Source organism: Chlorocebus sabaeus, chromosome 24 (assembly GCF_047675955.1).
Source record: "Chlorocebus sabaeus isolate Y175 chromosome 24, mChlSab1.0.hap1, whole genome shotgun sequence".
In the NCBI taxonomy this organism is placed as follows: Eukaryota; Metazoa; Chordata; class Mammalia; order Primates; family Cercopithecidae; genus Chlorocebus; species Chlorocebus sabaeus.
In genome coordinates, this window is record NC_132927.1 from 51,345,820 (window position 1) to 51,470,316 (window position 124,497).

Consider the following 124,497-nt stretch of genomic DNA (forward strand, 5'->3'; position numbering starts at 1 on the left):
TAGTTCCCCAATGAAGAAGACTCATTTCATAAGTTTGTGGCTCCTGAAGAAGTCCTGCCATTCACAGAAGGTACAAAAGCTGTGTGTGCATGTGCGCATGCGTGCATGTGTTGTGTGTATTTGGGGTTTGTGCGTGCATGTGTTTTCGTCTTTTTGTTGTTTTGTTGGTCAGTAGAACTGAATGCGGTCAGGTTGTGTATTTTATCATACTTCTTGGGGGGACTGTTTTCTTTAGCAGCTCAAAGTGCTTGAGGACCTGATCAAGTCCATGTTAATTTGTTCTGAGATGAATGTATTTTAGATTTGTTGGGGCTACTGTGGGTTGGATCATCTAGCATTGTCTGGGTTTGGCTTTGCATGCTCTTTGAGATATCAACAACCAATTGGGAAAATGTACCTGTTTTCCTGCTATATAAGGAATCATTTTGGTAAATTGACTCCCACAGGAAGCAGGCTGTGAAATGTTCCTACTTAGAAAACTTGCCTGTAGCCTGGATAATCTCATGTGTTAGGGTTCTTTTCTCTGGCTTCTTCTGAAGGCAGCAGCTCAGCTCATTATGCCTGCAGCCTCATCAGCAAGGGTGGCCTTATACACCCTCTGAGAGCAACGCATAGTAGTTGGGGTCCTAGTTCCTCTTGGAAGTTGAATGACTTCATCCCTTTATTTAAATAAACATTCATTCTTCAGGAAATAGTTACTGAGCACCTACAATGTATCCAGCACTCTTCTAGGCACTGAAGATATAACAATGAATGAAAAAGATAAGGCCTTGTTCCCACACATTCTATTGTGGAAGACAGATGAGAAAGTATCAGGTCATGGGATGCCTGAGGACAAGCAAGGCTGATGTGATAGAAAGTGGCTAGGGGCCTAACTGAGATTGAGGAAGGGTCTTAATGAGATGACATTTCATCTGAGTCCTGAATGAATACAGTCCACCATATGAAGATCATAGAGTTTTCCATGAGCTGGTGCAGGGGGCTTAGCCAGTTAGAAAAGGATGGCATACATGGCTAGACAGTAATGAGCAAGGGGAAGAGTGGTCCAAATTGTCATTCATGTGGTGTGGCAGGGAGGGCCCAGATCTTAAATTTCAGTCCTGAGTTTGAACTTTATTCTAAGGGCTATGCAGAGGCACAGAAGAGTTGTAAGCAGGGGTTGTCATGATCTGAAGTCATCTCTTCTGGTTTGTGTTTTTTCATGGCTTCCCATCCTTGGGGAGCTAATATGCCTGCACTCTCGAGGCTGGAATCTATATGCTACTTAATTATGAGAGAGGGAAGCTCAGTTTTACCTTTAGCACGTGTGCTTGCCTTTCAGGGGACATTCTGGAGAAGGTCAGCGTGCACTGCCCTGTGTTTGACTACGTCCCACCAGAGCTCATTACCCTCTTTATCTCCAACATTGGTGGGAATGCACCTTCCTACATCTACCGCCTGATGAGTGAACTCTACCATCCTGATGATCATGTTTTATGACTGACCACACTTGTCCTAAGCAGAGATTGCTTAGGCAGATACAGAATGAAGAGGAGACCTGAGTGCTGCTGCTGAAACACATTCATGCAATGTGGGAGTGCACAGGAGTACACCTAAAAAAAATCCTTGATACTGTTGCCTGCCTTTTTAGTCACCCTGTATCAAGGGCACACATCCAGGACTGTGTCTTGCCTTTCAGATCTTAACAGAGCAGCGGGGCTTAACCTGTTGATTTAGGAGCCTTTTAGTGACCTGGTTGCGTCTGTGTCAGGAACTTAAACTTTCTGGTTCAGTAGTGTGTTAAACATAATACTGAATACCTTGCTGGGATACAGATTTTTGCTCAGAAATGGCTACGACACTTCTTCTAGGCTCTGCCAATAAAAGCCACTTGAAGGTTCCATAGTTGGTTTATTTGTTGTCCTACTCTGACAGAACTACTTGAAACAGCAGCAGCAGAGCCTTTTTTGTGTTTGCATAGAGGGCTGTAGTTAGCGGGAAAAGTGTACAACATGGAAGTGATGGCCAGATGCAGTGGCTCCCATTTGTAATCCTGGCACTTTGGGAAGCTGAGGTGGGAGGATTGTTTTGAGGCCTGGAGTTTGAGATTAGCCTGGCAACATAGCAAGATCCTGTCTCTACAAAAATTTTTTTTTTAAATTAGCCAGACATGGTGGCACATACCTGTGGCCTTGCTATTCTGGAGGCTGAGGTGGGAGGATCACTTGAGCCCATGAGTTCAAGGCTTCAGTGAGCTATGATTGTACCACTGCACTCCTGGGATGATAGAGCAAGACCCTGTCTCTAAATAAAATTAAACAGAAGTACAAATGAAAGTACAGTTCTATAATTCACTGCTCATGGCCCCAAACAGCTTGTTAATAGGCTTAAACGGTAGTTCCAAAACCTCTCTGATCATCAGAATCACCTGAGTCATTCCGGTCACTCACACAGTCTTGGGTTTCATCTTGGACCTACTGCATCTGATCTCTGGGTTACCACTTGGGAATCTGTTTAAAGCTTCCCAGAAAAGGATAGTCTCATGCAGTGTTTATAGGACTATAAATTGGTACAACCTTTTAGAGGGCAATTTGGAAGCTGTATTTCTATATTTGTATAAGCACAAAGATTTATACAGAGTGTAGTAGTTGTAATGTCATAGCCTAAGTGTCCAGCAATAGGAGAAATGTTGAGTAAGTATTGACAGTTACACTGTGGAACATTATACATGGCAATAGAAATTTCAGAAGGATGGCTGGAGGGGCAGTGTCTGGATTGAAGACATTTGGGCTGGTTCACTGCATTTAATGTGAATTTGTTACCAATATTTAAAAATCTGGAGATTGCACATTTCAAAAATTCAGATTTCTTGCTCTTCTTGAAAACTCAAATTTGGCAACTCTGGGCCAACATTTCCAAATGGCAGTAGTTTGCGGTTGGGTAATGTCTGACGCAGTTAGATGAAACATCTCCAGTTTTCTGCAGTTCCTACTGGATCCATTTAACTCATTTATGTTACCTGCCTAACCCCTGTAGGCATCTGAGTTGTGATCCTCATGTTAATAGGACAGATTTGCAAGGAAGTCCATTTGATACTCTGTTAAAAACAAGCTGGGAAAAACAAAAAGCTGCAGAGCAATGTGCATAATACGGACTCATTTCATGAAAACAAAATGACACTGGCCGGGCGCACTGGCTCACGCCTATAATCCAAGCACTTTGGGAGGCCAAGGAGGGCAGATCACTTGAGGTCAGGAGTTTGAGACCAGCCTGGTCAAAATCGCAAAACTAAAATACTATAATAAAAATAAAATTTTTAGTCTCCACTAAAAATACAAAAGTTAGCCAGGTGTGGTTGCGGGTACCTGTAGTCCCAGCTACTCGGGAGTCTGAACTGGGGAAGTGGAGGCTGCAGTGAGCAGTGCCATTGGGCCACTGCACTTCAGCCTGGGCAAGAGTGGGTGAGACTCTGTCTGACAAAAACAAAACAAAATTATATGTACACGTATAGGGAAACAGTATAGAAGTAAAATACCAAGCACGGCAAGCAGAGGGACATCCTCTCATTTTGTTGACATGTTTATGCTTACATACTGTTTCCGGTTTTTAACCTAAAAAGTCTCCCAGATGATCCAGATTTTCTGCCATGTTTAGGAACTAGGGGTCCAAAGCAGGGCCTCTTGTGCAGTGTCTGTGTGGGTGGAGGGAGCGCTAAGAATCTGCATGTTTAACAAGCACCCTGTGGGCTTTGAACAGGTGATTTGAAACCACATTTTGGTGAACACTGGGCAGAAGTAGGTTCTGAGGGAAAGGCCTCTATTCTTTAATACCTCTTTGAGAGAGATCTTTGCCTTAGGTCTTCCAGAGAGGGAAAAAAGTAAGACCTCAGAAAGTCAGTATTTTACACTGACCTAAAAACTGTATGACTCAGAAGAGCCTGACTCACTCAGGCTCAGTCTTTCTATTATTTCTTAAAGCATCTAAGACCCCATGCTTTCTCAGTGAAGTGGCTTGTAGCTACCAATTACGAGCAATTGTCTCCTCCAAAGGCACCAATTCTAACAGCAATTCACTTGGGTACAATTGTGTGGTTTGGAGTAAGAGCAGCAGTGAGGCAAGGAACTTAAATCTGTTCCTGGCTCCAAAAATGCTTTATGATACTTGTCCTTTGTCCATCTTAGTCTCTGTGTCTAAAATTAGCACCAACATCCTTCCCAGGCATGACTGAGATGGATGAAGGTTATAAGGGTAGAAGCTCTCTTTCTGATCAGCTCTTACAGTGCTAAGAACAGAACTGCAGGAATGCATACTTTTTAGAACCTTTATGCCCCCAATTAAGTAAACCCTATTAAGGCTCAACTTCCTATTTCCCCTCTCTTTGTTTCCCTATTTGAGGAGGGGTAAGTATCAGAAAGAGAGAACCTGAACTGAACAGGAGGAAACAGAAGTTCCACGTCAACTCACTACCTGTCAGCATTGGTATCAGGGTTGCCCACCTCCCACCCCTGCCTTGCTGGCAGAACCGAGAAACTCGAAAAACAAAACAAAACAAAAAAACAACTGTTGTAGCTTGGAGAGAATTAATAGAACTAGGATTCCATGGATGTGAAAGTCTTCCTGAATATGTTAAATAAACCAAGTTAGATAACTGCAGTTTGTAAAGACACTTTTTTTCCCACGGTTTCTATCTTCCAGTCTGGGCAGAGGGCAGGAGAGGCACAATTCTTGGAACTTGAAGAAGGAACAGAAATTCCTAATTTAGCCTCAGAAGAGACGTCTCAGAAAAATACTCTACTAGGAAAAACTGAAGTGTAAAACGGTACCTCAAAGAAATCAATGCTGGTACCCCTAGGATCATATGTTTCATGGGTGTGCTTCAAAACGATTTCTCAAAGCAATCTGTTGCATCAGTCTTTGGGCTAAGAAAGGCTGCCAGTCACAGTCCCATCATGGAATGACTGGCATACTCTGTAATGATCTGTGATAATACAACTACATCAGAACGGCTCTGCCATATAGATAGTACCAGATGGTAATGTGATTATTGTAAAGGCCTCATACTATCCACCTGTCCTTGCAAAAACTCCCTTAGCAGACATGCACCTAGTTGACATGAAAGGACAATTTTGAAATGTGATTTGGAAGTGTTTTATATCTGGCCTACTTTGCTTTGAATTATTCTTTCATTTGCCAAAGAGCTCTTGCAAGGTACCGCACAATGGCTAGACAATTATTATTATTAACGGTAAAAACGGCAATTACTTTTGCACCAACTTAATAAAGAGCTAAAGTCTAAGCTTCCAGTTTCCTGGCATCCCTCACACGATGGAGGGCAGCGCTTGAGTCTAATCATGCTTGAGATGGTGATTGCCTGATATGTATATTAAATTCTATGCTGAAGAGACGGATCCTTTCAATAGTGTTTTTTTCAAGCATGTTACATTTAGAATTAAGACCTGCCTAGAAAATAAGCTACTTAGTGCTGAAGAAACAAAAACTTGACAAGATTCCTAAGTCATCATTTATATGTAATATTCTTCCTACAACACTGGGGTTAGAAAAATAACAAATACATGAAAATAAAATTCTGCAGTTAACTAATGTGAAAAAGAGGTAATGCAATGTTGAATCATGAGCAACTGCTAACTGCGGTAGCTAACTCCAAGCCACTTTTTTTGGACTGCTTGGCCCATCGTGGGGCACTCCTTACTTTGGAAGTAGATAAGAGCAAGTTGTATGGCCAGAGTCAGGCAAGGCTGGCCAAATCCCACTTCTGCAGGCTGCTGCTCAAATCATGCTGGCCTGACAGATTCCCACATGCAGCACACTGCGATGCCCACACGCTTGGATCCGGTTGCCTGGACTAGATCCGATGCTTCTGGGTAAGACTGAGTGCTCTGTAACTAATGGGCCTGCGGTGAAAATGATCCAAGGGTTGGAAACATCCTAAACCATGTGATAACCTGTTTTTTTCCCTTTATATCCTGCACAAGTTCTGATACAATACATTCAGAAGGGAACTCACTGAAGATTTGCTGAATGATGAAGAGAGGGATGGAAGGAAGAAGGAAGGAAGGGTTTATTTGGTGCAGATTCTTCAGCATTTTGTTTTCCCAGACTTCCTTCTTTTCCCCTCTTCTGGACCTACCTTTTTGCCATCTCACCGTTGACGCGCAGCTTCAGCTTAGAGGGTAAAGACAGACAGGCATGATCGCGAGTGGCCAGCATACTGGCCGGTTCTCTCTGTTAGCAGACTTTTGCAAAGGGTTTGGATGGAATGGGTGGCTCTTCAGGTGGAAAACAAGTCGTGGGGGTCAGGTTCTGGGTGCTTGAAACTGCTCTTCCTTCACTCCACTGTGCCATGACTGGTTCCCACCCGAAGCTTCAGCTGAGCTGGCTTGTCAGGGCTCGCTAGGAACTGCTGAGCTGCATCTGTTCTCACTTGGCATGGCTTCCTCAGCCCCTCCACATCTCAAGAATGTGGCCTTGGGCCCCCTCCTGCTCTGACCGTTTTGCTTGCCGGGGTTTTTTCCACTGTCTGCCATGCCCAGATTCCAGCTGTTCATTTGTACCTGACCTCTGACTACTGCTAGAACCCCTCCATTCTTACATCTCATGTAGTTCCAGGTCCCCAGCCAGATTCTGGATGTTACCCAAGCCCCCTCCCCATTCTCCAGCTTCATTCTAGCCTACACTTTATGTTTTGCCTTAAGCTTTTCCGATACTAGCTCCTATTGCCATCTCTAGTATTAATTCTGATAGTGGCACTGTTAGCTCCTCTTCTTTCAATAATAAAAGGCTAGCTGTCACTAGCTGTAACTCTGTAATACCTAACGCCAGAGGAAGCTACTATATTCTATCGTTAGTTTCCTTGTCTTTCTCAGTGACTAAAGCTAAGCCTCTTGAAGGCAGAGACAGCCATAGGAACCTTCACTTCTCAATGAAGTGTTGATGAATGTTACAGAAAAAGGAACTCTCAAGAATGGCTGCATTTCACATCTCATCTCTCAAGTTTTACTCTGAAGTTACTAAAGCCTTCAGTGACCAGAATCGAATGAAGGCGAATCACCAAGTTTATAAATGAATGAATTCCTAATAAATTAAAAATATAAGGGACAGCATATGGGTAATAATGGGAAGGAGTGTGCAGTTTGAAGTCACTCAGACCTGGGTCTGAATTCTGGCTCTCACAGCTAAGCCTCCAGCAAACCAGTTAACAGCTCCGAGCTTCGAAGTTTTATTATACAAAGGGGGACAACCAGGTTCCTAAGAGGACGGTTCTCCACCTTCGTTTCCCACTTTGTAAAATGGTGATGAAGCTACCACCTTACCTCACGGACTGTCAAGAAATTAAAATAAGACAAAGTATGAGAAAAAATATTTTGTAACCCTTAAAGCACAATATAGGTATTAATGATTACTATTATAAATTATATGTATCTTTGTTCTTATGGCATCTGAGTTAAAAACAACATAAAACCTTAACAGGCGATAAAGGTAATCTATTAGATGTTTTTCTCTAACAGGTTGTTTGAATGCTGAGGCCTGCCCCCACACTTATAAATTATGAAAATAGAATAATTATCTCTGACATTGCTTGAGTCAGGCTAGCCAGGAAGGCCGATTACATAATTTATAGAGGACTTTTTCTAATCCTCTGCTACTCTCAAGAAAATTGTAGTTGGCATTACATATAGCAAAACCTTCTGAAATCATAAGAGGCATTGAGACACTTTTTTAAATCTCTCAAATTGGTCTGACCTGAAAAGATTTTTACAACTCCCAGGACAGTTGGCCTCTGTGCAGCCCTTAAGCAGGGAGGCAGAGGCCCTGAGGCCACGCTGCCACACTGGGCCTGGAGGCAGAGGCCCTGACAGCCTGCAAATCCTCTGAAAACTCCCTCCTTTCTAAGGTCATGTTTTTCCATCTATAAAACACCCATTTATATGTATTTAGAAGAATAAAAGCCATTTTTAGACAGTAGGGCCTGTTCTTCAGGGTTCCAATTACGTAAATCTACAAGGATCCCCTTGAAAACAAGTGAAGGTTTTCCCTGAACCTTCTCTGGGGCAGATGCTAATGAATGCAATACTTTCATTGCTCCTGTAAGATTCACTTCAAGGCTGCTGGCAAAGGAACTTTTCTTCCATGAGCACCAATTGGTTTCCTGTATTAAAAAATGAGGAAAATCATTCCATTGATATAAAAGCCACTTTGAGCAGGCTGGTCAGGAAATACAAAAGTAGAAATTCTCATTGCATCCTCTTACTAATTGTATAGCACTCCTGTTGCAATAAACATTACCAGCTGGCTTTTTGTATTTTTTTTTCTACTATGCAATTTTAGTCTATTGAGTCCTATTAACCACAAATCATGTGAAAAGGTATGGGAAAAATAGATTGAGAATGGCATAACAAGCATTTGCAGAATGATCAGTCCTGGTCCCAAGTGAAATTATAAGGGCAATAGATAGGCATAACGTAATAATACCAAGATACTGTTTGAAAGGGACCCAAAGAACCCTTGTCTCCTGAAAGGGAAAGTGTAAACATATTTGGTTAGGTTGAACATAGATATGCTGTGTTTTGATATGACAATTGCTGTCACATAAAGAGATACTTTATGAAGTACCAAAAAAAAAATCATATTTTAAAAAACAAAACAAGGTCATAGTATTTTCCCCATTTTACTGGTTTGGGATATTGAACATCAGTCTCTGAGTTTTTAAAGAAAACAAAACAAAAAACCTGGAACAGGACTTTAAATTTTCTCTGTTCTATCCTTGTCCTTTTTATCCATAGTTTTTACCCCTAAAATAACTAAAGGCCTGATGAAAGACCCTAGAGAGTGTTTTCACTGAAAGTAGAGAAACTCTTTAAGTCTGAGATGCAGCACGTGAAGCAGCAGCACAGGGAAGTGAAGAAGACTGAAGGGAAAAGGAGGGACCAGTGCAGAAACCCTGGGGGCAGCCTGGGAAGGCAGACTACCCCTTGGACTTGAGCATCAGCTGAATTAGATACACGCAAATGTGAAGCTTGAAAAAAAACTGTACGGAAACAAAAATCACACCCTTCAAATAACAAACCAAGCAACCAATCAAACGATCATTAAATTTTATCATTAAATAAGTAGCAAAAGGTAGATACTATATGGCAACCTTCTGTGTCCATGGATGCAAATGAATGAACTGTCTTTAGGCTTGAATTCCATCTGGCTACTCAACTAGAGGAATCATCTGCTCAAGAAAGACTGATACAAAGAGCCCTGTTGTCTAAGCTGCTCAGGGACACTGGGCTGATTCAGTCAGGGCCGTGCTGGTACCTGCTGCTGCTGCTCTCTGCTCAGAGGCATACAGTGAAAATCCCTTTGTCCCTTTAGACCAGTGATTCTGTTCTCATGGTGGCTCACAGGGAGGCATGGATTGCTGCAGGCTCTGCGTTGTATCACACTCTGCTTTTCCAAAGAGACGCCAGGCCTGGGCCATTTTGCGAAGTTTAGCAAGATTGGGTTTAATCTATGGGAAGAAAGAATAACTTCAATTAGCAATATGAAAATGTAGGTAGCATATAGGCCGGGCACAGTGGCTTACGCCTGTAATCCCAGCACTCTGGGAGGCCTAGGCAGGCGGATCACAAGGTCAGGAGTTTGAGACCAGCCTGGCCAACATGGTGAAACCCTGCCTCTACTAAAAATACAAAAAAATTAGCTGGGCGTGGTGGTGCACGTCTGTAATCCCAGCACTCTGGGAGGCTGAGGCAGGCGGATCACAAGGTCAGGAGTTTGAGACCAGCTTGGCCAATATGGTGAAATCCTGTCTCTACTAAAAATACAAAAAAAATTAGCCGGGCGTGATGGTGCACGCCTGTAATCCCAGCTACTTAGGAGGCTGAGGCAGGAGAATTGCTTGAACCTGGGAGGTGGAGGTTGTGAGCTGAGATTGCGCCACTACACTCCAGCCTAGGCGACATAGTGAGACTCTGTCTCAAAAAAATAAAAATAAATAAAAAAAAGAAAAGAAAAAGAAAATGTAGGTAGCATACAAATATTTCCAAAGTCTGGTTGTTAAAATCTGTTTAGATTTCTAACTTCTGGATTCAATAGAGATTATAGATGTTTTTAAGGATCAAAGGGGACTGATAACTTTAAGTCTAGATTCCAAGCTCTTCAGCAATGGAAAAAAACTTTCTTCATATTTTTCTTTGTGAAACAAAGAGGTTTTAATGAAGTAAAATCAGTTAGTTGAGTCAGAAAACATTAGTACCTGAAAACTCTATGCAAGAAAAGATTTTATATCCCTTAGCAGGGAAAGGTTAGCAAAAGAAAAGATCTGGGGCAGGGTGTGGTGGCTCATGCCTATAGTCCCAGCACTTTGGGAGGCCAAGGTGGACAGATCACCTGAGGTCGGGAGTTCGAGACCAGCCTGACCAACATGGAGAAACCCCGTCTCTACTAAAAATGCAAAATTAGCCGGGTGTGGTGGCGCATGCCTGTAATCCCAGCTACTCCAGAGGCTGAGGCAGGAGAATTGCTTGAACCCGGGAGGCGGAGGTTGCGGTGAGCCGAGATTGCACCACTGCACTCCAGCTGGGCAACAAGAGCAAAACTCCGTCTCAAAAAACAAAAAAAAAGAAAAAAAAGATTTTGGAAAGCAGCAACAGAGACATTCCTGTTATGTTCTCCACGTTCTCCTTCATTGAAGATTATAACAAGGACAGAGGTTCTTAATTTAAGCCATTCTGTGCCTTTATTGCATTATCCACATTGTAGTTTGCAGGTTGCTGGATAATTAGGGCCAAAGCATAATGTAGAGATCCCCAAGCTTGGGTCACTGTCTGATGATCCTCAAACTACAACTCAAGATCCTTGGGGATGGCCAGGTACAGTCACAGATCACCATTTCCAGCAGATACTATCAAGAAACTGGATGTGGAGGCTCTATATTGCCAATGGTGAATTTGCTGTGCTTCTACCAACTTTCAGTAGCTTCAGGAAGAACTGCAAATTATCAAACCTAGAGCCAGCAGGCAACAGATATTCAGGATACATAAGTCTGTACATGTGTTAAGTTTTAAAATACAAAGCCATTATGTAGGTGGCCTGACAGTTCAGTCTAAGCTCCATTTTGGATTTGAGCTGGAAAATGAAATCGGTGAGGCTTTATGTGAAACTTCCAATGCAGATTTTACAAAACTCTCCTATTTTGAAAAGGATTAAGACAGATTACAGTTGCGTAGTAAAAGCCAGAAAAGAAAGAGAAGATAAACTTTGCTCCCTCCTGCTCCTGTTAGTCATTAATGTACCTGTTTTTCCTGCTCCAAGTGGTCTATGTCAGCTAATGGCAGCATAGAAGGTCTCCCGTGAGCACACTGGAACGGCAGCTGGCACGAGGACAGAGTTTCAATAAGGCGGCAACTTTCCTGTAAGCTCAGGCCATCATTAAACTTAATGGCCCCTAAATGAAAGAGAGAAACAAGAAGGTTATAGTGTGTATAGTGGGAAACCAATGCTGACCTTGGGTCACTGCCAAATATCTGGAAAAAGTAACATGTTTCTTAGGCTTCTTTAATGAGGCTTTAATCCTGCTTGAAATTGGTGCTTATAGGCTGGGCACGGTGTCTCATGCCTGTAATCCCAGCACTTTGGGAGCCTGAGGCAGGCAGATCACGAGGTCAGGAGTTCAAGACCAGCCTGGCCAATATGGTGAAATCCCGCCTCTACTAAAAATACAAAAATTAGCCGGGCGTGGTGGCACGTGCCTGTAGTCCCAGCTACTTGGGAGGCTGAGGCAGAAGAATCGCTTGAACCCAGGAGGCGGGGGTTGCAGTGGGCCGAGATTATGCCACTGCACTCCAGCCTGGGCAACAGAACGAGACTCCGTTCTCAAAAAGAAAAAATAATAATAAAAAAGAAAGAAAGAAAGAAATTGGTGCTTATGACCATGGATGAAACTAAGGCTTCAGGACTGACCTGCCTCTCAGCTTTTTCTTACGGAGTATTTGTCTTTCTAATCTCTGTAGGAGGCATTCCTTAACTTGTTAGGGTCTTCCTTTCAGAGTTTTTCTCCAAGAGGCAAGAGCAGTATTTTTGCCTCTTTATGGGTTTGTGAAGTTGGGGTTATCTTTTTCCATGGATCGTCCAATAGCAATCTCTGATTGTTTCCTTACAATGTTCATTTTATTTGCCTCTTTTTTTCTAATTTCCATAATAATCTTCCTAAACTCTCATATTGTTATAACCTGCCTTTATGCATAATTTACCCAGTCAACAAATATTTATTAAGTATACACTTTGTATTAGGAGCTTTGTCAGGCAGTTAATGAGACAGATAATTTCCGTCCTCATGGCGCTTATGGTCTAATAGGGGAGACAAACATGAAGCAGATGCTTACACAATAATTTAGATGATAAATATAGGTGCTATAAAATACAGAATGTGAATATATAATAGGAAGACCAAACCCAGTTGAGGAGTTTAAGGAAGGCTTTCCTGGCAAAGTAGTATTCAGGCTGAGACTTTAGGTTAAGAAAGACATGGCTAATTGAAGGAGGAGGGAAAAGTGTTTCAGGTAGAGGAAAAGGCCAGTGCAGAGGCCCCGAAGCTGATAGATGTTTAGCACACAGGAAGTAGAAGACCAAAAAAGCAGGCCAGGATGTAAAGAACAAGGTAGAGAGTGATATGACATGACACTGGAGAGGCAGCCAGGGGCCAAATCATGAAGACCCTTGTGGGCCACAGTAAAAAGTCACATTTCTATCCCAAGAGCAATGGGTTGTCACTGACACATTTTAGTTGGAAGAACAACGTGCTCAGAGGGATGTTTCAAAAAGATTCCTCTGGGTGCCGAGAGAAGAGTGGCTTGAAAGGGAGCCAGAGTGAATGTGAGGAACTAAGAGAACTCAACAGTGGCAAAAATGAGGGAGGGGCCAGACAGACTGAATCAGACGGACTGAAGATACATTTTGAAGGTGGCAATGATGACATTTGGTGATGGAGGAGTATGAATCTGTTCTCACCCTGCTATGAAGAAATGCCCAAGACTGGGTCATTTACAAAGGAAAGACCATTTAAATGACTCACAGTTCTGCACGGCTGGGGAGGCCTCAGAAAACTTACAATTATGGCAGAAGGCGAAGGAGAAGCAGGCACCTTCCTCACGGGGTCTCACTCAGCTCCCTATTTTCTATATTGTATCATATTACCCTGCTCAAGAACCCTCAATGGTGTTCGCTTTGGCAGCACATATAATAAAATTCGAGTAATACAGGATTAGCATGGTCCCTGCACAAGGATGACATGCAAGTTCACGAAATATTCCATCTTTATTATTATTATTATTATTATTATTATTTTGAGATGGAGTCTCACTCTGTCACCCAGGCTGGAGTGCAGTGGCACGATCTTGGCTCACTGCAACCTCCGTCTCCTGTGATTCTCCTGCCTCAGCCTCCTGAGTAGCTGGGATTACAGGTGCCCGCCACCATGCCCGGCTAATTTTTGTGTTTTTAGTAGAGATGGGGTTTCACCATGTTGGCCAGGCTGGTCTCGAACTCCTGACCTCAGGTGATCCATCCGCCTCAATCTCCCAAAGTGCTGGGATTACAGGCGTGAGCCACTGCACGTGGGTGCACTCCATCTTTTTACAAAAACCCTAGAAGAAAACCTCAGAAATACCATTCTGGACATAGGCCTTGGCAAAGATTTCCTGATAAAGACTCTAGAAGCAACTGCAACAAAACGAAAATTGACAAGTGAGACTTAATTAAAGAGCTTCTCCACAGCAAAAGAAACTATCAACAGAATAAATGGACAACTTATAGAATGGGAGAAAATATTTGCAAACTGCATCCAACAGAGGTCTAATATCCAGAATCTATAAGGAACTTAAATAAATTAACAAGCAAAAATTTAAAAACCCTATTAAAAAATGGGCAAAGGACATGAACACACACTTCTAAAAAGAAGACATACACATGGCCAACAAGCATATGAAAAATGTTCAATGTCACTATCCTAAGTGAATTAGAAAACCAAATACTGCATGTTCTTACTTACAAGTGGGAGCTAAACACTGAATACACGTAGAAACAAAGAAGGGATAACAGACACCTGGGCCTACTTGAGGGTGGAGGGTAGGAGGTGGGTGAGGATCGAAAAACTACCTATTGGGTACTATGCTCATTACCTAGGTAACAAAATAATTTGTACACCAAACCCCTGTGACATGGAATTCACCCATGTTACAAAGTGCACATGTACCCCCGAAGCGAAAATAAAAGTTGGAAAGAAAAGAAAAGAACCCTTGCTAATTCGAATGCCTTCTGTATCAAATCCAAAGGTTTTGCTGTGACCTTCTAGGTTTCTGTTCTCTTACCTGCCTAGTTTCTTGATACTCTTTGCTGCTTCTCACATAGCTAATTTGTTTCTGTTCTGCCTCTCTGTACAGGCTGTTTACTCTCCCTGTAGTGAGCTCCCCTTTCCATGTCCCATGTCCCTCAGCTCATTCAAAATTCAACTCAAAATGCATCTCCTCTAGGAGTTATTCCTCCACTCATATAGGTCAGGCAGCACTACAGTCAAATTTGTGTGTTGGGATTTTGTTTTTGTAAAAGTGATTTTTTAAAATGTACATTCCAGTTTCTTGATCTAAATTGTATTCTCCAAGAGTTTAGTAAATGTGCCCTCTGCCTCTTTTGTAATCCCGGCAGCCCTGCCAGGGCTCTGCATGCAAAGGTGTTTGATCGCTGCTATGTTGAAGGGCTTACCATGGCAGGCTTGGGATGCCAACACCTTCTGGACAGTCAATGGCAATGTCCCTTGGATGCCTCCTGTGGTCTGGAGTAGCTAATGCATAAACACATTATTAACAGGAAAAGGAAATGGAACAACAAAGCCTTTTATGTGTGATGCTTCTGTGTGAAACCCCAAAATAAAGGAAAAGCTTACCTCCACTTGTTCTCGGATAAATTCCTACAAAGCAAAACGAAAATAGGCTTTAATCTATCGTTATGTTTTACTTGCCCTTTGATAGTTTACAAAATATCTCCATTTTCTTCTTTAAATCATGCCTCCTGAAGGAAAGAGTTCCAGCAATACTGCACTTGGGGATAAACGTATTTGTTGTAAGGCACTTTGAATGTGAAAAAACCAAGCAACTGAAAATAACTCTTATTGAACACAGAATATACTTAGCTACCGAGACTTCCTCCAGAGATAGCTTCTCAACCAATGAGGTTACGTAGCTGGTGAGAGTAGTCTTAATGATTCAACCAGTTCAAAACATCAGGAAGGCTTCTCACTAAAAGGCTGTCTCTGTGTGTGTGTAATCTTAGCCAGAACAAGTGTAATATTACACACAAACTGAGAATAAATACACAACCATCAACACAACCACTGCTCAGTATAACACTTGCTTAAATATCATAAACATAAGTAAACAGTCACTTCAGTTCCCACGGGCTTTCTGGGGACAATTCCCTTCAGGTCAGAAAGTTTATTTTCTGAGGCCCTTTGTTGAGAAATTTCTCCTCCCTTGTATGTCTCTGTCCCTGGGGTAACCTTTTCAATAGTTACATCCCTGTGGATATTAATATTTACAAAAGAACTTTAAAGAAATTTAAAGCAGACACTATTTCATGCTACCAATTTGCTTAACTTCTGGAGGTAAAAAGAAAAAAAACGTGTTGCACATTTAATGATTTCTTTATAAGAAAATCATTTCTTTACTCTTGGAAAAGGCTATGTGTAAATCTGCCTCCTAAGATTACAACATGGTATATTTTCTTTTAATTACCAGACTCAGGAAATTCTCTTCCCTCCTTCATCTATACTGTAGTCTGCCATGCCTATAAATGAGCACAGCTACCAAGAGCTAGGTAGTAGATACTATACTACATATAATTTAAAAATCACATGTTTTCCCAAACGAACCTAAACAGAAAAATGGTCTCATAAGACTCAATCCACTAACAAAGCTTACTGTGGATGGAGAGCAAACCTAATTGCTCTGCTGTTCTCTCTGGTGTTTGTATATCTGGGATGGTAAAACATCTGTTTGTAAGCCTAGTGAAGGGGTGATGGGTCTCATCTCAGTCCATTTTATATTCCAATGGTCTGTTTAATGCTGGATAATTTAATATTTTTATTTTATTTTTATTTATTTAGTTAGTTACTTATTTTGAGATGGAGTTTCGCTCTTGTTGCCCAGGCTGGAGTGCAATGGCACGATCTTGGCTCACTGCAAACTCTGCCTTCTGGGTTCAACCTCCACCTTCTGGGTTCAAGTGATTTTCCTGCCTCAGCCTCCTGAGTAGCTGGGATTACAGGCATGCACCACCACGCCTGGCTAATTTAGTATTTTTAGTAGAGACAGGGTTTCTCCATGTTGGTCAGGCTGGTCTCAAAACTCCCAACCTCAGATAATCTGCCTGCCTCGGCCTCCCAAAGTGCTGGGATTACAGTCGTGAGCCATTGTGCCCGGCCTTATTTATTTATTTTAATTTTTTGAGACAGAGTCTCATTGTTGCCCAGGCTGGAGTGCAATGGTGCGATCTCAGCTCACTGCAGCCTCTACCTCCTCATCAGGCTAGAAGATAGAGCTGTATAGAAGGATGTATTAATGATCTTTCAACTGCTAGGATTCAAGTAGCTACCTCCTCAAAACACCAAAACTATTCCAGCTTCTTCCAGAATCACACAAAAATCTCTCCTGATCTGCCTGACATAGCATAATCAAGATTTTCTGAAACCAGAGGTTTGTTTGCATTTGAAGTAAACTCCTTAACAGTAGTCTTTGAAGTTCCTTTAGGAAAAGTTTTTCTTATAATTTTCTGGTTACATATTTAGAGATTGAATTACAACAAAAGACTCTAACAGATCCTATCTTTTGGATTTAGGACAATTTGGAGCAGGGGTCTTAGAGAAAGTATGTCTGTGGAGAGGAAAGAGCTTTGCTGGAAGCAGAGCAAAGTCTGATCCAAAGGCGATTCTGGAAAGTGCAAAGCCAAGATGATCCAAGAGCTGACTGACAGCTGCTCTTCCTCTTGAATGTTTCACCCTTGGCCTGCAAATGTGCTTAGGTCTTTTTTGTCTTAAAGCAAACAAACACCCTTCCTCAGCCTTGAATCCCACCCCATACTTCCCAATCACCTCTAACCTTTAGCTCTCACCCCATCTTTTTCTGTGTGTAGCCAAAGTTCTTGAAAGAGTAGTCTACTTAGCTTCACTTCCTCCTGCTTCATATGCTCCTGACTCACTGCACTCTTATCTTCTGCCCTACCTCATCCCCAGGAAATGATTCCACAAGACAACTAATGTCCACATGACAGCCAAATCCAACATTTCAGGCTCTACTTCATAGCCATTATTGGCCATTCCCTCCTTGCTTAAAACTTTCCTTAGTTTTGGCAATATTACTTTTTCCTGGTTTTCCTCCTCCCTCTCTAACCAAGTATTTTCAGCCATCCTTAGAATTTCCTCTTTTCAGCAGAGCTTTCCAGACCTTTGCCAAAGCATATGCACCCTGGATGCTGATGTTCCACAGGCTCCACCCTTTTCTCTCTTCCTTTTCACTCTCCATATTCTCCCTGGACAACCTCGCCTCCTCAAGGCCCTTCTCCAGCTTCTGATACTATCAAAATATATACACTATTAACTCTCAGATAGATATTATGTACGGCCCAGATTTCTTTTCCAAGCACCAGATCTTTTAAGTCTGCCTATCCGCTGGGCATTCCACCTGAAGGCACACTCACTGTGTCTAAACCCAGCTTCACGATGGAACTCCTAGGCAGGTTTGTTCCTCCTCCTCTGTGCCCCTTCTCTGTCAATGGCACCACCATCCTTCCAGCCACCCATGCTACAACCCTCAGAATCACCGTGGCTTTTGTTTTCTCCTTTATTCTTTCACATTCGATTGCTCACCAGGTCCTCTTGCTTCCGCCTCCCAAATTCTGTCTCAAATATGTCACTCCTCTCTACTCCCTCTGCTACTGACTCAGTCCAATCCTCATCTTCTCTTACCCGCACGACTGCAATAACCCCTCAGCTGCTCTCTCTGACTCAAATCTTCCCACATCAATCTATCCCCCAATTTATCTACTACATCTATCTTCTAATTTTAGATATTACTATTTTAGATATTAGTACAGCACTTCAGACTTCTAGACGATATGGATATGGATTTGCCTGTGCTCCAAATAAAGAGAGCTAGGGATAAAGGAGTAGGAACACTAATGAAAAAAGCAGGACACGATGAAAAAGGAAGAGTGAGATTTGGGGGGAAAAAACCCACAACTTCTGGAAATAAAAAATATAGTCATTGAAATTAAAAATTTAGTCACTGAAATAAAAAACTCAGTGGATAAGCTAAACACATAATTAAACACAAGAGGAAGAGATCCTTTAGTTCACTGGAACATAAGAGGAGATTTTGCAGAATGTATCACAGAGAGAGAAAGCAATGGGAAATATGGAAGAGATTTGAAGAGGCACGGAGAGTAGAAAGATAAGGCCCAGTAGATCTGACAAAATTTCCAAGACAGAGAATGGGAAATAAAGGTTTGAGGTGATAATGACTGCATACTTTCCAAGTTGAAGCAAATCTCCAGAAGGAAATGAAAATAAATCCATACAAAGATATTTGACAGGGAAATTGCAGAACACCAAAGACAAAGTGAACATTGCAAGAGCAACCAGAGGGAAAATCAGATTACCTACAGAGTAATAATTGGATTGACAAAGGACTTCAATGGCTAAAACAGAAAGTCAGGCTGGGTGTGGTGGCTCACACCTGTAATCCCAGCACTTTGGGAGGCCACGGTAGGCGGATCACCTGAGGTCAGGAGTTCGAGACCAGCCTGGCCAACATGGTGAAACCCCATCTCTACTAAAGATACAAAAATTAGCCAGGTGTGGTGGTGGGCACCTATAATCCCAGCTACTTGGCAGGCTTAGGCAGGAGAATTGCTTGAACCTGGGAGGTGGAGGTTGCAATGAGCTGAGATCATCCCACTGCACTCCAGCCTGGGCAACAGAGTGAGACTCTGTCTCAAAAAAAAAATAAATAAATAAATAAAATAAAATAAAATAAAATAAATAAAATAGAAAGTCAAAAGTAGTGAAATATTTTCAAAATGTGGGGGGGATAACTGGCAATGTGAAATTCTGCTTTTAGCTAGATAATCATGCAAGTATGAAGGGAAAATAAAGAAACTTTAAAAGACAGCTTATCATTCATGGACTTTTTTTTTTTGAGACAGAGTTTCACTCTTGTCACCCAGGTTGGAGTGCAATGGCGTGATCCCAGCTCACTGCAACCTCTACCTCCCGGGTTCAAGCGATTCTCCTGCCTCAGCCTCCCGAGTAGCTGGAATTACAAGCACCCGCCACCACGCCCAGCTAATTTTTGTGTTTTTGGTAGAGACAGCATTTCAGCACGTTGGCCAGGCTGGTCTCGAACTCCTGACCTCAGATGATCCGCCTGCCTCAGCCTCCCAAAGTGCTGGGTTACAGGCATGAGCTACCATGTCTGGTCCATGGACTCTTACTAAAATAACTTCTATTTATTTTTATATTTTTGTATTTTTTGTCTCAAGATCTGTTTGTGGATAAAAGATCTTTTAAGAGATTTACTTCAGTAAAAAAAAAAAAAACAGAACATAAAAGAACACAGAATAAGTAGGATGCAAGAGGCAATGGTGAACAAAGACTCTGGTGAACACTTTGTTTAATCTAAATAAAGACTGACTATAAAATGACCACCAGGGGATTAAAAACAAAGTGGAATTAAAGTACTAGACAGCAACATGGAAGATGGGAGGAGATGAACGGTTTATAAGATTTTGGTACAGTTAGAAGAGGATAGAGAAATGAATTACTTTTAAACTGTGATAAGTATGCATGCTAAAAGTTAAGGCTAATCTCTAAAAGGATATAAATGGAATATATAACTTCTAAACCAGTAGAGAAAAAAAAAAGAGAGAAATAAAGAAAACTATAATAGAAAACAGGAAAGGAGAGGAAAAAGACAATAAAAACAAAATAAATGATATTTGCCATAAAAGAAACATATAAGTAATCAAAGTAAAAAGTAATAGTCCTCTCTAATACCTCCAATGCCACATCCAGCAGTAGCTTTCCAAACCTTTACCAAAACATATATGTAAAGTAATCATATTTGGAAAGGAATCTAAAACGGACCTTACTCTCCTGCTTAAAATTCTTCACTGGCTGCCTATAGGATAAAATGCAAACTACTTAGTAGAATATGCTAAATTATTTTATGATTTGACCTTGACAACCCATCTAGCCAACTCCCATCCAGTGAAAGATCCAAGTATAACTTCTGATTTCCCCCCAGTTTTTTTTTTTGTTTGTTTTTTGTTTTTTTTTTTTGAGACGAGTCTCACTCTGTCACCCAGGCTGGAGTGCAGTGGAGCAATCTTCGATCACTGCAAACTCTGCCTCCCAGGTTCAAGCAATTCTCATGCCTCAGCCACCCAAGTAGCTGGGATTACAGGCACATACCACCATGCCTGGCTAATTTTTTGTATTTTTAGTAGAGACGGGGTCTCATCATGTTGGCCAGGCTGGTCTCGAACTCCTGACCTCAAATGATATGCCCGCCTTGGCCTCCCAAAATGCTGGGAGCATTACAGGCATGAGCCACTGCACCTGGCCTGACTTCCCCAAATCTTAACTAGCAATAGCTTACCGTTGACCAGAAGCGTTACCAATAACATAAACAGTCGACTAACACATATTTTGTGTGTTGTATATATTACACACTGTATTCTTACAATAAGGTAAGCTAGAGGAAAGAAAATGTTGGCCAGGCATGGTGGCTTATGCCAGTAATCCCAGCACTTTGGGAGGCCAAGGCAGGTGGATCATTTGAGGTCAGGAGTTCAAGACCAACTTGGCCAACATGGTGAGACCCCATCTCTACTAAAAATACAAAAATTAGCCGGGGCGTGGTGGTGTGCACCTGTAATCTCAGCTACTTGGGAGGCTGAGGTAGGAGAATCACTTGAACCCAGGAGGTGGAGGTTGCAGTGAGCTGAGATTGTGCCACTGCACTCCAGCCTGGGCATCGCAAAAAAAAAAAAAAAAAAAAAAAAGAAAATCGTAAGAATTTATTATTCATTAAGTGGAAATGAATCATCATAAAGGTCTTCACCCTCATCATTTTCACACTGAATAGGCTAAGGAGGAGGAAGAAGAGCAAGGAGGAAGAGACAGCAAGGTCTTGCTGTCTCAGGAGTGGCAGAGGTGGAAGAAAATCTGCATATAAGTGTACCTGTGCAGTTCAGACCCAAGTTGTCCAAAGGTTAACTGTAGATCTTAATTTGAGCTATATCTGTTATAGTTCCCTAAACATAGGATGTGCCTCAAGTCTCTGATATGTATTCCTCTGTCTAGAATGCCCTTCTGCCCTCTTCTGTACTCAGCAGTTTCCCACTCTTCTTTTTTTCTTTTCTTTTTTTTTTGACACAGAGTTTCACTCTCGTTGCCCAGGCTGGAGTACAATGGCGCAATCTTGGCTCACCACAACCTCTGCCTCCCGGGTTCAAGCCATTCTCCTGCCTCAGGCTCCTGAGTAGCTGGGATTATAGGCATGCACCACCACGCCCGGCTAATTTTCTATTTTTAGTAGAGGCGGGGTTTCTCCATGTTTGTCAGGCTGGTCTTGAACTCCCAGCCTCAGGTGATCCACCCGTCATGGCCTCCCAAAGTGCTGGGATTACAGGCGTGAGCCACGGCACCCGGCCTAGTTTCCCACTATTCTATAAGACTTTTCTGGCTGTGTGCAGTGGCTCAATCCTGTAACGCCAGGGGTTTGGGAAGCCAATGCAGGGGGATTGCTTGAGGCCAGAAGTTCAGGACCAGCCTGTGCAATATAGTGAGACCCCCATCTCTACAAAAAAAAAAAAAGGAAAAAATTAGCCAGGCATGGTGGTGTGTGCCTTTAGTCCGAGTTACTTGGGAGGCTGAGGCAGGAATATCACTTGTGCCCAGGAGATCAGTGAGCCAAGATTGCACCACTGCACTCCAGCCTGGGCAACAGAGTGAGGTCTGGTCTTTCAAAAGTAAAAACTTCTCTTAAGAAAACAGCTTTTCTGTGACAGTTTCATTGACTCCACCTCCCCAGGCACAGAAGTCGTTCTATATTTCCATAACACTTCTGAAAAACTATCTTGGTGCATTCTAGACTCTTAGTTTTCATGACCGTTATCATATTGGGAAGAAAGCAAAACACATACCTCTGCTAGCCAAAGTTCACTGACTATAATTCTTTAAACACCCTTCTTACTTATTCTGAGCTAATTCATCTCTGAATTTCTAGCTCCTGACACACAGCAGGTAAATACCATGAATGCTTGTTGAAGAAAAGATGAATTCAGAGAATCTACAAACAAAATATGAGGTTACCATCACTCAGCAATTTCCTTAACATCTGCAGCTGTGTCTTACCTCCACGATACTCTTGGTCACAGTAGATCTTCCTCTCCGAAGTTCATTGGCTTCTCTTTCCACAAAACAGAGTGGTACTTTTCCCACAAGTACCAGAGAATCACTAGTGTCTGGAAATACAAGTTCAAGGCCCAGATCTTGCAGATTTTTGTGGTAACACCTAAAAAGATAACCTCAAATGTTAAAAAAAAAAAAAAAAAAAAAAAAAAAAGGGCTACTTCATTTGCACTTCAGTGCTGGTTCCAAATACTACTGGATAGTTTTTCAAAAGCTGCCACAGAGCTTAACAATTGTATTGTTTTTCTCACACTTATGTGTGTGTTTGGGATTTTTTATTATCAAATTTCCTTTCTGAATTATAGTAATCTTTACTGTTTTTCTCTTTTCCATTGAGAATCAATCTTTGTCTAAGTCTTGTTTCTAAGTGTGTTTTCTTCATTGAGGAATTGCTAACTTCTGGCTGCTGGCACTTAACGGAGTCTGGCACGAAGAAAAGGTCTGAGAGTGACTTGAATCAACATGAAAGCAGGGAGGTAATTAATGCCCAAGGAACTGAGAAGTCCTGACTAACGGGATCTAAGTAAATAGATCTGCCTCTACTATAAATTATGTCACAGGGAAAAAACATTTACTGGCAGTATCACATTCCCAAACTTGAAACATATTGGGAAAAAATTCTCTTTTTCATTTTCAATAATTTGTGCTGCCTAGAAGAGGAAAGATGCCCTATCTTGTGACTCACTATATGATTTGCTCCTTCCTTACATCCCAGTGTTTTACTTTCTTCACATTATGATTACGGTAATGAAAACTAACAGTCTAGAATGCACCAAGGCAAAGAAGAATGGGACCAATTACTGCAGAAACTTTGCTTTCACAAAGCACGGCATAAACACAGACTGTTCCAAGAAATGAGAGGAGTGTTCTAAGCCAACTGCTGGAAAAAATTATCAGGGAAACTCTATCCTATACTCACCATCTTGGATATAGTAGAAAGAACAGGCTGGGTGCAGTGACTCACGACTGTAATCCCAGCACTTCAGGAGGCCAAAGTGGGAGGAACGCTTGAGCCTAGGAGTTCAGACCAGCCTGGGCAACATGCCAAAAACTCATCTCTACCAAAAAATTACAAAAATTAGTCCAGCATGGTGGTGCTCACCTGTAGTTCCAGCTACTTGGGAGGCTGAAGTGGGAGGACTGCTTAAGCCTGGAAGGTGGAGGTTGCAGTGAGCAGAGATTATGCCACTGCACTCCAACCTGGACAACAGAGTGAGACCATGTCTCAAAAATTAAATATTTTAATGGATGATTGGATGCAGAAAAAAATATATTTTAAAAAAGGAAACAGCCTGTGGAGTCAGATGACCTGCCTTTGAGTGCCTACTCCACTACTTAATAACTGCTATGACCTTAGACAAGTCTTATAACCTCTCTTGGTCTCATCGGAGAAATGGAACAGTAGTTATGCTTATTCCTCACAGAATCATTGTGAGAATTGATACCATCAACGTCACATTCTCATGGTGGTACTAACCATAAGAGTCTCCTTTGTTCCTCTGTCACTGTTATCTCTAGTGGAGGAATTAGAGTAGAAGACAGTAATTTTTTCCGACCAGAGCCTTGTGCCTGTTGCTTCTCATAGGAATCTATTGGCAGAAAGATGAATGGGTTAAGAGTAGGAAGGGAAGTCTTCTAGATTCAGATAAAAATAAAGCACAGCCTTGAGATAATCATTCTAATGCATAGCAGAATGTTTAATGTTCAGTTTTAGATTTTGGATTTCCATTTTTAAAGTCAAAGTAATAAATATTCAGCCTATTAACAATTTTGGTAACATTTTTCAAAATAAGAAATGTAAGACTTGCATCTTATATTCAGATGAACAAGTCAATGTTCCTGTAGTTAATAAATGTGGTTTTGATGACAGAGGTGAATAATGTGGATTACCAGGGACATATGTAGGTTTACCACACAGTCTTATGGCTCCAGAAGGCTTCCCTTTCCTTGAGCAGGGTCTCCCAGTCTCTGGAGAGAATTAGTACTATTCTCAAAAGGTAGAGGGCCTGTAGAGGCAAGTTTTTCTAACACTGTTTTTACTATATCTTTTCCAACTCTTAGGCCGTCATTTTATAAGGAAAAGTGAAAACAGTAGTAATATCATTGTCATTCTAGTCCATGAAGCACTCCTTAGTTCCTTGCCTAATTCTTTGACATTACTCATTGGCCACAGGAGTAAAGACTTTCCAGGTATTTTACCACTTGGCGAACACACTGCCTCATGATGAGGAAAAGGGTAGCACAAAAAAAAAAAAAAGCCGGGCATGGCGGCTCATGCCTATAATCCCAGCACTTTGGGAGGCTGAGGCGGGTGGATCACCTCAGGTCGGGAGTTCGAGATCAGCCTGACCAACATGGAGAAACCCCGTCTCTACTAAAAGTACAAAATTAGCTGGGCGTGGTGGCGGGCATCTGTAATCCCAGCTACTAGGGAGGCCGAGGCAGAAGAATCGCTTGAACCTGGGAGGCGGAGGTTGCGGTGAGCCGAGATCGCGCCATTGCACTCCAGCCTAGGCAACAAGAGCGAAACTCCATTTCAAAAAAAAAGAAAAAGAAAAAATTAAAAAGCATATACTGCTTTGGAAAGATAGATTTAAAAACCAGTGATATTGGTTGTCTCTGGGTACAGAAACTAGGAGGGGTGGGGGCAAGGGTAGAAAGGAGACTTTATTACATTCCTTTTTGTGCCTTTCAAAATTGGATCTATTTGATTATACTGCATATTCAAAAGCAAACTAAATTTTAAAATCAAAACAGCATACTGGGCCTTCTGAGCTGCCAGTGGTCTCTGCCTGATGGAGTGTGGGAAGGCATGCCAAGATCACCGGGCATACGGAGGGGCAGATCTTTGGCTGGATGTCAGAGTAAGCAGCCTATCCTCAAGTACCTCTGGGTTGTTCGTAACATCCGGCAAATATGCCTCTGACCACAAAAATAAGACTCATATCTTTCAATTAGTGAACTACCACATTCTTTCAGTTATAACACAGGCAAACTGGAGGACTTTAGTTTAATTTTTGAACATACAGTACAAAGTGTGCTTTCTCACAACAGTCACACTTAGAAAAGCTCCTTTGAGGAGTACTGATTCTGCTGGGAGTCTCAAATTTTTCTGGTTGCGAACAGATCCTTACCAATGATAAGCTGCTCCAGACGGATACGCTCATGGGCAGCGTGCTGATCCACCAGCACGAGCAGGTTTCCACCTAGATGAGCAAGGATTGTGAACTTTCAGATTCTCAGAGCAAGATGATGCCCATCGTGTGTGTTGAGGAGAGACAAGGTTTAATTCAAACTATCTAACAACAGCATAAGACAAAACATTCTGAGTATTAACAATTGTACCTTTTATTTCCTAAAACATGAAATTATGGGGAAAGTGATAGCAAACTTATCCCATAAGTTTGGATCCCAGTTCCAATTCTGAAAGGCACAAAAGGGAATATAATAAGGTCTCCTTTATACCTTTGCTCCCACCCCTTCTAGTTTCTCTCCCCAGAGATTACCAGTATTACTAAGTTTTATCCTATAAGTTTATTATTTTCCCTATAATTTCATTTTTTAGGAAACAAAAGGTAAACTAAGAAACTCTTTAGTTCACCAGTATCTCATTTAGAAAACAAAGTCAGGGCTGGGTGCGGTGCCTCACGCCTGTAATCCCAGCACATTCGGAGGCTAAGGCAGGCGATCATGAGGTCAAGAGATTGAGACCATCCCGGTCAGTATGGTGAAACCCTGTCTCTACTAAAAATACAAAAATTAGCTGGGCATGGTGGCACACGCCTGTAGTCCCAGCTACTCAGGAGGCTGAGGCAGGAGAATTGCTTGAACCCAGGAGGCATAGGTTGCTGTGAGCCGAGATTGCACCACTGCACTCCAGCCTGGCAACAGAGTGAGAGTCCATCTCAAAAAAAAAAAAAAAGTCAAAGTGGCATTTCTTCAAGTTTGAAGCTTGAATATATAATTCTTATGTTTAAATACTGATTTTGCCTTATTAATTCAACTTTAATATGATAAAGGATCACTAAACAACACATTGGTATAATCAGTTATCCTTGGTGTACAAGCTACTTGGAAACCCATAAAGAATGTACTTCCAGTGCACTTTAGATCACAAGCTGGTGAACGTTTTCTGAAGGGCCAGATCATAAATATTTTAGGCTTCTTGGGCCACATGATTTCTGTCATGACTACTCAACAATTCTTTTTGAGCCAAAGCAGCCACAGATAATATGTGAATATTGTAGCTGTGTTCCAAAAAAACTTTATTTATGGACACTGAAATACTAATTTCATATAATTTTAATGTGTCAAGAAATAGTCTTCTTTTTTTTCCCCAACCATTAAAAAATGTAAAAACCATTCTCGTCTCCCTGGCTGTACAGAAACAGGTGATGCCCGGATTCCCCTCGGGCCATGTTTGTCCTGCCTTAGACTTGGGCTTCTCAAACGTTCATGGGCACAAATACCACCAGGGTATCTTATTAAAACGCAGATTCTGGCTGGGCCCTGTGGCTCACGCCTGTAATCCCGGCACTTTGGGAGGCCGAGGAGGGTAGATCACTTGAGGTCAGGAATTCAAGATCAGCTGACCAACATTGTGAAACCCTGTCTCTTCTAAAAATACAAAAACTAGCAGGGCGTGGTGGTGCGTGCCTATACTCCCAGCTACTTGGGAGGCTGAGGCAGAAGAATTCCTTGAACCCAGGAGAGGGAGACTGCAGTGAGCCGAGATTGCACCACTCCAATCCCACCTGGGCAACAGAGCAAGACTCCATCTCAGAAAAAAAATAAATAAAAAAAATAAAGAAAAAAGAGAGAAATTTCAACAGATCCATTTTACTTCTTTTAACATCTGCAGATTTTGTGGCTACACCCATCTTGAGTACCATTAGTAGAGATTCTGACATCTCAAAAACAACAAAGAATTCCAGATAATGAAAACTTTCAAAAAAATAAAAAATAAAAAATTGGCTGGGTGCGGTGGCTCGTGTCTGTAATCCCAGAACTTTGGGAGGCCGAGGTGGGCAGATCACCCGAGGTCGGGAATTCGAGACCAGCCTGGCCAACATGGAGAAACCCTGTCTCTACTAAAAATACAAAATTAGCCGGGCGTGGTGGCGGGCGCCTGTAATCCCAGCTACCCAGGAGGCTGAGGCAGGGGAACCGCTTGAACCCAAGAGGCGGAGGTTTCAGTGAGCCGAGATCGCGCCACCGCACTCCAGCCTGGGCAAGAAGAGCAAAACTTAGCCTCAAAAAAAAAAAAAAAAAAAAAAAAAAATCTATTACTTTTCTAGAAATAGTAAAACTACAAGAATTTGATCTTCACAAATTCTATATTCGTGATAATTCTGACAGAACTTTAGGTTAATTTGCCTTTGATCTACTATGACATTCGCTAAACAAGGTAAAGGGAATATTTTGAAATACATAGAGAATAAATGCTCTAAAACTTTAGAAGCACTTGCCTGCAGGTGCTATTAAGCTGGAGCCAGCCCTCCACTGCTGCTCAGGGCTCAGCCACTCAGGCCTTTTCAGAAACTTTATCCCATCCAGCATCCCTTGTAAATATGCTCAAGATTCTCCCATTTAAAAAAAAAAAAAGTCTTCTGTCACCCTCACCCTCTGTAGTCCTTCTCTTCCATGTCACAGGCACATTACTGAGTATCTCCTTGCAGTCTGCATTAGCACCATCAGCGTCTTCTCCTGTCTATTCTCTGAAACAGTTCTCACTTGCTAGAATCCCTGATCTCTACTGTCACAAAATCAGATGGTTCTCATCTTACTTAATGTTTCGGCAGCGTTTGGCACGACGTCTTGGTTTCCCAACACAACATTCTTCTGTTTTCCTCCTATTTCTCTAGCTGTTCCTTCACAGTCTGTTTTGCTGGTTCATCCTCTTCTACCCAGCTCTTACGTGCTAGAATTATTCTAGATTCAAGACCTCTCCTCACTCTTCATTTTTTTTTTCCTAGGTGGTAACATTTATATCCAGGGTTTCAGTGACCACTTTCCTGCATCTGATGGCTCAAATTTGTATCTCCATGTCAGAACACTTCTCTAGGCCAGACTTGTAATATCCAACCACATTCTTGACATCCTTTTTTTTTTTTTTGACACAAAGTCTTGCTCTGTTGCCCAGGCTGGAGTGCAGTGGCGTGATCTTGGCTCACAGCAACTTCCGCCTCCTGGGTTCAAGCAGTTCTCTGCCTCAGCCTCCCAAGTAGCTGGGATTACAGGTGCCTGCCACCATGTCCAGCTAATTTTTGTATTTTTAGTAGAGACTGGGTTTCACCATGTTGGGCAGGATGGTCTCAATCTCTTGACCTCGTGATCCGCCTACCTCAGCCTCCCAAAGTGCTGGGATTACAGGCATGAGCCACCGTGCCCAGTTGCCTTGACATCTCTTCTGGAGCATTTCAAAGAGAACTTAGACTGAACTCATGATTTTCATCCTCTCTGCTCTGCCTGCAACCCGGGTCCTGCAACATCATTCACTCAGCTATGGAGGCCAGAACACCAGAAGTCATCTTTTACATACCTTCCCCATATCCAATCCATCACCAAGCCCTGCTGACTCTATCTCCTAAATATCTTTCCAACACATTCACTACTCTCTAGTCCACCCTGGTCCCATCTAACCATGTCTCAGATATTACAATATTCTTTTAACAGTCACTCTACAGTTAACTGGAACTCCACCCCTACTCCTACTCCATTCTTCACACTGCAACCACAGCCATCTTTTTAAAATGCAAATGTGATGTGACACATACCACCCCAAAAACAACATCAAAATACAATGATAAAAAATGAAAAAAAAAAAAAAAAAGCTTCCAATGGTTTCCAATTGTGTTGGGACAAAGCAAAGTTTGTAGCTGGCATTTAAGATCTGACTCCTACCTACTTCTCTAGCCTCATCTCCAGTTCCCTCCACTCACTGAGGAGAATAAATCACAAATTGCATTATGTTATTCCCTTCTTTCTTTACTTAGTTAATTCATATTCATATTCAGACCTCATTTTACCAAGAAGCACTTCCCTGTACTCCCTGATGAAATCAAATCTCCCAATACAGGTTCTTAGAGCCTTGTATCTCTTCTTCCATGACAAGGGCTAGAATTAAAATTTTATGTTTGTGTAATTATTTTTTCTCTTGCATATATATCTTTTCTCATTATTGTATCCCTAAGGCCTGGTACAGTCCCTGGCATACAATGGGCACTCAATACTTGTTGCATGAGTTAATATATTTACAAACTATTATTGTTTCATTAGAGCAGGTCACCAAGAGATTCTGTGTAAATACTGACAAACCTAGCAGAGTTCATTAGATACACTTTCTATTATTATAAAGGGAAAACATGAAAATATTATTAAAAAGTCAAACAATAGAAAATATTTAAAAGAGTAAAAGATGGACCAGGCGTGGTGGCTCACGCCTGTAATCCCAGCTCTTAGGGAGGCAGAGGTGGAAGGACAATTTAAGCCCAGGAGTTCGAGACCTGCCTGGGCAATATAGCGAGACCCCATTCTCCACAAAAAGGAAAAAAAAAAGAAAAAAAGACAAAAAGAGTAAAAGATGAAATACCTCCTTTGCACACCCTCATTTTCACTCCCAACGTAAATACTCTTGATAGTTTAATGTGCATCCTGAGTATATGTATGTGTATGAACATAAAACTAAATGTGTCACCCAGGCTGGAGCGTAATAGCGCAATCTCGGCTCACTGCATCATCTGCCTCCCAAGTTCAAGCGATTCTTGTGCCTTAGCCTCCTGAGTAGCTGGGACTACAGGTGCATGCCACCATGCCCAGCTAATTTTGTATTTTTAGTAGAGACGGGGTTTTGCCATGTTGCTCAGGCTGGTCCTGAACTCCTGGCCTCAAGCCATCCACCTGCCTCGCCTCCCAAAGTGTTGGGATTACAGGTGTGAGCCACCACACCCAGCCTTTGTAATATTCTTAGTTTAGATTGGCTTTCCCTGATCCATCCAAATCATTGAAACATACCAAAAATAATCATTAAAAAAAGGTTACAGGCCGGGCGCGGTGGCTCAAGCCTGTAATCCCAGCACTTTGGGAGGCCGAGACGGGCGGATCACGAGGTCAGGAGATCGAAACCATCCTTGCTAACCCGGTGAAACCCCGTCTCTACTAAAAAATACAAAAAAACTAGCCGGGCGAGGTGGCGGGCGCCTGTAGTCCCAGCTGCTCAGGAGGCTGAGGCAGGAGAATGGCGTGAACCTGGGAGGCGGAGTTTGCAGTGAGCTGAGATCGCGCCACTGCACTCCAGCCTGGGCGACAGAGCGAGACTCCGTCTCAGAAAAAAAAAAAAAAAAAAAAAAAAGGTTACAAGAAGACCAGCTGGTTAGTCATTCAGGCTAACCTCTATTCTTACCTGCCTCGCCATTCTCTTCAGTCTTAGTGCTCATCAAACAGGCAATAAACTTGCTATCGACTTGCTGGAGAACCTGTCAGACATTCAAATAAGTGGTACAACACTAAATAAAAATTAACAAAGGTTTATCTGCATAGAAAAATACAGAACTGTATTTTATTTAGAGTTGTTTGCCTTATCACACTCCTTTCTCTAAGACTGGGTAAGGTTCTGATGAACCAGAAACAGTCACTAGGAAGGATGAAAGAATGGGCAAGTGGAGTGATCAGAAGATGTAAGGGGAGGGAGGCGACAGGGGAAGACAGACACCCACTTCTCAGAGTGGTGCGCTAGCAATACTTTAGAGAAGGCCTGAGATGTTCTCAACAGAGTGACTCTTGAGAATAGGTCATGTGACCAGAGATTGCTAACATACAGGCTGAAATAAATTTTTAAAATTTATATGAAAGCAAGGAAAACTATTTTGGAGGAACTAGTCTATTTATTTTTAATTTTTCTTTTTTTTTTTTTTTTTGAGATGGAGTCTCACTCTGTCACCCAGGCTGGAGTGCAGTGGCATGATCTTGGCTCACTGCAAACTCCACCTCCCGGGTTCACGCCATTCTCCTGCCTCAGCCTCCCAAGTAGCTGGGACTACAGGCACCTGCCGTCACGCCCGGCTAATTTTTTGTATTTTTTAGTAGAGACGGGGTTTCACCGTGTTAGCCAGGATAGCCTCCCAAAGTGCTGGGATTATAGGTGAGAGCCACCGTGCCTGGCTGCTAGTTTATTAAAGAAGTAAGTTAAAAGCCACTGGTGGCTTTAGACCTTGGTGGTTCCTCTCTGTCTAGGTACATGATGCTCCCCAATACCCCCGAGCCTAACCACTGCCCCAGGGTCTATTTCTGGATCAACTGCTTGCCTGCTCTGGTACCAGGTCAATGCCAGGTTGGGAGTTTACCTAAATCTGTTAGCCTCCCAATTTGTTTCCTTACTAAAAACAAAGGGAATAAGACAGCCACGGTGGTAAACAGAAGGCAAAGCAGAAAAGCAGATCAGACAAAGGGTCCCTTTTGTGAATGGACTCTTCAATATGGGCTTTCCCAAGCCTGCGTAGGCTCACACAGTAGAGGGTCATTTCTAAAAGGGCACTGTTGCACACTGAAGGACAAGGTCACTAAAGGACTTTATTGATTTATAAATTATTGTCAAATATAAAGTCAATATATAATCTTCTGCAGGAGAACCTTGAGAATCCTTGAAACTGTCAACCCGAATTCATAATTCATTCCCTCCAAACCTACTCACACTACTAAAGACATTTCTTTCTTTGTAATTATAATTAATTCCTTGCTTTTTCTTCTGATGATAAAAGTTCTAGTAAGGTAAGAATACACACACACACACACACACACACACACACACACACACGTGCCTTGACCGAGGTGGTCTATATCATTAAATAAATCAAATTTTAGAAGAGTTAGGCCTTATACATATATTTATGAGATTTTGAAGTCAATCTTTTACCTGCATTGAATGAATCATTTCTTTGGTGAAACGATAGGGATACAAGATGTTGTGAATTTTAACTGCTAAGCTCTCAGCCTGGCCACTGCTTACATCAACAGCAACCTAGAAAGACTCAGCAAAATATAATTGAAATTTTAATTTTTGTGTCAGCAGAACTGTTTTACCAAAGATATCAGAGTGCTTTAAAAGCATTCATTTTTATATAGCCTACTAGAGGTGGGTTTAATTCAGGGAATTTGTAGAAATTCAAAAGAATCGGCCGGGCACTGTGGCTCACGCCTGTAATCCCAGCACTTTGGGAGGCCGAGGTGGGCAGATCACGAGGTCAGGAGATTGAGACCATCCTGGCTAACACGGTGAAACCCCATCTCCACTAAAAAATACAAAAAATTAGCTGGGCGCGGTGGCGGGCGCCTGTAGTCCCAGCTACTCAGGAGGCTGAGGTAGGAGAATGGCATGAACCAGGAGGCGGAGCTTGCAGTGAGCTGAGATCACGCCACTGCACTCCAGCCTGGGCGACAGAGCGAGATTCCACCTCAAAAAAAAAAAAAAGGAAATTCAAAAGAATCTGTGAAAAACGAGTCTTATGTAAGACTTTACGTAACAATTTGTGCTTATAAACAAAATTACAGACAAAACAAAAATAGTTTCAGAACAACAATTTGTCTATGTTCTATGATCAAGTCCTCAAATGATATCTTGAGGAAAGAAGTGGTAAACAAATGCTCATCTATTATACAACCTGTTTATAACATGCACAGTACATTCTGTGAAAATACACTGAGGAGAGAACATCCACCCAGGGCCAATGAGGAACTGTTCCTCCAGTAGAAGATGTGTGGCTTTATCTAATGATAACAATTTTATTATCACCACCCTGAATATTGTGCCAAAGCTACAAGTCAGGGTTTCCGAGAGTGGTAAACACATTTGCTGTTCTTACATTGATTGTACATGTTTAATCCAAAATGCCTGAGCTCCCAAAATGCTATAAATTTTATTTCTCCTCTCTACATTAAACAGTAACTTCCAAATAAATTATGTGGAAATATGCCCAGTTTCCAATCATAATTACAAATTAGTATAGTCTTGCATGCCCATACCCAGCTTAAATAAAATTGAAATTTTAATTTTAATTAATTTACTTAATTTTTAAGAGAGAGAGTCTCACTATGTTGCCCAGGCTGTAGTGCAGTGGCTAGTCACAGGCGCAATCAGCACACTGTATATCCTTGAACTCCTGGTCTCAAGTGATCCTCCCACCTCAGCCTCCTGAGTAGCTGAGACTATAAAGTGCATGCCACTGTACCCATCTTGAAACTCAAAGTTTAAAATAACAGGCAAAGAAAGGCCAGGAGTGATGGCTCACGCCTGTAATCCCGGGACTCTAGGAGGCCGAGGCAGGCAGATCACCTGAGGTTGGGAGTTAAGAGACCAGTCTGACCAACATGGAGAAACCCCATCTCTACTAAAAATACAAAATTAGCTGGGCGTGGTAGCAGGTGCCTGTAATCCCAGCTACTTGGGAGACTGAGGCAGGAGAATCGCTTGAACCTGGGAAGCGGAGGTTACGTGAGCCGAGATCGTGCCATTGCATTTCAGTCTGGGCAACAAGAGAGAAACTCCATCTCAAAATAAAAACAATAATAATAAGAAAAAAAAAAAAAAAGACAAAGAAAAACTGCAGAGACCCACCTCTGGATAACGGGCAAATACTGGATTGTCCCATTCTGAGAACAAAGACTGAAGCGATTCGCTACTAACGGTATCATCCACAGTATCTAGGGCAAAAGGGAACAGGTAAAGTTGGCATGCAGAACCACAGGGAAAGGAGGGGATGGCATTTCCTGTTTGGTGAGCTGTAGCCTCAAGACCAAAGATCCCATACATTGTTTCTATATTCTACAAATGTTCAGTGTTTGCTATATCTCTAAATTATTTTGATCTGTTACTTTTTAAACTAGAGTTGGTGACTGTATCTTCTGGCATTACAACTTTTCTCCAAACTGTTTACAAGAGATATTTTGGAATACTGACAGAGAAGCTATGGCTCAAATTTGTAGCCTTACTGCCTTTAAATAAAATATACCTTATCTATTTTTAAACAAACGCAAAAAACTGAAGTCTGTAGCTTTTTTTTTTTTTTTTTTTTTTTGAGATGGAGTCTGGCTGTGTCGCCCAGGCTAGAGTGCAGTGGCCCGATCTCAGCTCACTGCAAGCTCCGCCTCCCGGGTTCACGCCATTCTCCTGCCTCAGCCTCCCGAGTAGCTGGGAGTACAGGCACCCGCCACGTCGCCCGGCTAGTTTTTTGTATTTTTTTAGTAGAGACGGGGTTTCAACGTGTTAGCCAGGATGGTCTCGATCTCCTGACCTCGTGATCCGCCCATCTTGGCCTCCCAAAGTGCTGGGATTACAGGCTTGAGCCACCGCGCCAGGCCTGTAGCTTTTTTTGAAGAGTTTTGCTTACATAAAACTACAGCAACTTGGAGGGTAAGTCCAGCCTTTTTAGAAATAAGAAACATGTCCCCTAATTACAAGACACCACAGAATATGCATAATCAGCAAATACCTCAAGTCTGGAATAGTAACTTCTGATCTAAATGCATGCACTAAATTAATTAGTTCCACTGTTAAATAGCGCCATAGGGAATTCCTGATTCCAGAACAGCACAATTGGCACTGATCAAGCTTAATGCAAGCCTGCTTTGTTTTTTGAGTTAGGTGGTACGATGTGTACTGGGTGCCCCAGCAGTCTCTGCCACCCCTACCTCTGTTATCCTGTCTCATCACAGTCCTCTCTGCTCGAGCTCTCGGAAGGAAAGGAAGAACAAGGTCGCTTCTAAAAGGATGACACCTGTACTGAGTCCCTAAATGTAAGAAAGAAAAACCTAGAAATGTGAACTTAAAATACAAGTAAACTCTTTAAAAATTTAATCACATAAAACCTCTTTCTGCATAAACTGAGTCAAGACATAAAGCAGACTACTAAACACCAGATTGAGAATCAGAAATCCTTTAATGAAATGATGCTGTCAATATAGGACTCTATATTAATGCTTAGTTCCATTATCCATTCATACCAGACAGAATGAAGACCTAGAATAGGTCACTGTGATTCTCAACGGGGGGCCATTTTGCACGAGGGGACATCGGCAATGTCTTGAGACACTTTTTTTTTTTTGGAGATGGAGTCTCGCTCTGTCACCCGGGCTGGAGTGCAGTGGCGTGATCTCAGCTTACTGCAAGCTCCGCCTCCCGGGTTCAAGTAATTCTCCTGCCTCAGCCTCCCAAGTAGCTGGGATTACAGGCATGAGCCACCACACCTGGCTAATTTTTTTGTATTTTTAGTAGAGATGCCCATACCCAGCTTAAATAAAATTGAAATTTTAATTTTAATTAATTTACTTAATTTTTAAGAGAGAGAGTCTCACTATATTGGCCGGGATGGTCTCAAACTCTTGACCTTGTGATCCGCCCGCCTCTGCCTGCCAACGTGATGGCATTAGAGGTGTGAGCCACCGTGCCCGGCTTGAGACACTTTTCATTGTCACAACTTAAGTAAAGGGTTCTACGTTCTACTAGCATCTAGCAGATAAAGGCCACGGATGCTGCTAAATATCCTACAATGCATAGGACAAACCCTACGACAAAAAATTATCCGGCGAAGCCCTGTGTTAGACATACAGCAGTACTTAATTGTCACCTGTAACTTGGTGCAACCTTCACAGATCTCCAACTTACGTCTCTTATCTCCAATGTATGTCTCTATCCTAACATTTGTCTCATTATAATACAACTATGTTTAGATAGCTATCTTCCCTAATAGTACTGTGAACTCCTGAAAGCAAAGTCAGTTAACCTGCAGTGTGACAGCATCTAGCACAGTGCGGATGATCAACAAATGTTTCATGAAAAAGTGAACAGGTGGACAAATGAAAGGTTCTCAATTCAAACTCCAGAGTCTAGTAAGATCTGGCCCAAATGCTGTTCTTCTCCATGAAGGATAATAAGATTTGAGTTGTAGAAACAATGCTGAATTTGACAGCTTTAGAACAGGAGGAAAACATGAGAGATAAATCCATTGGACTAAACCTGGAGAGGTTAAGAATGATAAAATTAAGATAATGAAGTGAAATAAGGTTTATAACTACTAACAGAAAGAACTGCATTAAATACATTTTAAAGAAAAAATTACCAAGGCTTGGGGACTTGACACTACTACTCAAAATCACCTTTATAGATCCTCTCTTCTGTACATTAAAATTTATCTTTTAGGCCAGTGGCTCATGCCTGTAATCCCAGCACTTTGGGAGGCTGAGGCGGGCAGATCACCTGAGGTTGGGAGTTTGAGACCAGCCTGACCAACATGGAGAAATCCCATCTCTACTAAAAATACAAAATTAGCCAGGCGTGGTGGTGCATGCCTGTAATCCCAGCTACTCAGGAGGCTGAGGCAGGAGAATCGCTTGAACTCAGAAGGCGGAGATTGCAGTGAGCCGAGATCGCACCATTTCACTTTACCCTGGGCAACAAGAGCAAAACTCTGTCTCAAAAAAAAAAAAAAAAAAAAAAAAAAAAAAAAAAAAAAAAAAAATTATCTTTTAACAATTTATCTCATGTAACACTTTTATGTAAAGTTTGACAATGTCCTAATATCATGGTGTATATCAGCCATTTCCAGAAAGGTAGCAGGATACTGAGGAGCCATCTGTTCATGGAACTTCTTTCTATACCAAATATATTTTTCATTAGGAAACTATGAGTTAACATGGCTTTCAAAAGTTTATAAAAAGTATGCTAATCCAGAATGTTAGGTAGGTTAAAGTGTTTTAAACATCTAGATTCAAAAGGAAGAGATATTTATGTTGAGTATGGCAGCTAAGATTTCCCCCTTTCTTTTAGCAACAGCTATCTCACAGTGTAATGTAATCCAGTTATTTTTTGGCACCATATCAGAAGCAGTTGCATTTCAGGAAGATGAGGTGTCAGTGCTGTAGATTTACCTCTGATAAGCCTTCAATATAAGTCAGACATAAAACCACACAGATTGAAAAGCACATAAAGTGGCTTTAAGAGCAACTTGATAGTCTCAGGAACAACAGTGAAAGAAATGAGTTTTCTCCTAATGAATACTACAAAATACTAAGAAATACTACTGAAGTTACTACAGTGATTTTTTTTTCATAAGGAAAAAACAGAAAAACACTGAAAAGTAAAGGTCTCATTTAACCTTAAAGAAATCACAGCTTCCTGCTAGAGGTACTCATGGTCAGGAGAAATTAAAAATTGACTTATAACTACATTTACACATGTTCCATTCTTCTGCAGCATTCAAAATTTTTAATATGGATACAGATGTAATGTTTATCCTCCTAGTACAAAGCCAAGATTATAGCCAGATGGAAATCAGGTTTATCACCTCCCAACATTTGGCTCCCAACACTCTGCTAAAGCAATATCACTTTAAATGTGGACTGAGAACCCAGAGTCCTAGTGCAGGCTCAAATGTAGCCCTGTGGTATGATCTAAAAGCTATATTGGCTGGGTACAGTAGTGGCTCACACCTATAATCCCACCACTTTGGGAGGCCGAGGCAGGTGGATCACCTGAGGTCAGGAGTTTGAGACAAGCCTGGCCAACATGGTGAAACCCCGTCTCTACAAAAATACAAAAAATTAGCCGGGTGTAGTGGCAGATGCCTGTAATCCCAGCTACTTGGGAGGCTGAGGCAGGAGGATTGCTTGAACCTGGGAGGCGGAGGTTGCAATGAGCCGAGATCACGCCACTACACTCCAACCTGGGCAACAAGAGTGAAACTCCGTCTCAAATAAATAAATAAATAAATACATAAATAAATAAATGCCATATTATTGTCTTCCTGAATAACAGCTACTTATAACATAAACAGATCAAGGAGATTTTACCATATGCATTACAATAAAGCACACTTCAAAAGTATAGTCATGAAAGTACATACTTGACCTATATTTTGAAAATTCATGGACAAGTCCTACTTTCCAGAAAGAAAAAGCTCATAAATGTAGTACTGTACTAAGCCATAGAGTTTACTGGAAAACCTAGGATGATTACAGAATCATTCTGGCCCTTAACCTGGAAGCCATGCAAAGAAAGTTCCAGTAAAATACCATGCTGACACTGCAGGCACCTTTAAAGACAAGTTTCTAGGAAAGTTGGGCATTTGACAGGAAGGGAAAACAAGGTAGGAAAGTACTGTGGATCTTCCCAACTATTAATAGTATCATTTCATTAAAATTGGACAGTCTCACCCCCTTTTTTTATTGTTGTTCTAGATATATACCCATCACCCCCCTTTCTTACACATACACACACTGACATCTTTTAACTGTATTCTCCATTTAATAGTGTTGGACATAGAGGCTGGGTGCAGTGGCTCACACCTATAATCCCAGCACTTTGGGAGGCTGAGGCGGGTGGATCATTTGAGGCCAGGAGTTTGAGACCAGCCTGGCCAACATAGTGAAATCCTGTCTCTACTAAAAATAAAAAAATGTAGCTGGGCATGGTGGTACACTCTTGTAATCCAAGTTACATAGGAGGCTGAGGCAGGAGAATCGCTTGAACCGGGGGTGGGGGCAGAGGTTTCAGTGAGCCGAGATCGCACCACTGCACTCCAGCCTGGGTGACAGAGCAAGACTCCGTCTCAAAAAAAAAAAAAAAAAAAAAATTAGCGTTGGATGTAGATAATCTTCATATAGCATGAAAATACAATATATGTTTTATAAGTGGTCTTCAAAATGTTCTATCTGTTGAGATAATCTCTTTGGATAATGAAGCTCTTACTCCTTGTCCAGCATTTCCATTTTCAAAAGCATCTCATGCACATGAACAGTACGTACTTACCATTCTCAAGTACGACATCCACAGCCACAGTTGTCAGGTCTTTAGTACAAGCAGCCTGAATGTCCTCAGTTGGGGCAATGAATGTGCTGAGTCCAGTCATTTTGTTGACATAAACCATTCTCCCCAGGGCTACATCGAAATGCTGCTGCCAATCCGAGCAACACGTGTTTGACTCTTCAGTTTCAGAACAAGCTCTTGCTTTAGATTCCTCACTTTGAAAACAAATTCCATTTTGGTCACCTGTGGCATCTTCTACCAGATTCATTAACATTCCACTGGGAGAGTCCGGACTTCCTGTGTGTTGTTCTGAAGCTCTGATAAGAACATCTGAATCTTTACTGGTAACTTTAGAATTATCATAGGGCAATACCAAAGGAGTTTCTGATATCACACAGTTCTCTGTTGTATTGCTGTTAGAATGTGTTTTACTATTTTTATTAAAGGAATTATCCTGTGTGGCAGAATCTGATGTTGGGATGACACCATTCTCTGTTTTTTCATGCTCATTTTTAAATAACATACAAAAATCTTGTGTTAACACACTGCACAACTTGCTCTCTTTCCTACTGGAATCTGAATTTGGAAGTTCATTAAAACGACTCATCATCTCCATTGTTTGAGTTTCTCTTTCGGAACCCTTCCGTCTGGATAATTTAGAGGCTAGTGATTCAGATGACTTCTCAAGGTCCAAAGGTTTTCTATTAAAGAGAGATAACTCCTTCAGGGTCATAGGGCTTTCTCTCAAACTAGGCATCTGTTCTAAACAATATTCATCCTTGGAGAATGGAAGCTTCTCTGAGTCAAGGATGTGGCTTGCTGGTTGGCAACTACTATCTGAATCACTATGCTTCATAGTAGTGATTTTACAAACATCAGAGTTGTCTAAGCAGTTCTTGTTCTTCAGCAGAATGTCAGGTTCAACTTGAGGACTGAGATTGGTAGTGACTCCGTTACTTTCCTCTACTTCTGTATCCAGAGGATTTTCAACCTTCCCATATTGCCTCTTAAACTTCTCTAAAGATCCTAGCTGTGAACTCAAGCTTAGCTTCTTACGGACGATTGGTTTGGAGGAACCAATTAATTTATCAGTTTTCCTACTATCATTTGAAACGTGTCTATACCAGGGGAAAGAGGGGGATGTATCAGATAATATGCAACCTGTTTGTGATTTTTTGCTATCTTGCTGAAAAGTAGAAAACTTTGCATAAGTTGCTGTAGGTTCATTCTCTAGCCCACAACTTATATTTGTTCTGCAAAGTTTTTTGTTGGGCAATTGACCAGATTCTCTACTTAAAGTGCCGGCTAAATCTTTGAGGTCTAGAGTTTCAACTGAATGACGTGTTCTATTTCCAAATGTTTCTTGGGTACGTGTGGGACCAGGTCTAACATAATTTTTAAATGCATGTTCTGTTTCAATTGATTTAGTTTTCTCATTTTGTACTATATGAGTTATAAAGCCAGTGGAACATAATTTAACTCGTCCGTAACTAAAAACATTTCTTCTTCCACAATTGGTAGGCTCTTTTTTTTTCTCCTTCTCTGTCTGAGCACTATGTACTCCCAATAATGTTGTTGCAAAAGGCAGAGGCTGGCATCCCACTTCAGTAGCATCTTTAAATCTCTCTGGTTGATTCTGAATTCTATTATTTTTCATGACGTTGGCAGCCATCTCATTAACAGTAGTACTTTCTTTCCATATTTCTAGATCCTCCCCACTCTCTTCAAAGTGACATGGTGTCTGAAAAGGGCTTAAAAACATTTCTGAACTGGTTCCACATGGGTTTTCTAAAGAGCTATGTTGCAGGCAAGATTTTTTATGTTTCTCATTTTCTCCTGCTTCTGATGCTACAATTGTCTCTTGTTCTAACATCTTTGATTCTGAGCAAGAGTTGTCTTTGTTTTGTAAAGATGGCTCTGTCATTTTGCTATGGCCTGGACCACCTGATTCATAAATGTATAAAAATGCATCATTTGTATTTTTTCTGATAGCTTCTAAATCCCTAGAATTCTGTGTGCTTATGTTTTCTGCAGTAGCTTTTCTTTTCACAGCTTTTGATTGTAAATTAAACATCTCATAGGAATCTAAAATATTATTACATGCTTCCTGGAAACTGCCCTGGTTACTCTTCTCATCGGAAGTCACACGCTTCTGAAGAGTAGCATCAAATAAATTAAAACCATTATCTTCACTAAATTCCTTAATATCCTCACCTGATAATTCCACAAATAATTTTTCTTGCTTTAAAAACATTTTCACTCCTTCCTGAATGCAAAACAAGAGAGTGTCCCAGTTCTGAAACTCAATCAGAGTTTTGGCTGGCTCCATGCACACATCATACTCACAGAATTGGCACTGCACATTAATTACATATATGCCATAGAGTTCTGGGGTAGACCGATGCCGAAGATTTGAATTCATTTGCCTACTGGTGGAACCGTTCTTTGGCTTGCATATAATACTCTCTTTCCTTAATAAAAAGTCAATGAGTTTATGTAGCTTTGTCCTTAAAACCAGTCTTTTGTTCACAAACAAAAACTGCATATTCTTATTGTAATGTGCTTCAGAGCTGATATAGCCACTAAGCTCAAACTGTTTATATTTAAAACTTATTTCTCTCAGCTTTTGGGACTTTCCCAATCCATAAATTTGACAAAATCGGGAACATACGTCTTTGGTTTTAGGGAGTTGAAGAACCATGGAACCAGAAACATCATTTCTCAAAGAGAAAGAGATGGAAGGGTGCATAAGTGAGAGAGCTTCTATCCTCTGCCTAACCTTCTCAAACTCCAGTCTAGGGTCCATGCATTTCCTCCTTACAGGCAGCTGGTAAAATAGGTTATACACTGTTACAGTGGTCCCAGCGCTTGGTCTAGTCACATCAGCTTCACAAGCTTTCAGGGCTTTTCCACTCTGAAACAGTTTCACAAAAGTTTTCATTGTCCTGTTTTTCTTGGACGAAATTTCCACAGCGCTGGCCATGTCGGCAATATTTGCCAAGGCCTCTCCTCGGAAACCATAAAACCTTGGATTCTCCAAGTCCTGTACCGAGTGGCATTTACTGGTGAAATAACGATTTCCCACTTTCTCTACATCATCACTCCCCATCCCAAATCCATTGTCTATCACTTGAACTTGGAAGGTTTCCATATTCACCCTGACAGCCACACATTTTGCTTCAGCATCAATACTGTTGAGGGCAAGTTCCTCAACACATTGGCCCAAGGAGCTTATGGCCAAACCAGAACGCAATTTGGCTTGTACTTCAACTGACAAGCACTTGATCATGGTAGGCAGAAAGATGGTGAGAATGCCAAGCAATGGTTTCCTTCTCTGACTGGAAATAATTGCCTATAGGAGAAAAAAAACCACACACACACATAATCAAAGCTTCAGCATTACACATTTCTTTCAAGCATTATGAAGAAATAGCATTTGAGGCAAATGAAATCGCTCTTATTAAACCAAATTGTGAAACAAAGCAAAACAAAGTTATACCACTGATCTCTAGGCACAGCTCATGCTTGGTGCAATGAATTCACATCCAAAGAAACATTCATAATTTCATAATTTTCAATGCTCCTTTCTAAATCCCACATGTCCTAAAGTGAAATCATAATTACACTTGAAGTTGACCGGTAACGACAGTATTAGAAATTCTAACCACTTCACCAAAAACAGATGCTTAAATTAAATACAGCTAAGGAACATTAGCTAGAAATTATTCATGACAAAAATGTCCAAGCTAGTTTCATAACATTTATACATTACACAATAACCATGACTTTCAGAAAAGTACTTATAATGAATTGCTAAGACATTGCAATAAGGTGAAGCAACAGGAAGAAATTTTAAGAATCAAATTGTATCAAAGAGAAATTGGGGGCATTAAGAGGTTATTATTATTATGGTTAAGTATAGTCACCTCAGGGAAAGAGGTTGGGAATGGGAAAAGATAAAGCAGGAAAATTCCTTTTCATATAAACCTTTCTTTGCCATTCGATTGTTAAATCCTGTTCATGTATTACTCATGTTTTTAGAAGGTCGTTATTATTCTTTTTTGAAACAGGGTCTTGCTCTGCCACCCAGGCTGGAGTGCAATGACACAATCTCGGCACTGCAGCCTGCACCTCCTGGGCTCAAGCAATCCTCCAGCCTCAGCCTCTCAAGTAGCTGGGATTACAGGCGCGCACCACCACGCCTGGCTAATTTTTGTCTTTTATGTAGAGCTGGGGTTTCACCATGTTGACCAGCCTGGTCTCAAACTCCTGAACTCAAGTGATCCTCCCGCCTTGGCCTCCCAAAGTGCTGGGATTACAGGTGTGAGCCACCGCGCCCGGCCAGACGGTCATTATTAATATTCTTTTGGTCTTTACAGACGGGCATAAATTACCTTGGTAATAATAATGATGGCATGGGGCTGCCTGAATTTGATTTTAAGTTTTCCTGCAAGTAAAAGCACAAAAACAAAAAACATTAAAAAAACCCAAACCCTAAGATTCTAGTGCCATTAAAGGTCTCCCCCTCTTCTCCATCAGTGAAAGCCGCGTGGGGGAGCCCCCTGTAGGCGGTGGGGTTGGTTTTCCGAACCCGGGAAAATCAGGGCTCTAACTGCAGAACTTCTGCTGCTTTCTAAGCTAATGCACTTCGCAGCCGGCAGCAAGTGAGGGGCAAACGTTTAACAAGTATTCCGATTAATGTAAACCCAACGATTTCCTGATGACGCCTGCGCCTGGGACGGACGCAACGCACTGGCCTGGATCCAGGGCCCAGGGGCCTGGGAGCGCCGCGCGGGCCGCGTCCAGGGCAGCGCCGCCTTCCCGCCAGGCCCAGCCCCTCACCAGCCAGCCCCGTCCTTGTCCCCAAACCCGGCCCGCCCTGCCGCCAGGCCGCCGGGCCTCCGGGGTCCTCGCGCATCCGGCTCCGAAAGCTGCGCGCAGCTATCATCAGGCCCTTCTGGTGTGAGAACAGCCCCCGGCAACATCTTTTCGTTGCGTGCTTCCCCCAGAGTCACCTCGAGTCCAGCTTAACCAATTCTCGGATACCAACCGCCTGGGACGCCGACGCGCGCACCTTGGGTCTTGAGGCTCGTGCACGTGCGAGTCCACGAGCATGCGCTTCGGAGGGGCGCGCCAGGCCACGACACACCAGTGCGCATGCGCGTCAGGTGTTCTAGCCAAGGATCCGCATCCCAGGGTTCAGTGAACGGGTACCTACAGTCTCAATCCTTATCCCCTTTTGGCATGGTGTGAAAGACTATGTCGTAACTTTTACTTTTGTTTTTATGTTTGTTTGTTTTTTTCCCGTGTGTTCCCTTTCCTTTTTTTCTCATTTTCACCTTTGCTCTTAACTACCGTTTTATTCAATATATATTTTATGTTTGCTTATTGTCTTCTCTCCCTAGAATGTAAGCTATGTGAAGGTAAAGAGTTGATATATTTTGTTTACTGCTGTATCCCAGTTACCAAGAGCAGTGCCTGGCTTATGGTAGGCACTGAATGAGTGAATAATTCCAGAGGCTTCCATCTTAGAATTATAGCATTTGGAGCTGGAAAAGGCTGAGAAACTGTCTAACTCAACTCTTTTTTTTTTTTTTTTTTTTTTTTTGAGACGGAGGCTGTTGCCCAGGCTGGAGTTCAATGGCGTGATCTCAGCTCACCACAACCTCCGCCTCCCGGGTTCAAGAGATTCTCCTGCCTCAGCCTCCGGAGTAGCTGGAATTACAGGCATGCGCCACCACGCTCAGCTAATTTTGTAGTTTTTGTAGAGACGGGGCTTTCTCCATGTTGGTCAGGCTGGTCTTGAACTCCCGACCTCAGGTGATCTGCCTGCCTCGGCCTTCCAAAGTGTTGGGATTACAGGTGTGAGCCACCGCACCCGGCCTTTGCTCAACTCTTAATTTACAGACGACAACACCAAGACTCTCTTCACTGACTTGAATCTCCCCAATGCCACCACAGCTTCTTTTATAACTAAAGGAGAGCAGAACTCTGAGAATGCTGTGAGAATAAAGTGTTTTGAAATTGTTAACCAGTCCTTAGTTTTTGCTTTCTATCTCATTTTCATTGAGAATTTATTTAAAGTGGAATTTATAACAAATTTGTCAGACCTGGTAAGCATTTGATATATACTAGTTTAGTGACTAACCAAACCCAACCAACCAGTCTTCTAGGGCTGATTAAGCAAAATCCTGATAACTGTTTATGATTATTACTATAGCTAGGGCTGCCATAACAAAATACCTCAGACTGAGTAACTTAAGCAGCAGCAGTCTATTTCCTCTCAGGTCTAGAGACTAGAAGTCTGAGATCAAGGTGTTGGCAGCAACAATTTCTTCTGAGGCCTCTCCTTGGCTTGTAGATGGCCATTTTCACAGGGTCTTTCATTTTTGCACACGTGTCTATGTCCAATATGTTCTCTTATAAGAACACCAGTCAGACTGGAGTAGAGCCCACCCTCACAGCCTCATTCAACCTTAATTACCTCTTTAAAGCCTCTGTGTCCCAATACAGTCACTTTCTGAGGTACTGGGGACTGGGACTTTAACATATGAATTTGGTGGGACACAGTTCAGCCCGTAACATAACTTTATGTGAATTCCTTACCCAGAGAAAAGAAACAACAGCAGAAGTAATTCATCCAAACATCATATGAACAGAGCTAACAAATTGAACTTGTGGTATTTGTTCTTATTAGGCATGCAATTTCTTGAAGAACATTTCATAGAAACCATTTAAAGAAATGACTAAGTAACATAACTTTTTTTCTTTCAGACTTCTTTAAATTACCTCAAAATCCTCTTCCCACAAATGTTTACTGAATAAATACCTCTTATTTTGCCCAAAAGGAAGTTCACTGAAGATTTTTAAAAAGTACTCTAAGCAGAAGGTTCTAATGTTTTTATTGATTAGATTTGTGTACAGTTGTAATCCTTCCATCATACAGGTAATATATAATAACATTCAAATATCTGACATTAAAATAACTTATTGACTAATGCTAATATTAACACACAATAGTTCTATCTCTATTAACAATAAGAACCAAACCAAATCAACCAAAAACAAAACTTAAATTCAGGCCATTATTTTACAATTTGGAAGTCTGAGTAATCCAACTTTAAGATGACTTTCTCATTGTTGAAGTTTGCTTTGTCGATGTGTGATTTGGGACTTCCTCTTGTTTCAAGCCATTCCTGCATATGACGCACCTTGGAGATGGGACCTTGCAATTGTCCTTGCACTGTGCCCCGGTCAGTGTTCTGGACCCAGCCTACCAATCCCAGCTTTTTACCCTCAGCCTAAGGGGGGAAAAAAGAGAGAGAGATCCAGTGAGATTGAGGAAAACAAGGTAAGACTACAATTTGGCCTATAATCAAACCACTGAAACTAATTTGATATTGCCCAGAACAGTCAAAAGAAAGACAGCAAGAAGGAGCTCATTGCTTATCTTCACATGAAGTGTTGGCCACTTGACTCCATGTCTTTCTTCTACCCTATAAAACTCAGGCACTAGAATTTTTCAGTGTGAAGTCAATTTGGTTAAGTACCAAAGACTTAAGTCCAAAACAGATGCTTTTGAAATGATCCCCTAAGGCTGATTGTTTTTAGAATACTGGACTGTATCTTGCTCATTTTCCCTTCCCCTAATCAAGAATCTATTTGGTATGTTAAATGGAAAAAGCATGAAGTTCTTTGATCCTTCCCTTTGCCGTTAACCAGGACCACACCTAAAATCCAGATGAATTCGTGTTCGTTATATCTTTAAAGATCATTAGCAAGTATTTCACAATTTCCTGAGCAACTCATCCCATTGTTCTTACTGTAGTAAAACTGTCTAACCCAATATATTTATGTTGTAGCCAAAGCCCACTTTGTTGTCTTCCTAGAAAAGGAAAGCAGCTGGCGATCAGCCTCTCAACCGCAAACCATGAGACTACTTAACGATCAGGTTTTCACTTGACTTTCTTCTCTTCTGTCTAAATAATCACAATGCCTTTAGGCTTATGAAAAGCATCTAATCATTATAGTGGCTTATCCTTTTTAATGTTCTTTCCTTTTATTAAACTGTGGCAAGACTGAATGTTTAGGAAAGGTAGCAATGTTGGAGGTAATTTTATTTTTGTATAAATTTATGATTAGAATATTAAGTCACTGATTGTTAAAGAATCTATCTAAATAGAAGGTGTTGGATTACAAAAGAAAATGGGAGTTAACATGATTGCATGTCAAAATGTGGGAAATTGCTGGAGTTGGCCAAAGAAAACGTTATGCATAGCAAAAAAATGTTTGATGAGGAATTTAAGTATCCATCAAATCAAAGACATGTTCAAAGCAAAGACATGTTTGCTTAATGAACAAAACAGACTCCAACCAAATAAATAACCATTTGAGGGATACAAAGGAAATTAAAGAATGAAGAAAAATAGAAGATGCCTACCCGATGCACTGCTAAGTGCCAAAGAAGATACCATAAAAGAAGAATGCTGAGAATGAATTTTGAGTAAGACTCCACATCCAACTGACTTGGTATAACAACTGCCCTCTTCTGCTTCAAATTAACCCACGGGAGCTGACTATTTCCAGTTCTTAAGAGATATCTTATATGTATGGTAAATAGCTATAAGAATGTGCAGTTTTAAACAGGAGGTTTAACAGTCAAATAAATCTTTAAAAATTTGCAGTGTGATTTATCTGAACTCTTTTTTTTTTTGAGACGGAGTCTCACTCTGTCGTCCCTGCTGGAGTGCAGTGGCGCGATCTCAGCTCACTGCAAGCTCCGCCTCACGGGTTCACGCCATTCTCCTGCCTCAGCCTCCCAAGTAGCTGGGACCACAGGCTCCCGCAACCACTCTCAGCTAATTTTTTTGTATTTTTTTTCTTTTTTTTTTTTAATTATTATACTTTAATTTCTAGGGTACATGTGCATAACGTGCAGGTTTGTTACATATGTATACTTGTGCCATGTTGGTGTGCTGCACCCATCAACTCGTCAGCACCCATCAACTCGTCATTTACATCAGGTATAACTCCCAGTGCAATCCCTCCCCCCATTTTTTTGTATTTTTAGTAGAGATGGGGTTTCACTGTGTTAGCCAGGATGGTCTCAATCTCCTGACCTCGTGATCCGCCCGCCTCGGCCTCCCAAAGTGCTGGGATTACAGGCATGAGCCACTGCACCTGGCCTTACCTGAACTTTTGAGAGTTGAACAGAATGCTACAAAATTTGACCAGTGTTGAGAATGGGTGTTTCCTACTGGTTTCATTTGTGTGCTCAACTCTGTTCTTATTTTTTTAACGATAGCATAATGTTATTGACTTATGTTCAGTTTTGAATATCTATTGCACAAGTAAACAGGGTTTTTCTCCCCTAAGAAAATTCCAAAAAGCGAATTCTACCTCATAACCATTTTTTTGCTTAAACAATCATCTGACAACATTTTAAGGAATATAATCACCAACTCTAGTTGCAATCTAAAAAGAAACTCTCTTCAAATCAATAACCAAGATTTCCACCTTAGGATACTAGAAAAAGAAGAGCAAACTAAATTCAAAATGAGCAGAAAGAAAGAAATAAAGATTAGAGCAGAAATTAATGGAAAGTAGAAGAATAGAGAAAATCAATAAAACAAAAGTTGCTTCTTTGACAAGATCAACAAAATTGACAACCTTTAGCTAGACTGATAAAGAAAAAAGGATGAAAGCCTCAAATTACTAAAATCAGAAATAAAAGAGGAGACATTACCACCAACCTTACAAAGATAAAAAGGATATAAGGGAATTCTATGAACAATTATATGCCAAAAAATTAGATTAACTTGGATGAAAAGAAACCTAATAACCTAGAAAGACAAACAACCAAAACTGAATCAAGAAGAAATAGAAAGTGTGAATAGACCTATACCAAGTAAAGAGATGGAATTTTTAATCAAAAACCTTCCCACAGAGAAAAAGCCCAGGACCAGATGGCTTCATGGGTAAATTCTACCAAATGTTTAAAAAACAATCCTTTACCAACCCTTCACAAGCTCTTCCAAAAAACAGAAGATCCAAACCAAGAATTAAGGGTTAAAAAAAATAAGAGGAAACACTTCCCAACACATGCTATTAAGCCAGCATTATCCTTATACTAAAACCAAAGCTAAAAAATAAAAACGAAAAATAAAGAGGGAAAAAAAAACCCAATGTAAAAGAAAAAACAAAGAAACTCCAAAACAACAAAGCCGTCACAAGAAAAACACCACCAAAAAACCATAGACCAATATCTCTTATGAACAGAGATGCAAAAATCCTCAGCAAAATACTAGCGAACCAAATCAGGCAACATATAAAAAGAATTGTACACCATGACAAATTAGGATTTCTTTCAAGGTTGCTTCAATATGCAAGAAGTAATCAACTTAATATGCCATATTAATAAAACAAAAGCTACATGATAATCTCAATAGATGGCAAAAAAGCATTTGACAAAAACTAATACCTCTTTTTTGATCAAAACGCTCAACAAACTAGGAACAGAAGGAAACTTCCTCAACCTGATAAAGGGAATCTGTGAAAAACCCACTGCTAACATCATACTTAATGGTGAAAGATTGAAAACCTTCCCACTAAGATCAGGAACAAGACAAGGATGTCTGCTACTACCACTCTACTCAATATTATACTTGAGGGTCTATCCATAGCTGGAAAAAGAAAAGGCATTCAGATTGGAAAGGAAAAAGCAAAACTACCTCTACTTGCAGATGACATATCTTGTATACAAAAAGTCCTAAGGAACATACACAGGCACACACTAGAGCTAATTAACAGTCTCACAAGGTTGTAGGATATAAAATTGATATACAAAAATCAATTGTATTTCTATACACTAGCAATGAAAAACTGAAAATGAAGTTAGGAAACAATTCCATTTATAATAGCATCAAAAAGATAAAATGTCTAGGAATAAATTTAACAAAAGAACTGCAAGACATATATGGAAAGTTACAAAACATTCTTGAAAGAAATTAAAGACTATCTAAGTAAATGGAAAGACATCCCTTATTGATGTATTGGAAGACTTAACATTGTTAAGGTGATACTACTACCCAGTTGATCTACAGACTCAACTCAATCTCTATCAAAATCCCAGTGCTTTTGCAGAAATCGAAAAACTGATACTAAAATTTACATGGAAACATAAGGGACCCAGAATAACTAGAAATAATCTTGAAAAGGAAAAACAAAGTTGAAGAATTCACACTTCCCAATTTCAAAATTTACTACAAAGCTGCAGTAACTGAGACAGTGTGATATTGGTATAAGGACAGTGGCTTAGACCATTTCGTGTTGCTATAAAGAACTACCTGAGGGCCGGGCATGGTAGCTCACACCTGAAATCCCAGCACTTTGGGAGGCCGAGGTGGGGTGATCATGAGGTCAGGAGTTCAAGACCAGCCTGGCCAAGATGGTGAAACCCCATCTATTAAAAATACAAAAGTTAGCTGGGTACGGTGGTGGGTGCCTGTAATCCCAGCTACTCAGGAGGCTGAGGCAGGAGAATCATTTGAACCTGGGAAGTGGAGGTTGCAGTGAGCCGAGATCGCACTATTGCACTTTAGGCTGGGCGACAGAGCAAGACTCTGTCTCAAAAAAAAAAAAAAAAAAAAAAAAAAAAAAAAAAAAAAAGAAAAAAGAACTACCGGAGGCTGGGTAATTTATGAAGAGGTTTATTTGGCTCATGATTCTGTAGACTGTACAAGCATGAGACTGTCACTGGCATCAGGTGAGGGCCTTAGGCTGTTTCCACTCACAGTGGAAGGCAAAGGAGATTCCGCATGTGCAGAGATCATACGGTTAAAGAGGAAGTGAGGCAGGGTGGGAAGAGGTGGGGTACCAGGCTCTTTTTAATAACCAGTTCTCACCAGGTGCAGTGGCTCACACCTGTAATCCTAGCACTTTGGGAGGCCGAGGCAGGTGGATCACCTGAGGTCAGGAGTTCGAGACCAGCCTGGTCAACATGGTGAAACCCCATCTCTACTAAAAATACAAAAATTAGCTGGATGTGGTGGCGGGTGCCTGTAATCCCAGCTACTTGGGAGGGTGAGGCAGGAGAATCGCTTGAACCCTGGAGGCGGAGGTTGCAGTGAGCCAAGATTGTGCCACTGCACTCTAGCCTGGGCGACAAGAATGAGACTCCGTTTCAAAAAAATAAATAAATAAAAATAACAACTAGTTCTCAAGGGAACTAATAGAGTAAGAATTCATTGACCCTCCCACCCTGCAGGAAGGGCATTAATCTGCTCATGAGGGACCTGGCCCCATGACTCAAATACCTCCCATTATGTCCCACCTTCAACACTGGGGATCAAATTTCAACATGAGATTTGAAGGGGACAAACATCTCAACTACAGTAGGCAGACATACAGATGAATGGAATAGTATTGAGAGTTCAGAAATAAACCCTTACATTTATGTTGATTTTTGAAAAGGATGCCATGACAAATGAATGTGGGAAATAATACTAATTTCAACAAATGGTGCTGGGACAACTGGATATTCACATGCAAAAGAATAAAGCTGGATTTCCTACCTCACATCACATAAAAATTAAACTGGATCAAAGACCTCAATCTAAGAGTGTAAACTATGAAACTCTGAAGAAAACATGGGCGGCTGGGCGCAGTGACTCACGCCTGTAATCCCAGCACTTTGGGAGCCTAAGGTGGGTGGATCACGAGGCAGGTGGATCACGAAGTCAGGAAACCAGTCTGACCAACATGGTGAAACCCCATGTCTACTAAAAATACAAAAACTAGCCAGGCATGGTGGTGACATCTGTAATCCCAGCTACTCAGGAGAATCGCTTGAACCCTGGAGGCAGAAGGCTGCAGTGAACCGAGATCGCACCACTGCACAGAGCAAGACTCTGTCTAAAAATAAAGAAAAAAAGAAAAAAAGGAAAAGAAAAGATAGGCATGACAGCTGGGTGTGGTGGCTCACACCTGTAATCCCAGCACTTTGGGAGGCTGAGGTGGGTAGACTGCTTGAGGTCAGGACCAGCCTGGGCAACTTGGGGAAATCCAGTTGCTACAAAAAGCAAAAACAAAACAAACAAAAAACATAGGCATGAACCTTCATGACCTTGGATTAGGAAGATTTCTTAGACATAACACTAAAAGTATAAGCAAAAAAAGAACAGATAAATTTGATTTGACTTCATCAAAAGTAAAAACTTTTGTACTTCATAGACACTATCAAGAAATTAAAAAGACAACCCACAGAATGGGAGAAATGTTTGTATATCATATATTTGATAAGGGACTAGTATCCAGAATAAAAATATTCTTATGACTCAAGAATAAGGAGGCAAATAACTAAAAATGGGCAAAAAGATCTGAATGGACATTTCTCCAAAGAAGACATAAAATATGCCAATAAGCCCATGAAAACATGTTCAACATCATTAGTCATTAGGAAGGCAAATCAAAACCACACTGAAAGTATACACGTACAACAGGATATTATTCAGTCTTACAAAGAAAGAAAATTGTTTTTACTTTCATGATATAACACAGATGAACCTTGAGGATATTACGCTAAGTGAAATAAGCCAGTCACAAAAGGACAAATACTGTAAAATTCTACTTATATGAGGTAACTAGAATAGTTGAATTAATAGAATGTAGATTTATGATTGTCAGGGGCTTGGGGGAAGGAGAAAATGGGGAGTTAGCGTTTAATGAATACAGAGTTTCAGTTTTGCAAGATGAAAAGCGTTCTGTAGATAAATAGAACAATGTACTTAAGACCACCGAATTGTACATTTAAAAATGGTTAAAACAGTAATTTTTATGTTATATGTATTCTACCACAATTTTAGAAGTAAGTGTGCTATATGGTTTCCAAATATTTTGGGATTTTCCAGTTATCTTTTTTATTTTTTTTTAATGTGGTTTAGTTCCACTGTAGTTGCAGAATATTCCTCATATGATTTAAATCCTTTTAAATTCATTAATACCTGAAAAACAAACAAACAACCACAATGAGATATTACCTCATACCCACTAGGATGGCTAACATAAAAGACAGTAACCATCGTTGGCAAGGATGTGGACAAACTGGAATTCTCACACATTGCCAGTGAGAACATAAAATGGTATAGCTGCTTTGGAAAAGTTTGGCAGTTCCTCAAAAAGTTAAACATAAAGTTACCATATGACCCAGCAATCTACTCCTAGGTATGTATATACTCAATGGAACTGAAAACATTGTCTACACAAAAATATGCACATATGTGTTCCCAGCACTATTATTCATAATGGCCAAAAATCAAACCCAAATTTCCATCAACTGATGAATGGATAAATAAAATGTGGTATATCCATACAATGGGATATTATTCAGCCATAAAAAGGAATAGGATACTAATACATGCTACAGTGTAGATAAACCTTGAAAACAATATGTTAAGTGAATGGAGCCAGTCACAAAAAAAGGCCACATTTGTATGATTCCATTTATATTAAATATCAAGAATAGGGTGAACATGGTGGCTCATAAGTGTAATCCCAGCACTTTGGGAGGCCAAGGTAGGTGCATCACCTGAGGTCAGGAGTTCAAGACCCGCCTGGCCAACATGGTGAAACCCTGTCTCTACTAAAAATACAAAAATTAACGGGGCGTGATGGTGCATGCCCATAATCCTGGCTACTTGGGAGGCTGAGGGAGAAGAATCACTTGAACGCGGGAGGCAGAGGTTGCAGAGAGCCAGTATCATGCCACTGCACTCCAGCCTGGACGACAGAGTGAGACAGAGTTGAGACTCCGTCTCAACAACAACAACAACAAAAATCTACAATAGGCAAATTCATAGAGACAGAAAGTAGGTTAGTGGTTATTAGGGGTTTAGGGGATGAGGAGTGAGTGCTAACAGGTAGGGGGTTTCTTTTTGGGATGATGAAAATGTTCTGGAATTAGTGCACAACTTTGTGAATATACTAAAAATCACCAAATTATACACTTTAGGAGGATGGGTTTTTTGGGATGTAAATTATATTCCAAGTTTTTAAAAGTCCCTGAATTATTATTTGCCACTTCTCTAGAAATGAAGGAATTTAAATAAGAGGCTAGATAATATCAACAGCAAACAGACTGCAGCAAAACAACTGTTCAAATGAACATATATATTTAAATGATTATAAATAGTAAAGAATAAGCTACAAGCCTAATTAAAAAAAGGATGTCATTTTATATGCAGTTTTCCAATCAATATTTGTTTTTCTGCATTCTGTTATTCTTTCTTTAAACTGGGGAGAAGGGCAGGTAGAGAAGGATGGGCTATATATACCACTATCTGGCCCCTTTCCCTCAACAACTTTGACTAACCTTTGAAGCTATTATCTCAATCACCTTAATTTACAGGAACTTACCTGCGTAATTGGTAGCAAAGCTAATTGGAATACAGCTCTTGCTATGAGTTTCAGCAATTCTGTTTTCAACAGTCATTTCCTATTTGAATGTCAGATGGGAAGAAATGGTTTCTGAATAATTAGAATAAGAGGTATTGGCCGGGCACAGTGGCTCACACCTGTAATCCCAACACTTTGGGAGGCCGAGGTGGGCGGATCACCTGAGGTTGGGAGTTCAAGATCAGTCTGACCAACATGGAGAAATCCTGTCTCTACTAAAAATACAAAATTAGCGGGGCATGGTGGCGCATGCCTGTAATCTCAGCTACTTGGGAGGCTGAAGTAGGAGAACGCTTGAACCCGGGAGGCAGAGGTTGCAGTGAGCTGAGATCGCGCCATTGCACTCCAGCCTGGGCAACAAGAGTGAAACTCTGTCTCAAGAAAACAAAAAAAAAAAAGAAAAAAGAAAAAAGAAAAAGAGGTAGAAGGATCACTTGAGCCCAGGAGTTCAAGACCAGCCTGGGCAACATAGCTCTCTATTAAAAGAAAAAAAAAAAAAAAAAAAGCTGGGTGTGGTGGCATGCACCTGTGGTCCTAGCTACTTGGGAGGCTGAAGAAGGAGGATCATTTGAGCCTGGGAGGTTAAGGCTGCAATGAGCTGTGACTGTGCCACCATCCTCCAGAGAAAAAAAGAAAAAGGAAAAAAAGTATTGACAATTCACATTCATATTTCAAAGATTCCTTCCAGGTTAGAATTTGAATTTTAAGTACCACAGTCCCAGGAAGGAGACACTTAAGAAGTTCTGCAGTCCTAACTCATTATCTGTGGGATTAAAGACACACCGGGAAGGCAATAGCCAATACCTACAGAAGGCAGAGGGGAAATTGAGCTTGCATTTATATGTGCCGGTTGAGGGAAGATTAACCACATTAAAGCAGAGGTAGAGGCTGCCAACAGTTTGTCCATCCCCTCAAATACTCCCTTATTGCTCTAGGAAGAATACCAAGCTCCACATTCAGTGTTCCCATCACCTATTCTGGAACGGATAAAGAGTTTTTAATAAGAAAAACGTCAGCTGGAAAAGGTAAATGTTCTTTCAAAACCAAAAAAAGAATAGAAAGGAATTAAGTGGAGAATTGAGGGAAGCTTGGAGAAAGAGGTCTGAAGAAACTGCAGCAGCTACAGAGGAAGCATTTATATGTGTTATATACATGACATCAGGTCATCTAAATGCCATCTCTTCAATCAATGTTAGCCTTTCTATAAGAAATCTGACTTGGTTTGATGACGCCACAACAGCGAGAACTGGTGAAGCCCTCTATTTCCCTTGGAAGAGAGAAGCTCATTAATATGTGTGTCTAGATGCTCAGGCACCACTGTTGGAAAAAGACCAATAATAACAGCAGGATAATCTTCCATTTACACCATGTTTTACCGATTGCACAGCATTTTCATACTCATTGCTCTACAAACTACCTCTTTGCCATGCAGCTGGCCAGCGGCTTCCAGTTCACATTTGGCAGGAACATGTCCCTTGTTCCTATGCCCACAACCTAGGTTACCACCCCAAAGCCTGCAGGCCACATACCTGAGTATACTTGCGGAAAAACACCCCTTGCACCTTCCCAAAAATTTCATAATCCACTGATAACAGGGTGTCTCCTTCTGCCATGCTCAAACCTGTCAGAAACCAAGAAAGCAGAAGAGTGAAGGGCTATTATTCCAGGACCCGCAAGCCTGAGTCAGAAAGGGCCACACCCACCCCTGTCCATCCTTAACCACTGCGACCTCTCCCCGACCTCCAGGTCCTGGAAATGGGAATCGTGAGTGGATGTGATAAGGCGTGTGTGAAGGAAGAGCCAGACGCCGGGAGAGGGAGCTTCGGTACGCAGCTGCCCGCTGAAGCCTCTTCTGGGGAAATCACCTGCTGACCGATGACCTCCTTACATCCATTCCCGGTCCCGCTCCCTCACTACCAGAATCTCCTGCTACTAACACCCAGAATCCCCTGCTACTAACATTTTAAGGCTAATCGACCTGACAAGCACACCCCGGGGGCCCCTCCCGGCTCACCCTCCTTGACTTCCCCACCGGCCGCCGGGCTCACTGCGAGACCACCAGGCCAACGGCTCACCAGGGCGCGCAGACCTCCGCGCCCGGAAGTTTAGTGTGTAGCTGCTCCTTCGCTGTCTCTCATGCCCATCACCTCCAGCTGGCCAATCAGAGGGGGAGCCTCGGCCCGTGCCCGCCCAGAAGGCGGGATTTCAGGACGCGGTTGTCCGGCAACCCAAAAGCTTGGGTTGGGGATCTGTCCAGGAACTCGGCTGGTCCTCCACAAACCTAGCCCTCATCCCATCTCAGTCAACAAACGCACCCCTCTTCTCATTTTCTCATGGGGAGAAAAGCATAGACGAAGAAGTACATTGGGATACATTCAATCATTCAATTAAATACCGACTGACAGCTACTGTGTGCCAGGCACCTGTTCTAGGTGACCTGGCAAACATTAGTGAACAAAACAGCATCCCTGTCCTAAGGAGCTTGATTCTGGAGGTGAAAGACAAACAGTACACATTAAATATCATAAATAGCTTGTAATCTCAGCACTTTGGGAGGCCAACGCGGGCGAATCACTTGAGGTCAGGAGTTCGAGACCAGCCTGGCCAATATGGTGAAACCCCGTTTCTACCGAAAATACAAAAATTGGCCGGGCGTGGTGACGGGCGCCTGTAATCCCAGCTACTCGGGAGGCTGAGGCAGGAGAATCGCTTGAACCCGGGAGGTGGAGGCTGCAGTGAGCCGAGATTGCCCCACTGCACTCCAGCCTGGGCAATAGAGTGAGACTCTGTCTCAAATAAATAAATGAATAAATAAAATAAAAAATAAACATCAAAAATATGTTGAGTAGGATACATCCAACCTTTCTGTCCCTTTTCATTCAGTTCTTAAAGTTTGGGTCATAACTAATCTGGAATAGGGGATTACAGGGGCATAAGTGCACAGGAGGTCCCAATGGAGGTTACGTCTGCTTCTGGGCTTCTGGAAGCTACTCACCGGTCTCCTTTACTAAGAAAATGTCAAATAATGCTTGAACAAATAACTAATCAAACAAAGCAAGAGCACAAGCAAAATAATTAATGGCTCCAGAATTACAGTTGAATCAGTCAGTCTAAGTCAAATGGCCAAACTACATAAATTTATTTTGGGAAAAGGGAATTGTCAAGGGGGATGTGGATGAGGATGGTTAAAATTAGAGTTGATGTGTGAACATTTGAATCCAGCTGCTCTTATGATTCATAATGTGTGTGAAGGAAAACTGGTGTTTACTGATCCTTTGTGGATTGATTGTATATATTATACCGCTTCATAACATAAGACTCCTTATGCGAATATGCCAGGTTGGCAGACCTGACAATGAGATACGGTTTTGTGACAGTAGGCACGGAAATTCATCATTCTGCTAGTTCCCTGCTACAGAGTGAGGATCCATGTCCTAGAGAATCATGCAACCTTAGTGTTGAGGCAGGGGGTTGGTGGTGAACAAGCTGGACTGAATGTTGTACTTGGCAATATTTGAAAATAACTCTAAATAGAGTATCTTGCTAATGGTATTTCTTTCTCTAAAATTCATTTAAAAAATAGTTTATAGAATTCAAAACTTACTGAGTGTCCAATACGTATGGGGCACTCTAGAATATACAAAGATGAACGATATATAATCTTTGCCCTCGAAGAGTTTTTAATTTGGTATAGGGGCACATATGCATGCAAATAATGACAATAAAATGTACGGCATGATAATTTAATTCTATGAAATGAAAATCCATTGAGAGCTCATCAGGAACCAGCCCTGTGCTATAACAAGGACAGAAAATATTACAAAGGCGCAAACAAATTAATTCTGATTGGGAAGATTGGGAAAGGGTTCTTAAAGGAAACAGCATTTAATCCAAGGTCACACAACCAGTAAGTGATGGAGCTGGGATTTGGTTCCAGAGTCAACTCCCGTGAATGCTATGCTCTACCAGCTCCCAGTATGTGGAGCTTAGAGTAAGGTAGTACCATGCAGATGAAGAAGTACAAGTAGCCAGTTGTGGCTGGACCAGGGGTCCGCTACCCTGCTTGTGCATCAGGATCTTTGGGGAAGCTTTAAAAAATGTTAATCCTCAGGTCTCACCCCTAGATATTGCTTTCCAAGTAGTCTTAACACACAGCCAGGGATGAGACTCACTGGGTTGGACTCTGTGGCTTATTAAGGGGAGGCAAAACTGAAAAGGTAGGCTGGACCTAATCTGGGAGATAGAAATGCCATGCTAAATTATGCACTTCAACTTTATTCTCTAGGTGAAGAAGAAGCTACTGGGGAGGGAAATGGTAGGATCAGAAGTATTTAGTAATTAGCTTGATTTAATCACTGCACAATGCATACATGTATCAAAACATCACTGTACACTGCAAATATAGACAAAATTTTTAGTTGTCAATTATACCTTAATAAAACTGGGGGAGTGGAGAAATATTTAGACTGATTATTTTGGCTGCAGCATGAAGGCTGGGTTTGAAGAGCAGATATTGAAGGCAAGAACAGAAGTTAGGAGGGCTATGCCATCCCAAGGAGAAGTGAGGAAAAACTCACCCGGGGCAGCAGGCAGAAATGTAAAGGAAGAGTCATATATGAGAGACATGGCAGAAGTAAATTCAATAGGCCAGGCTTACATTTGTAATCCCAGCACTTTGGGAGGCTAAGGCAGGTGGATCACCTGAGGTCAGAAGTTTGAGCCCGATGAAACCCCATCTCTACTAAAAATACAAAAATTAGCTGGGCATGGTGGTGCACACCTGTAGTCCCAGCTACTAGGGAGGCCGAGGCAGGAGGATGGCTTGAGGTGGTTGCAGTGAGCTGAGATCATGCCACTGCACCCCCGCCTGGATGATAGAGCAAGACTCTGTCTCAAAGAAAAAAAAGGAAGAAAACTCAATAAAACTTGTGATTAGTTAGAAGGAAGAGGCAACTAAGAGGGAAGCATGGAAGACTGATGCTGTGAGCATGCAAGGGCACACTGCAGAAGCAGATTTGAGAACAGGAGAGGATCATGAGTTTATGGTGTCTTACAGAATTTGAGGTTCCTAAGGAACGATCTTGTGGAGGTGTCAAATGGGCAGTCCCGAAATTTGAGTCTGTAACTAATGAGAAAGACTAAAGCTAAGCTGGCTGTTATTTAAACACAGGTGAAACCTGAAATTTCAGCATTTGGTTGAAATCGTTAAAGAAGAGAATGTCTGGAACTACATATATATATATAAGAAATAAGAGGGCTTCAGAAAACACTTAAATTTAGGGGGCAGATGGGGAAAAGATAAATGCCAGAGACTTGGAAGAAGATGGAGCAAGAACACGAAAGAAGAAACCAAGAGGGCACAGGAGAACTGAGAAGAGCATTCTAAGTGGGTGGATAATCAATAATGTCACATGAGTAGGCTGAAGAAATGAAGCTTTTGTCTTTGGAAGGTCACTGGTAGCTTTGTAGTTAAATAAAGTGGAGAAAGTAGAAGCCAGGCCACAATAACTGGACAGTGACAGGGAGATGAGCATATGTCGGCAGCAAATGTGGAGATTTCCATTAAGAAGACTTGTGGAGAAGAGAAGAAATGAATGGGACCATAATATGAAAGTTAGGTCATGGGAAGTAAGGTTTGTTTTGCAGGAGAAAGTTGAGTATATTTTAAAACCAAAGAGATGGAGTTGATGGAGAGGTATAACTTGAAGTTAACAAGATGCAGACAGGATGCTGTGGCTCACGTCTATCATCTCAGTACTTTGTGAGACTGAGGCGGGAGGATCTCTTTTGACTCCAGGGGTTTAAGACTAGCCTGGGTAACAAAGGGAGACCCTGTCTCTATAGAAAAAAAAAAAAAAAAAGTAAGCTGGGTGTGAGGGGCACACACCTGTAGTCCCAGCTACTCAGGAGGCTGAGGTGGGAGGATCGCTTGAGCTGTGGAAGTCGAGGCTGCAGTGAGCAGTGATTGTGCCACTGCACTCCAGCCTGGGCGACAGAATGAGACCCTATCTCAAAACAAACAAAGTCCGGGCGTGGTGGCTCATGTTTGTAATCCCAGCACTTTGGGAGGCTGAGGCAGACGGATCACCTGGGGTCAGGAGTTCAAGACCAGCCTGGCTAACATGGTGAAACTCCGTCTCTACTAAAAATACAAAAAATTAGCCAGGTGTGGTGGCAGACGCCTGTCATCTCAGCTACTCGGGAGGCTGAGGCAGGAGAATCACTTGAACCCAGGAGGCGGAGGTGGCAGTGAGCTGAGATTGCGCCACTGCACTCCAGCCTGGGCAACAGCGTGAGATTCTGTCTCAAAAAACAAACAAATTTAAAAAAACCCTCAAAACCAACAAAACAGAAAACAAAAACAAAACGCTGGGGTAAAGTGATGGACTCAATTCCCGGAGGGTACTGAAAAGCACTAATTCAAGAGAACTCATGGAAAGTGGCCCTTCTTTCTCATAGAGGAGAGGGAAGGAGAGAGGGAGAGAGAGAGACAGAGACAGAGACAGACAGAGACAGAGGAGAAAGGGAGAGAAGGAAGAGGAGAGAGAGAGAGAGAAAGAGAAAGCCGGTACATTCTGCTGAGGGAAGCTGCGGGAGTTGATAATTGGGACCCTGAGTAGAGTGGGAAACATCTGGAGCTGCATATATGTAGAGGTGGTACAGTCAACTAGGGATGAAAACGAGGAATTAAAAAAAAAAAAAGAAAAAAAAAGGAGGACTGACCTGGAGGGTCCACCAAGGAATTTCTTTGTAACAGGTAACAGCTGTAATATGACATGTTGAGGTATTAACACTGATGACTGCTTGTCTACATTATTTTCCAAGTGCATGAATTGAGTAGTTACAGGGAAAAAGCGAACTGCCTGTTCCCAACGGCCTACACAGATGAACTGAAGCGAAGAAAAAAAAAATAAACTTTCTTTTGATGTCAACAAGTTACAGAGTATCATTTACTGTTGAAACCAGGTTATACTGATTATTTTCGATCTGGTAGTTCTTTATTATCATTACATTTGGCTGAGTTATTCCTAGGCTCTAAGTACAGACGGCTAGAGTTACCACGTAAGAGTAAAACATTATAATATCAAAATAATTAGATTGGCCACAAAAATTACCCCGGAAAGATACTGCGTAGCAAAAACGTTGGCAGCAAGTTCCAAAGACTTGGCGACGACAAGCAGGGAGCGCGCACGTGCAGCCATACCTGGGGCCCGCCCAGCGCAGCCAAGCGCGCCGAGAAAGGCCAGCAGCAGCCCCGCTCCCACCAGGCAGGCGGTCGCCTGCACCCTGCGGCGGAAGCACGCGGAGGCACAGCCGGGGCCTCCGCCCTTTGCCAGTGAAGGGCACACCCCAAGGTCTGGGAGCATCGTTCTCAGGAAAGTACAAGTTCTTCTTTGATGGAGCCCCAGAAAAGCCTCTCCCGCCCTTCCCCGGCTCCCCAAGGGCAGGGGTGGACCCGGCTGCAGAGTTGGCCGGACACTAACTGGGTCAAGTGACGCTCGGGCTGACCGCACCCCCACCCCCGGTCGCCCCGGGTCGCTGGTGCACTGCGCCTGCGCACGCCTCCCCAAGGAGTTCGCAGCGAGGGGCGGAGCTTGGCCCGCCCGTAACTCTGTCTCCAGGCACCGGGAATAACAGAAGCTAGCTGAGAGCGCCTGCGCGGCCGTCGGTTGAGGGGGAGGTCGGGTCTGGGAAACTAGGCCCTGGGGTTTTCCCTGAGCAGGAGCGGTGCCCGAGGGCCTCAGGTACGCAGAAGGGCGGGGAGACAGAGGGTCAGCACCTCCTAAGGGCCCGAAGGGCAGGAGAGAGAGAGGGCTTGTCCCCAGAGGCGGAGTCCGTAGTGGGGGCGCCCCAGTTGACCCTTCGGGACAGAACGTGACTTCAGCCTTAAGGATCTAAAACCGGCTGCAGCCAGGTCAGGTGGCCCTCAACGCTCAGGTTACAAAACTTTTACCGTCTGCGCCATGGGGACTCCTGGGAAGAGGGTTTGACAGTCAGGCACCTGCTCCAGGCCCTAGCAGCCTCTGTGCTCTTTTGAATCAAGCACAGTTCCAGCAGGAGGGAAGCCCTGAGAGCTCTTTGTGCCAGTCACTGGGCCACAGCTTGCTCACCTGTAAAATGGTGAGGCTGGACTCGGACGGAACCCTTCAGTTTACAGGTGAAGAAATGGGGGCCAGCAAGGGAGAAGTCGCTTGTCCTGTTACAGGCCTAAAACCTGACTTTCAATCCGATGCTCTTTCCACTTACTATAGAGTATACTGTGCGTGGCAGAGGCTGGTGCTGGAGGAGAGGAAAGCTAGGTGGCAGGAACACCTGTAGCACCTCCGTTTTTCTACCCTCAGGGCCTAACACAGTGTCTTGTGCATAGTAATCACTCACCAAATGGTTTTTGAAGGGGAGCTTTGGCAGATCCAGCACCACTGTCCCCAGAAAAGTTTAAGGAAATGTGGGCAGGGCAAATGTAGAAATAGTTTGCTTTAGCAGACGAGAGTGAACCTCAGACAAACTCTTCGCATGTATCTGGTTTAAATCTCCCGTAGGCATCAGTCCAGGCCCTGAATGGCTGGTCTCCAGCGGTTGGCATCACATCTGCCTGTGGGCGTTATGCTTCCACATAATACAACAGAAGCTCCAGGACCCCACTCAGCCAAGCAAGACTCTTACGAACAAAGTGACTCTTCCCAGCAGTCCTTGAAGGGGCACCTGAGGAACAATTTCCAGAAGCAGCTTTTGAGCAACAAAGAGTTGACTCTGGATAAAGTCTATACTCACCCCAAATGGAACACTCACACAAAAGCCCAGAGCTACTCCTATCCCCACTGTACTGGAATCAGCCACCAAGAGGCAGGAAGTGATTTCCAGGGCCAAGGAAATGGTTTGTTTTACTCATCAGGCCCTCAATCCTGGTATCCCAAAGCCAATAACCAGGACTTTATCCCCTTTACAAAGAAACGAGTTGGAGTGGACCGGGCGTACCCACTGAAACCCGTGGTCCACAGGAAGTCGTGCAGTACAGGTGAGTCTGGCACTGATGGGGACCAGAATATCTACCCAAGGCCCCCTGAACTGAGAGAATTTTCATCCAGGAACTTTGATGTGAGGAACCAGGTCAACTTTTCTGTGGTTGATCCTGTTCTTGCTGCCATGCAGGCGGAGAAGGCCTTGGCAAACTTGGACAGGACGGAGTGGGTGCAGATCCGAAGACTAGAAGCTGCAGGGGAGAGCTTAGAGGAGGAAATCCGAAGAAAGCAGATTCTCCTGAGGGGAAAGCTGAAGAAGACAGAGGAGGAACTCAGAAGGATCCAGACGCAAAAGGAACAGGCCAAGGAAAATGAAAACAGAGAGCTACAGAAAATTATATTCCCCAGGAGCAGAGTTAAAGGTAATAACAGCAACACCACGCACAAAGCTGTCTTCTCCCCAGAATTTGATTTTGAGGAAGAATTTAGTAGAGACAGGAGAGAGGATGAAACTTGGGGACGGTCTCAACAAAATTCGAGTCCATTCCAGCTCTCTGATTATAGAATCCAGAGACTCAAAAGGGAAAGGCTGGTAGCAAGCAATAACAAAATTCGAGACCGAGTCTCAGAGCCGTCGATGGAGAAGTTCTTCCCGCCTTCAGAAACACCAGGCGGTGCTTTGCAGGGATCTGCCAGAAATTCCAGCCTGTCCATGGCACCAGACTCCTCAGGTTCCAGCGGCTCCACTGAAGAGCCACAACTGGGTGAGTGCAGCCACTGTGGGCGAAAATTCCTCTTGTTCAGGCTGGAGAGACACTCCAACATCTGCAGCAGGATGCAGGGTTCCAAGAGGAAAGTGTTTGACTCCTCCAGGGCCCGGGCTAAGGGCACAGAACTAGAGCAGTACTTAAACTGGAAGGGGCCAGCTTCAGCCAAGGTAACAAGAGCCTTATGGATGTGACTTGGTGTGGGGATCATTGTAGGGGTCTGTTTTGTCATCATCAGTTTTCTTTAGGGAAAATTCATGTGTCATGTAGGAAGAATTGATGTCTAGAATTAACATTTCTTGATTACTACTGTATGTCAGCATTGTGATGGTAGCTTTGCATGTGATCCTCGCATTCTCTCTCATTTTATCAGTTCAAAAATCAAGACTTGGACAGGCTAAGTAACTTGCTTGAGGTCACAAACAGCTTTAAGTGGCAGAGTCAGCATATAAATCTTGGTTAGAATGACTAAAAAATCTAGACCAAGAATTTGTGTCCTTTGGATTATAAAAGTAATAAAAGTTTACTGTTGAAAATTTAAAAGACACAAAAAATCTAAAGAAAAAATATGCAGGCTTTTGTCACCTGGAGAGAACGCCTCACTCTTTGCAATGTATTCTGCCACCTCCCAAGACTAGAATCTGTGACCATTCCTTTAACTATGTACTCTGTTAAGATTAGCTCGGTGTTGGCAGGCGCGGTGGCGCACGCCTGTAATCCCAGCACTTTGGGAGGCTGAGGCGGGTGGATCACGAGGTCAGGAGATCAAGACCATCCTGGCTAACACGGTGAAACCCCATGTCTACTAAAAATGCAAAAAAATTAGCCGGGCGAGGTGGTGGGCGCCTGTAGTCCCAGCTACACGGGAGACTGAGGCAGGAGAATGGCATGAACCCAGGAGGCGGAGCTTGCAGTGAGCCGAGATCGCACCACTGCACTCCAGCCTGGGCGACAGAGCAAGACTCCATCTCAAAAAAAAAAAAAAAAAAAAAAAAAAAAAAAAAAAAAAAAAAGATCAGTGTTGGCATAGTTTCTTTGTAAATAGATGAAACACAATTAAGTTTGGAATTCTTTTTCTCCCCATTTAGAACGTAAACACCTTGAAGGTAAAAAGGACTTTCTTTCTGGTTATCTAACAAACCATGCCCTTGCCAATTATTTCTCCCTTTAGAAAAACCAGGTTGTAAAAAGTAAGGGCTTCGTGACACTTACATGATAAATTTAGGTGAACTTCATAGGCACATTTGGACACATCTGGAGAAGATTATCTCATAAATGAATGACATGTCAAGGTTTTGCCACTTGGTTTATAAAATGGTTATTTCTCAAGGTGTGGCACACTGACAAGCTTTATTTTAGTAGTTTTAGTGTTTAGTGTTTCAGTGTTATATTAGGAAAATATAACAATATATTAAGCCCCTGATTTCCAGGGATCGTAAATTTACAGAAGAATATTAATTAATTGTAAGGATGAAGTGAAAGTGCAGATGATTGAAGTTTGAGAAAGTGTAGACCGTATGATCTCAGAGGCCCTGTCTAGTTCTAATATTCCAGAAAAATAAGAGAGTGTCATTCTGTTTTCATTTCTTCCCAGCCCTCCCTCCACTGTGCTGGCACCTCTTGTCCATTGGGACCTTACAGTTTCTGATATTTGCTGGCGCCTTTAAAAACTCACATTTATATGATGGTTGTTAGAAGAAATTGTTTACAATTAGAGTTCTTTTTTTCAGTACAGTTTGGGGAAATCACAAGGAAGTCCCATCCATGTTCAGAGATCATCTCCCTGAAATCTAGTTTCCAAAGAAGAAATCAACATTTTGCTCTTGCAGAGAATAATGTGATGGCCACTCACTGTTTTTTCCTGTTTTCTTTCAGTTCAACCCAATAATCCACTGGGAATTCATTCTGTCCCACTGTAGCAATTTATTTTTGGTCAGAGCCTAAAATAATCTTGTGTTTCTTAAATTCGTAAATACAGTTACGGTGAAGCAAAATAATTAGGTTCCTGAGATCAGATGCTCCAGCTTTATGGCAACTAGTTTGGGGGAATGTGTGACATTGAGGACACCAAGACAGAAGGGACCTAGACTAAGATGCACCTGCACCACCCTGGTAATGTCTCAAATCTTATTCCACAGTGCTGTGCCTTTGGAAGCTCAGTGGTTGTACCTTCCTGTCATTCCTATAGAGTACTCAAGAACAGGTGATTTTCCTGGTATCCTTTAATCTTCACGTAATTTCCAGCAGATGTACACCCCGTCTCTCTCCTGGACTGTAAGCATTTTTGAGGACAGGGAACATATCTTTGTGCTTTGTGCTTAATAAGTGTTAACTGAATAGAATTTCAGTATAATGAGGAATAAAATTGAGGAATTAGAGTATAAGAAGTAAATTACTAAAGTATCTCATACACTTGAGGAACTTTCCCCTGATCAAATTCTTTGAGACAGAGTCTCACTCTGTTGCCCAGGCTGGAGTGCAGTGGCGCGATCTCAGCTCACTGCATCCTCCACCTACTGGGTTCAAGGAATTCTCTGTCTCAGTCTCCTGAGTAGCTGGGATTACAGGTGCCCATCACTACACCGGCTAATTTGTATGTTTAGTAGAGACGGGGTTTCACCATCTTGGCCAGGCTGGTCTTGAACTCCTGACCTTGTGATCCACGCGCCTCGGCCTCCCAAAATGTTGGGATTACATGCATGAGCCACCGTGCCTGGGCTTCGAATCTTTTAAAGGTTCCTGGTTACCATCACTAACACTCTCTTGCCTTCTTGTCTGTTTCAGCAAGAGACTTTCCGAAGGATCCTTTCTTTTCCTTCAATAGTCTCTCTTCCTATTATTCATCATTAACAATGCCAGATCACCAAGAGCTGTTTGTCTTTTTCTCTTTTAAAAATTTAATAGTGTTTGCATGCATTTACAAAATCATGTAGTACTGACTGACCTATACTGGAGCCCCTAATTCAGCCCCCGGAGGCAGCCTTCAGTTCTGTTAGATGGTTCTTCTGGCCTGCCTTTCCATATTTCTAAATAATATGTTTATTTTCTTGATTTATCAATTTTCTACATTACCTTTTTTTTTCCTTTTTTTCTTTTTTTTGAGACGGAGTCTCTGTCGCCCAGGCTGGAGTGCAGTGGCTTGATCTTGGCTTGCTGCAACCTCCACCTCCCAAGTTCAAGCAATTCTTGTGCCTCAGCCTCCTAAGTAGCTGGGATTACAGGCGCCCGTCACCACACCCGGCTAATTTTTGTATTTTTAGTAGAGACAGGGTTTCACCATGTTGGTCAACTTGGTCCTGAACTCCTAACCTCAAGTCATCTGCCCACCTCAGCCTCCCAGAGTGCTGGGATTACAGGCGTGAGCCACAATGCCTGGTCTACCTGGTAACTTCTTACGGAAGCTGGGAGTGAAATTCTCTTTCATATTCCCTCTCTCCTACTGTTGTCCTTCTCTTACCCTTCCACTGTAGTTGAATCACAATTTTTGGTTAAAAGAAGTTAGCTTTCACATTGTAATGATCATGTACATTTTGTTCATTAATGAGTGAACAAATTCTGTCTCTGCCCACATGTACCTAGAGTTAATAATGGATGTATGTTTTCATTTCCTTCATTTTCTACATACCTGTCTTTTTTTTCCCCCACAATGATCCATCTGATATGACATCTGTTAACGTTTTTGTAATGCTCAAACACCTCTCATAATCTATCAGTTTGATTTTTTATTCTGAAAACCTCCCTTCCACCACTCTGATCCCTTCTGCTCCAGCCTGGACTGGTTATTCTCTAGGCCTGGTGCAAACCCATTGTCTTGGGACTTCTCTTTGCTTCTCTTCTTTGTTGGGTCCCGTTTCCAGCATCATGTCTTCTTTGTTCTTGCATTACTCCTTCCTTTGCTGAAACTTACTAAGAAAGGTGCACAGCAGGTATACTGTCTTGGAATGAATGACACTATCTGTGTAACAGGCCCCCATTTGATGCTTCGGCTAGGTACAGAATTCTAGGAGGAAAATGATTATCTGTTAGAACTTTTTTTTTTTTTTTTTTTTGAGACGGAGTCTCGCTTTGTTGCCCAGGCTGGAGTGCAGTGGCCGGATCTCAGCTCACTGCAAGCTCCGTCTCCCGGGTTTACGCCATTCTCCTGCCTCAGCCTCCCGAGTAGCTGGGACTACAGGCACCCGCCACCTTGCCCGGCTAGTTTTTTGTATTTTTTAGTAGAGACGGAGTTTCACCGTTTTAGCCAGGATGGTCTCGATCTCCTGACCTCGTGATCCACCCGTCTCGGCCTCCCAAAGTGCTGGGATTACAGGCTTGAGCCACCGCGCCCGGTCTTCTGTTAGAACTTTTAAGGTATTTCCCACTAGCTCGTAGCATCCAGTGTATTGTTGAGAAATCTAATGCCATTTTGATTCCTGTTTCATTACAAGAAACCTTTTTTTTTTTTTTTAAAGGCTACGGGATTCTCTATTTATTTTGAAATTCTGAAACTTTACAATAATTGTGCTGGATACTTGGGGTAAGCCACTTCAGTCTCAAAATGTGTGACCTTTAATTCTAGGAATGTTAATTGTATTATTTCCTTAATAATTTTCTCCTCTCCAGGTGCTGTGGCTCACGATTATAATCCCAGCACTTTGGGAGGCTGAGGCAGGTGGATCACCTGAGGTCAGGTGTTCGAGACCAGCCTGACCAATATGGTGAAACCCCGTCTCTGCTAAAAATACAAAAATCAGCTGGTGTGGTGGCGCACGCCTGTAGTCCCAGCTACTTGGGAGGCTGAGATAGGAGAATCGCTTGAATCCAGGAGGCTGAGGTTGCAGTGAGCCAAGATTGTGCCACTGCACTCCAGCCTGGGCAACAGAGCGAGACTCCATCTCAAAATAATAATAATAATAATAATAATAATAATAATAATTTTCTCCTTGTGCTTTCTCTGCTCCTTCTGGAACTCTTACTGGTCACATGTTGGACTTCCAGGATTAACTTTCTAATTTTCTAATCTTTTCTTTTTACTTTCCATCTTCATCTTTTTTCCCATTCTGAGAAATTTTCTTGACATTAGTTTACAACATTTCTATTTATTTATTTATTTTTTGAGACAGCGTCTTGCTCTGTTGCCCTGGCTGGAGTGCAGTGGCACGATCTTGGCTCACTGCAACCTCTGCCTTCTGGGTTCAAGCAATTCTTCTGCCTCAGCCTCCTGAGTAGCTGGGACTACAGGCGTGTGCCACCACGCCTGGCTAATTTTGTGTATTTTTAGTAAAGACAGAATTTAACTGTTAGCCAGGATGGTCTTGATCTCCTGACCTCGTGATCTGCCCACGTCGGCCTCCCAAAGTGCTGGGATTATAGGCATGAGTCACTGCGCCCGTCCTCTATTTAAATAATTTTTATTTTTAGCTATCAAAGTTTTGATTTATAATAGTTCTTTCTGGTTCTCTGGTTGTCTTTTTTCATAGTATACTCTTCTTGTTTTATGGACATAATCTCTTCTAATACTCATTTTGTTGATATGGTCTCATGTTAAAACACAGTTTTTTTCTGCCACCTGCCTTGTTGCTGCTTCCTAGGTTTTTGTTTGTGGACTTTCTGGGCTCTTTTTCTTGTTAGAGCTTTTAGTAAATATCTGATGATTCCTGGCTGTCCTTTCATATTTAAGCTTAAGTGGGGCTTGTTGACTAAGGATCTTCATATTAAAGTTACCAAATAGTGAGTCTTTTAATTAGTGTCTCCCAAGGTCAGTATCTGAAGACTTTTCTCTGGACTGCTCCGTGTATCCAGAGAACCCCTCTTTTTCCTATGAGGATGTCAATCTGCTTGGTCCTCTGGGGGCTGAGCGGGGGAAGGAGGCTGACAGTTCCATAATTTGGTATGTACACTTGTACTTAATCCCCATTTTCAGCCCCAAGATTAACCCAGTTTCACCGTCTGGATTTCCTGAGTCAGAAGTCTGGTTCAATTTCTCCAGAGAATAAATCCTTGCTCTTCTGTGAGTGTGCCTGGGTGTTGGACACTTGGATGTGTAAGGTGGGAGGAGCCGTGGGGTCCTGCTTGTTTTCAGTCCTGTACCTCCTTACTTTCCACTATCTGGTACTTCCAAGCACTGAACCTCTCTGGATTCTGTTGGGAAAGTGGCTTGCCTCTCAGCAGTACCTCCTTTGCAGGCCCTTGGTTTGCCTCAACGCTGGCAAGTCAGTTACCACTGTTGCTCCTTTCCTGTTCTTTGACCTTGCTGATTAGTACCCTTTTCATTTTCTTACTGTTATTCTAAAAGAGACTCAGGAAGGAGATAGGTGCCAAGTTGAATGATCAGTCTCCCATTTACATTACAGGCTGAACCTCCTCGGAAGAACAACTGGAGACAGAAGCACGAATCTTTCATCCATACGCTCCGCCAGGCTCGAGAGGTCCAGCAGGTAACTGCCAAAGGTGAAAACCGTTCACACTTGCCTCCCATCCTGCCTGCAGAAAACCCAGACTACATTCAGTGTCCTCACTGTAGCCACCACTTTGCTCCCAAGGTGGCTGAGCAACACATTCCCAAGTGTAAGACCATCAAGAACCGTCCTCCACCTCCAAGGAAGCATTATAGTTGAGCAGACAACAATGGAAACTTTTGGATAGGTCAGAAAGCTCTGCTTCTCTTCAGCAGTAAATGGGAGTAGAATTTGATGCAAAGCAGAGAGAAATCAAACAGCTCCCAGATCTGCCTGCAGAGTTAAAGTCTGTGAGGAGAGAGCCACTGCTAAGCAGCAGGAGGCAGAAGGAAGCCCCAGCTTCCCACTAAATTACAACCTTGGGCTGGTAAGCTTTATGTTATTGCCCTCAGAATTGACGGGTGAAGACACTGAAGAGTCGTGAGCAGGCTCTATTAAAGCTCTCTTCTTGCATGCCTAACTTGTGGTTTGTGCTAGTGAAGTGCCTGCATCTGGTTGTGCCTTCCTGTCACTGCATGTATGTTCAGAGTTCCTGTTAACTCTTGCTTTTGTAGAAGCTGGAGTTATTAGGATGTGTTGGAGTCAGAGGGGCATGATCACCCAGATGGTAACTCTTATGAAAGATAATATAATTTTGCTGTAAGGCATTATTGATGGAAATCTATCCTTGGTCTCCCTGGTGCATGATCCTGGCCAAAAACCAATACAAGTATGTAAGGTTAAGGCACCAATGTCTCCTAAACCTTCCCTATGGTGTACTGTGTAATAAAGGAAAGATCTTTATGTACTTTATAGGGTAGGGATGGGTGTTGGGGGGAAACACATTATACTTCTGCTTGTTCTTTTCTAATGGGTTTCATATGTTAAGAAAGAAACCTCCATTTTAGCTGTTAATAGCACTCTACTTTCAAATCAGTTTGGCTAAATGACTGTTTAGAGGCAGCAAAATCTACCATCAAAGTAAGCTGAGATAGGCTGGGCATGGTGGCTCATTCCTATAATCCCAGCACTTTGGGAGGCTGAAGTGGGAGGATTGCTTGAGGCCAGGAGTTCAAAGCAGCCTCGACAACAAAGCAAGAGCCCGTCTCAAAACAAAACAAAGCTGGGACATTGCACAGCGTCACATGCCCTTGGCAATTATAGCATAGTCAACTTCTATTTGAGAGAGTAAACTCTGAAGGGAAAGGGATCAAATCTTTTTAGTTTTCTCTGTGTACAATATTGCCTAGCACAAGTTAGACCTCAATTAATGAGGTCTGGAGATTAAAAATTAAACAAGGTGAATGAGTCCTAGACTAGTGAAATGAGAGAACTGATAATGTCTGCGAGAGTATTATCAGTTCAAATAGGAGTGAAGTTAGCACAACAGATAGAAATCCTAGGATTACTGTTCTGTATTACTCAAATTGTTAGTTTAAAATACTGGAGAAAAACTGCTCAATTTGAGCTAGGCAACAGGGCTAGACAGACAACAAAATCCTATTTTACTAAATAACAAATGGCCACTCACTCTTGCTCCATTTCCTCTGCAGCTTCTGCTGAGTTGCTGGGCTAACAGATCAGACCAATTTGAAATGTGAGTTAAGGCTTTAGCGGTGAAGCTGCAGGACACAGGCTGGGAAAAAAGTCCTATATATTTAAAAAGGAGCACATATTTCTTTGCACTCTTTTTAATTGTTCCAAAGGAAAGGAGGTATCACATAATAAAGCTTTATGGGTAGCCCCTTAAGGAAACCTCACACAGAGATAATGGATATTTAACCTAATAGGTACATTCCCTAGGCAAGTTCAATGAAATGTACACTTTAAGTGGGAATGTAAGCTAGTACATTGCAATAGATGGCAAGAATAAGCTGTGGCCAAGGTCACAAAATGGCAACATGTGGACTGCTTTGCTCCACAGATGTTTTATTTAGCTGGCCTAGTATTCACAATATGATCCGACATTTAAAAACTGGGATATGGAACATCTCTTGAATAACTGGAAGTTCTGGAAACACTGGGCCAGCAACCTGCATGGCACAAATTGGGTGGGGTTTAGAATCAGATGGATGCTCCTTCAGATGGGAATGGTAGCACCAGACCACCGCAGTCTCACCTGACCTGCTTCACTTCTTTACTTTATCTGCCTGGTACCACAGGCTCCTGGATTCGGGATCCCTGGATGTTAGTAAGGTCATAGATCAGGGCCCTCCAGAGAGAACAAATGTTGTTATATGTGGGGAGTGCTTTCTATAGACAAGGAAGCAGTTATTCGCTCATTTTGCTAAATAAATAAAACAGTAGTCAATGCCTTAGTGTTCCCTTTAATCTCTACATGTTTAGGCCTTGGTTATATTAGAAATATCTTTCAAGGCTGAGCACAGTGGCTCATGCCTGTAATCCCAGCACTTTGGGAGGCCAAAGTGGGCGGATCATGAGGTCAAGAGATCGAGACCATCCTGGCCAACATGGTGAAACCCCGTCTCTACTAAAAATACAAAAATCAGCTGTGTGTGGTGGTGTACGCCTATAGTCCCAACTACTCGGGAAGCTGAGGCAGGAGAATTGCTTGAACCCAGGAGGCAGAGGTTGCAGTGAGCTGAGATCGTGCCATTGCACTCCAGCCTGGTGACCTAGTGAGACTCCATCTCAAAAAAAAAAAAAAAAAAGAAATATCTTTCATCTTTTAAATTTAGCTTGATCTGGTCTCTGGAAAGAGTTAAGAACCTTTTTTTTAAAAAAATCTAAATCTCTTCCCGGATAGCTCAGAGGATGACAGTAAATAAATGCATGCTGCTTCTTAATGTCTGTATTTTATACTACTTTATCCAATAAATGTTTAGTGCAAGTAAACATTATAAATTCTAAAGTTCATAAGGTTACACCATGGGAGAAATTTCATGGGGAAACTCACATGGAAACGAATTTCATTAAAAATGTATACAGACGTGCTGAGACAGTATTTCTTTTTTATTTTATTTTATTTTTTTGAGATGGAGTCTCGCTCTTGTTGCCCAGGCTGGAGTGCAGTGGAGTGATCTTGGCTCACTGCAAGCTCCGCCTCCCAGGTTCACGCCATTCTCCTGCCTCAGCCTCCCTAGTAGCTGGGACTACAGGCGCCTGCCACCATGCCCAGCTAATTTTTTGTATTTTTAGTAGAGACGGGGTTTCACCGTGTTAGCCAGGATGGTCTCTATCTCCTGACCTGCCTGCCTCAGCCTCCCGAAGTGCTGGGGTTACAGGCATGAGCCACCATGCCCGGCCTGCCGAGACAGTTTTTCTTTTTTTTCTTTTTGAGATGGAGTCTTGCTCTGTAGCCCAGGCTGGAGTGCAGTGGCATGATCTCAGCTCACTGCAAACTCGGCCTCCTGGGTTCACACCTTTCTCCTGCCTCAGCTTCCCGAGTAGCTGGGACTACAGGTGCCCGCCACAACACCCGGCTAATTTTTTTGTATTTTTAGTAGAGACGGGGTTTCACCGTGCTAGCCAGGATGGTCTCGATCTCCTGACCTCGTGATCCGCCCGTCTCGGCCTCCCGAAGTGCTGGGATTACAGGCGTGAGCCACCACGTCCGGCTGGAGACAGTATTTCTTAACAGCAATGTATATAATGCAGCACAGCACCTTCTGGTCAATGTCTGCTTTCATTATCAATATATCACTCTCCACAGCTACACAGGAGGTAACAGAGATGTGACATAGTGGAGTTTTTCTCTCTAATGTTCATGATTCTGTGAGGTTTAATGATCAGCATGTTTATTTCCACAGTTAATCATTGAAACAATAAATGATTTTTGGCATTGCAGCAGGAAGGAACATGTTTTATAGTCCTGATCACAGCCCACTCTGCCCTGACCATCATGAATACTTTTTTGGAGGTTTAGGGATTTCATCTGAATGAATTTATTTAAAATGCATTCTTGCCCCTGAATTGTTCTATTATGAATGTTTGTGAACATATGGCAAATGAAATGAAAATTTTTAATGTACTTTTGCTTTAAACTTCAATGAAAGGCTCAGCCAAGAGAAGTAACGTGGCTGTGCTATGCCAGGGAGACCAAATTCAGTTCAATCTCTTTGGGGGAAAAGTTTTACAAACCATAAACTAGCATTATCACTTGGAAAGGCCCCCACTGAGACTGAGGAGGTAGGTACAAGAAAGAATCATCCTTTTAGTGGCTCATTTTTTCCCTCCCTCTGCACTTTCAGCACTTTTAGACATTTTTGGGAAAAAAGCTGTAGCAGTAGAAATGATTCTGTTGGCAAGAATAAGAAACTGGAGAGAAGCAAAGACTATTTCTGTGCAAATGTCCCTTGCATTGTTTCTGTTCCAAGAACATTATTTATATAAAGACTCACAGAATCAAAGATTCACGGAGGCCTAGAATCTGGATGTTTTATCCCCAGAGACTAAGGTCCATGCACAGGCTTACTGAGGCACAGTACTGATTAAGAGCTTAAATGTTTATTTAAAACAGAAATGCCAAACCACTCCACCCTCAACCTTTCAAGCAACCTGGCTAACAATAAACTAGTTCTTCCGCAACAATGTTAGAGCAGAGGAGTAACTCAGGTTATACTGTAACTCAAAAGCAATACTACTAGAAAACTTAAAACCCCTAGCACTGCATAAAGAAAAAAGCAGGACAAAATGTGAAGAGAATTAGCTACAGAAAACCATTCAAAGGCATTTCTACTGCCTCATCTTTTACTCCATCCCCCTTTGAACTGGTTTCTGTTTCCATACTTGTTTGGTGGGAAAAAAAATCATATGGCTGTCTCAGGCACAATATGAGAAAGTGCAGACTGTCTCTAAGGCACAGAACTTAGATTCTCAGCCAGATTAATAGCAAATCTAGACTTCCTAAGGGAATATGCTAGAGAAAATGACCACAGCTTTCCACTGCTAGGGAAAGACTCCCCTATGAACAAGACCAGGGCGCTCACCCACCCCCAGCACTCACTTTCACCCCACCTTCTCAGCAACGTGCCCATGTCCCTCAGCTCCACAGCAGAAGCAATCCTCATGATGAACACCCAAACTGACCTGGCCTCTCAGGCCTGCTGAGATGATGAGCATGAGGATACAGGGACATGACAGGCCAATCAGTCCTTAAGAAAATCAAAGTTGCATTTACATGCTGAACCAAAACCCACTGTCAGGGTTTACGGCAACCCCCGCAAGTCCCCAGAACTTGCAACTTTAATCAAAGTTTGGCTGCTTCCCTGATTTCAAGAAAAGGTTTCAGTGATTACATTAGTACTAATGTAATAGGCTTCCCAGAACTGAGAAAACAATGGGAACATCAAACCAAAGAAGATCCCATTAAACAGAGCTGCCTGTCCCCAGCAACGGGGTTCTCCCCGAGCATCAGCCTTTATGCCACCAGTTTTGGGGAAATGGCAAAATTTGCATTGCACAGGACCTCCCATAATGTTGAACAGATGATCAAACATTTTGGTCTGGGGAAAATGAAACAAAATTATTTTAGCTATTTGTAGGAAGGTGGGATGTGAGACTCATCAAAGGTAGGATGTGTGACACAAAATACCACAGGAACATTTTACAAGGCTAGGTGGAAACACAAAGCTCACATCCTTAAGGAAACCATCAAATACTTGCCTAGAACTTTCTATATGAAGTTTTGTTCTTCTAGGACACTATTTCTCTTTGGCAGGCTAGCTTTTTTCTATCTACAAAGACACAATGAGTACAGGATGAGAAGTGAGCTCTCAGCCAAATTCCTTTTGCAAGTTCTACCTGTTCTATTAGGCTTCAGGGACTCCCAGGGTTTGGTGCTGGCTTTGGGTCACTCAGGTAGGAAAGATAATAGATTCATTGGTTATCGTATGGCTTCATAAAACATCAAAAGGAGAAAAATACTGACTAGACACACAGAAAGAAAGTGGTTGGGGCTGCTGCTATCAAGATCAGAACCCTAAGAGCCACGAAGGCAGAGGCTCAAGAAGTCTTTTCATGGGCAGAAGATGGAGAGCCCTCTAAGCCCTCTCTAAGATACCAAGTAGAGGCAGCTAAAGGAGGACCTTTTCTTCTTCATGATTTTCTCTTAAGGCTATTCTGACTGCCCCACGGACTCAACTCTCTGAGACACCTCATCCCTCAGAGACACCTTATTACCTCATCCACAGCTAGGAAATCCCACCCTGCACTGGCCACAGCCTGAAACACCAGCTGTGTGATGAGGAGGGTCCTGCCCTTTCTCTACTCCTCACTCAAGAAATTTCAATCAACCCTCAGAGGAAAAGCAACCTAAGCCTATCTTTCCTCTTGAAGCATTTAGCTGCACAGAGTAACTGAACTTTCTGGAAACAAGCCTTAGATGGACTCCATCAGACATATATTCCTGGACTCAGGGCTCCCGAGAGGGCTCAGACTACTTCACCACTCTGCAGAGGACACTGGGCGGGCCACGCCTGACTCCAGCCCACTCCAGCTTTACACTTTTCCCTCTCCCACCCAGAGGGGTAATGCCTGGTACTGAATTCCCAAGGCAGCTTCCAATCAATGGTGAAAATGATACATGGGATATAAGCTGCTACCAGCGCAATTAAGGTGAGCACTGTGTCTCCTCTTCAAAGGTGGGATCAACAGATGAGGTACAGAGCTGCTGTTGCTATGGCAGTCACTGATGACAAAGCCAGGGCCATGGGGGCCCTTCCATTCTCCAAAACAATAAAATCACCCTAGATCCTATCTAAAAGGCAATGCCACTCTCCAAATGTACAAGGAAAGTGCTTCAGAGCCTCTGCCTTGCGCTCCTCTTCTGCAAGTGAACAAAGCCAGGAAAGCTGCTCTCTGCATTTGGTAAGTGTGCTGTGAAGTTCTTTGGGTCCCAGTTTCCTGGGGGCTCTATAGGCTCAGGAGACTAGAGGCTGGGTCGACAGGAGTCTGTTCCCAGGAGGCACCAGGAATCTGAATCTAAGTCAGGCTTTGGATCCATTTCCATCTCTTCCTTTGCTGTCTGAGTTCCTTTGGAATGCATCCCCACCTGTCCGGATAAAACACAGTTCCATATTAGCAACAGTGCCACCTAGTCACAGCAGTAGTTCAGTACTATATTTTCAATGCCAACCTCTAAGGATTTGTAGCCATGATCTTGTGAGACACTCATGGCAGTATTTTAGATACAGTCATACCTTTATATTTATTGCAGGTAGGGTGACCAACTATCCAGGTTTGTCGAGGACTGTGGGGTTTCCTGGGATGCAGAACTCTCAGTTTTAAAATGGAAAAAGTCCTGGGCAAAACAATCTTCTCCCTGTTAGAGCTGCCAATCTTACCTCGTGGTTTTTTTTTTTTTTTTTTTTTTTTTTTTTTTTTGAGACAGGGTCTTGCTCTGTTGCTTACACCGAAGTGCAGTGGTGTGATCACAGATCACTGCAGCCTTGACATCCCCAGATTCAGGTGATCCTCCCAACTCAGCCTCCTGAATAACTGGGACTATAGGCGTGTGCCATCATGCCCAGCTAGTTTTTATTTTTGGTAGAAATGGGATTTCACCACATTGCCCAGCCTAGTCTCGAACTCCTGGGTTCAAGCAATCTCCCAAAGTGCTGGGATCACAGGTGTGAGCCACTGTGCTCAGCCTGTACATTAATTTCTAAAGTAATTTCATAAACATCAGTTCATTTAATCCTCCAAAGAACCATACAAGGGATCTATTATTTTCTTTCAGGTTTCTCACCTGGGCTCAGAGAAAACAAAGTAAGTAGCCCAAACACCTACAGCTGGTAAATGGCAAAGCCAAGGGCCTAACCTTGTTTCTCTGCTTCTGCTTCCCTCTATATAAAACAATGGCATGGCTCTCGAAAAATAATGCAAGCAGAATCACTTTTGAAGTATTTTCACTAAACATGTTTAATGTGAATCTAATCAAGCCTTAGGTTAAACTTCCAGTTTTCAGAAAAGACAGGGTGACAGAAAAACAAGTTAGACAACACCCTGAGAAAACAAGACAAATCTAGAATGTGGGACATTCTGTTGAACAACTGGCCTGGTTTCTTCAACAAGTCAATATCATAAAAGTATTTTTTTAAAAAAGATGAACCAGAGCATGGTGGATCATGCCTGTAGTTCCAGCTACTTGGGGGGCTGAGGTGGGAGAATCACTTGAGCCTGGGAAGTCAAGGCTGCAGTGAGCCATGTTTGTGCCACTGCACTCCAGCCTTGGTGACAAAGCAAGACCCTGTCTCAAAATAAATACATAAATAAGGCCGGGCGCAGTGGCTCACACCGGTAATCCTAGCACTTTGGGAGGCCGAGGCAGATGGATCACAAGGTTCGACACCAGCCTGGCCAATATGGTGAAACCCCATCTCTACTAAAAATACAAAAATTAGCCAGGTGTGGTGGTGCGCGCCTACAGTCCCAGCTACTTGGGATGCTGAGGCAGAAGAATCGCTTGAACCGGGAGGTGGAGGTTGCAGTAAGCCGAGATCATGCCACTGTACTCCAGCCTGGGTGACAGAGTGAGACTGTCTCAAAAAACATTCATAAAATAAATAAATAAATAAATAATTTTTAAAAGGTGATGGTGGTGGAGGGAACTGATGAAAAGAAATAAGAGACATAACCAAATATAATGTGGGGTTCTTGACTGGATTCTAGTCTGATAGAAAATGGTTATAAAGGACATTTTTGTGGGGAAAACTGGGAAAATTGGGGTATCAGCTGGATACCATATGAGAATTGATAATACTAGTATTAATTTTTTTAGGTGTGGTTATAATATTGTGGTTGTTCAGGAGAATGTACTTTCAGAGGTATGTAATTAAGTTTTGTAAAAGAAAAAACACTAAGAAAAAGCAATGCAAGTTAAGTGATGAAAATGATTCAATCTAGGTGCCTGAACAAGGTCCAAGGCTTCTGGGATTATAATTATAAAAGTGATATCATTAAAAAGTAAGGATCGGCTGGGCATGGTGGCTCATGCCTGTAATCCCAGCACTTTCGGATGCTGAGGCGGGTGGATCACGAGGTCAAGAAAGCGAAACCATCCTGGCTAACATGGTGAAACCCCGTCTCTACTAAAAATACAAAAACTAGCCGGGCGTGGTGGCGCGCACCTGTAGTCCCAGCTGCTCGGGAAGTTGAGGCAGGAGAATTGCTTGAATCCGGGAGGTGGAAGCTGCAGTAAGCCGAGATTGTGCCACTGCACTCTGGCCTGGCAATAGAGCAAGACTCCGTCTCAAAAAAAAAAAAAAAAAAAAGTAAGGACCTGCAAAGGAACAAGTCTATTTCAGTACTTCATGTTTTGGTTCTGTGATTCTTCAAAACAGGCTTAGAAATTGGATTATTCTTTTAATGCTCTCACCTGCTGCCCTCCTTCTAATTTCTTGTTTAACTTCTGCAGTTGGGTAAAAATCTGGAGGTTTTCTTGTTGTAGCTTCTGTTGCTCAGCCAGACACTTTAACACCAGACCCTGCAATCTCTCAACCTCCACCTGCAGAGAGCTGCACGCACAGGCAGGAGGAGTCAGTGGTGTTCCCTTCCCAGCACAGGTTACTGCAGGATTCAGCCGAGGTGACTAGAGAGACAAGAAGGAGATTGCAGAAGGTTCTGCCCAGGTGTCAGCTCCTCAATCCAAACTTCCTCTAAGTGCAATCAGATTTTACTTTTAAATTAACAAGATAAATCATATATACACATGAATATATGTAAGAGAAACAGAAATGCTAGCATTATAACAGCAATGGGCACTGACATAACAGGGAAAGCAAACTCTCTGCCTCAGTCCCCATTAGGCCAAGCTGGGAGACCAATGATCTATTTTGGAAGACTTTGTGAAAAATTTTAAAGTGCATTGGTATCTTCTCGTTTAAAATGCTGAAGTAGGGCAAAGCATGATTTGGTTTGGAACAAGTCTTTCAGATCACTGTGAGACCCAAAGTGTCAATATTCATGAAATGCAGTGAATCACACTTTAGAAAAAATTTGAGAGGTGGTCAGTAAACAGGACCACCAACACAATTTAAGAAGGTGAACTGACAGAGAAATTAAAACATTCACCTTGAAGTTTCAAAGGTATGATTACCTCTTCTGGGAAGCTTTCTGATGATCCTAGTCTGGATTTTTCTCTTTTCTACTGTACTTTGTTTATAGGAGGGTTCAGCAAATAGCCCATGGGCCAGTTCTGGCCTACTGCCTGTTTTTGTAAACACAATTTTATTGGAACACAAGGATGCCCATTCATTATGTATTACTTGAGGCTGCTTTTTGTGCTATAATGTCAGAGTCGAGTGGGTTGCAAAAGAGGCTGTACACATTTCAGTCTAAAATGGTCTCAAATAATTACTATGTGGCCTTTAATAGGAAAAGTCTAAAATAATTATGCAGCCTTTTATAGAAAAAGTTTCATGACCTTGGCTTATAGTTTTATTGAGGTATTTACCACAATGTCATTTTTACCAAGGTTAGGTGTACATGTGTTGCTTCCTCACTAGACTACCATTATTACTTCTTTTTTATATTTAGAGCCTCTAAATTACCCTGCCAGTGTCATGAAAAACTGAATTTGAATTTTGGTATTTCTGAGGCAGAGGGAAAAGACAATCCTTTTAGAAAGGTGTTAGCCTTTCAGAAATGTGGAAGGGTAAATACCTTTCTGAGGCAACTGAGTTTAGTCTTCGGTTGAGGCTTTAAGTACTGCTGAAGAGACAGTATAAGTTGATGCAGGGCAACTGAAACCCAAAAGCTAGAGCGAGGCCAGAAGAACTGGGCAGAGCTTGCAGTGACTGTTTACCTAGTTGTGATTCAAAGGCAAAAAGTTCAGTTACCCAGGCTCCTACTTGGGGCTTGTGTTCCCAAGGAGCTTCAGAGGCCACTTTGAGTCCTTGCAGCTCTTCATAGGGCAGGGTATCTTTCTCAGATTCTGAAAACGCTGCACTGAGAGGAGATGGGCTGTCAGGCATGGGGATAAATTCTGCATTTTCCAGCTCCTATGTATATGAGAAAGAATCTCATTAGTCTGTTTGCAGTATTTGCTTCCTCCCAAACTTCCTTCTCCTTTTTGCTATAGTTTTCCCTCTGTCATGACATCAGCACCCTCTAGTGGGCAAGACAGTTGTGGTTAGCAACATATCACAGCCTACCTGTGAGCAAACTGCCACCCCTTCATCAGAGGAGGAACAGTGATGCAAAGGCAAACTCAAAGAACACAGGCTGGAGTGTCTGGTATGTCACTCCAACACACTTATTCTACACAGGCTGTTCAGTGAGCTGGGAAGCTCCAAGGAAGTGGCAGTGAAGCTGGCTGCCACACTGCTGAAAGCTGAGGCTAAAGGTGCAGACAGAACAGCATGCTGCTTCCTCTGTTCACCCTCCTCAAATCACTAGCAAATTTAGTCTTATTAGACAGGGAGCTTTAAATCTACAGATTTTTTTTTGAAACAGCGTCTTGCTCTGTTGCCCAGGCTGGAGAGCAGTGGCACAACCATGACTCACTGTAGTCTTGACCTTTGGGACTCAAACGATCCTTCCACATCAGCCTCCTGAGTAACTAGGACCACAGGCATGTGCCACCATGCCTCGCTAATTATTATTATTTTTTTGAGACAGAATCTCACTCTGTCACCAGGCTGGAGTGCAGTGGCACAATCTTGGCTCACTGCAAACTTCACCTCCCGGATTCAAGTGGTCCTCCTACCTCAGTCTCCCAAGTAGCTGGGATTACAAGTGTGTACCACCACACCTGGCTAATTTTTTGTATTTTTTTTTTTTTTTTTTTTTTTGTGAGACGGAGTCTTGCTCTGTAGCCCGGGCTGGACTGCAGTGGCCGGATCTCAGCTCACTGCAAGCTCCGCCTCCCGGGTTTACGCCATTCTCCTGCCTCAGCCTCCGGAGTAGCTGGGACTACAGGCGCCCGCCACCTCGCCCGGCTAGGTTTTTTTTGTATTTTTAGTAGAGACGGGGTTTCACCGTGTTAGCCAGGATGGTCTCGATCTCCTGACCTCGTGATCCGCCCGTCTCGGCCTCCCAAAGTGCTGGGATTACAGGCTTGAGCCACCGCGCCCGGCCATTTTTTGTATTTTTAGTAGAGACAGTTTCACCATGTTGGCCAGGCTGGTCTCGAACTCCTGACCTCAAGTGATCTGCCCACCTTGGCCTCCCAAAGTGCTGGGATTTCAGGCATGAGCCACCTCGCCCAGTCTTATTTATATATATCTATCTATTTTTTAAGATGGAGTCTCACTCTGTCCCCCAGGCTGGACTGCAGTGGTGTGATCTCAGCTCACCGCAACCTTTGCCTCCTGGGCTCAAGTGATTCTCCTGGCTCAGCCTTCCAGGTAGCTGGGATTACAGGTGCGTGCCACCACACCCAGATTTTTTTTTTTTTTTTTTTTTTTTTTGAGACGGAGTCTTGCTCTGTCACCAGGCCAGAGTGCAGTGGCGTGATCTCGGCTCACTACAACTTCCACCTCCCGGGTTCAGGCGATTCTCCTGCCTCAGCCTCCTGAGCAGCTGGGACTACAGGTGTGCGTCACCACATGTGGCTAATTTTTGTATTTTTAGTAGAGATGGAGTTTCACCATGTTGGCCAGGATGGTCTTGATCTCTTGTCCTTGTGATCTGCCCGCCTCAGCCTCCCAAAGTGCTGGGAGTACAGGCATGAGCCACCTTGCCCAGCTAATTTTTGTATTTTTAGTAGAGATGGGGTTTCACCATGATTGGCCAGGCTGTTCTCAAACTCCTGACCTCAGGTGATCCTCCAGCCTTGGCCTCCCAAAAAGCTGGGATTACAGGCATGAGCCACCATGCCTGGCCCCGGCCTTATTTCTTTTTTAATTTTTATAGAGATGGGATCTCCCTATGATGTCTAGGCTGGTCTCAAACTCCTGGGCTCAAGCAATCCTCCTGCCTTGGCCTCCCAAAGTGCTGGAATTACAGGTAGGAGCTATCATACCTGGTCTTTTTTTTTTTGGTAAGAAATTTAAAATTTCACAAACCATAAATATTCACTGTAGAAAATGAGAAAATACAAATGGGCAAAGGAAACTAATAAAATTCACCAGCAATTCTATCACTCACAACCACTTTAAAAACTGTCAATACATAGTCTTGTCGACATTTGTATTACATATTTCCTAAAAGAATGAGATCATACAGATATTTCATCCTCTTCTGCATAGCCATACGTTGTGACTGACTTTCCATGAAAAGAAATATACTTCAACATTTTTACTTTCTTTTTTTTTTTTTTGAACAGGGTTTTGCTTTGTCGTGCAGGCTGGATTGCAGTGGTGCAATCATGGCACAGCTTGGCTCACTTCAGCCTTGACTTCCCAGGTTCAAGTGGTCATCCTGCTTCAGCCTCCTGAGTAGCTGGGACTATAGGTGCACACGACCACACCCGGCTAATTTTTAAAATTTTTTGTACAGACAAGGTCTTGCTGTGTTGCCCAAGCTGGTCTTGAGCTCCTAGGTTCAAATGATCCTCCTGCCTCAGCCTCCCAAAGTGCTGGAATTATAGGCATGAGCCACTGTGCCCAATCCAACATTTTTACTTTCTGTATCTCAACTTTCATCAACCATTTTCCTATTGTAAGGCATTCCAATTGCTCCAATATTCCATGTCTATAAATGACAGCATAAAATCTGTAAGCTTAATCTTTATATACATGTACTACAAAAACTGCCATCAAGGTAGGTTAAAGTAACTTATAATACATTCACTTAAGTAACAAGGGTATGAGAACATTTTTATCTCTTTTTGGAAAGAAAAAAGGATTAGTGATTAGGCAGTTTCTTTCCAGGTAGAAATCAGAAGGCTGAGCCGGGCGCGGTGGCTCAAGCCTGTAATCCCAGCACTTTGGGAGGCCGAGACGGGCGGATCACAAGGTCAGGAGATCGAGACTATCCTGGCTAACACGGTGAAACCCCGTCTCTACTAAAAAATACAAAAAAAAATTAGCCGGGCGCGGTGGTGGGCGCCTGTAGTCCCAGCTACTTGGGAGGCTGAGGCAGGAGAATGGCGTAAACCCAGGAGGCAGAGCTTGCAGTGAGCTGAGATCTGGCCACTGTACTCCAGCCTAGGCGATAGAGCGAGGCTCCGTCTCAAAAAAAAAAAAAAAAAAAAAAAGAAATCAGAAGGCTGGATTCAGGATGCACAACAGTTTATTAGGTACTTGGAAAACTGAGAGACCCTGACAGCTCTTTCTAGTTCCTGCAAAGGGTCAGATATTTTATCCAAGTTACTTCTTCCAAAGGAATTACCTTTCGAAGCCAGCCAGGACAGGAGCTGCTGGCCCCATTACTGTTCCCCATGGCCTCTGTGGGACTGATTAAACCTTCCATTCCTCGGTCTGCTTCCATTGTTCCTCGGAAGCCTCCACTTGGGTCAAGAGTTTCAGATTCCTGCTGACTGTCCTCTTCTTCACCACTGCCGCCCCCGCCGCCTCCTCCTCCCGGGCTAGAGCTCTGAAACACTGATAGATACACAGCACAGAAATAGACAGCTTTGCTATGCAGCAAGACAGATTTACCATCTGACAACCCCACTTACCCTGGAAAGGTGCCTAAAGCTGCATGAAGTGCAATGGCAACAGTGCAAGTCAAGTATTAGGGATGAAAATTTTGGTTTTCATACAAACTATGTTTTGTAATTTTGTATAGTTGTATTTGTGTAGCAGGATGCTCATAATGATAATTCCATTTACCAACTTTGTCTTATATCCATAGCAGGTTATCAATATTCTAAAAGCATTACCAAACAATTCCCCCAACCAAGCCCACCAAATCTAGCACCCATGCTTACTCTGCTTCTTTAAGAGATACATTCAGATTCCAGCATCCTCCATAGACATTTATCTTATATAAAAAGGTCTTTAACATTTGAGTCAAACTCCTGTTAAAGCTGTCAGATAAACTTACCATTAACTCCCTGTCCAGGGAAAATCTGAATGTTGAATTCTTCAACTTTTTTTTTTTTTTTTTTTTTTTTTTTTTGAGACTGAGTCTAGCTTCTGTTGCTCAGGCTGGAGTGCAATGGCCTGATCTTGGCTCACTGCAACCTCTGCCTCCCAGGTTCAAGCAATTCTCCTGTCTCAGCCTCCTGCGTAGCTAGGATTACAGGCACGTACCACCGTGCCCAGCTAATTTTTGTATTTTTAGTAGAGGCAGGGTTTCACTATGTTGGCCAGGGTGGTCTCAAACTCCTGACCTCAGGTGATCCGCCTGCCTTGGCCTCCCAAAGTGCTGGGATTACAGGTGTTAGCCACTGCGCCCGGCCAATTCTTCAAAATTTAATGTGAACATTACATTCTCTGATGACTATCTGTATGAATTTTTATAATATAATGGCTGGTTCTTTCATATCATACAGCATATTCCAAGCAACCTTAATGAAGACTAGCTAATGTGTGGTCAGGAAATGAAACTGAATTTTAATATGGGCCAAAGAAAAATATAATTAAGAAGATTAATTTGTCAAAGTTAAAAAAACTGCCTGGTATTTTCTTTTTTTCTCTTACTCCTCAGAGATCCTTATTCTGATGCCTGGTATTTTCTGAGGCTAAATGTAAGGAAGGGTTAATTATCACCTGCTATGCTGGCCTGGGGACTAACTGGGTCATGCTGAGATCCTACGGAAGCAGCAGAACCATAGTTACCAAAGTGAGTTCTGAAGCTTACTTTTTTGTTTTAAATGGCTTTTTAAGATTATGCTGCATTTTAGATATACCTAAGACTATTTTAACATACATGTAAATTTTCATGCGTAACAATAAACATAGGTCTATCTGCTACTAGAACTAGAACTGCACTATCCAATATGAGTTACTAGCTATATGTGCCTGCTTAGACTTAAAGAGAATTAAAAATTCAGTTCCTCAGTCACAAGAGCTACTCTCTTGAGAGCTCAATAGCCACACAAGGCTGGTAGCTACTATACAACAGCACAGATATGGAACATTTCCACAATTGCATAGAGATCTACTGGACACTGCTGAACTAGAGCATTACCTATATCACTGTATTTGCCTTGTGAATTCCTTCCTTCTCTGGCCTCCCACCCAGATGAAACCGTTCTGTTTAATTTTATATTTATCATTTCTTCTTAAAAACTTTATCGCCTTTATGCATCCTTAAATAATACATTAGTATTTATTTTACTTTTATTTATTTATTTTTTTAAGATGGAGTCTCGCTCTTTTGCCAGGCTGGCATACAGTGGCACAATCGTGGCTCACTGCAACCCCCGCCTCCCAGGTTCAAGCAATTCCCCTGCCTCAGCCTCCCGAGTAGCTGGGAGTACAGGTGTGCACCACCATGCCCGGCTAATTTTTTTTTGTATTTTAGTAGAGACAGGGTTTCACCATGTTGGCCAAGATAGTCTCAAGCTCCTGACCTTGTGATCTGCTTGCCTTGGCCTCCCAAAGTGCTGGTATTACAGGCGTGAGCCACCACGCCCAGCCTATTTTACTTGTTTCTAAACTTTATAAAAAGGCCATGTAGTCTGCTGCAACTTGCTTTTCACATTTCACATTATGGAAATATTTGGAGATGTTCACTTTCACTCCAATGGATGGTTATAATGCATTTAATCAACAAATAGTTATTGAGCATTTACCATTTGCCAGGCACTGTTCTAGGCAAGTAGATAAAATTGATAAATAAAAAAGACAAAAATCCCTGCTCTTCCTCGAGTCTACATCTTCCCACCAATGGACGTTTGCTTTTAATTTTATGTTTTTCCTTTAAATACTGTTCTAGCAAAACAAAGTTGTAGTCGAACTGCTGTGCTTAGCAAAAGATCTTTAGTCAGTTTTGACAGATATTAATATACATAAACAGAGATGCCAAGCAATGGGCTACTTAAATAAACTATATATAATATGGTATAATAAGTTGGTGTATATGTGTAAACTGAAGTTCAACAAGTCTAGATCATGTTTTCAGCTGTTTTGTTTTTGGAGGTTTAATCTGTTTGACCGATTGTTTATGTATTTATTCATTCATTCGAGATAGGGTCTCGCTATGTTGCCCAGGCCCGGATTGCAGTGGCTATTCATAGGCATAACGATAGTGCACTGCAACCTTGAACTCCTGGCCTCAAGTAATCCTCCTGACTCAGCTTCCTGAGTACCTAGGATTAACGGCTGTGCCACTGTGCCCAGCTTTAATCTGCTTTTATTCTGGGTGTTTATGTGTTTTGATTCCAAACAATATCAGAATCTGGGCCGGGCATAGTGGCTCATGCCTGTAATCCCAGCACTTTGGGAGGAGGCTGAGGTGGGCAGATCACTTGAGGCCAGGAGTTTGAGACCAGCCTGGCCAAAACAGTGAAACCCTATCCCTACTAAAAATACAAAAAATAGCTGAGTGTGGTGGTACATGCCTATAATCCCAGCTACTTGGGAGGCTGAGGAAGGTGAACCACTTGAACCTGGGAGGCAGAGGATGCAGTGAGCCACTGCACTCCAGCCTGGACGACAGAGCAAGACTGTGCCTCAAAAAAAATAAATAAATAAAATAAATCAGAATCCTGGTTCTGAGACATCAAAGGCTACAGGGACTCTAGCAGGTACAAAACCAAAAGGAAAATAGATTCAATTCCTGGCATGGTCCCCAATAATAAAGAACCATGAAGACAGCAGTCAAAGGAAATCTATCAGAGATCTTTGAGATGATTCTCCTAACCACACTGAAAGTTTAGCCGAGTTTTATTCTGAGTGCCTGTTTTGGTGAACTATTTCTTAAGAATGGAATACCCCTGGGAATACCGTGGAAGTAGAGGACTCATTACCCCCTAGAATAGCAAGGAAAGGAATAATACATAAGTCATACTACAGTACTGGGCAAGCTACTTAATTAACTTCCATATACGTTGGAGGCAAAGATGATGTACTCTCTCTCTGATCACAATGTAAAAGTTATAACTTACTGCAAAACCAACCAAAATATGATCCTTTCTCTTAACCACTGTATTCTTCACTTCCCAAAGACATTTCCCATTTTCCTTTGGGTTTTAGAGTCTACATGGAATCTAACCAAAAGATTCACACTTCAGAAAACCACTGGTACCTGAAACATTGATACTTACCAGTTCCAATGGATAAGCCACTGCTATTGGAACGGATGGTCTTAGAATTCAGTACTTTCTCTGAGAAAAAATATTTGGTAGGTAAGCACTGTATACAGATATAGGCAAGAAAAATGAGAGAAGACTAGGATAGGGAGATAATTGCTCTCCCTGACTTCAGACAACTTTAGACTTATAACTTACAGTTTTAGAAATTAGTATCATAAGCTAAGCACCACTTGCTATTCTAATTATATTCACCATCTACATTAGTAACTGTCTGCCTTGGCTGGTCACTGGTATCACCTGGGAAGTTTTAGAAAGTAACCATGTGTTTGAGACCAGCCTAGGTAACATGGCAAAACCCAATCTCTAAAAAAAACACAAAACTTAGCCAAGTGTGGTGGCACTGGCCTGTAGTCCCAGTTACTTGGGAGGCTCAGGTGAGAGATCAGTTGAGCCTGGGAAAGGAAAACTGCAGTGAGCTGTGTTTGTGCCACTGCAGTCTACTCTGGGTAATGGAGTGAGACTCTGTCTCAAAATTAAAAAAAAAGAAGTAACACTGCATAGGTCTATAGGTTCCACCCCAGAGATTCTGATTTAATTGGTCAGGGATAGGGTCTGGACAATGGTATTCTTAAAAGTTTCTTGGCCGGGTTCAGTGGCTCACGCCTGTAATCTCAGCACTTTGGGAGGCCGAGGTGGGCGGATCATGAGGTCGGGAGTTCGAGACCAGCCTGGCTAATATGGTGAAACCCTATCTCTACTAAAAAATCCAAAAATTAGCCAGGTGTGGTGGTACACTCCTGTAGTCCCAGCCACTAGGGAGGCTGAGGCAGGAGAATCGCTTGAACCTGGGAGGTTGTAGTGCGCTGAGATCACACCACTGCGCTCCAGCCTGGGCGACACAGCGAGACTCCGTCTCAAAAAAAAAAAAAAAAAAAAAAAAAAAAGCGCTTCTCAAGGATTCTAATGTATGTGCTGATAAGGTTGCAAACCACTGATCTAAAAGTAGACTTATAAACTCTTACACAAGCATTTATAAAGTAGTTCATAACAAAGTAATCTTTATGCAGAAAGCACTTATAATTTAAAGTTTCTTTTAAGGGATGTACTGAATGTTTCTCATGAAAGCATAAGCACAGACAACAAATTAATTGGTGGATGACTGGAAGTAACAAATTCTAGGGCCAGGCATGGTGGCTCACGCCTGTAATCCCAGCACTTTGGGAGGCCGAGGCAGGTGGATCACCTGAGGTCAGGAGTTCTAGACCAGCCTGGCCAACGTGGTGGAACCCCGTCTCTACTAAAAATACAAAAATTAGTCAGGTGTAGTGGTGGGTGCCTATAGTCCCAGCTACTTGGGAGGCCGAGGCATGAGAATCGTTTGAACCAGGGAGGCAGAGGTTGCAGTAAGCCAAGATCATACCATGGCACTCCAGCCTGGGCGAAAAGAGTGAAACTCCATCTCAAAAAAGAAGACCAAAAAAAAAAAAAAAAAAAATCAATTCTAAGCAGGGAGGCAGAGCCCAAAGTTATATTAAAAAATAATCAAGAGGTGGCAGATAGCAAAGTTCCAGGAAATGACAATGTTCTGTTCCCACCACTAGGCATGGCATCCTTGACCATTACAAGACTTACAGAATGGCTTCTTCAGGACATTTCTGTTTCCAAGAATGTGACCAATAGTACCTCAGACGTGGGTCTATCCTCTGTCAAAGCCATCCCAACCCCAGACATATGAAACTCTTACCAACAATGAGAATGGTATGCCAGCCACGGCAAGATAGGTCCGGGACATGATGCAGAGATCCAAAAATAGGCCGAGGCCATGAGGTACAGATATCAGAGCCATGTGGTCTCTCTGTGGGGGTCATTGCCAGGCGGCCATTACCACCATTGCCCCAGGCAAAAATGTGATTATCTAGGAAAAAAGTTAAACAGCAGACCATTTAACAGAACACTGGCTTCCCAACTCTCTGGGTTCTCCATCTTTATATCCTAGAGCTAGAAAGACTTCCCACTATGTACTAAACAAGGGAAAGCTGTTTATTCTCCTATATAAAGCCTAAACTCTTCCTGATTCCACTCGGGTAAAAATGCCCACTCTTCCTATGTACTGCCATTCATTCATTCATTCATTCATCCATTCATTCACCTTTTTCTTCAACAACTTTTTATTGGTCATTCATTCAAAAACTGACTGAACATCTACTTCATGACAGGTACTGCATGGGGTGATGGAGCAGTGAAAAAAACCAAGTCCTTGCCCTGTGGAACTGACATTCTAGTAGGGGAGACTGATAATACATAAATAAACACCTAATATTTAAGGTAGTGATAAATGCTATGAAGATAAATGGTGGAGAAAAATAAGTGGAAACAAAGAGTAACAGATGGGTGGGATATCATTATTTTATATAGGGTAGGTCAGAGGAGTTCTGACACTTGAACAGAGATCTACTGGAGTGAGGAAGAGTTTCCAGGCAGAGGGAACAGCAACAGCAAAAGTAATGTCAGTAGCACAAACAAGGAACAAGGAGACCCCTACAGTTGGAACAAAGTAAAGGAAGGGACGGTGATAGCAGAAGGTGTCAGGAGGTGGCTGGGGTCCTGCTCACATAGGGCCAGTCAGGCCACTGTGATGACTCTGGTCTACTGACTGATAGAGGAAACCACTGGAGGTTTTGAGCAGTAGGTATTTAAGAGAATCCCTCCAACTACTGAGGAGAACTGATGGCAGGGGAGCAAGGATGAAAGCAGGGAGACCAGTTGTAGTGGAGATGGTGAGAAGTGGTTGGATTTATTCTAAAGATAACCAATATGGATGGGATGTGGAGTGTAGGATGAAGCTGCCATTTATTGAGACAGGAAGGCTGCAGGAGGTACAGGTCTGGGCAGAAAATTAGAAGTTTGATTTTGAGTATACTAAGTTTGTCTGAGATGCCTATAACTTCTTATCCAAATCAGGCTTTTTTTTTTTTTAAATGAAACAGGGTTGCTATTAATCATTAAGCCATGACAACAGGCATGAAGGCACGAATCAGGATTGGTCTAAGATAAGTGGGCTATATGGCCCACCCTATATTTCGACATCAAGTTGAGAAGCTGTTGAATAAATGAGTCTCAAGGTCAAGGCTGGTGATATAAAGCAGTGTATAGGGGGAATGTAAGGGAACAAGCTCACTTTGGAGAGACAAGTGAGCCTTGGGGCACTCCAGGACTTAGAAGAGTAGGCTGCTGCTATTACAGCACCTAACACTTGCCTGTGCTAGTCCCCTACTCTACTAGACTGTGAGCTCCTTGAAAGCAGGGGTTTTCTGAGACTCATTTCTATATTCCTAGAGCCTAAAAGAGGACCTGGACATGAATAAGGCCATCAAGTACAGTTCAGAGGAGTATAGGAACATCAAGAGGTAATATGCCCAGCCACAGAATCCAAATTTACATTCTTCATTCTGAAGTTCAAGTCATGAACTACACAGATCTATTCAAGAAACATGAGTTTTCTGAAGCCCTGTCAGAAAGTGCTATAGCATTTGCTGCACTAAATTTATCTTCAGTGACATCCTGATTCTGTCCTGTGTGACATTTCCATTTATCCAAGTCTGACCTAAACAGTTTGCTCCTTAAAGTCCCTTATTTTAGGACAAGCAGAGAGAGTTAATGTGCTGTTCTGAATGCTGGTTTATTTAAATATGGTAACAGATCACTTAATTGACAACATCCCTGAGACCCCTCATGAGTACAGAACAGGCATGGACCAAAAGAAAACAAGGATATCTCAGAGCAAAATCAACAACAAAAAAATTGATGAGTCAAAAGATAAGAAGATGAAATGTATTAGCTGGGCATGGTGGCACACGCCTGTAATTCCAGCTACTTGGGAGGCTGAGGCAGGAGAAGCACTTGAACCTGGGTGGTGGACGCTGCACTGAGCTGAGATCACACCACTGCACTCCAGCCTGGGCACAGAGCAAGACTCTGTCTCAAAAAAAGAAAATGAAATGTGAGTTGTTACCAGTCAAGTGAAAAAAGTGGCTACAAAAATTTAGAAGTTCAGATGATGACACAGGAAAAAGAAAAAAGAGGAAAAAAGTAAGCAAAGAAGGGAAAGTAGGATAGCAACAGTGGCAGTACAGAAGAGGAGTGACCAGGTGCAGAGGCTCACGCCTGTAATCCCAGCACTTTGGGAGGCCAAGAGGAGTGGATCATCTGAGGTTAGGAGTTTGAGACCAGTCTGCCTAACATAGCAAAACCCCATCTCTACTAAAAATACAAAAATTAGCCAGGCATGGTGGCAAGTGCCTATAATCCCAGCTACTCGGGAGGCTAAGGCAGGAGAATCGCTTGAACCTGGGAGGTGGTGGTTGCAGTGAGCTGAGATCGTGCCACTGCACTCCAGCCTGGGTGACAAGAGTGAGACTGTGTCTCAAAAAAAAAAAAAAAAGGAGTAATGAACCAAACTATACTGCAGAAAGAAATAGTCACAGAGGACCAGGTGCAGAGGCTCACACCTGTAATCCCAGCACTCTGGCAGGCGAGGCAGGCAGATCACGAGGTCAGGAGTTCGAGACCAGCCTGGCCAACATGGCAAAACCCTGTCTGTACTAAAAATACAAAATACAAAAATTAGCTGGATGTGGTGGTTCATGCCTGTAATCCCAGGTACTCAGGAGGCTGAGGCATGAGAATTGCTTGAACCTGGGAGGTGGAGGTTGCAGTGAGCCAAGATCGTGCCATTGCACTCCAGCCTGGGCAACAGAGCAAGACTCCATCTCAAAAAAAAACAAAAACAAAAAAAAGGCCAGGCACAATGGCTCATGCCTGTAATCTCAGCACTTTGGGAGGTCGAGGCAAGCAGATCACCTGAGCTCAGGAGTTCGAGACCTGCTGACCAACATAAAGAAACCCCATCTCTACTAAAAATACAAAAATTAGCCAGGCGTGGTGGTGCATGCCTATAATCCCAGCTACTCAGGAGGCTGAGGCACGAGAATCGCTTGAACCTGGGAGGCAGAGGCTGTGTGTGATGAGCTGAGATCGCACCATTGCACTCCAGCCTGGGCAACAAGAGTGAAACTCTGTCTCCAAAAAAAAAAAAAAAAAAAAAAAAAAAAAAATCGTCTCAGAGAAAAGAGAGAAGAAAAATCAGTTAGACCAAATCAGAAATCTGAGAGACACATAATATAGAAGAAAGCAGCCCTTCGAACCTTAGCAGTCCCTATGGACATCACTGTAGTACAGCTGACCCCAGCCAACAGAGAAAATATGCTGTTCTCTCCAGCTATCCAATCAATGTTTATTGAAACCAATCAACAAGATACTGGGCAAGTTATATAGAAGTACTTAATAATTCTTACAACATTTTACCAAAAAAGTGAAAGCTGAAATGAAAAAAGGAGGAATGTAGAACATTAACCTATCGTTATCTAGAAATCTGGCCTTTAAAAACAATCACTATGTTGAATACATAAAAAGTTAATAAAGCTTAATATATATAACCGGCCACCAATTTAATACAAATAAAAAAGTATATCCATAATGCAGCTATACAAATAACCAGTCCACTTCTTTCCCAGCCAAGAACTGAAACACAGCCAAGTATCCAGAAAGCTTGAAATGATATGTACAGACTCACCATCAGTGGCAGCAATGGTAAACTCATCACCGCAGGAGACCCTGATCACTTGCTTCCCACCTAGAGGTCCCCCCAACAGATTGATTCCCAGACGCTTCTTGTAGTTTCCAACGCCCAGCTGCCCACACTTGTTGCAGCCAAAGGTCAGCAGCCGGCCTCGCTCTGAGAGAGAAGCAAAAAGAAACAACAAAGCACAAATGAGTCCTGGAACCCAGAGAAGATACAGCCAAGTAGACTTCCATGGACTAGCTTCTGGTTGTTAGAATATACAAATATAAAACTAGCCACATGATCCTGGACCTAGAGCAGCTACAGTATCTAGGCACTATAACCAATTAGATCCAGTCAGCAACTCGATATTGTATTCTCTCTCCAGTATTGTACTTTTAGTAAGAAAAATGAGTATTACCTTAGAATACTTATAAAAGATGCTAATCAGAGACAACAGATGTCTGGAATCATAAGTGCGGTGGTCTCATAAAAGGATGTATTTATTATGCATTTATAATAATTATCAAGAAAAATATGTACCTGAATACATTAATGAGATAATACTCGATGTTCAGGGGAAATCAGGATGATGTACAAATGAAGAAAACCTAATACTTGATTGAATAAAAGAGGCTGAGTTACTAAGGCATGTGATACAGTTGTAAATCAACTTACCATCAATAGCAGCTGTGTGAGTCTTGCCTGGGGCAATGGTACGGATCTTATAAAAGGACAACTGTTTGGCCAAGGTAAAGGACGTTGTGTAGGGAACTTCATGGTATGCCTGAACCAAAATAAAACACAAAGCAGATACATGAGGTAAGAAAATTGAGGGAAAATCAGGTTGAGAATGGAAAAAAGTCCTGGTGACCAAAAGGCCTTTCAAGTGAGTTATATTACTAAGAAGAGGGTGCCAGGTAGTTTTCCATCTCCAACAGAAAACAAGAAGAAATAAGCTCAATATGTAATCAGAGAATACAGCACGTGAGGCAGAACTTTCTGACAACCAAAGTTTTAGATTCTGACTTAGGGTTTATAAAACATGAACTTTCTATCCCAGAAGGTATTTATATAAGGAGAGAATCGTTGACACTTACCTTGGTTATACACTCTGCATATCTAACAAGGGCAGGGCAAAGAATTAAAGTCCTGAGGACTGTCTCCAGCCCATAAAGGAATCAGTTTACTGTGATCTAATTTCATCTATAGGGTAGTGTTTCTCAACTTAATTAAAACTCATGTTCTCTTTGAATTAGTATTAAAAAAGAATCCTCTCATTGAAGTTTAAAATTTCACAACAAATCCACTGCTATAATGAAAACATAAATCAAGTAATAGTAATTCTGACTATTTCTTTATTTTTGTTTGTTTTGTTTTGAGACGGAGTCTTGCTTCGTCGCCCAGGCTGGAGTGCAGTGGCACGGTCTCGGCTCACTGCAAGCTCTGCCTCCAAGGTTCACGCCATTCTCCTGCCTCAGCTTCCTGAGTAGCTGGGACTACAGGTGCCTGCCGCCACGCCCGGCTGTTTTGTTTTTGTATTTTTAGTAGAGACGGGGCTTCACTGTATTAGCCAGGATGGTCTTGATCTCCTGACCTCATGATCCGCCCGCCTCAGCCTCCCAAAGTGCCAGGATTACAGGTGTGAGCCACCGCGCCCAACAACTGAATATTTCTTTTCAAACTACAAAGACACTCTCTCCAGCCTTGCCCTGAATTTGTACTCTCCTAATTGAAAATCACTACTTTAGAGATTGCTTAAAAATTAATTCTTACCTTTTTCATTGAGTCAGAAAACTTCTATCTCTTAATTTTATTCTTTGGAAAATGACAAAACTCATCATATTAACACAAAAAGGAAACTAAGACAATATCACTGGCCAATTTACTAACATTTTTGAAGACAGAATGGTAATTACATCAATAAGCCTAAACAGGATCAGTGATTTGGGAGAAATAAATCTAAAAAACTCCAATCAATCAATCAATCAATCAATCAATCAAAAAAACTCCAGGAAGGTGATGCATGGAAACGTCTTTTTTTTTCATAACATTAATTTGCTTGTTCCTATTTCAATAAGGTAAAAGCTGAATTTCATAATTTTATTCTTTGTAATCAATTTATTTATTGAAGTATAACATACTGCAAAATATCACAAAGCTTGACACATTTTTCTATATACATATACTTGTAAAACCATTACAGATCAAGATATAGACCATTCCCATCACCCTACGATCCCTTCCACCTCTTCTGTTAATATCCCTCCTTCCATAAGTAGCCAGTATAAGTTAATTTGATTTCTGCCAGTATAAGTTAATTTTGCCTGTTCTTAAATTTTACACAGATAGAGCTATATAGCATGTACTCTTTGTGGCTGGCTTCTTTTGCTGCACACAATGCCTATGAGACCATAACTTTATTCTTAAGTCAAATTCCATGGTCACTAACTAATAAAAGCATCTCAAAGAAATTCCAACCTAGAGAAATTCTGTTGATGTGGTTAGAACACCAATCAGGACACTCACTTCATGGTTGATAATTCCTGACATGCACTGATTCAGACCCAGCTTATTGAACTCATTGAGTCCACAAGCCAGCACTTTGCCTGACTGGGTCAACAGAAATGTCCCATCACAGCCACATTGAACTGCAACAATAATCAAGGCCTTGGGAACATCCACCTGCAAGAAAAAAAATCAGAAAAAGAAATCCCAAATATATAATTAGTATTAGAAAAAAAGCTCTTAAATTCTTTCAAAAGAGACATGCTGCATTTAGCAGAATGATTACAGAAATGTGAGGACTGCTCTATTCTTTTCAGATTTGCCCAGTGTCTTAGAGGCTATTTTTTTCTTTTCTTTTTTTGAGACAGAGTTTCCCTCTTTTGCCCAGACTGGAGTGAAGAGGCGCGATCTTGGTTCACTGCAATCTCTGCCTCCCAGGTTCAAGCGATTCTCCTGTCTCAGCCTCCGGAGTAGCTGGGATTACAGGTGCACACCACCATGCCCGGCTAATTTTTGTATTTTTATTGGAGATAGGGTTTCACCATGTTGGCCAGGCTGGTCTCGAACTCCTGACCTCAGGTGATCTACCTATCTTGGCCTCCCAAAGTGCTGGGATTACAGGCATGAGCCATCACGCCCGGCTGAGACTACTATTTTCTTTTCTTGTTTTTTTTTTGAGGTGGAGTCTTGCTCTGTCGTCCAGTCTGGAGTACAGTGGTATGATCTTGGCACACTGCAACCTCTGCCTCCCAGGTTCAAAGCGATTCTCCTGCCTCAGCCTCTTGAGTAGCTGGGACTACAGGCATGTGCCACCATGCTCGGCTAATTTTTGTGTTTTTAGTAGAGACAGGGTTTCACCACATTGGCCAGGCTGGTCTCAAACTACGGACCTCAAGTGATTTGCCCGCCTCGGCCTCCCAAACTGCTGGGATTACAGGCATGAGCCATTGTGTCCAGCCAAGGCTACTACGGTCAATGAAGAGCTCAAGTTTTACAATATCAAGGAAAAGCTGACAGTTCCAGGTCAACCAAACAAGACAGCCCCTCTCAGTTTGTTTTAGTAATAGTCCTACTTAGGGTGACTTGTCAAAAAGTTGAGAAAGAAGCTTCAATTCATTGCTGATTTTGTCTTGAGATGGAAGGCTGCTTGACAGTTACAGAAATTCAACAGCCCTGGAGGTCCCAATCTGGTCATTTTATAGGAGAGGTGACAGAGTACTGAGGTAATATCTAGGATTTCCAAATGCTCATATATTTTTACAGCTAACTAGACAGGACTGGAGAATGGTTGGGTGATGCGTGTGTGGGGCCACAATGGATGTGTGTAAAACCTGAAACCTCAACCCTCAGTTTCTGCCACAGCCTTTCCAGGAGAAAAGGAACAGCTGGGAATCCCACTGAGGATGGTCCTTAGAAACGCAGAATAATTTAATTTTTAAAATGTAAATAAAAACTGATTTGTCTAAAAGTTCCCAAGGAAAAAAAAAAAAAAAGCCAAAACACTGGTAAACAATAAATGGTATAGCTGATTTAGCCAACCCTCCAATGGGTAAGCCTGTGCCCTAGGGTAGGTGGGAGAGATGTGACTGTGCTTTCCCCCCAGCTGGTATCAGCCTCTGTGAGCCTCTCACAGAGCCAGCTCTGGCAAGGCTGAGAGTAATTAGATAGTAAGTTTCATGCAACATGACCGCTAAACAAAAACAACTATTAATATTTCATCTGGTGGTCAACTGGAGAAATAGGAAAGGAAAATGACTGTGTTGGGTTAAGAGACAGTATATTGCTTTACTGTATCTTCTTGAATTTTCCAGTATATTTGTAGCTATATGTGACTTTTCTGCTGTACACGCTGATTTTAGCTTTCATCCCTGAGTAAGATGTGACCTCACAATGTCCACAGTCGTTGTATCCACTTTCTCAATTTTCTATGATTTGGTCAGATGACAAGACCACAGGGTGCTAAATCAGGAATCCTAGATTGTCGGTCTCCCACACAGGAAACATTTCAGAAATAAACACCTTGATACAGCAGAGCCAAGGAAAGAGAACATATTATTGGAGTCTGTGCGACTTAGATAGGTTTTAGAAAGAAGCTGCTTCTGATTTTACCTTTTGTGGTGTATAATAATCCTCTTCTGAATCCAAACCCAGTCGTCCTGAAACACACATAAGAATGAAAATCATTATAATGGGGGCTTCCTTCCCAGTGAAGAGGTTCTGTAAGATTCTCTTTTGCCAGGCATGGTGGCTCATGCCTGTAATCCCAGCACTTTGGGAGGCCGAGGCGGGCAGATCACGAGGTCAGGAGTTCGAGACCAGCCTGGCCAACATGGCGAAACCCTGTCTCTACTAAAAGTACAAAAAATTAGCTAGGTGTGATGGCGTGCGCCTATAATCCCAGTTACTCAGGAGGCTGAGGCAGGAGAATCGCTTGAACTCAGGAGGTGGTGGTTGCAGTGAGCCCAGATCGTGCCATTGCACTGCAGCCTGGATGACAGAGAGAAACTCTGTCTCGAGGAAAAAAAAAAAAAAATTAAAAGATTTACGGAATCAACACTTCTCATTTAGGGGCTGCATGATGTGTTTAGATGCATACAACTTTGAAGTCAGGTTGTATACCTGCGAAGAAGTGGACAGAGACAAGGCTACCCCTACCATATTCGCCACAGCCCCAAGAATAGACTTCCTTGTTTCGTGTCAGAACCACCACATGATTATCTCCACAGGAGACCTGCTCCACTGGATTGCTGAGGAAGAAGTTCAGCTGCATGGGTTCTAGCACTTCAGGGCCAGCAACTTTGTCCACCCCCATGCAGCCATAATAATCTGATCCAAAGGCATAGAGCTGACCCTCATCTGCAAAAGAAAGGAAAACAGAATCCATCAAAGGACTGATTTATTTTATCTAATCAGAAAATTGGGCAGGGCTGGAATGAGGACTACCCCAGCAAATGATCTCACATGAAATGATTATATCCAAGAAATTAAAAGGATAGACTGTGCAGGTCTAGAGTTCTATGTCAGAGAGTCATGTGTACTACTACCACTACTATATAAAACAATTTAAAAAGTGGTAGCATTATCACGTTAAAAGGACTTAAAATTTTAATAGGGCCATCTTTGTTATATAGATAAAAAAAAAAAAGAGTTCCAAGGAACCATAAAGTAAGTAATGACAAGACTAAAACTAAACTTAGGTCTTGATCCTAATTTAGTGTTATCCATAGCCTGATGAGGTGGTAAGATTATTTTTCCTGCCAACCGGGACACACATTTTCTCCTGATCCCACCTCTTCTCTGTCTTCTCCTTGCTCACCACCACCTAATACTATAGCAAATTTGGCATGTTATTATTAATGAGTATATTTGCTCAAGGTCCTCTGGTTCTTTGTAGACTGTCTTTTGTTTTAAAATCCCAATTAAGATTGCACAGCATTAAGCAAAATACCCCCACATTAAATGCACTTAAGACACTTTCTGCTGATGGCTTACCAGTCACACAGACAGTGAAATCATCACCACATGAAACCTGATGGATAGCTTTGCCTTGCAACTTTTCCACATGCTTTGGCTGTCGATAGGAGGCTTTGTCTCCATGGCCCAGCTGACCATGGAGTTTAGTGCCTCCTTGCATGTTCTGTGAAATAAAGAGGTCTTATGACTTTTTTTTTTAATTACATTTTATTAAACTCAAAATTTTAAAGAGATGGGTTCTCATTATGTTGCCCAAGCTGGCCTTGAACTCCTGGGCTCAAGTGATCCTCCTGCCTCGGCTTCCCAAAGTGCTGGGATTGTAGACATGAACCACCATGCCCGGCTGAGAGGTCTTATGAAGTTTTAATTTTTCATGCCAAAAGCTGATCTTTAATGTAACTTCACATGAAGAAAAACAGTAGAAAAAAAGAGCTAGAAGTTTAGAAATTAGAAAAAAATGGGCAAAGGGATTAAATATTTTAATAGCAAGTAGTATAAAGACCCTGCCAACAGGTAAAGAAAACTTAAAAAGTATCCAGATTAATATCCATTAATCTAATCTTTGTCCTTCAAGTCTAAGGTGAACAATATATTTAATTACAGGTGGTGGTGAAAAAAATTCTTTATAATATAGTCTAATTTGGTTGCTTTCTACAGGAATATAGCTTCTTGAAAATCTGTACTAGAAGTTTCATAAATTTTGGTCACAGTTTCCCTGAAACATGGAAGAGTTATAAAGAATCTGGCTACATCAAAGAGGCTGCTATACAGCAATGAGACTAGTCCTTGATGACTTTTCAACTTTTTTTTTTTTTTTTTTTGAGACGGAGTTTCGCTCTTGTCACCCAGGCTGGAGTGCAGTGGCTCGATCTTGGCTCATTGCAAGCTCTGTCTCCAGGGTTCAAGCGATTCTCCTGCCTCAGCCTCCCAAGTAGCAGGGATTACAGGCACCTGCCACCACGCCCAGCTAATGTTTTGTATATTTAGTAGAGATGCGGTTTTGCCGTGTTTGCCAGGCTGGTCTCGAACTCCTGACCTCAGGTGATCCACCCGCCTCAGCCTCCCAAAGTGTTGGGATTACAGGCATGAGCCACCCCATCTGGCCTTTTCTACAGTTTTATAGAGAAAAATAATTCTATTAAATGAGTAAACTACAAGTCCTCATAATACATATACATATATATATATATATATATTTTTTTTTTTTTCAAACAAGCTCTTGCTCTGTCACCCAGGCTGGAGTGCAGTGGTGCGCAGTGGTTCACTGCCATCTCCAACTCCCAGGCTCAAGTGATTCTCGTGCCTCAGCCTCCTGAGTAGCTGGAATCACAGGCATATGCCACTTTTGTATTCTCAGCTAACTTTTGTATTTTTAGTAGAGATGGGGTTTTGTCATGTTTGCCAGGCTGGTCTCAAACTCCTGGCTTCAAACAATCCACTCGCCTTGGCCTCCCAAAGTGCTGGGACTTCAGGTGTGAGCCACTGCTCCCGGCCAATAAATGTTTAAGATACTAATTTCTCTCCAGCAGCCTGAAATGAGCCTGAGAAGACATAGCAAGAGACAGGTGGAAAGCCAAGAGAACACGCTATCACAGAAGGCAAGTGAAGACAAAGCTTCAAGGAGGGAGTGGTCAACTATGTCAAATGCTACCCAGAGTCAAGCTAAGTAAGGACTAAAAACCATCTGTTTTATTTTAGCAATTTATGGGTCATTTTTCAAGACTAGTTTCAGTTGAGTAGCAGAGATGGAAGCTGCACTGTAGGTGAATGAGGAGAGAGTGAGAGATAAGGAAACAGACAGCAAACACAATTTGTTAAAGAAGGTGAGAGGAGAGAATCTAGAGGGCAACAAAGAAATTCTACACAAAATATACCTAGCCATCTTCAATCACTGCTGTGGGCTTCAGGGGTTTCCTGACATGGTATAGTGCTTCCTTTGTTTACAAAGCTATTTCACAGATAATAGTTGCTCTGAACCTCATGGTAATATAACAGAGTAATTGAGTGACTTGTCTGAAATCATCCAGCTGTAAATGGGAAAGCCCAGTCTCCTGAGCCTTTCCATTTTCTCTCCCTCTCTAATTCACTCATTCAAAAACCATTTATAGGTGACCTAATATGTACCACCCCTGGGCGTACATCAGTGAACTAAACAGACAAAATTCCTGCTCTCATAATAGCTTCCATTCCATCACCCCAGGTTGCCACTCCCTTAGTATAGGTTCAGCTAATAAAATGCTTAAACATCGTGGGCCCAGTAAACTATTAGGCTTACAGCACTGTTCCAAAATGCTTAGCGTTCACTTACCACCCAAGTGTACAGTTCCTTCTCCACTGTGACCACAGCAAAGTGGGTATTCCCTGCACACACCTGCCGGGCACTACAGCCGCTCTTGATAACATCCAGTTTTTGGGGGGTGGATTTTCCACCACCCCAAACATAGACTTCACTGGTTCGTGATGTTACTACAGCAATGGGTGCTTCAGTCACAGTGCTTGACCTGCCAACAACCCCCAGAACAAAGGCACATTTAACAATAAAAACAATATCAAAGAAAAATGCTTCCAGTCTGTTCCCTGAGAAGAACTGCCAATTATGGTATGAGAAAGTATGTTCTTTCTCAACAACTTATTTCAATGTGCTCTATCACAGCAGACTTTGAAATTCCTGCCTCAGGGCTTCATCACAGCTTGGCCAGATCAGATTCCAGTCTGACCCATAACACCTACACTTTTCCACATTCATCATGGTAATGATGGCCACTTTAGTGTAAGGATGAAATTATAGCTTTCTTCTTAGAAATGACTGTCTGAAATTTAAGCAGATGCTGGCTCCTGAAATCAAAGAATGCCTATGCTCAAGAAAGACCCCCCCCGGTTGTAATTTAGGATATATAAGTTTTTAAGAGTCTCTTGAACATTACCTTGGTCTCTTTGTAGGCGCATTAAGCAGAGTGACTTTTTCCTCCATCTCTCTACCAAAAGAAAAGCAAAGATACATGAGTGAAATAATAGGATTTTATATTGCAGAGGTGTCTGTTTAATACATTTCACAGATTTAATCCTCTTATAAATTGTATGCATCCTACAACATCACAATACTTTTAGCAAAGTACCTCGATACAACTCAAAACAATTATATAGTCCTTTCATTAGATAATTCATTAAATACCCAAAGGCCAGCAGTTTGGGGCCATTTGCTTTCTACCTCTGAGAAGTGGTCCAGGGTGGAACAGAGAGCCTTGAGAACCTCTGATGTACATGTTTAGTATCTGATGGACACCTTCATCTAGTCTGCCCACTGACTCCCAAACTCAGGATCTCCAAATATGAGCTTGTTAGCTTTTCCCCAAATGAGCTTTTCTTTTTTTTGTTTTTTTTTTTTTGAGACAGAGTCTCGCTGTGTCGCCCAGGCTGGAGTGCAGTGGCCGGATCTCAGCTCACTGCAAGCTCCACCTCCCGGGTTTAAGCCATTCTCTTGCCTCAGCCTCCCGAGTAGCTGGGACTACAGGTGCCTGCCACCTCGCCCGGCTAGTTTTTTGTATTTTTTTTAGTAGAGACAGGGTTTCACCGTGTTAGCCAGGATGGTCTCGATCTCCTGACCTCGTGATCCGCCTGTCTTGGCCTCCCAAAGTGCTGGGATTACAGGCTTGAGCCACCGCGCCCGGCCCCAAATGAGCTTTTCTTTCCGACTCCTCTATTTCTGTAACTAGCCGCAACAGCCTTCCCCAGTTCTCCCAGTCAACTGGGCTTAAAACCTCAGTCATCTCTGATTCATCTCTTTCCCTTTAATATTCAGGTTCTACAGATTCTACCTATATAGTACTTTTTGTACTTACCTCTTCCTTTCCAGTCTCACCACCTTAGTTCTGGGCAGCTCTACTTCCCACCTGTACTGTGATAATACCTCCTAATCAGCCTCACTTACTACAGTCTTAATCATTTTACTATACTAATTTAACGCAGATGCTAATATTGCTAAATAACTCTTCCTTAGATATGCCTCTCATCACATGAACTGCCCTCTCGCAAACATCCACTATCTCTCGACAGTGGATGTGATACCCACTCTATCTTTTGCACTACCTCTTGAATTAACCACAATCTTCTTGGCCTGGCATGCAAGATTTCCTACCTATTTTTCCAGACTTCCTTCCTTTTGTTTGCACCCCATGTTCTAGCCCAGGGCTGTCATCCTAACTAAATCAATTATAGCTGAGCTCCTGGAGTAGTGCTCAGGCATCAGTACTTTTTGAAAGCTCCTGATATTTTGCATCAAAAGTCCCAGGTCTAGAACCACTAATCTAGCCAAATAGAATTTTGTGTTTCCTGAATATTTTCCACAACTTCCTGTGTCTATGTTTCTGCTTATGCTATATTCTCTGTCTGGAAAACTCTGTCTTATGTTTTCCATCAAAGTACAAAGTTCCAAAGTATTGCAGGTAAATCTATAATTATCTCAGTAAAAATTTCATGCCTACACTCAAGAAGTAAGAGATTAAAATAGTGACTTAAAACAGTGATTATGCCGGGCTTGGTGGCTCATGTCTATAATCCCAGCAGTTGGGGAGGCCGATGCAGGCAGATCACCTGAGGTCAGTAGTTCGAGACCAGACTGGTCAACATAGTAAAACCTTGTCTCTACTAAAAATACAAAAATTAGCCAGGCATGGTGGCGCCTGCCTGTGGTCCCAGCTCCTCGAGAGGCTGAGGCAGGAGAATTGCTTGAACCTGGGAGACAGAGGTTGCAGTGAGCCGAGATTGCACCATTGCACTCCAGCCTGGGCAACAGAGTGAGATTCTCAAAAGGCAAATTAAAAAAAAAAAGTAAATAAAATAAATCATTATACTGCTGTGAAATAAGCCAGATAAAAATTTTAAATATGCTTAACCAGACCAAAAGGGTGATACTGCCTGCACATGCACAAAACATAAATGGAAGTTCATGGTGCCATATCTGGAGTACAGTACATAATTTCAGGCACTAAAACACTGGCTGAAGAAGAACCAGAAAAGATTAATTAAATGGCATAGTAGAATAACAGTACGGATGAAACAGCAAATATGGAATTAGGGATGTATAGAATGTATCCAAGGGCAAGACTTGAAACAAGCATTGTATGTGAATATTTGGAAGGTATAAAAACAAAGAACTGGTAGTGGAGGAAGAAGGGTAGCAAGGCAAAAATAGTGTAATAGGATGAAATACAGACTCAAACATTTAAGGAAGATAAACGTTTTAAATTAAGGTGTGAAACCTCCTAGAGGAACTGAGGGATAAAGGATGTTCTTCCTATCTCTAAAGATATCTTGACAGAATAAATCTCAGGAAATAACCTCTGAGGAGTCAATAAAACTCGACTTCAAATATGGGCAAAATGTACCTGAAGAGGATTCCTCCAACTCCAACCAACCACCTAAACAAATGCAGTGAAAAACAAAGGCCCAGGCCGGGTATAGTGGCTCATGCCTGTAATCCCAACACTTTGGGAGGCTGAAGCAGGAGGATTGCTTGAGGCCAGGCAACAGCTTTGAGACCACCCTGGGCAACACAGCAAGACCCTGTCCCTATAAAAATAGAAAAATTGGCCAGGCATGATGGTGCACACCTGTAGTCCTAGCTACTTGGGAGGCTGAGGTGTGAGAATCACTTGCAGCAGGAGTTCAAGGCTGCAGTGAGCTAGGACTGTGCCTCTGCACTCTAGCCTGGATGACACAGTGAGACTCTGTCTCAGAAAACAAACAAAAAACAAAAAAACCAGAGGCCCAGTCCAATTCACACTACAATTGGTAAGCACCCTATGCCAGGCCCTGGACTGACCACTTTTTATGCATTATCTTCTTTAATCCTGACCTCATCTTACTTTATAGAGGAGAAAGCTAAGAAATAAGGATGTTAAATAACTTGACAAAGATAATGACAGAATTCAGACACAAACATAAGGATGTCTGAGTCCAGACACCCCTCTTCCTTACTGCACTCTAATGCCTCAACTCTAGATTTAAAACCAATGGATGGGGTGTGAAGGGCTCTTGGGTCTCATCAGTACACATTTAGAACAAAATAGCACAGGCGAAGGAGGCAAAAGTCAGAAGCTATCCCTAAGCAATAAAAGCAGGGATGTTGGTAGAAAATAGCACTATTGCAACCAAGTCCGGAAACACTACTCTTTCTTGTAGTACTTGGATCAAGCCTCTAAAAGTCATCTATCTCAGAAAAGACAATGGAGTGACTTCTTCATACTTTACCTCCTGCGTTTCCTGAGAAGGGGGCGATCTAGAAGTTCATCTGCAGTAGGTCTCTGCTCAGGATCCTAAAAAGTAAAAATAGGGTTAGTTTTCACTTAAAGGAAATGGGCAACATGGGATCTAAAGATAATTAGTCAAAGACCACTGCATTATCCCTTTGTTTTAAAAATCATTTCTTATGTGATACTCCATGTTTTATGTTTCTCACCTCATTATCATCAACACTTGTACATGAAGGAGAATGTTTATAATGCACCTTCCTCACTTGTTCAATTAGGGCAGTGGCTCTCCAACCTCAATATATACAGAATAGAAGAATCACCTGAGGGGTTTGTTACAAATAAAGATTTCTGGGCTTTATCCACAGAGATTCTGACTGAGTTCGTCTACGGTGGGGCCCAGGAATCTTCTTTTTACTTACAAAACTCTCCCATTCCCTGGTGATTCTGACTCCAGTGTTTCATGAAACATACTTTGAGTAATACTAGAACTACACAGCAAGGGAACTATGAGATATGAGAAATACAGACATTCTGTATTAAAAGTGGTAAATTATCTTTCATTGCAGTTTTATGAAATATATATTCAGAAATTACTCTTGGTCATAAAAATGGAGCACAATTTAGATGGGAAATTCATTTCACAAACTAATACTTACAAAACAGAATAAAGTAAGAATTTGTTCACTGAAGCACACAACTATAATGAATTACCAATACCTATTCTCTGTATAGCCACAAATACACTCTACCCTGGGGAACTGGATGTGGTTTTGTATGGTTTATAGTTATGCCATACACCAAACACTGAGGCTGGAAGGGGAAATACGAAACTGAAGTGAATATTTAAGTCACACCTACCTGGTCAAGGCACGAATGAACCATTTGGATCAATTCCAAAGAGTACTGGCTAGAGTCAACTTCCATGGCCCGAATTCCTTGCACGATCTTCACACACAGGTTGAGTGGGTTCTATGAGAAAATGATGACTGCATTGTTCCTGGTTATATGAAGATGATGCTATACTCTACTGGTAGGGGCTCTCAGGTGTCTATGACCATTATTTAAAGAATTGGCAATAGGTCTGACTTCTTGTTATAACTACTAGTATGCATCAACAAGAAATGGTTAGGGATGCACTGATACTATTAGACAGAATGAAGCCAACTGGCTATACAATCTATAACTATGTGGCCAACAATATAATGCTCAGAGTATATTATAATCTGACCTTTCAACTGAATCCCAAGAAAAAGGAAAGCAAGACTAGCCATGCTTCTTGGCTTCATGTAGTTCCCTTGCCAACTAACTTGCCTTCTAATTTATATATCCTAGTTGTGGCTGTACAGACAATACTCTGCTGCAACAGACAAGGCAGTGAATAATATTAAGATGATAATATTAACAATACTATGGTAATACCATTATTGAGAGACTACTACAAACTAGACAGGCACATTACATATATGGTATTTTTTAGCCTCACTAACACCATTCAAGGAAATTATTATCATTATCAATTTATATATGAGAAAAAGGGGGCTCAGAGATGTAAAGTAACTGACCAAAATCACAGATAGTAAAAATGAAGCTATAACTCCAATCAAAGCCTGACTCCAAGTCATATATACACACACATATATACACACACACACGTACATATACACACAACATATATATATACACATATTTCTTGAGACAGAGTCTCACTCTGTCACCCAGGCTGGAGTGCAGTGGCACGATCTCTGCTCACTACAACCTCTGTCTCCTGGGTTCAAGTGATTCTTGTGTCTCAGCCTCCTGAGTAGCTGGGATTACAGGCATGCGCCACCATGCCTGGCTAAGTTTTGTATTTTTTAGTAGAGGTGGGGTTTCACCACGTTGGCCAGGCTGGTCTCAAACTCCTGACCTCAGGTGATCCGCCCGCCTCAGCCTCCCAAAGTGATGGGATTACAGGCATGAGCCACCATGCCCAGCCTCTGACTCCAAGTCATTTTTCTTCCACCATACTATTTAGGGGAATTAGATGATATACTAGAACAACCTTCAGGATTTAGAAAAATGAATAGGTCTTATGAAAGGGCAATGAATTTACATTACCTTACATTTGCGTTTTTCATATACATTATGAGAGAATCTCTGTATGGGGAATATATATTGTTACCATGTTATAGATAACGAAACAGAGGATCAAAGAGATGAAGTGATTTGCCTAAGTTCTCACACCTGGTTGGTAGAGGCAACTGGATGTGAATCCACTTTAGCCCCTCAGTGTGCTCCACGGACCAGCAGCATCAGCATCACCTGGGAGCTTGTTAGAAACACAGAATATCAACCCTGCCCCCCGCAAAAAATCTGCATTTCAACAAGATGACTTTGTATGCGTATTAAAGTTTGAGAAGCACTGCTTTATATAAGGTTGTACTTTAATTTACTTGAAAAAAGAAAAAAAGACTTAAAGGGATTCATTGTCTATAAAGCAACGACAATCTTTATTTTTTAACAGATAAACTTTTTTTTTCCTCTAGTTAATGAATATTTTTAACACCCACAATGTGTTAGGTATTGTAGAAAATAAAGCAAACATTTGGAAGGGTTTTAGATTACCTGGCAAAACCACAGCTATATAAAAAAAGTTAAGTACAATAAAGTGATACTGGTGCTATGTCAGAAGTGTTTACAAAGATAAAATAAAGGCATAAAAAAGTAACAATTTAGGAAAAGGCCTAAATATGCTGGGCATGGGGGCTCACATCTGTAATCCTAGCATAGGCTAAGGCAGGAGGATCACTTGAGGCCAGGATTTTGAAACCAGCCTGGGTAACATAGTGAGAACCCATCTCTACAAAAAATAGCCAGGTGTGGTGAGGCACGCCTGTAGTTCAAACTACTCAGGAACTGAGGTGGGATGACTGCTGGAGCACAGGAATTTGAGACTGCAGTGAGCTATGATCACGACACTGCACTCCAGGCCTGGGCAACAGAGTGAGACCCAGATAAAACAATTGTCTTTTGCTCCCTTCCATTCTGTTCATTAGATTTGCATCCTTTTACACGTTTCCAAGAAAGTGATGCAGTAGTTGCATGATCATCTGGCTGCTGTTAATAATGTTCCAATTCCTACTGCTTGAAAAAGTGAACCATCATGTTCCATTTTTTGCTTTTAAGAGATGAACTTTTTAATTTAATTTTAATTTTTTTTGAGACAGGGTCTTGCTCTGTTGCCCAGGCTGGAGTACAGTGGTGCAATCTTGGCTCACTGCAACCTCCACCTCCTGGGTTCAAGCAATTTTTGTGCCTCAGCCTCTCGAGTAGCTGGGATTACAGGGGCACGCCACCACACCCAGCTAAGTTTTGTATTTTTAATGGAGATGGGGTTTCACCATGTTGGCCAGGGTGACCTCAAGTGATCCACCCACCTCGGCCTCCCAAAATGCTGGGATTACAGGCATGAGCCACTGCGCCTGGCTGGGTCGATAGCATTTTAATAACAGATTACTAATCTTGTACCTGAATACAGGTAATTTTTGCCAGAAATCAGAAGCCTGGGAATAGAGTTGATCTGCTTAGTCAGGCTGTACCATTTGCAACCTGCTAAATGCAATATAGGGATAATATGCCAACTTACTGTAGCATCAAACGTCCTCTTCAAGGTAAGGAGTTCAAAAATGACACAGCCTACTGCCCAGATATCAGACTTGAAATTGTACTTTACTCCTTGACAGAGCTCTGGAGACATGTAATATGGGGTTCCCACAAGCTGAGCAACAAAGAAACAATCAAAGAATAACTTCTTTTCTGAGGTAACTATGTTAACATTTCAACAGCTTAATTAAATTTCCCAGGAACTAGTGATAACAACCATAAAACATTCATCAGCAGATTCCAAAATGTTTTTTATGAGATGATGCCACTATGGAAAGAAATCTTATTCATATCAAATCTCTTGGGTCAATTATAAAGGGACAATCTCCGTGATAAAGGAACTGTGGTAACTTGAGGGGCTCAATAGCTGTGTGATTCCTAGATCACAGAGGCTTCAGGCGTTCAAGGCCTGCTGAAGACTTTACACATATTTAAAGACATACTTAGTAAAAGTTCACCAATGGGAAAAAAACCCAAACACTGGCAGTGGGGAGATGGTAACTGAATGATGGAATTAGATGTTCTAACTAAAATACACGTAATGAAACTTTTAAAATGGCCCAATTTGGCATCTGTTACGCTAACACAACTAGTGAATTTCTTTTGAATTTGAAAAAGATTTTCTGACTTCAAAAATAAACTTGGAAATAAAAATGTCCTAAGAAGTCATGCCTCTCCCAAGATGAGATATAATGAAGGCCCTAGCAGCTCTAATAAAACTCATAGTCAGCTTTAATCAGCAAAGCAAAACAAATTTCAGATGGCTTACATGGCTTTTATAAATTTTCATATCATTCCTTCTTTGCATTTAACTAGCTAAAAAAAGTCAAGTCTTGGTTTTATCAGATTGTTCTTGATGAGAAAAATCCATATAAAGACATGATTGCTTCTTCAGAAGCTCACTTTGGCCTCCATCATAGAAACATCTGAGTCCCTGAGGCAGAGACGCCAAACCCTAAACATCTAAATTGCTTGCAGACAAATCTTGACATTATTTAAAAAAAAAAAAAAAAAATTATTGGCCAAAATCAGTTTTCAAGTTCTTTTAAGGATACAGCATTGTGAAACTAGAAGAATAATAACTGGGTTTTATAATTCCTAAAAGGGTAAGATTACTGTCCCAAAGATCAACTTATGTCTACTCTTTACCAATGATCTTTCTCAAAATCACGTGAGAGGGGAACCCTGTGCAGTTCAGACTGTGTATAATGTTAAAGAATAGATTGTTCTCTGAGCATCAGCCTTCACTTGTAATATAGGGGTTCTCTTTGAACCAGAAGCATTCAAAGGAAAAACAAAAAGAGATGTCTAACACCTTGAGCTCAAACATTAAATAAGAGATAAAGTGAAATCTACTAAAGACCCTAACCTGGACAAAAGAGTAAAGCATTTTGTTGCTTTTAGATTAAGTCCCTAATCAGTATTGGAAAAAGGTTATGAGGTCAGAGGTGTAACGTGGGCAATGACTTAAACGCCTGCTAGTGGGCCCAGGAAAAAGACTTCTGAAGACATTCATTAAAAGTATGGAAAACTTGAAAGAATATTGAGAAAAGTATGCAAGATTTAGGGATTATAGTTATATTTCCCAGTACTAGAAAAGAAAATAAAAATTAAGACAAGGGCAACACATACCGTCTCAGCCATGGAATACTCAGAATTAAGTTTCTTTGCTAGGCCATAATCTCCAAGTTTTATCAGGTTTGCCTTGGTCAGAAAAATATTTAATGTCTTTATATCTCTGAAAAAAAAAGATGCTGCAAATTAAGTTCACACAGATAATTGTTTTATTTCATCCCCCGTCTTGCCCAGGATTATTACAGAATAAAAATGAGTGTGGGCCTGGTGCAGTGGCTCACATCTGTAATCTCGGCACTTTGGGAGGGCAAGGCAGGAGGATTGCTTGAGGCCAGGGGTTCTAGACCAGCCTGGGCAACATAGTATGACCCCATCTCTACAAAAAATGAATTAGTCAGGCATGGTAGCAAACACCTGTAGTCCTAGCTTCTCGGGAGGCTAAAGCACCTGAGAATCAGTTAAGCCCAGGAGGCTGAGGCTGCAGTGAGTCATGACTGCACCACTACATTCTAGCCTGGGCAACAGGGTGAGACCCTGTCTCAAAAACTAAAATAAAATAAAAAAAGAGTGTTACCATTGCTCATATTCTGTCCTAAACATCCCACAGTGGTCGTCACTTTCACATGGTGTTTAACACTTAAGTGGGGACTTTAAAGGAGTGAAGGCAGAGAATTAACTTCATCCTCTAGGGCTTCACAGCATAGAAATATCTCCCATACTACTGAAGCTATTAGGAAAAGTTGAGAGGGTCAGATGAGGAAAATGGTGCTCTAGGTAACCATAATTCCCATAAGATACCACAGCTCTTCAACTATCACTTATGCCTTGAATTAAATGATATCAAGGCAACTTTAACTAACTTGGTTGGTGTCAAAGTTTCAAATAATCTGTTAAGGCAAGAGAAGAGGCCTACACATCCCCACAACGATATGATTAGGCCATTTAGTTATCTAAATAAAATCACAGGCTATTTTTCTAAAGATTAATTGACCATATGTAAAACAAAATGAACTGTGCCTGGTTCACTATGGCTTCCTTATTGAAAGATGTGAATAAACCAGAACAATATACTTTGTTACTTTTAAAAGAAAATAACAACATGCAACAGAAGCCATTCAATAGCTATCCAGAAATATATGTTAACTGAATGAACAAACCAATAAAAAAAGAAATCTTAGTGTATTATAATTAATCTCTGGCACCAGTCAATGACTCACTTAAGAAGGGTATAATGATGTGAAAATGTTACTGAGATGGTTCTCTTCTATAGCTAGAAATGAATGGAAATGTGCTTGTTTTTAAAGATCTGGTAAATTTGTACAATTAACTGTACAAAGTGAAGAGGTTTTTATTTAAATTAAAAGTGCTTAATTATAGAATTAAAAAGAATTGCCAATTATTACTGCTGTGAATTCTTACCAAATACTACTTCTCATAGTGCTTTCTAGGCTTTACTGATGAATTAACAAACTGAATTCTAAAATTTTTGTCTGTAAAATGACTAAGTAGTACTTGGCTACTGAGGAGATTCTTCCTAGATCATAAACATGGTTTAACTTCAGGGAGTGAAAATAACATTCCTCATTATTTTCCTTTCCTAATGATATAAATGGAAAAACTCTTGGCTGCTTAATCAAGAAAATAAAAGTGTTGTTGGGGGGTATCCAGGGTAGGGGCTGAATTAGTAGAGAAGAATCCATCCATAAATTTTTTTACTTTTTACCTATGAAGGATTCCAGCTTTATGGATACAGCTCACTGCTGAAACAATCTGAAATAGGTACCACACCACCATCTGCAGAGAAAAAATAAATATTTGGATTAGAAACAAAAAGCTCCATTTAAGTAAATACACACACATACACAAACAAACAAAACAAAGAAAGCTGCAACCAGAAGTTATGATTCAACATGACTTGACATCTCTTCCTTGCAGGTTGAGTAGGCAAAGAAAAGTGAAGGGGTAAAAAAACACAAAAAACAGGTTCCTCATAAAATCGTTCCAATGTCATTATAATATATAGTATGGTAAAGCAGACATGTGGAAAAACTCAGGAAGAATGCAAAGTTATAGAAAACTGGGCATACCAGTATGCAGTAATAGAACCAGGAAAGAAAGCCCACAGAGAATCATGATGTGGAGGTAAAACGTTTAGGAAGCAGCTATAGACAGCTTCCTTGTTAGAGGTTTCCTTTCTCATGAATATCAGAGCCTGGAAGGAGTCTGAACAAAAGGAAAAAAACACTCTTCATTATTGGAAGAGTAAATACAGAACTAGAATGCAAGAATTACAACACTACAATTCTAACTTCCTTCCACAGAAATATGAATTACCTCTTCCTCAAACAACTTGTCCTTCTGACGAAGGATTTTGTCATACAGGTTCCCTCCTGCAATTAAACAAGACACAGGTTTGAATTGCTTAATACAGATCAAAGCTTGGCTCCTGTTACAGGGTTTTTTAGGTGACACAAGCAAATGAAGGATTCTGCTTTCTCTCCATAGGCAACTACTTCTTTTGACTTTTCACATGGGCACAAAACTCTTCCCATCTCTCAAGGACTGCATCAGAAATATTCTTCAAAGATCTCCCTAACACAAGAGGCTTAATAAAAAAAAAGACATTTTAAGAAAAGATGTGAGTAAAGACCATTCTTGTTGTTCCCAACAAGTATATTCAAAATCAGATTTCTTTTCTAGAACTCTCCTTTAAGAACTCTGTAATATTTTTGTAACAACTCTCCCAGTTGTGACTACTATAACATTTGGATTAGGCTGGGCACAGTGGCTCACGCCTATAATCCCAGAACTTTGGGAGGCTGAGCTGGGCAAATTGTTCGGGTTTGGGAATTCAAGACCAGCCTGGGCAACACAGCAAAACCCTATCTCTACCAAAAATACAAAAAATTAGTCAGGTGTGGGGGCACGTGCCTGTGGTCCCAACTAATCAGGAGACTGAGGTGGGAGGATCGCCTGAGCCTGGCAGGCGGAGGTTGCAGTGAGCTGAGATCACACCACTGCACTCCAGGCTGGGTGACAGTGAGAGTCTATCTCAGGAAAAAAAGAAAAAAATTGGATTACACCTGTGATACAATGTTTTGTATTTATAGGGTATATATTGACAAATTTTCTACTTCACACCAAAAAATTTCCCCAAATTTAGGGTCTACCCCTAGACTGTTTCCTATCATTACTCTCTTTACTAATTCCTTCCTGTGGAATAAGTGTGAATTTACTTCTCTCTTTCCTTTATCTAGTAATACAGACCGCAAGTAATCATGGTTCATCTTACATCCCACCTGCAACTATAACTTACACTTTAGCCCTGGGTAAGTTTTTACTTCTTTTCCCCTGCAACCTAGTAACTCAGTTTCAACAAATGTATCATTTGTTCCAGTTCTTCCTAATCACAAAAGAAGTTAACGTCCTACGGCTTCTCCTACTTCGAAAATTTTTAACAGAATCTTGTATATGGCATTGATCACCAATGATCATAATATACAAGAGTTTACACAAGAAAGTTATAAGGGACGAACATGCTGGAACCTCTTTAGCATGCAGTTCAGAAAAGGGCTTTGGAGGTTCTCTTGTGCAATAAGATGATTAACAGCTAGTACAGTATGTAGCAAACACTTTCTACCTACCAAATACTATGCATGTAATATAACAATCCTAGAAAGTAGGTACCGTTATCAACAAACTTTTCTTTTTTGAGATGGAGTTTCGCTCTGTAACCAGGCTGTAGTGGTGTGATCTCCACTCACTGCAACCTCCAACTTCCCTGGTTCAAGTGATTCTCCTGCCTCAGCCTCCCCAGTAGCTGGGATTATAGGCACGCGCCACCATGTGCAGCTAATTTTTGTTATTTTTAGTAGAGACAGAGTTTCACCATGTTGGCCAGGATGGTCTCGATCTCCTGACCTCGTGATCCGCCCAACTCAATCTCCCAAAGCATTGGGATTACAGGCGTGAGCCACCATGCCCAGCCTTTTTTTTTTTGAGACAGGGTCTGGCTCCATTGCCCAGGCTGGAGTGCAGTGGTCTGAGCTCACTGCAACTTCTGCCTCCCTGTCTCAAGCCATCCTCCCTCCTCAGCCTCCCAAGTAGCTGTGACTACAGGTGCACACCACCACACCCAGCTAATTTTTTGCATTTTTGGTAGCAACAGTGTTTTACTATGTTGCCTAGGCCTTCCTCGAACTCCTATGCTCAAGTGATCTGCCTGTCTTGGTTTCCCAAAGTGCTGGAATTACAGGAGTGCACCACTGTCCCTGGCCAACAAACTCATTTTAAAATGAGGAAACTGCTGGGTGTGGTGGCTTAAGCCTGTAATCCCAGCACTTTGGGAGGCAGAGGTGGGCGGATCACCTGAGGTCAGGAGTTAGAGACGAGCCTGGCCAACATGGCAAAACTCTGTCTCTACTAAAACTACAAAAATTAGCTGGGCGTGGTGGCGCATGCCTGTAATCCCAGCTACTCAGGAGGCTGAGGCAGGAGAATCGTTTGAACCCAGGAGGCGAAGGTTGTGGTGAGCAAAGATGGCACCATTGCACTCCAACCTGGGCAACAAGAGTAAAACTTTGTCTCAAAAAAATAAATATAAAAATAAAGTGAGGAAACTGAGGCACAGAGAAGTTAAGTTTCTTGCCACGGTTACAGAGCTAGAAAGTAGACAAACTTGGGTTTAGAGTCTATTTTCTTTAACAACTAGGCTATACTGCTATCTTACAAGCAAAATGATCTGAAGAAATCAGAGATCAGATAAATAGCGCCATGCTTTACCGTATATCACTTTCACTCAGTTATGATCTTTGGACTACTTTTCAATAGGATAGCTTTAGCTGAAGACAATATAAATAAATATCACCTACAAGATATTATTAAATACTGTATCAAGCGCTGCCAAACCACATTCTGGTTAACTAATGTCATTTCATGAAAAAAAAAACTTGAAAAATAAATGTAAAATCCAACCGAAGAAAAGATAGTTTGAAAATGGAACTATAATCACAAGAGAAAATTTGGGTATGCAGGGGAAAATCCCTCTCCTTATTTCGTTAACCACTTCAAAATTCTCCAAGGCCTGAAAAGTTTCTCTTAAACTCGAGACATTCATTTAAAGTTTTTATCACTGTATATGTCTCTTCTTATATTCTTCTCCTCAAGGTAACTGTGAGTCTACAAAAGTCTTGCTGGAGAAAGTCCCACTGAACTCTATCTTACCATTACAATATTCCAGCTCAATCAGCAGGGTGGTATTGTCCATGAAGTGATTGTAGTAGGCAATAATGTTGTCATGCTGCAGCAGTGCCAGAATAACAATCTCATTCAAGGCATCACGACGTTCCTTCTCAGACAGCCGGGTCAAATCAACTTCCTTCCACACAACCAGTGAGTCATCCTAAACACAGTAACAGAGGTATCGTGCTTTTCCTCTTGCCTGGCAGCAAATGAATCCACACCTAGATTTGTAAGCCTAGAAGCAAAACTACCTAAGAGGAGCAGAGACTGACTCCTCTTATTTTTTCCTTTTAACAGACTTTAAAGGTTATGTGTACAATTTAGCATTATAATTTATTGCAGGACAGGGGAAGTAAAGCATTACGACGTTGTTGTCACACTCAATTTGCATGATGTCAGTTCCAGGTAAAAATATGGGCTGGGCATAGGTTTCAAAAAGATTCTATTGAGGATACTATGACAGGCTGCTAATCATGATGGTGATTATGGCAGGGCAAGAATACTTGAGAGGTAGAGAACTGGGGAGCAATTATCTATAGTCGGTCACAGCTTCTAAAATGAAAATACTAAACTTGCCTCTAGTTTTATAAATTTAGACTTACCCTTTCTGGATAAGTCATGCCCCCTTTTGCAACTCTATAATCTCTCACACTTTTATGTATCACATTTTCTTCCATTCCTGAAAACTTACCTGTAGCTCCTGATGTCTAACATCCTTTTTTTTTTTGAGATAGAGTGCAGTCATAGCTCACTTCTGCTCTGCCTGGGCTGAAGCAATCCTCCTACCTCAGCTTCCCCAGTAGTTAGGACTACAGGCATGCACTGCCACACTCAGCTAAATTTTTTTTTTTTTTTTTTTTTTAAGAGATGGAGTATCACTGTGTTGCCCAGGCTGGTCTAGAACTCCTGGCCTCAAGCGACCTGACCACCTTGGCCTCCCAGGTGTTGGGATTACAGGCATGAGCCACTGTGTCTGGCCTCATTTTTTGCTGACACTGCTTCCTAGCCCAGGAGCATCTCCACCAATGTAACCCTCCCCATCCTTTTGAATGCCTCTGCCAAGCCTTTACAATGTTTTTGAAAAGACTCTGATGAACCTTTTCCTGTAACCATGCCTTTAATTTTTAGACCCCATACACTGAAATATTTGTCCATTCTTTTCATATCTCTACATATACAACTTAATGCTATGTGTTTACTAACAATGGCCAACTTTTCCTATTGAAATACAAGCTTCTAGAGGAAAAGAGTGCTTCTGAACTTCTGTAAATTCACAGATCTAATAAATATTTGGTGATATGGATAACGCTATGCAATTTTTGAGAAGTGTAATCAAATTTAACTCAAAACAAACCCAGTAATCAATTTCAACAGGATAATAATAAAAAGGCAATGGGCAAGATGTGAGACTTTAGTTCTAGTCCAAGATTTACTTATAACTTAAGTGAGCAAGTGACTTAAGTATACTGTCTTAGTTTCTCTAACTAAAATATAGAAATAACAATACTTATCTCCTCTTTCTCATTTTGAGTGCAAAAAAGAAAACAGACTACTAAGAATAACTCTAACATCATTCATTAACGTGGCATCAGGATAAAAAAGAACACTTAAAAATATTTTCTTGCAACCACTTCTCTCCTTCTCCATCTTTCAGCCTTAAAAGTATGCTGGCTTGGAACACACACCAGAACTGCAGATGGATGGATCACTTTCAGCAACCCCAGCAAGTTCTCATTAAATGTTTACCCTAAAGTAAGATTCTATGATCAAAACCAGTATATCGTTAGTTTTTGGAAGTAGAATCATCACTGCAGGGTTTTACACTAGTATATATTCTTAACTTGGGATTCCGTGATCCATGGATCTCTCCAAAGGATGTGCCTATGTGCAAATGTGTTGATGGAGGGGGTAAGATTACTTTGCTTATGTTAGGTTCTCAAAGGGGTCCTTGTGCCCCCCAAATTAAGAACTAATGGCTTAGAATATACCAACAGAGTACTTCCCATGCATAAACCCTGTAGGATAAACACTGATAAAGAACCAACACACAAAGATCTTCCCAATGAGCTTCAAGAAAAGCTTCCAACTGAGTGATCACAGCTGAACTTAAAGATAATGACACAAACTACGGAGGTGCCACCGGTGTGGGGATTTTTAAGCTATGCCTGTCCTCCTCAACCCGACCTTGGAGAACTATATATACAGCATGAGGGGAAGGAAGTTTTGGCAATACCTCACATTCGTATACCACTTTAATTTACAGAACAAGCGCCTTCGTTTCATTCTCAAGATAATCTTAAAAAAAAAAAAGATGATTTCAAGGTATTATCAGTAAGCCCATTTTACAGATGGGGAAGCTAAAGCTCAGAGACGGTTAGATGACTTAGGCCAATCAAAAATGACTAGTTAGTCAAACCAATGATCTTGCCAATTTCTAGTGCGGATGAGTGGGAAGAGTGGTGAAGACCCTGACACATATATCCTGTGGGCGCCTAAAGCACTAAGCTCACGACGCTGAGAAAGCGGGGCCGGGAAGAAGGGACTCAGGGCGACCCGACAGCGCCAGACAGGACGGCCGGTGCCGAGGGCCGCTACCTCGGTGCGGCGGTACAGCGTGGCTTCCCCGAAGGCGCCTCGGCCCAGGACGCGGATAGGGATGTAGTGCAGCTCCTCCTGCTCCGCCGCGCCGCCGCCGGCTCGCGGCCCCTGACTAGCGCTAGGCCCCGGACTCGAGTCCCCGCAACCCCCGGACTCGCTCCCAAAGTCCGAGTTGATGGAATCGCAGTGTCGTTCGTACTCGCCCAGCACCGACATGGCGGCGGTCGCGGGCCTTCGGGACCGGCCTGCGTATGGCCGGGGGCGCGGGCCGCGCTGCGTCCAGCTCGCTTCAGATGCCGGCCCGCGGATCCTTCAGCCCAGCAACCCCGCGAAGCTCCATGGTGGCTCCTGCCCCCTGACCCGGAAGCAGTTCTCTGTGTTTCCGGCCCGGCTGAGTTTCCTCCGCCTTTGCTTGCCAGCTTGGCTAGTCTAGCGACCAAGGCTTCCCGCTTTCGGGGAAGGCCTGCAAAGTGAGGCTTTGGGCTGGGATTGGCGGGCGCGTGGTGGGAACTGCGTGGAACCGAAGGGCTCCCACGGGAACAAGGGCATCACTGACAGTACGGCCTCTCGGGTCTGTTTACCCTCCTCTGCCTCCCTGGTCCGGTCCCCATACAACTTCGAGGTTCAGAGGTCGTCCAGTCTCATCTTGACCTCAGGTCTGTGACAAGAGGGTGATTGGGGAAGCATTCCCAGTGTACACCTTCTTTCACCTTCCAACGTTGGACAGCAGTCTTTTTTTTTTTGAGACGGAGTCTCGCTCTGTCGCCCGGACTGGAGTGCAGTGGCCGGATCTCAGCTCACTGCAAGCTCCGCCTCCCGGGTTCACGCCATTCTCCTGCCTCAGCCTCCCAAGTAGCTGGGACTACAGGCGCCGCCACCACGCCCGGCTAGTTTTTGGTATTTTTTTTAGTAGAGATGGGGTTTCACCGTGTTTGCCAGGATGGTCTCGATCTCCTGACCTCGTGATCCGCCCGTCTCGGCCTCCCAAAGTGCTGGGATTACAGGCTTGAGCCACCACGCCCGGCCTCTTTTTTAGAAAGATAGTATAGTAAAGATAATATGGCCGGACAAGGTGGCTTACGCCTGTAATCTCAGCATGTTAGGAGGCCGAGGTGGGCGGATCACCTGAGGTTAGGCGTTTGAGACCAGCCTGGCCAACTGGTGAAACCGCGTCTCTATAAAAATACAAAAATTATCCAGGCGTGGTGGCAGGCACCTGTAATCCCAGCTACTTGAGAGGCTGAGGCTGGAGAATCAATTGAATCCGGAAGGAGGAGGTTGTAGTGAGCCGAGATCGCGCCACTACACTCCAGCCTAATGACAGAGCAAGACTTTGTCTCAAAAAAAAAAAAAAAGTAATATAGACAGCCTAAATGTCCGCCTCCTGTCATCTCAGTCTCTGGTTCCAGTTCTTTCTCCCAGAGCCATCCTAAGTCCCTCCCTCTTCTACACAACTCCAAAAATATTTTAAGTCAACTCTCCTGACACTTTCCTTCTCCCCCGTCTCTTTTTCCAGGTTCAGTTTATTCAGATTTTTCCAGATCTTTGACCTTTTGATCTCATGAAACATTGAGCATTCGGTGCCACACACTGTTTGGGAACAGGAGATCTGCAATAACATGCTCCCTACAGTCAAGTAGGAAAACAGCAATACGGTGAACAATAGGTTCACAATACGGTGAACATCAGTTATGTGACCTTGGGCAACTTCTCATCTCCAAGCTTGTTTTTGAACTCTATAAAAGTTGTGAGAATATGGTCTACATCACAGACATAACAGCTAACATTTATTGAGTGTTATGTTCTGGGTACTATGCTAAAGGTTTTTCACGTATTATCCCACATTATTATGTATTATCCTATGTATTATGTATTATCCTAACATTCCCATTTTACAGAAACAGAGTCACCTAAGTTACCTGCTTAATGTGACAGACCTAGTAAGAGGGAGCTGGGAAGTTAAACCCAGCAATCTGAAAAAGCAGGATGTGATGGGGCTAAGAGAAAGCCATGTGACTAGCCGGGAGTGGTGGCTCACGCCTGTAATCCCAGCACTCTGGGAGGCTGAGGTGGGTCGATCACTTGAAGCCTGGAGTTCGATTCCAGCCTGGCCCATATGGTGAAACCCCATCTCCACTAAAAATACAAAAATTAGCGGGTGTGCACACACCTGTAATCCCAGCTACTTGGGACGCTGAGACACAAGAATTGCTTGAACCGGGGAGGCGGAGGTTGCAGTGAGCCAAGATCATGCCACTGCACTTGAGCCTGGGTAACAGAGCGAGAACCTGTCTCAAATAAATACATAAAAATAAGTTGTGTCATATGGATTTGTGAAAAGTTTCTACTTTAAGAGAGCTTACAATTCATGTAACAGAAAACCACCAGGCAATTAAAACAGTTTGTATAAGGGCTATAAAGTGCAAGATTCTAGAAAGGCATTTAGGAGGGGCATCTGTCCAAGCCAAACTTGCTGTGTGAGTGCAGGCTCCCTGGAGGAATATACAAAATGTTAAGTCCAATGGTGGCTAAATAAACTAGAGACATCATTCCAGGTAGAGGCCATTCCATCTACATCCTCCTATTAATTAGAAGGCACTTTGAGGATAGGTATTGCCTCTTGTTTATCTAGATAAACTCGAGTTTAGTTTGGCTTAAATCTGTTAATTCTATTAACTGTTAATTCTGTTATTCTTGGTTAATCTGTTAAACAGAAAAGATGCTCAATAGTTTCTCAGCTGAATGGGGAAAAAAAATTACTTAAAATTGGGAATGTTGACTTTCAAAGAGGCTGAATAGATTTCAGCCAAAGCTTAAAAATTTATTTTTTTCTGGCACCTTTGCAATGAGGAACTAGTTTTCTATAACTTGGTTGGCCTGAAACTGAATTGTTCTAATGATAATGCATGGATACTACAAGCTTAGAAGAAACATGTCCTATTACAGAGCAGAGACATTCCTGCCGAATTCTTCATTATACTGGATCTAACTGAAACTAATTGTCTTACCTTTGAATATTCATAAGTTCAAAAATAGTCAACATTTATTCTAATGGTATAACTTTTTTTTTTTGGAGACAGTCTCACTCTGCACCCAGGCTGAGTGCAGTGGCATGATCTCAGCTCACTGCAACCTCCACCTCCCAGGTTCAAGTGATTCTCATGCCTCAGCCTCCTGAGTAGCTGGGATTACAAGCATCTGCCACCACACCCAGCTAATTTTCATATTTTTAGTAGAGAGGGGGTTCTGCCATGTTGGCCAGGCTGGTCTCGAACTCCTGACCTCAAGTGATTGGCCTGCCAAAGTGTTGGGATTACAGGCATGAGCCACTGCACCTGGCCAAGGTGTAAAATTTTAAAGCGCCTTTGGCTGAAACCAAACTATTTCCACATTTTACTCTAACAAGTGAATGGTTAGAATGCTATTTTGCAGAAGTTTCCAATTTGTGAATGGCAAATTCCCAGGGGCCATAGAGTTACTGTCAAGATGAAAGAACCTACCAAAGACCAACCCAAGTTTATACCCTTCACTGTCTGCCACAGTAGCCACTAGCTACATGTAGCTACTGAACACTTTTGAATTGTGGCTAGTCTAATTTTAAGCTATCGATGTGGTATAGCTTGAAATACACACTGGATTTTCAGGATTTTACATGAAAAATGGAATACAAAACATCTCCTTAACCATTTTTATATTAACTATATGTTGAAATAATATTTTGGGTATATTAGGTTAAATATACTACTAAAAATAATTTTCGGCTGGGCGTGGTGGTTCATGCCTATAATCCCAGCACTCTGGAAGGCTGAGGTGAACAGACCACGAAGTCAGGAGTTCGAGACCATCCTGGCCAACATGGTGAAAGCCTGTCTACTAAAAATACAAATATTACCTGGGTGTGGTGGCATGTGCCTGTAATCCCAGCTACTCGGAGGCTGGAGAATCAGCAAATTTTTACCTGTTTTTACTTCTTTAACGTGATGCTAGAAAATTTAAAATTATACATGCATCTCAACATTATGAGAGACACCACTGCAACAGACTGAATAAATGATTTATAAAGCATGTATTGGGCTGGGTGCAGTGGCTCATGCCTGTAATCCCAGCACTTTGTGAGGCTGAGGTGGGTGGATCACGAGGTTGGGAGTTTAAGACCAGCCTGGCCAACATGATGAAACTCCATCTCTACTAAAAATACAAAATTAGCTGGGTGTGGTGGTGCATGCCTGTAATCCCAGCTACTCAGGAGGCTGAGGCAGAATTGCTTGAACCCAGGAGGCAGAGGTTGCGGTGAGCCAAAATGGCGCCATTGCACTCCAGCCTGGGCAACAAGAGTGAAACTCCGTCTCAAAAGAAAAAAAAATTATTCCCAAATAATGGGAACCACTACACTACAGACTATGGATTCATAATGAAATTTATGTGAGGGAGAACAGAGGTAAGAGGATAAATAAGAGGCCAGCCAGTCAGTGTGCAAAGCACTTCATATTGGCTCTTGGAAAGCTTTGTGAAAAATGTTCAACTGTAGAGTGAAAGGAGAGGAGAAAAGGCCTTTACCTCCTGGAGTGGGGTTTTGCATTGGATATGATAGGCCTAAAAAGTGAGTCCTGAAGGGTCATATATTGGGGGGGGGGGGTCTTTTAGGCT

General features: G+C 42.1%; 5 protein-coding genes and 1 non-coding gene across 34 annotated transcripts in view; 3 read left to right on the forward strand and 3 right to left on the reverse strand.

Moving 5' to 3' along the window:
• The window catches only part of EIF2B2 (eukaryotic translation initiation factor 2B subunit beta), a 6,673-nt gene extending 4,793 nt beyond the window's left edge, over positions 1–1,880 (forward strand). Inside the window, exons 7-8 of the mRNA XM_007987294.3 lie at positions 4–70; positions 1,322–1,880. Coding sequence (XP_007985485.1) covers positions 4–70; positions 1,322–1,479 — 225 coding nt within the window. The 3' untranslated portion in view covers positions 1,480–1,880. The remainder of the gene's footprint in view (positions 1–3; positions 71–1,321) is intronic.
• Positions 1,881–9,075: 7,195 nt separating this feature from the next.
• On the reverse strand, positions 9,076–44,835 carry MLH3 (mutL homolog 3). 15 transcript variants are annotated; one of them, XM_037984266.2, is made up of 14 exons: positions 44,315–44,829; positions 43,694–43,746; positions 39,303–42,651; positions 35,189–35,287; positions 34,116–34,201; positions 32,418–32,522; positions 30,909–30,981; positions 25,642–25,713; positions 23,985–24,096; positions 22,451–22,610; positions 14,924–14,947; positions 14,743–14,821; positions 11,280–11,431; positions 9,076–9,493 (listed from the first exon to the last, which is right to left on the reverse strand). In XM_037984266.2, exons 1-14 carry the CDS (start codon positions 44,412–44,414, stop codon positions 9,374–9,376), a joined length of 4,584 nt encoding a protein of 1,527 aa, XP_037840194.2. In that variant the 5' UTR covers positions 44,415–44,829; the 3' UTR covers positions 9,076–9,373. The 15 variants fall into 15 exon arrangements, 14 of the variants coding, with proteins under 14 accessions (XP_037840194.2, XP_072867268.1, XP_072867266.1 ...); XR_012091010.1 differs by lacking the exon at positions 30,909–30,981 and having other exon boundaries at positions 44,315–44,834; XM_073011167.1 differs by lacking the exon at positions 32,418–32,522 and having other exon boundaries at positions 44,315–44,830.
• On the forward strand, positions 13,201–13,303 carry LOC119619227 (U6 spliceosomal RNA). Its single transcript, XR_005235643.1, has one exon. It is a non-coding gene; the product is annotated as a U6 spliceosomal RNA (small nuclear RNA).
• Positions 44,836–46,184: 1,349 nt separating the features above from the next.
• ACYP1 (acylphosphatase 1) lies at positions 46,185–62,226 on the reverse strand. 6 transcript variants are annotated; one of them, XM_073011179.1, is made up of 4 exons: positions 61,878–61,917; positions 61,473–61,513; positions 56,279–56,370; positions 46,185–46,600 (listed from the first exon to the last, which is right to left on the reverse strand). In XM_073011179.1, the coding sequence occupies exons 3-4, from the start codon at positions 56,360–56,362 to the stop codon at positions 46,385–46,387; spliced, it is 300 nt and encodes a 99-aa protein (XP_072867280.1). In that variant the 5' UTR covers positions 56,363–56,370; positions 61,473–61,513; positions 61,878–61,917; the 3' UTR covers positions 46,185–46,384. The 6 variants fall into 6 exon arrangements, with proteins under 6 accessions (XP_072867280.1, XP_007985508.1, XP_007985505.1 ...); XM_007987317.3 differs by lacking the exon at positions 61,473–61,513 and having other exon boundaries at positions 61,865–62,226; XM_007987314.3 differs by lacking the exons at positions 61,473–61,513; positions 61,878–61,917 and adding an exon at positions 61,954–62,222.
• A 108-nt stretch (positions 62,227–62,334) lies between these two features.
• ZC2HC1C (zinc finger C2HC-type containing 1C) lies at positions 62,335–72,524 on the forward strand. 6 transcript variants are annotated; one of them, XM_037984283.2, is made up of 5 exons: positions 62,335–62,494; positions 63,290–64,646; positions 68,928–68,992; positions 70,379–70,465; positions 70,809–70,915. In XM_037984283.2, the coding sequence occupies exons 2-4, from the start codon at positions 63,309–63,311 to the stop codon at positions 70,449–70,451; spliced, it is 1,476 nt and encodes a 491-aa protein (XP_037840211.1). In that variant the 5' UTR covers positions 62,335–62,494; positions 63,290–63,308; the 3' UTR covers positions 70,452–70,465; positions 70,809–70,915. The 6 variants fall into 6 exon arrangements, with proteins under 6 accessions (XP_037840211.1, XP_007985497.2, XP_037840212.1 ...); XM_007987306.3 differs by lacking the exon at positions 70,379–70,465 and having other exon boundaries at positions 70,809–70,999; XM_037984284.2 differs by lacking the exon at positions 70,379–70,465 and having other exon boundaries at positions 63,290–64,473; positions 70,809–70,916.
• A 2,109-nt stretch (positions 72,525–74,633) lies between these two features.
• On the reverse strand, positions 74,634–120,222 carry NEK9 (NIMA related kinase 9). 5 transcript variants are annotated; one of them, XM_073011176.1, is made up of 23 exons: positions 119,848–120,222; positions 117,235–117,412; positions 114,346–114,401; positions 113,735–113,805; positions 112,069–112,174; positions 110,420–110,551; positions 107,653–107,763; positions 106,793–106,857; positions 103,468–103,518; positions 102,852–103,044; positions 100,562–100,706; positions 99,725–99,925; positions 99,179–99,225; positions 97,091–97,246; positions 95,240–95,348; positions 94,574–94,735; positions 90,686–90,856; positions 88,954–89,013; positions 85,128–85,339; positions 81,692–81,853; positions 80,230–80,442; positions 79,982–80,102; positions 74,634–77,904 (listed from the first exon to the last, which is right to left on the reverse strand). In XM_073011176.1, exons 1-23 carry the CDS (start codon positions 120,064–120,066, stop codon positions 77,840–77,842), a joined length of 3,006 nt encoding a protein of 1,001 aa, XP_072867277.1. In that variant the 5' UTR covers positions 120,067–120,222; the 3' UTR covers positions 74,634–77,839. The 5 variants fall into 5 exon arrangements, with proteins under 5 accessions (XP_072867277.1, XP_072867276.1, XP_072867275.1 ...); XM_073011175.1 differs by having other exon boundaries at positions 81,704–81,853; positions 99,689–99,925; XM_073011174.1 differs by having other exon boundaries at positions 99,689–99,925.
• Between the last annotated feature and the right edge of the window lie 4,275 nt (positions 120,223–124,497).

Excerpts from the sequence above, each read along its gene's own strand:
- NEK9 (XM_073011174.1), bottom strand. The coding sequence starts at position 120,066 with ATGTCGGTGCTGGGCGAGTACGAACGACACTGCGATTCCATCAACTCG. Across the intron at positions 99,926-100,561 it reads TTTCACTGTCTGTGTGACTG|ATGAGGGTCAGCTCTATGCC; the intron begins GTAAGCCATCAG and ends TTTCTTTTGCAG. Across the intron at positions 89,014-90,685 it reads GCATACCATTCTCATTGTTG|AGAAAGTACTGAATTCTAAG; the intron begins GTAAGAGTTTCA and ends ATTTTTTCTCAG.
- ZC2HC1C (XM_007987301.3), top strand. The coding sequence starts at position 63,309 with ATGGCTGGTCTCCAGCGGTTGGCATCACATCTGCCTGTGGGCGTTATG. Across the intron at positions 64,647-70,808 it reads AGGGGCCAGCTTCAGCCAAG|GCTGAACCTCCTCGGAAGAA; the intron begins GTAACAAGAGCC and ends TTTACATTACAG.
- MLH3 (XM_037984266.2), bottom strand. The coding sequence starts at position 44,414 with ATGCTCGTGGACTCGCACGTGCACGAGCCTCAAGACCCAAGGTGCGCG. Across the intron at positions 11,432-14,742 it reads GGCATCCCAAGCCTGCCATG|GGGCCATTAAGTTTAATGAT; the intron begins GTAAGCCCTTCA and ends TCTTTCATTTAG. Across the intron at positions 9,494-11,279 it reads ACTTGGAGCAGGAAAAACAG|ATTAAACCCAATCTTGCTAA; the intron begins GTACATTAATGA and ends TTCTTCCCATAG.
- ACYP1 (XM_007987314.3), bottom strand. The coding sequence starts at position 62,116 with ATGCTCCCAGACCTTGGGGTGTGCCCTTCACTGGCAAAGGGCGGAGGC. Across the intron at positions 56,371-61,953 it reads CTGCGCTGGGCGGGCCCCAG|GTTTGAGCATGGCAGAAGGA; the intron begins GTATGGCTGCAC and ends GGTTTCTGACAG. Across the intron at positions 46,601-56,278 it reads TTTTCCGCAAGTATACTCAG|GCTGAGGGTAAAAAGCTGGG; the intron begins GTATGTGGCCTG and ends TTCCCCCCTTAG.